General features: G+C 46.3%; 4 protein-coding genes across 8 annotated transcripts in view; 2 read left to right on the forward strand and 2 right to left on the reverse strand.

Moving 5' to 3' along the window:
* YTHDF1 (YTH N6-methyladenosine RNA binding protein F1) overlaps nucleotides 1-843 on the reverse strand; it is a 15383-nt gene extending 14540 nt beyond the window's left edge. The window contains exon 1 of one of the 2 annotated variants that reach the window (XM_064168068.1): nucleotides 406-843. In XM_064168068.1, the coding sequence (XP_064024138.1) occupies nucleotides 406-432 (27 nt within the window). In that variant the 5' untranslated portion in view covers nucleotides 433-843. The remainder of the gene's footprint in view (nucleotides 1-405) is intronic. The other variant, XM_064168069.1, reaches the window with a different exon arrangement.
* Nucleotides 844-6678: 5835 nt separating this feature from the next.
* Nucleotides 6679-16517, forward strand: BIRC7 (baculoviral IAP repeat containing 7). Of its 2 annotated transcripts, XM_064168070.1 has the most exons (8): nucleotides 6679-6801; nucleotides 9042-9570; nucleotides 11944-12043; nucleotides 12665-12746; nucleotides 12839-12884; nucleotides 13762-13974; nucleotides 14856-14936; nucleotides 15391-16517. In XM_064168070.1, exons 2-8 carry the CDS (start codon nucleotides 9051-9053, stop codon nucleotides 15591-15593), a joined length of 1245 nt encoding a protein of 414 aa, XP_064024140.1. In that variant the 5' UTR covers nucleotides 6679-6801; nucleotides 9042-9050; the 3' UTR covers nucleotides 15594-16517. The 2 variants fall into 2 exon arrangements, with proteins under 2 accessions (XP_064024140.1, XP_064024141.1); XM_064168071.1 differs by lacking the exon at nucleotides 13762-13974.
* A 678-nt stretch (nucleotides 16518-17195) lies between these two features.
* Nucleotides 17196-80819, reverse strand: NKAIN4 (sodium/potassium transporting ATPase interacting 4). Of its 3 annotated transcripts, XR_010307742.1 has the most exons (8): nucleotides 80436-80819; nucleotides 45106-45243; nucleotides 44414-44494; nucleotides 35546-35743; nucleotides 28465-28525; nucleotides 24615-24699; nucleotides 19953-20043; nucleotides 17196-19483 (listed from the first exon to the last, which is right to left on the reverse strand). XR_010307742.1 is itself a non-coding variant. In XM_064168073.1 (7 exons), exons 1-7 carry the CDS (start codon nucleotides 80487-80489, stop codon nucleotides 19474-19476), a joined length of 627 nt encoding a protein of 208 aa, XP_064024143.1. In that variant the 5' UTR covers nucleotides 80490-80810; the 3' UTR covers nucleotides 17196-19473. The 3 variants fall into 3 exon arrangements, 2 of the variants coding, with proteins under 2 accessions (XP_064024143.1, XP_064024144.1); XM_064168073.1 differs by lacking the exon at nucleotides 19953-20043 and having other exon boundaries at nucleotides 80436-80810; XM_064168074.1 differs by lacking the exons at nucleotides 19953-20043; nucleotides 24615-24699 and having other exon boundaries at nucleotides 80436-80818.
* Nucleotides 80820-95783: 14964 nt separating this feature from the next.
* On the forward strand, nucleotides 95784-119941 carry ARFGAP1 (ADP ribosylation factor GTPase activating protein 1). The gene is made up of 15 exons (XM_064168072.1): nucleotides 95784-95849; nucleotides 96109-96239; nucleotides 100655-100718; nucleotides 101604-101713; nucleotides 102771-102942; nucleotides 104075-104175; nucleotides 104912-105001; nucleotides 105703-105799; nucleotides 108972-109028; nucleotides 109891-109923; nucleotides 111237-111266; nucleotides 113194-113250; nucleotides 115172-115231; nucleotides 116585-116661; nucleotides 117143-119941. Exons 3-15 carry the CDS (start codon nucleotides 100659-100661, stop codon nucleotides 117393-117395), a joined length of 1197 nt encoding a protein of 398 aa, XP_064024142.1. The 5' UTR covers nucleotides 95784-95849; nucleotides 96109-96239; nucleotides 100655-100658; the 3' UTR covers nucleotides 117396-119941.
* The last annotated feature ends 1955 nt before the right edge of the window (nucleotides 119942-121896 follow it).

A 121896-nucleotide genomic window follows, 5' to 3' on the forward strand; every position in this document is an offset into this window, starting at 1 on the left:
ATATGATTGAGTGGGAGAAGAGAGAGAAAAAGAAAAGAGAAGAAATGAAGTTAATTCTAGGAAAAAGCTTATAACGCTACTGTAAAATACGCAGCTTTTAAGGATGGAAAAAAGACTCATAAAAATGGCTAACACCATATTAAAGCTTGCTTAAACTGTGTCTGAGGAGCATGGTTTACGTATCGTTACGCCTTGGCCTTCCTTAGAAATGGCCACGGCTCTCGAACGGCAGTAAGAACGTGTGGTGCCCACGGGGGAACTTAATGAGAAACACTTATCTCTAAAGAAGCCAAGAGGGAGAAGAAAAATCCTCTCGCGGGCCAAACACAGGTACGGGCCTGCAAAAGAAACCCCCCGCCCCCGGCTGGGGAGGAGGCAGGCCCCGCGCTTCGCTTCGCCGCTTACCTGAGGGTCAACGCTTGTGGCAGACATAATTCATGTACAGGGCCGCCGTGGTTCAGCAGAGAGGGCCGGAGGGAAAAAGCAGGGCCCGCTCGGCGCTGCGCGGAGCTCCGGGGCCTGGCGGAGGGGCGGCTGCGGCGCCTCTCCCCTCAGGCGGCGGCCGGGGAGGGGAAGGGGCCAGGGCCGAAGGGAAGGGAAAGGGGCTGCTGGCGTGCGCGCTGCCGCTCGGCGTCTCCTCAGAGTAGGAAAGGAAGCCCAGGGAACAGTAGACCGACACCGGTCCCGCAGTTCGCTTCACCCTGCTGGCCCCGTCTCTTCACATACCCCCGGGCCGAACCGCCCGGGCCTTGCCCGCCGCCGTCGGGCCGCAGCGAGGGATGGAGCGGGAGCCTCGAACTCCAATGGCGGCGGGCGCCGGGCTGCGGTGACGTCAACGCCCCGAGCGCGCGGGGCACGCCGGGAAAGCGCAGGCGGGGAGGGGGAGGAAGGCGCGCGGGGAACGGCGGAACGTGCTGCGCGTGCGCGGGCGGGCGGGCTGAGGGGCAGCCGCGCGCCACTCGGCCTCCTCCCCGCGCCTTGGCCCCTCCGGCTGCGCTTCCCCTTCCCCTCGCCCTGCCTCCGCCTGCGCTTCCCCTGCCCCTCGCCCTGCCTCCGCCACGCTGTACGCCAACCTTTCTTGCTCCCGCCCTCGGCCCTGCCGCCTCACGCGTGGCCCCTTCACACCACTCCGCAGCCGGCGCAGGTGCGGCCCTGGGGCCTGCGGGGGCAGCTGAGGGGAGCCTGTGGTAGAGGGTTGCCAGCAGCCCGGCTGGTGGTGGCCCCCTGCGCTCCTATCGGGGTTTGGTCAATAAACTTTACATTCGAGATACTGTTTTGCAAGATCTGAGCGAAATCATGGCCCGTCCTATTGATTTCAGGAGGGGCAAGAGGTAAACAAGTGATATTCAGGGAGACTTATCGCTGCCATGCACCCTTCCGGGGAAAGTGAGGAAATAAGAGTCAACAGAATCACTTAGGTCAGAAAAGACCTGTAAGACAATGCAGTAGTGTTGAATGAGCCACCTGGGCTGTTCAGTCCTGCTAAAAGTCTCTTTATCTCTTAGGGAAGAAGGAAAAAAATCAGTTAAGAAGAAGTCACATCAAAGCAATGACCTTTTAATTTCTAATATTTGAGTTCTACGTCGTTTATATTTGTTTCTTGTGCCCTAGCAGCTGAGATTTTTGAGTTTGGTGTGTTGGTTTGTTTTTTTTTTCCCAAATGATGAAGTCTCTGACAACCAGAACATCTTACTAGTATTTAAATCCTACTTACAATCTTCTGGTGAAGATAAAAAGGTTGTGGGTGCTGCACAGAACTAGATGGCAGTTCCTGCTCTCCTCGAGGTTCTGCAGTTTGTTGTGTATATGCTGATTCTAATACAGGAATTTCTGTGATAGCTTGCCTCAAATGTGAGTTTTCATGACTGATATTTAGAGATCAAACAGAAATCAACATTGTTTTCCTTTATTTTTGTGTTATGGTAACACTCAGAGGCCTTGCTGTTGTTCTGACTTACACTAAATGAGAGTTCACTCAGTGCCTGGTTAAGAGTGTGGAGGGCTAGGAGACTTTTAAGCCACTACAAAAGAAAATGTCATTGCAGTGCTTCTAAACAGCACTGCTATCAAATGACAGCAACTAAATGAAATTTGTGGAATATGATTTCCTTTTGACTTTGGAAAGCAGTGCAGTAAAAGGCTTAGTTACAATGCATTTTCATTCATAGAATCAGCCAGGTTGGAAGAAACCTCCAAGCTCATCCAGTCCAACCTAACACCCAGCCCCATCCAGTCAACCGGACCATGGTGCCAAGTGCCTCAACCAGGCTTTGCTTGAACACCTCCAGGGACAGCAACTCCACCACCTCCCTGGGCAGCCCATTCCAATGCCAATCACTCTCTGGCAACAACTTCTTCCTAACATCCAGCCTAGACCTCCCCTGGCACAGCTTGAGAATGTGTCCCCTTCTTCTGATGCTGGTTGCCTGGCAGAAGAGACCAACCCCCACCTGGCTACTGCCTCCTTTCAGGTAGTCATAGAGAGCAATGAGCTCTGCCCTGAGCCTCCTCTATTCTGGGCTGCACACCCCCAGCTCCCTCAGACTCTCCTCACAGGGTTGTGCTCCAGGCCCCTCACCAGCTTCGTTGCCCTTCTCTGGACACGTTCCAGTACCTCAACATCTGTCTTGAATTGAAGGGCCCAGAACTGGACACAGTACTCAAGGTGTGGCCTGACCAACGTTGAGTACAGGGGAAGAATAACCTCCTTTGACTGGAAATGTGTCACTGAGCTAATCTTTTAACATGTTACATAGGTGTGTGACATCTGTTTGGAGAATCGAAGTCATGTTTCTTAAATTGGCCAGAAATATGAATTTTAATTGCAGAGATATAGTTTGGTGAATTTCTTCTGGCTTTCAATATGCTTCCTGCCTAGGCTTCTTAACACAAACATCCACGATTTACAGTTTCTAGAGATGAGGGGCCCCAACACAAGGAGAATATGAACTTGTTGAAGAGGGTCCAGAGGAGGTCACAAAGATTGTCAGAGGGCTGGAGAGCACCTGTCCTATGGGGACAGGCTGGGAGAGCTGGGTTACTTAGCCAGAAGAAAAGGCTATGGGGAGACCTTAGGGCCACCTTCCAGTACTTGAAAGGGGCTATAGGAAAGATGGGGACAGACTTTTTACAAGGGCTTGTGTGATACAACAAGGAGCAATGGCTTTGAGCTGGAAGAAGGGAGATTTAGACTGGAGGTTAGGAAGGAATTATTTCCAGTGAGAGTGAGGAGGCACTGGAAGAGGTTGCCCAGGGAGGTTGTGGATGTCCCCTTCCTGGAGGTGTTACAAGGCCAGGATGGATAAGGCCTTGAGCAGCCTGGGAGAGTGGAAGGTGTCCCTGCCTCTGGCAGGTGATCTTTAAGGTCCATTCTAACCCAGTTCCATCACCCAATATTCTGTGAATCTATAAATAAGACCATACTTGAGGAAAAAAAGGACCTGGAGTGTCTTTGGATTCTTTCTTTGGCTTAGCAAGTAAAGATTGACACGTTTTATCTTAGTTCTGTTTGCCTTGCAATATAGCTGTGGACAAAGTAAGTCTGTGCTCTTTAGCATCCCTAAATGAGCTGGAAAGGCAGCCTAAAGAGCAGTGCTTCAAAAAAGAAAAAAAGCAGCGTGGCTAGAGAGTGGAACATCTCTCTAGAAGTAAGAGAAAAAGGCTTGTCCTGGGTGCCTGGCTGATGGGCACTGCCCTGAAGTCCATGTGATTACGTATGTTCACTAAGTCTTGATATAGAAACTGTGTGACTGTGAATCATCCTCGACATGAGTGTATGTGGGCAGGATGTTAGAACTGTTTTTGCTTCAGCATCCCAAAGTACAAGGGGCTAGAGCTATTAGGCTAGACCTTTTACTTTGTCAAAGACAGGGTATATCAGGCATATCGGCTCCCCAGTTCAAGAGGCACAAGGAACTATTGGACAGTCCAGCAGTAGCTACAAAGGTGCTGAAGGGACTGGACCATCTCTGTGAGAAGGAAAGGCTGAGAGACCTGGGGCTCTGGAGAGCAGCCCAAGAGGGGATCTTCTCAATGCTCAGCAAGAACTAAAGGGTAGAGGGCAAGAGGATGGGGCCAGACTCTTCTTAGCAGTGCCCAGGGAGAGGACAAGGGGCAATGAGTACAATCTGGAAGCCAGGAGGTTCCATCTGAACATGAGGAGAAATTTCTTTGGTGTGAGGGTGCTGGAGCCCTGGAGCAGGCTGCCCAGAGAAGTTGTGAAGTCTCCTTTGGAGAGATTCCAAACCTACCTGGCCATTGTGATCCTGAGCAAGCTGCTGTGGCTGCCCCTGCTTTAGTAAGGGGGCTAGACCAGGTGATTTATGGAGGTCCCTTTCATCCCCCATATGCGAAGAGTGTAGCCTGTGCAATCATCTGATGTCATCCTCACACGTGCTGTTGTGTGCAAGACAACTTCACCAAAAAGCTGTGGCAAGGAGCTCAGCTGAGCAATGACTCAAAGACTCTCCTGAGTCTCTCTTGAACTTCACCCTTGACAACTCTCTCTTGCTGCTGTCATGTAGATTCAGACTGGATGTTAGGAAGAAGTTCTTCACCATGAGAGTGGTGAGACCCTGGAACAGGTTGCCCAGGGGGGTAGCCAAAGCCCCATCCCTGGAAGTGTTTAAGGCCCAGCTGAATGAGGCTCTAGACAGCCTGATATAGTGTGAGGTGGCCATGGCCATGGCAGGGGGGTTGAAACTAGATGATCCTTGTGGTCTCTTCCAACCCTGTCTTTGCTTATTTAGTGTATACCCATTTTCACTTCACTTTCACTCTTTGCAGTGTCCTTCAGGTTGGTTTGGTGTCTTTCTTCCACTTTCCATCTTGCTATTGATTCTTCATACAGGGACAGAGTAAACCTATTCCAAGTCTATTTGCATGGAGTAAAAGAGATGATTGCAAGTGTGAATAGCTCAAGAGCGGAGCTTCCTGCCTGTCACCCAAGCAATATTCAGGTAGCCACACACACATCTCTGCAATAAAAATCACATTCCAAACTGAAGTTGAGTTTAATTGTAAAATCAGATGTTCTGTGTTTCTTGATGGCTGGTTTCCCACATACTAAAAAGCAGGATGAGCTCCATTAGAGTCATAACAATGCCTGACAAATCCTTTAATGGCTGAGTGGTGAAATGTAGAGGAGGCACAAGATGACAGTGATCTCTTCTTAAGAGTGCTTGGTTAGTTGTGTTTGTGAACAGTTTGGAATAACAATGCCACCTAGTTTAGGTGAGGCTACACATCTAATCCTGTGCCTCCTGCCAGGCACAGAGAATAGCGCCCAATTGTGATGCTTCTTCATGCCAGCGTAAGAAGGAATCAGGAAATCATAGAATGTTTTTGTTGGAAGATACCTTACACATCATCTAGTTCAAATCTCCCTGTCATGGGCAGGAGCACCTCCTGCTAGACCAGATTGCTCAAGGCCCCATCCAACCTGGCTTTGAACACTTAAAGGCTTGGAGCCTCCACAACTTCTCCAGGCAACCTGTTCCAGTGTCTCACCACCCTCATTATAAAGAATTTCTTCCTTCTATCTAGTCTAAATCCCCCCTCTTTCAGTTTAGAACCATCACCCCTCATCCTGCCACAACAGGCTCTGCTAAAATGTCTGTCCCCAGCTTTCTTATCAGCCCCTTTAAGTACTGAAAGACCACAAGAAGGTTTCCTTGTAGCCTTCTCTTTTCCAGGTTGAACAACCCCAACTCTCTCATCCTGTCCTATTGATCATTCTTTTTATTGCCAAGTGATTCACTACAACCCATTAGCAAAGTCCCCAGGCAGTTGCTGTTTTCTTAATTCTATCATATTTTTAGGCTAGATAGAATTTTCTTAGTTCTATCATATTTTTGGGCTACATTCCTTAAAAATCAATAAAGACTTCTAAAGGAGATGATCTGTGGAGCAGGAGTTAATGTGCAATTACAGATAAATTCATTATGGACAAAAGCCCAAGAACCACATCAGCTTGGTGCAGGAGTCTGTAAATTTTGTATATAGGCACTGCCCTCTGCTGCTCAGGGATTTTCATTAGCACCCATTTAATTAAAACATTTCAACGTTGTTCTTTTAATTCAAATGTTTGTATAGGCTGGACTGTAAGAAAAGGACTTCTTAAGAGGAAAAATCCTAATGTATCATGTTTCACAATACAAACCACCCAAGTTCTTATGTTAACATGGAGAGCTTAGGATTTATCAAGCACACGGTGTAGATGCACACATCTTTGTTTTCAAGCACTTGCAGCCTTCAAAGCTAGTTTTTAATTCCTTCATTTTGAATCGTGACCACAGGATGGCAAAGAAACTGAAAGAATGCAAATTGTGAAGATATGACAGCGTAAAAGCACATTTATTCCCAAAACAAAGGCCACACAACCTATCCCAGCCACCATGAATAAATGCTTGTTGGGATCTGTCTGTTCATTTTCTAGCACATTCCTCGAAATACTGTAAGGTGCAAAACATGTGTGAGAGCAAGCTCTGAAGCACAGAAATGCTGTTAACACTGAGCCACAGCAAGAGGGCTGAGCAGACCCTTCCCTGCTAACACCTGCTCATTATGGTGAAATGTAGTGTGTAGCCAATAGAGTTGCAGCACAAACCCAGCCAGCTGGGGGAATGAAACAATATAAATGGTTCCTGTGGCAGCTGGGGTTACTTCTACCTTGAAGGAGGTTTGGCTTTGCTGAGAGAGAGTTCTCAAGTGCCTGGAAGCACACAGGACAGTTTGAAACTTGTGTGTTTGGGAGTTTTATTCTTGGAAGTATTTGGGGTAGGTTTTTTTGATTTTTAGCAGGTAAGATTATTTTTTAGTCTTTATTCTACTAATTGTAGCAAATTGTTGTTGTTGCCTTGGAGTTTTGTTCCTACGTAGGTCTTAAGAAGACAACAGTGAAAGAATATGGGCTTATGGTGGTGTAACTATCTAAAATATCAGTTTGGCTTGGAGAGCTGTGTTAGTCAGGTCAATGCATCATCTGCAGAGCACGTACATATATTTAATGCAAGTAAACCAGACAGAGATTCATCATAAGTGAGATAAATATGGTTGTATACCTGCACATCTTCTTTAAAAAGAACTTGATTTACTGTTAAGCTTTTGGGTGGATTTCTTTTTTCTTCTCTTTGTGTTTTGCTGTGAGGTTTGCTTCGTTGTGTACTTCTTAAGTGGAAGTAGGTTGAGATAATGTGGTCCTTTTTTGAGTTGAAAGCTGCTTTTCATAGCTTAAAATTACTAGTTTTGGTTTTGTAAGGGCCCAAGGTGAGATGAGCACTAATGTGGTGTTGCTGTGGCCAACAGGCAAGCTTTGTTGTTGCTCTTTTGTGTCCTGAAAGCAAAATCTGTTCTTCAGGCTGAAAAACTGTGCTCCCAAGTTTGCTTTGCTTGCAGTCTATTGGGTGTCAGGAGCTACTTCTTGTTTTGTTTCTGTCTTGATTTTTCCTTGCACCAGCAACATGATTCCTGAATGGTTACTCTATGACTAAAGCACAACCCTAAAACTTCTAGAGCTGCCCTTTCCTACAACTCTCATTTCTGTGGTTATGTTAGTAGAAGAAAACTCTCAATTGCTAATTGGCCTTCTCTTCCTTGGTACCTTTAACCATAAGAGGCTTGTGCTTGAGCAAGCTTGCTTTTAAAATCTCTCTAAATGTGCATTGTCCCTGAAGAATGGATTTGTTACCTCAGGCTACTAAAATATCCTGTAAATTGTGGTGTTTGATATTTTTTTTTCTCCTTGTAAATGTTCTGCAGCCCTTAACTAAGTGTACTTGAGAGATGCTCCTGGCCTAAGTGCCTCTTAACTGTGTTTACTGTAGAGTAGCTGCTGTTCTGGTGGCCTCCAGTTGATTGTTTTTTAAGGTGTGCCTATTCAAGAGTGTGCTCTGGTAGTTAATTTGGAACAACATGGTGTACCAGCTGTACAAACACCTCTTCCCAAGGTTGTATATGTATATAATGTTTTTTCCTAATTTACTGTTTGCCTGTTTGATGTTTTGGGCCTCTGTGCTTAGAATGCTTAGCTCTGATAACTAGTGGATAGTTCAACCTTCTTTGGCATATACTGACATGTTGGGTCAGGTGAGGAGGAGATTTGATTTTCAGGGCACTTAGAATGCATTTGATTGCACCTAGCATTTTGTGTAGTGACTTTACTCCAAGAGTTCTTTCAGAGTGGTTAGTTAATTTGATCCTGACTCCCAGCTGTAACTGCATGACCTTTTGAAAGTCTGTGTGCCAGCCATATAGAAAGCATTAGAAGCAGCAGCTGAGTTGCCATTTAGCTTAGTTGCACAAGGAAGGGCTGTTACCTCCATCAGGATGAAGGTTGGATAACTGGGGACTCAGCTTCTTTGATTTCACTTATTCTCATAACTAGTGCAGGCAGGAAATGTCTTTGCCTTGGTTTAAGGAACACCTCCCTATAGAACCTGAATCTAATTATCTTTGACTGAGTCTTGGAGAAGCTTGCTTTCCTAGAGCTATTTCTATATATTAACTGCTTATTAGAATCAAGTTATGAAGAATCTAATTCTGCAAGGCAAACATTGAGAGGTTATTTGTTTAGGTGTGACTATCCTCTGCTTCATGGCATATCTTTTAAATCTGCTTTTAGGAGTTAAAAAAAAAAAGTCAGTCTCTTTAATATTACTTGAGAAACTGAGCAAAATAACTGGGCATTTATTACACAGCTGCTGAAAGCTAGATTGGCTCAGTAAGGGAGGCTGCACAGGATCTCTCCTCCCCCCTGCACTGTCTGTTCCTGCAGGCATCTCGCCTGTAGTTTGGCAGAGGGGCTTGGAAACTTCTGGTCTCTTCCCTTCAGATGCTAGTGAGGACTCAGCAAAAGTTCAACAGTAAAGTACAGAAGCACCAGATCTCTGATTGGGCTGTACTCTGGAAATGAGTTCAGCTTTGTCAAGACCAGGAGCTTTCTGGAATATGCATGGGGATGAGGAACAAATAGCACTGGGTGTGTGCTATCTGGCAGCAGGGATCCAGCTGACTGCTCTGGGTTATCTCACCCTCTCTTTCAGAACGAGAACATGGGGGACATGCTATCAGCAGAGGAGTTTGAGGTCGGGGCTGCTTACTGCCAGCTCTTTGAATCCAGCATGAGGAGTGAAGCAAGAAGACTGAGGACATTTCGGCAATGGCCAGACACCTCACCTATATCTCCACGAGATTTGGCCAAGGCTGGCTTTTTCTTCGTGGGTCCAGGAGATGATGTACAGTGTTTCTGCTGTGGGGGTGTCCTGAAGGACTGGGCACTTGGTAGCTGCCCAGTAGAAGAGCACCTGAAGTTTTTCCCTTCCTGTAAATTCATTTGTGGTGAGGATGTTGGAAACCAAGAGATGCTTCCACTTCAGGAAATCTCTGACACTGTGGATGGGCAGTTCCTCAGCCTTTCACAGGGGATAGGCAGTGAAGAGACAGCTCTTCCTAATGAACCAGAATGCCCAGAGATGGCAACAGAGGAGATGAGACTATCAACGTTTCGGAACTGGCCACAGTATACTGACATGCCTCCTGAGCAACTGGCTAGAGCAGGATTCTATTACACAGGTTAGTACTCCAGGCAAATGTTTGACTCTTACTCACACTTTGGAAGGTATTTCTTGTTTTATTGCTTGCAAAACTCTTGCAAATATGAGTAGTGTAGTTGGAAACTACATCTGTCCTTCAGCCTGTGCCGTTTCACTTGCTGTTTGTGCTCAATTCGTTTTGATGTTAACTCCAGTTTGGGCACTGGGGAGTCCACTAGTGAGCCTATTCCCTTAGCAGCAGGAGTGGAGAAGTGACATGATGTAAACAGGTGTTTTACTAGCAGGGAAGTGTGCCCTTTGAGGTCTAGTGAGCCTATTTGTTACTTCTAAAAGGATTTGAGGCACTTGCTTGGCATGCTGTGTGTTGTGTAAGCTATCTTGCACTCAAGCCTTCTCTTCTCAAATATAACTCACTGTAAGGACTCCAGATTTGTAATCCAGAAATTAAAATGATGCTCTTTGAGGACAACAGACAGTATTTCTTATGCATGTGCACATCACTTCCCCATAAGATCACAGAATAATAGAATAGTTTATGTTGGAAAGGACCTTAAAGATCCTCTTAATTCCTGCCTATGGCAGGGAGGTTGGGACACAGAGCAGATTGCTCAAGGCTCCATCCAGCCTGGCTGTAAACATTTCCAGACTTGGCACCTCCACAAATTCTTTGGGCAACCTGTTCTGGAGCCTCACCACCCTCACAGGGAAGAATCTCTTCCCACTGTGTAATGCAAGTCCATCTTCTTCCAGTTTGAAACCATTGCCCCTTGTCCTGTCATTGCATGCATCTTTAACGTGTCTTTTTCCTGTAGGCCATCTTAAATACTGGATAGCTGTTCTAAGGTCTCCCTGGAGCCTCTTCTTCAGGCTGAAAGACCCCAGCTCTCTGTCTGAAATATGGTTGTTTCCCCTTGAAGGTTTTGCTGGTTAGGTAATGGGTGTGAAGTTCTCATCCCTGGATTGATGTCAGTCAGTAGGTGTAGTGCATAAATGCTTGTCTCTAGCTATTGGGGCAATGCTTCTGGTTTTGGAAGCTAATATAGTGATTCATGCTGGAAGTGTGACTCCTTCCATATGAAGGAATCTATTTGTTTTGTGTCTGCACATCAAACAGGTATGAAAGTGATATGCAGGGTTCTTAAAGCTCTATTAGCAGAAACAAACCTGCACATCCTGAATGCCTGATGTTCTCATTGCTTAAGTGTTGAATTGCTGCTGCTGCTTCTTCTGCTTAAATAAGTATTATTTATTGATAAAGATGGGCATGGGAAACAGCAGCCTGAATGGCTGGAAGTATCTGAAATGCAGCATAGTGAATGACATGCATATAGGAAAATCTAAATTACCTGGTTTGTAAGCTTGACTTGGAGGAAGTAATTGGTTACTTGGTTAGTTTGTCCTTACCTCTGCCAGACTTTCACTCAAACTGGAGATCCATAACCTAGATCTTGCTATAAATGAAGCTAATACCAAGAATCTGTGTCTAGCTGTTTGGAGCACAGCAGCATGGGCTGAACAACATGGAAGAGCCCTATAGGTGTGTTAAGCCTCTCTGCTGTTTTGGTCTTTCTAGTAATTTCTAAGGCACATAAAAGACTAGCATGGTCAGGAACACAGAATAAACTATAAAGCTGTGTCTGCAGCTAAAAACCTCTGTGGTTTGTGCTGGATTTGATTGATCAGTTGCAGAGCAGCTGTTTAAGAGCCTAGCACAGAGACTTTGGGGACTCATTAGGCAACAGCAGTCTGACGTGGTGCTTTCTTGTGCTCTCTTGAGGAGGAGAACTGTGGAACTGAGTTAATCCAACACTTCTCTAACAGAAAAGCAATTGGAGGATCGTGTCTGTGACCCAAACATACTGGCAGCCTTTACTGACGTTATTTCTTTGCCTTTAGGGCAGGGTGTTTGTAGGCAGATCTTAACTGTTAAGGCTTTTTTCCTCTGATTTCTATTGAGAGTAGCACAGTAACTAAGACGAGTGTTGTGGGACCATGTTGTGGCAGATTGTTTCACATGGGAGATGGAAGCTAAGTACATGGTCTGATTGCCTCTTGTTATGGCAGAAAACAGTGTTTATGGGTCTAACTAATTAGTCTAAATGCAGGGAAGATGGGCTAGGTGTGTGCTTACGTAGGTGCTGTGGTGCTCACATGTGCTGTTTGTTAGCTTGTGACACAGCTCTGGAATCATCTCAGCCAGCTGCAGCTCGGAGGTCAAACTCTCATCAGATTTCCTGCCCCTACACAACTTGCACAGCACTAGTCAGTTGTTATGTGCTCATCCAGTTGCCTGTGTTTTGTGCTGAATCTCTCCCCAGGTGGTTCTCTGGGGCTAGCAGAGCATAGTTGAAGTGTCTCAGATGTCAAATAATCTCTTTATGTCTTTTTTCAGGGCAAGGTGATGTAGTGAGGTGTTTTCACTGCAATGGTGGTGTGAGGAGCTGGTCTTATGGAGATGATCCTTGGAGGGAACATGCCAAATGGCATCCAGAGTAAGTCAATCATGGTTGACATACATCCTTTGTAACAAGATGAAAAGATATTCCATGCATTCCACACTGATTTAATCTCTGAAGATAGAATTACCTCTCCTCAAGAGATGTACTAGCAACAAGTACTGCTCCCATGCTCTTTCATTAGCTTCATCACTTTCTTTTCCACCAGAGAACAGCTTTGGTTTCTGCTACTCTGAGGTAGAAAAAGAAAGATTGTAGACCATTTTTCCATAGCAGTTCTTGTGTGTTTTTCTGTGAACTAGTCTTCATGGCTTAGCAACACGCTTGGTAGAGTCAAGTGGTGGTTGGGTTTGATCTTAAAAGTCTTTCCCAACCAAAATTACTCTATTATCACATCTTCTGTGATCTGTCCTGAGGGATGTTGTAACTGAGCTCACCTGGGGCCAAGCATGAAGGTTGAATCAAGGTAGGGGGAGGGATCATGAGCCTCCTGTTCTCTTCATGCAAAAAGGCAGGGGGGGAGGAAGACCATGACTCTTCTCCTGTAATGAGCTTCTGTTAACCCAGTAGTACCACTTGCTTCTAAACTTCAAACTGCTACTGCTGCTTTCTCCTGAGGGATCCTGCACTAACATATCTATAAATCTCTGTTTATAGTTGTGAGTTCTTGTTGCAAGCAAGAGGAAGTGAATATGTGAACAGTGTTCAGGATTCCTTTTCCAGCACCCTACTATCTCCAGTGAGTCACTACTTTGAAGTGGGTGGGGGGCTGGTAAATACAGGGAGTTCTGAACACATGCTTTTTTCCTAACTCTATTGGGATGTTTTCAGAGAGGTCCCTGGGATCAGACTGAACATGACTCCTCTGCTTCTCAAGGTCAGTGCTGTCATTGGAGTTTTGTCTTCAATGTTGTGTGGTCTTACTGCTTGTACCCTACTCTAGCTACTCTCCTGTAGAGGTTTGTGTGATGTTTTGATATTCTAGAAGCCTTTGCACTTTATTTGCAGGAAATAATCTCTAGCACAAGCAGTAAAATTGTTTGCTCTTGTGAGACTCTAGGACCAGAGGTGCTTAGCCAGCCTGGGTAACTGTGATAACCTTCCTTTGACCTGTCCATGCTTTTCATTGTCTGTCTGGAGTCTTGCACACTACAGCATTTTAAATTTTTGCTACAAGCCCTACTTGTTCACTGAAGTGGGGATCTTGGTGATCTAGTCCCATTCATCTGTGGTTCCTGGAAACTTAAGTAGTTGAAATTTGGCTCCCATAGCTGTGGAAAACTGATTCTTCTCACTCTTGAAGAGCCTATCCACCAGGATGAGTTTAAGAAAGCCTGAAACCTTTGAACAGGCTGCCAGCTGAGTTTCCCACTTCTGTCTTTAGTGATAAATGGTTGAGCTAGATTATGAGGTGGGAGAGACTTCAATTGGGATGTTCCACTTGATCTTCATTAAAGGAGTTTTGAGACTTCTGTTCCAGGATGTAGAAAAAAGATAAGGATTCTGTGTTGAAGCCAAACTTAAGAGACTTAATTCAATAATACAAAATCAGTCTCTTATTTTTTTATGAAATTGCTTTTGAACTGTGGAAAGTAAAAGCTGTAAATGTGGATGTTGATCTAGATATGTTGATAGCTTGAGGAGTGTTCTAGGATATATTAGTGTCATTTTATACATAACAGCTTCAGGGATTGACACACTTTTTGGCTCAAAGTTCCAATTTTTTGGTGAAGTATCTGCTCATTGCTTTACAGATCCTCCAAGGGGCTGGGAATTGCAGGATTTTCCTCAGGATGAGTTTAACATAGTGTGGAATGTCCTGGAGTTAGGCTTTGAGTCTGCTGTGGTGTTTAAACTGATGACTGACAAATACTTGCTGACTGGGACTCCCTACCTCTGTCAGTCTGAACTGATTTCTGATCTGCTTCAACTAGAGGAAGAGATCAGCAATGCAGAGGAAAGCAGAGGTAGGCCTGACTCACACACTCATGTTCTTGATGAATGGTTAACCTCTTATTCACTTCATCTTGAGCACTGTTGAGTTTAGTGGGCTTGCCTTCTGTTTTTCTCGATGGGTATTAGTGATGTACTCCAGGTTGCCTTTCTTTGAGAGGCTGAAGAATGAACTTCTGCTTTAAACCTGAAGGAGCTGTGGTTACTGGAGTGTCAGTAACTGAATCTACCTCTAGTAGCCTGTGCTGTAGATATCCTCCATATTTTCTACTTCAGACCTGCAGTAAGACAGCTGCATGGTGTGGAGGTTTGTGCACACTTGCATCTGATGCAGACAGAGACAACCGTCTGAAGCAAGGCTTCTGGAATGGAGTATGCCAAGCCTAGCTAAAACCAAATCAATAGCATGAGCAGAAATAGCTGTGTTTCCTCTCTGCTTGGGTCATGTATGTTCTCCTGAACTTATCTGTGCCTGTCTTATGTTATCTGTTTTGTGATGTTTACTGGAAGATGCAGGTCCACACAGACTACTTTGAGTAGCAAGCCTGATTTCCAAAGTTATTCTCGACATATCAGTCTGCCAACTCTTTAGCTAGGGTGGGGGATTCCACAAACCTGAAAGTGTGCTTAAATAGTAGCACAGGAGCAGGAATGAACAGCTGACAGCTCCTGTCTGATAGACAAACCAGCTTTGCAGAGAAAAGAATGTGGTGTGGATGTGCCTTGGTGAAGAGGTTAACACATATAGTTACCAAAGCACCACACTCAGCTTTAAGCTGAGTGTGTGAAGTTAATAGCAGGACAGAGGTGTTTAAGGCTACTGAAGTCTAAGGTAAAAACAGCAGTGTCTGGAGAGGGAGGGAAGGGGTAGGATTTAATACCATCTTCTTTCCAGGTTATGCAGATGCTGCTCAGAGGGAGGCTGAAGCACCAGTTACAGGAGAAGAAATGCAACCTGTGCAAGTAAAGGAATCAGGTACAGTGAGCTTACACTGGTTGAGAAATATGGCCTAAGCATAACTGAGATGGCTTTTATAGTGATGATTTCAGTGGTCACTGTGGTTGTCATTTTGTTGTGGAGGGGAATGTGTGTTGACTTGAATGGTAACCAAACAGAGAGCCTCATTCAGGAATTAGTTTCACTGTGAAGCAGATTTGTTATATAAAAAGCTGATTTGTTAGGGTAGTTGACTTATTAATGTAAAAATATGCTGATCTCTATCCCTGCTGAGTCCAGCATGTGTAGATATGCTGCATCTTGGAGATAATCTAGACTCTAGAACAGCTGTAGTCTGTCAGCGTATGTGACACTTGCTTGAGAGGTACTTGTGCCATCTTGACAGTCTCTGAACAAGATGAGTTGCATTGTAACTTCTGGAGCTATTGCAACACTAAGTTTGGGCTTTTCCCCCCCTCTCTTTTTGGTAAAGATGAGTATCGGATGAGCACAGAGGAACAGCTCCGACGCCTGCAAGAGGAAAGGACGTGCAAAGTGTGCATGGACAGAGATGTGTCTGTTGTGTTTGTTCCTTGTGGCCACCTGGTAGCTTGTGGAGAATGTGCCCTCAATTTGAGATTGTGTCCCATCTGCAGAGCTGTCATCCAGGGAAGTGTGAGGACATTCATGTCTTAAACCATCATTTCCTGAACCATGAGATGCTTAAAGGGAAAGATACTCTCTACAACCCACAATACATCAGAGGAAGGAAATAAGTAAATAGTTTTACACTTGGGCTTGTTCCAGCATCAGTCTTTACTAAATGTGCCTCTTATGCAGTGTTTCTAGTAAGAGTTGCTGCTTTTCTGGAGCACTCCTACAGCCAGGGGTACAGTAAAGCTCTACTAGTTTCTTTTTGTCCTCCAAGAAGATGCTTTTCTTGACAAATTCTCCTTCTCTAAATTCATGTTCTCAAAGAATCTCTGCTCTGTGCTGAAATCAAGGGATGTTTTCATTGGAATGTCCCTGGTTCTTTTTCTCTCTTATTTAGGAATTGTTAAGCTGATTCTGCTGGGCCTGATGGCTTCCTTCAGTGAGTATGAATCAAAATGAGTATTCTTCTACAAAGTTCTGTTGAGACAAGGAGACTCAGCAGCAGTGCATTGGGGGAAAGGAGAATCTAACTTTTTCTTCTGAGCTTGTGACTATCTTCCCAGTCTCCTTTTGAGTTTCAGAAGCTGATGGAGTGTTAGTCACTAATACTTAAATCTACATATGTGAAAAACCTGTCCTGTTCTCCCCCCTCTACTCTCAGCTGACCTCCCTAGACAAGGTGAAAGGCTTTTGGTCAAGGCTATTAAATGATCTCATGGAAGCTTCTTACAAAGCCTTTTTCCTGGCAGTTGAATGCTACCCTACTAGAAGATAACTATGGAGACTTACCTTTTAATGACTTCTGTTTGCTGGCTGAACTGATGATTCTTACTTAAAATGGAACTTTCTATGATGTAGCAGAAGGTTTGTCAGTATTACAGCTTGAACTGCAAGGGAAATGTTTGGGTTTTTTTAAATACTAAGTGTTCTTTTTTCACTGAATAAAATGTTATTATTTTTCTCTTACAGAGGTATGGGTATCTGATTCTAGTAATACTCCTGACTGGGGGAAGGGATGTGATTGTGTCCTCAGATTTTACTGACATCAGGCTGTAGATCGCTTCAGCTTCTATCCTTGTATATTACATTGGCCTGAGTGAGAGAAGCAACTGTTCTTAACCACCCATTAGCTACCTCTGGAGTGTAGCAGGGACTGCATGTAGGCCCTCCAGACTCCTAACTACCTAAGGTGTAAGGATGCAGGAAGACAAGGACTCAATACTTGATGCTGTGTCAGTGAGAAATAATTCTGCATCAGAGCTGAGTGTTGCTTAGTGGCTTTTAAACACATCTGTGGAGAAGCAGTAGCTCTGGAGTTGCTTCTTGGTTCCAGCCCTAAGTAACATGTTGGTTATCCCTGGGCCACATGAAGAGATCTGCCCTCTCATCCTTGCCTTCAGCAGAAGATAATGTGGCTCTTGGCAAAGAGAAGATTAATTACTAGTTGATCAGTTTAGACTCTCCAGCTCTTGGAGGAATTGGTGAGTCTTTGCCAGATGACAACTTCCCTAGGGAATGGAATTGCAGCACCATGCCAAATTAGGTGTCAAATCTGGGTTCAAGCCATCTTTTGTTTTGTTTCTAAATGATGGCAAAAGCTTACAATAAAGTGTACTGGTCTGAGAAGAAAAAAACAAAACCAGCTCAGTGTTGGGATAGTTTTATTTCCTTCAAGTTCGTCCCAGAGTGGCTGGAACCTAGCCCTGAGCATCAGTAGCCTCTAACAGCTACTTGTAGGGCTTCTTTTAATTGACACTTTGTAAAGTGACAGGCTGGAGCCGGTGTTATCTACCAGAAGATGTCCCTTCAGAGCCAGGTACATACTGGTTTTGACTAGCAGACTCTCAAGTGGTGCCTGTCCCCAATAGAGGGCACTCCGAACATGGAGATAAGGGAACCCACGGGAGCAAAACCTTCAGCTGCTCCGAATTCTAGGGTACGCTTGAGATGCAACCGACTGGGAGTCCCCAGCTGCAGAGAACTGTATGACCTGGTGCCACTCAGGGTAGGTCCAGCACAGGCAGACCAGGAGGGAGGGTTGTCGGTGTGGAGGATGAATGGCTCTAGGAAGTGATTTAGGATTATGAACCTTGGCAGCTTATTGTCTTTTCTCAGACTTTCTTTTAAGGGTGATTTATGGCAGTCACTAACACTGAATCTTATAAGCTTACCTGAACACTTACTTTACTTCTATTAAAAACTTTAGCTTAAGTTCATCATAACAGAATGGTAGTTCTGAAGCTACTTGGTCAATGCACTTGTATTTATTTGATCTTTACCAGGCTGTAGTAAAGTCAAGAGGCAGGCTGTTAAGGGCATAGATAGCTTGCTTCTTAGTCTCTTTAGAGCACTTGGCAAGTGGTTTTGATCAGTTTTATTAGTAAATGTGCTATCAAGGCTTGGTCAGTTGGAGAGGTAGAATGTTACAACATTGTTACTTGCATCTGCTCCTGATCAGAACTTGAGCTGTTAGGTTGTACTGGGTATTTGGAATGGAAGTCACTCAAAGAATATTCTCTTAGAACTTTAGAGTTTTAAGTCTGTAGAAGAGGGTTTTTGCTTCCTGGGCCCTTTGGAATGGGGCAAAGAAAGGTGCATCATTCTCTTTGACTTAGCACTTAATTTCTCTTTTTATTTCTTTTCACTCTTCTCTCACACTTTCCTCTCCCTAACTTGGTTTCTAGCTTGACTCTTCTGAAAAGCATTACTCAGAGGTGCCAAGGAATCTCAAACAGATAGGGCAAGACAATGGAGAATTACAACAGCACTTGGAACGTACCAGCCAGGGATGGCTCACAAGTGCTCTTCTCTGCTTGACACTTAACATGCTGGGAGACACAGCTAACAAAACCGACATTGTTCGTTGTGGGGTTTTTGTTTAATTGCTGCAGCTCACTTATGTAAGTTAATTACACATTTATTCCCTCTGTCCTTCAGCCCATTCCCTCCCATCAAATTTATCCTGTCACAAAAAACCCCTTCCGTCAGGACGTTGCCAGGCTTGTGCCTGCTGCACAATTACAGCTGCTTGGTGAAGAGAGCAGGTACAAAATTATCTATGATCCATGAAGAACTAGGTTCTTTGCCAGTGTCCTGCAGCAGGTTTTAGCTGTGTATATTATGTCTACACCAGTGTTAACTTGATAGAGATGGGCAAACTCAGAGTAAGCTACAGCTGCTCTGAGAATGGCTTGGCATGTTGAAATGGGGCTAAGCTCCACACTGAGCAAAGATTTGGTGGTTGTGTTGCTGCTTTAGTTGTTCAGCATTACAGGAGTTAGTCATGGAATGCTGAAATCCAGGACAAATGCCTATTGCTAAGGCCATCTCTAAAGAAGAGGACAAAGAGATCCATGGTGGGCTGGGAAAGGGAAGAGCTCTCATCTATAACTTTAAAAAAGCCTAAATAACTGAAATGTAAATAGCCCCCACTTAGTTCTAACAAGCAGGGAGGAGATGAAGTTGTGTTAGGGGATTTGAGGCCCTTTCCAGAACAAGGGAGAGGAGAAGGGGAAGGAACTAACTACAGAGTGTATGAAATGTCCCAGTTTGTTACACAGTGCTTCCTTCTCTATGGGTCCGTGGCACAAGGAAGCAGCTCCGACTTCAGCTTTATCTCTTCAGAGGCTCTTGGTGAACTTGTTCTGCCTGAGGTCTTCAGGCATGTGCCATTTATTGGCCTCTACCACCAGACTATGGTAGGAGTGGTTCATGAGGGCACTTGCAGAATTAAAAATCAACCGTGTGGCCACTCTTCAATGTACATTCAGTGCATTTGAAAAGAGGACAAGGAACAAGACAATGGAATGGAGTTCACCATCCTGCATTTTCTCTGCCAAAGATCCAGGCCACAGGGGTTTGTTTCCTGCAGCAGCTTTGATGGTGGAGTGCAAAGTTTATCCATCCTCTGGCTCTTCTTCACTTACGCAGGCCTATAAGCAGGGGGGAGAAGCAAGTACCAAGTTACTTATTTAAGGTAACAGAAATTATATATAATAATGAGGACAACAATTAACAATTTGTGGTGGTTTGTTGTGGTTTTGCCCTGTTCTGGTTTTGCTTTTTTTTTCTTTATATGATTGACTACAGATGAGGAACAGGATTGAGAGCTTGGAGGTGATGTGGTTAAGTAGTCTTCAGATCTTTACCAGACCTGAACATACTGCAGTTAGACTAAGGAATAGATATGTACTAAAGTGTTAGATCTATGTGTCCTCAGCATCTGGAGCTGCATAAAAATTGGTTAGGAAGGTAAAAAGCCTAGGGGTCATCTCTAATAGAATAAAGCAGCTGCTTGAAACTGCAGTGATGAGTTGTTTTGTGTAGATGCAGCAGTAAAAGCAGATCTACTTTCATAGGCAGCAGTAAAGATGAATGAATGTTTTTCAGCTGAAGCATCACCTCTTAAACATGCAGCTTCTGTTTGATCAAAACACTTTGCAAATTCATGTTGTTGATATTCAGCAAATTGTTTGTTTGGGGAAAAGTCTACCTAGAAAGAAAAGCAGAAGCATTTTGTTCTGTGTTTGTTTTGAGGAGATAAAGATGTGGGTGTTTGGTGTTTTTCCTTTTTAAGTACAAGTTTCCTTTGAAGCATCCTGGCATTTTAGTTTGGAGGGGATAGGGAGGAAAACTAATCCCAAAGGAGTTCTTCCACTTCCTCTTCCAGTGCTTCAGTCTCGATTTTGATTTCTCTTTTAATTGGAGAATGTTATCTATGTGCTTGTACCTGGCAGTTGATCTGCTGAAGAGTTTACTATCAGCCTCTCAATAGATGGCTGTTATGGAGTCTAATTCTTTAAGGCTTCATGTTCACAGCTGCCTCAGGCTCCTTCCATGAAGGACTTCACCACAAAGGAATTGATGAGGGAGAATTACAGTGACCAATCACCAGTGGAGCCTTGGAGCAGTCAATTAACCAATGCCTCCTGTTGATACTCTGTCAATACTGAGGTCTACATGTGATCAAAGCCATACCCAGTGTTATCATTTGGCCCTTGCCCCTAGTGGAAAGCCAAGTCAGTGAGATCTGTCGACACAACTGAAATCAAACAAAAGCTCTTAAACCATTAATGTAGTACTTGGAGGGGTCAGATGAGGATGAGTACAGATTGCTGCCTCACAACTGCATTAATTCACTGCTTGGTGTTACAAATACAATCTTAAAAGGCAGGGAGATCTATTGCTCATCTTTCTACCTTGGGTAAACCGAGGCTATCTCCTGTCATCCTGCAGGTTCTTGATGTAGCACTAAATCATGTACAAAATCATGCTTTGAGACTCTTCTGCTGTGTAATTGAGATTACACAGTGCTGCTTTCTGAAAGAAATACAGACAATGATGGCGAAAGACTTGAACGGATGCAGCAAGCAGGAAGGGCTGACAAATGATGGTGGAGAGCTGAGCCTCCTCCAGTCTCAGCAGGTATTGCAGGGTACTTGGAGATAATAGATTTAGTCAGACTTCAAAGCTGTCTCAGTTAACCCTTTCACAGTTACCAGGGCAAGAATGCTGCTTTGCCTCAGATGATGAGGATTTAGTTACTAGAGAACAAGGCGAAAAGCAACCCAGAGCTAATGTCCTGACCTGTGCTTCAAGCAGGCAGAGGCTGAATTTGAGCTTGAGCCAAGGGAGGGGTAAGAGCTCAGCCTTCTCTTCCTGAAAACTCTTTGGAAATGTTCTCTTTTGGCTTCAGAAGAATAACTTCGGTTTTCAATAGTGATTTATTAGCGTTTGGCTGAGTACTGTGACCCAGAAACTCCTGCACTGAAGGCTTTAACACATCTTCTATCGAGCATCCTAATACATTGCTATTAAATAATCAGTGCAGTAGTCAGACTAAAGGTAATTCTAGTGCATGGTTAAACTTTTAGAACTTTTTTTTCATCACAAATGAGTCTCTTTTACTTAAGTTTGCGACTTGAAAGAGGAACTATCTTAACTAACACCCCCCCCACACACACACACCCCCTGGAGCCACTGAGCCGTAGAACAGAAGCAGTTATTGAACTTGAAATAGAAGTAACTGTGTTTATAGAGTACAAGCGTTGCCGTGTGAGTGGTGGAGGTGCTAATTGAGATGAAGCACAGTGAAATTATGCCTTTGTAAGCAACACTGTGAAACTGTTGGTGGTTCTTCTTTTGCTGTTGGCTTTTTATTAAGAAAAATAGCACCTGACTTGCTAATCTGTGGTGCTTTCTGCAGCTGCGGCCAGGAGGTCAGTAGATTACTATGATAATGCTAAGAGATAACTGAGTTGTGGCCTGGAAGTACCTATTATCAGTCGTAGTTTGAGGAGATGTTTTCCTCTTCCCAGTAGGAGGTAAAAGAATTCCAGAAATCCTTTCAGCTCACTGAAAGAAAGTTGAAGGCCAGGAATGGGGAGTATGTTTTGGATACTGAATTTAACAGCTGATAGCTGTTGAAGGAGGCTGCCAAGAACACAGCATTTCCCTTTAGTATCTTTGAACTGTGACAGCCTGTTTAGAAGTTACTGAACTCGTAGGCTGGGTGCTTGATACAGAGCTTATGGAGTTGGACTCTGGACTTAAACTATGCTCGTTGATCTGTCAGTGTCATTCTTCTGTGGGACCTCAGCTCTATGAAAATTCATCCATCTGGAGAGAGGAAGAGAGGCTGGGGAAAATACAAGCCAGGACAACTGAAAGGGTACACTGGGAGGAAAGAAAAGAGTGTGATCTCATCAGAAAAGGATAGGTAAAACTGGAGTGACTGGGATAATTCCATTAGGGAATGAAAGAAAGTGATCTTGTTAACACTTGTGTCAACAGGGCAAGTGTATTACCAGGAGACAGCTGGTTGCTGATAGTGGGCTTGCAGTTATCTCCAAGTCAGGAGTTGTAGATTTGGTGTGGTTCACCATTTCCTTCAACAAAAAAGGGTTAAAACCAGAAAACTCTTATTCCTGAGCCCTACCTGTTCCAGAAGTGTAAGCCTCGAAAGGAATTGAATGTGTTTGTTGTCTTGCATCCACTTGAACATGACACAAAACCAACAAATGCCTTCTGTTGTCATGAAATGATTTTTCACAGCAGGGCAAGGGCATCTGGCACTTAGTGCCCCAGACTGCAAAACTCCCTGGCAGTTAGTTGAGAATCAAATATCTGTTCCTCCTCTCACTTCCATTCATACAAGTGGAAAAAAGGTAAGAACTAGGCTGAAATAAATAAACCAAAATTGCTATTCGGTGGCTGCTGTGAAATTTATAGAGGCTCATCTTATCTACTTCTCAGCAGCTGTTTCTCACCTCCTGTTAGCTAGAAAGAAATTATTATATTGTGCTGGCAGGAGCTATCACTAGTTAAGTGATGGGCTGAAGAATGGGACTGAGGGACAACAAAATTGTCTTGTGTTCTTCAGCAGTAGCTTAGCATCTTAAACCCTGGTGAAGAAATTTTGCGTGGCTGGCTTCTGTTCCTAATACAATCTCTTTCTGAAGAGAAAACTTCATTTGTAAGTACTACCTGCTTTCCCAAACAGAATTGGTCATTTAAAGCCCATTCTGTAGAAGTGTGATGTTTCCTCAAGCATCAAGCCAGTAAATCGGGGAGCTGCTTAAAACTCCACCAGCTTCTGCAGACTATGGAAAATTCCATCCCACTGTGACAAAATGAGGGGGAAATCAATATTTAATCTCCTGTAGCATCCTTTATAATAATGCTGGAGAATCCCCGAAGTTACAGGGAATTTTAAATGTTTTGCTGTAGTTCTCTTGGGCTGGAGTGGTAGTAGTGGTAGTAAGTCCATACTACACCAGAGGGGCACCTCTGAAAATAGTTGGGTGCCTCAGCCTCACTCTTCTTGCAGCATCCTCACATCTTTTTGGCAGGACTGTTAACTTTATTCTCCAAAATCAACTTCTCAGCAATCACTTAGAAAAAAAAATCATCTGCATGTTGAAATGTCATCTTCCAGCCTGCTTCAGAGTATCAATAATGCCGATCTTACTGCTGCTTTAAACAGATAACACTGCCCTTTGTGCTGTGAGAATCTCATTAAAAAACAGCTTTTAAGTGGACAATGTGAAAGTGTGATCTTGTGTCTTCAGCAGTGAGAAGGGATTCAAGCTCTGGAATTCAACAATGGATCTCTATTAGTGGTCAGAGAGGCTGCTGTGGACATCTCCCCCTTCTGCTCCCTATTCCCAGCTGAACTCTTGGGCTGCTCCACACACAAGACTCTGTTCTTGTAGGCAACGGAGCTTAAACTTCAAGAGTGAACCTGCAGGATCTTGTCAACAAACCATCTGCTGCTCAGTTTAATTCACTGCTGTGTTAGCTTTGTACCTGACAGCTTCCCTAGATGTACAAACAGCTACAGGGAGACCCTGCACCCAAGATAGTCAAATTTAGTGGTGCTACCATGAGAAGATTGTTGGAAGATGATGAAGACGGGGTCAGTGGTCAAAACTGCATGGATTCAGGTCAGAGCTCAGTTAGGACTGTCCATCCACAGAGCTAAAATACAGCTTAAATAACCAGGCAATGCACATGTTTTACCCCAGTAAAGATCTCTCCTTGAAGTTTTGCCTAACAGACCACAATTTAATTTTGAGAGCAAGATTTGTATTCATAGAATCAACCAGGTGGGAAGAGACCTCCAAGATCATCTAGTAAAGTGCTGAGTATTGTGCTACTCCTGTGGCTTACTTGCATCCACTGAGGTTGATTCTTCTTACCTCATGGTTCCTGCCTTTGCCTGCTTGGGCACCACTCACTGTTGCAAAGCCTCTCTTTGTTTTCCTCAAAGAAAAGGCATCCAGCAGTGTGTTTGCAATAATGTGCTATAGCTGGCCTCACTGCTTCCTGTCAAACAGCACAGCCATAAACCAAGTAGAGCAACACCAGCTTCACCCTGGCAACCTGGGAGTGAGCAGAGGCAGCTTCACCCCTTCTGCTGTCTACTTCTTCACACCTTCCATGCCTGAAAAGCCTGCTGGAGAAATCAACCTGCAAGGAGGGAAGAACTCAAACCTGTGGCACCCTTTGGCCCATCAAAGTCTGAGGTGCACAAAGCCTCTTAGCACAGGAGGTGATACTTACAGGTATGTCTGCTTGAACAAAAGGTTGGTGGGTTTTTCATTGACATGGTAGAGAGGAAATGGATCAAATCCACCAATGAAATCAACTGAAAAAAAAAATCAAAACTCAAATAAACAGACAAACATGGCCAGAAAGTTGAAAGGAAATGAAAGAAAGAGCTGATGCATGTCATGGCATAACACAAACATCAGTGAGAGAACAGAAAAGTGATTTTGCAGGTATGGATTGCCTGGGGGGAGATCTCTGCCTGTGCAGCCCTCTTTTTCCAGGGTCTCCTGGGATGGCCAAGTGTGCCCAAAAAGGAGAGTCAGCTAACAAAGGACTCCAGAAAAACAAGGGGGCCTCCCTCAGCCTCCTGGGCTTTTGCCACTGTGCTGTGACTTCATATGAGAAGTGAGCTGCCAAAGCCTTGGCCACTCAGTGATGTGCTGAAGGAAGGAAGCTGGGGAACAGCTCGTGAGTGAATGCCAGCAGAGGAGTTGGCAGCACAGCAATCCCCATGAAGGTTAGAGAGTGAAGTGAGAATTTTCGTGCCCCACTTGTCTTTCCTTCAAGACATGTAATAGGAGCTTTGGAGAAGTGCAAATACCTCATTATCTTCAGCTCTGATATTTTTCATGTCCCCTCTGCCAACTCCTTCTAATTGTATAGAAATCAGAACAATGCATCCCTTTTCCAGTGCTCACAGAAGGGCAGTGGAATTAAGCAAAGTTTTAAGTGACAATTCCCTTAGCAACTGGAGGAGAATTTTTCCAAGTCTCTCTTAGTTCCCCTGAAATTAGGCCAAGTCTATATTCTGGAGCTGGCTGAGATGGCCAGGTCAGCAGGGGTGTGATGTGATGTGATTTGGGACTGACCTAGCAGGCCTTGCAAACTCCTTTTAAAGAAATCCAGCTTTTAGACCCCTTTCTAGGGCCAAGTGAGTGCATTTTGAGTGAAGTGTGAAAGTCACCCCATCCAAATGCCATTTAAAAATAACTGGGGAGTTATTAACTATTTCCATGCTGATTCAGTTTGCTTTCCTGAAGGTGGCACTGTTAAGTTTTAAAGGCTTTTGGGGATTTGTAGTGAACAAACAATAGGGGAGGAAAAAAATACTAATTAGATTAGAAGTGTGTGTGTGGGGGGGATGGAATCCTCTTAAACTATACTTAGAAACCCATGAACAACATTCTCACAAAATCTGTCTTGAATTATAGCTTCATGCTGGTACTGTGATTTTGGAGCAACTGTCAATTAATGGGTAAAATCTGTAGAGGTTCTAAGTTAATTGGGGGGATAATTCCTGGTAGTTCTAATGAGACTTGACCTTTTCTCAGTCACTTTTGAAAGGGAGTATTTTAAACCCAAGGCAAGCTGCAGTTTTAAAACCACATACTATTACTTCAGTTGTGGAGTGTCTGCATTGGGGAACTTTAAAGAATTGCAGTTTTCAGTAATTGTCTCATGCCAAACAAAAACCATGGAATTGTTTAGTCTGGAAAAGACCTTTAAGATCAAGTCCAACCATTAACCCAGCTGCTAAACCATGTCCCTCAGCATCACATCTACACATCTTTTAAATCTCTCCAGGGATGATGATTCAACCACTGTCCTGGGCAGGCTCTTCCAGTCCTTGCCAACCCTTTCATGGAAGAAATCATTCCTTATGTCCAACTTAAACCTCCTCTGGCACAACTTGAGGCTATTTCCTCTTGCCCTATTGCTTATTCCTTGGGAGACCATCCCACACCTGTCTCCAACCTTCTTTCAGGGAGCTGTAGAGCAAGGTCTTCCCTCAGCCTCCTTTTCTCCAGAATGAACAACCCCAGGTCCCTCAGCTGCTCCTCCCCAGCCCTCTTCTCCAGACTCTTCACCAGATTCATTGCCCTTCTCTGGACCTGCTGCAGCCCCTCACTGTCTTCTCTTGTAGCGATGCTCTTCTGCAGCCTGAACAACCCCTCACAACAAAAAATGTCCTATCACCTGAGTACCCAACCATGGAACCACTCAAAATTCAACTCACTTACAAAGAAATTAAAAAAACCCACCAATATCTTAACTCTGCTTCATTGTTGCAACATATTAGAGAGCATTAGCACACCTAAAATATTCTTGCCCACAATTCAGCATTAGTAGATCCCTACTGCTGTGTTTTCTCATGAAAATCACGTTAACATGAGCTCTCTGATTAATGTGCCTCAGCACTTATAATTACTTCATGCTGCATATCAAAGCAACAGTTAAAGGAAACCACAAATGGAAGAGAAAATTAAAACGCAGCTCGAATTTGTTCGGGTCACTGGAAGGATCTACCACTGAGAGTGTGAAATATTGATGGTTTGTCATTGTTAATTATTCAAGCTGGCATTTTAACTCCAAGCTGGGAAACTGGAAGGGGAGAGGAATTTGTTAGTGGAAGAAAGGAAAATAAAGTACATATGAAATGACCAGCTCTCTGTTTCTAGATAATGCTGCCTTTGATGTAGTTGCCTCTCTTAATGGATCTCTCTCTAAAAAGGAGCTGAAGTTACTACTCTACAATATTCAAAAGGAGCTCAGAACTCAAGTTGCTTAGCTAACAGCAGGGCTACAGGGTAATTAAAAAACCCCAACCAAACAAACAGCAATTTATAATGTGACACCTTTGCTAAGTGCACTGCCAAGCTGTAAACACATGATCACTGCAGCCAGCAGAATGAGTTCAGCTGGACAGGAAAGAGCAGAACACCACCAGGACAAGGCAGATAAGCAACCCATCTCCTCTGCCTCCTAGGAAATCAACATTCTTCACATCCTTTCAAACATTCTGCTCAAAGCTGTTGTTTTTTCAGCTAACTGCCATGCCAGCTGCTCTTTCAGACAACAAAGCTACTTGCACGAACCTAATGAATGTCTTAAAGAAGAGATATTTGGATTGGAAGCTTTTGGATCAGATCCTTGCCTGGACCCAGCACATTGCCAGAGAAATCAGACTTCACATTTGTTTGAACCCATTGTACAATTATTGGTCCCAAAGGGAGTTTCAGAAGGACAAAGTACTCTAGGAACAGGTTATGAGTATCATCACAGATCCCACACAGCCAAATAATTCCTCTGAGTCTTTCCTCTTCTCTGACACATTGTAGTGCATGCATGACACTTAGGGGATTTGTATGCTACACCCCAGGGAGCCAGCTCTTTCCTCTCCTTGTAAGTCAAGTACAGTGCTTCCTCTGCCTGCCTATTAAGTGGTCAGGTTGGTCTTTAGCAAGACATCTCATGCTCTGCTTCATCCCCAGTTTGGGGCATATGATGCTCAGCAGGTAGCCTACTTGAGTTCTGTGCTTATTGAAGGTACTCTTCATTGTCATAGTATTTCAGTAACAGCATTGTCCTTAAGCTATATAAGCTTGAGAACAGAAGATGCTGCCCAGTTTCCCTGAAGCTCAGTCTGAGTGAGAAGCTAAGCCCAAGTGCTGAATGCATAGCAGAGTTACAGCATCTGACATAGAGTCATAGAATGGCTTGAGGTGGAAGGGATCTTAAAGATCATCTAGTTCTAAACCCCTGCCTTGGGTGAGGACACCTCCATGTTGCTCATAGCTTCATCCAGCATGGTCAGTTTTAGGGATGGGGTGCCCACAATTTCTTTGTCCAACCAATGTCTCACTACCCTCATAGTAATGACCTTCTTCCTGATGTCCAAATATGTAATGACACAGGGAAAAAAACCTCGCAGTGAAAATAACTGATCCTTGAAAGCTAGATGGTGTCATGTCACAGGGAGGGAAAGAAGCCTGATGGCATCTCAGTCTTGACTGACAAGCATCTGAGAGAGAAATCAAGTTTAGCAAACCCTTTGCCAAGGGATCTGTTGATAAATACTTACAGCTGTCTTCTTCTTCTGTAAAAACACTGACAACATAACAGGCGTAGACAAAGCCCACCAGCTGGAAATAGAGAGAATAAATCATTTTAGCATCAATTTCATGAGGCTGGTCAAAACCCACTTAGCACAACTTCAACAGCCAATATTTCCTCTCAGCTTGGCAACAGCACTGTAATGGTGGAGCCAAGTCCTATTTGCTTTAAGGCAGGGGGTGCAGGTGTGGGTTTAAGAGAAGACACTGCCAGGAGCAAACTCAAAGCTTGTAAGACTCATCTTCATTTCCAAAGTAGCAGCTTGCTGTGCTTCCCAGAGTGACTGGGAAGAACATGAAGGGGCTTTGTTGACATAGAAACTACCACATGAAGTTTACTCTCTGCAAGGAGTGATGAGGATGCAGGAATGTGCCCCGTAAAACATTTTAGACAGACAGCTACATACAGGACAGACACACAGAATAGGTTATAGTCAGAGTTCCAGGAACAAGAACTCCTCAGCTCTGTAGTACTGTATTAAGGGGTATGCAGAGGAAAAGAATCTACTCTGGTGCAGGAGCCACATGTGAGAGTAGTTTATATGCAGATGAAACTTAGTTAACCATAAAAATGAAGTAGTAGCAGCAGTGTTCAGTGACACTGAAATCCTTAACAACTTAGCTTTGGAGATCAAAAAACTCATTGAAAAGGGATTTGAGGCCATATCCTCACTTGTTACAAAGGACCTCACTACAACTTTTTCAGGAAGGTTTAGAGGTGAGAAGGTCTCCCCTGAGCCTCCTCTTCTCCAGACTAAACAACCCAAGTTCCCTCCACTGCTTCTCAGAAGGCCTCTTAACCCATTGCTCAGAGCAGTCTTGAAGCAGAAAACCAGAGTGAGCATTAAAGCAGCAGTTCAAAGTACTCTGATGGGTCTGTCCTTAGTTGGCAGTTTGTAGAAGCTCCAAAGCATCAGAACTGTCTCCTTCAGTGCCAGGAGCAAGTTGTTAATTCAGCCTGAATAGAGAAGCTTCTGGTAGTAGGGGAGTGAAGGATTCTAGCTCCATCGGGGTTTTATTTGCTTTGTCCACTTAGCGAGATCTGGGGTGACACTAACTGTGTTAGTAAAGTTATTGTGAGGCATAATTGTTTTCCTCTGTGAACTCAATCCCTTTGAACAAGAGTTAGAATGTAACACACAGTGACTCACTGGAAGGGAAGACAGAATGATGCATGGTAGTGCTTGAAAAAGGAGAGTCCATTCATTTTTAATATGACAGAAAAATGCATCACGGCAGAAAACAAAAGGCAGGATAATGAGATTACTACTGAGGAGCTCAGGCATTTGTGATTCCTCCAGCTCTCCCTGACAAAACACAACTTGTTGGAAGGAAATGGAATGGTTTTATAGCATCACTAAACCTTGCATTTCCTCTACAGTTTTCTCTAGTTGTGTGAAAGACAACTCTCTCCTTTCCTGCTGAGTGAGCCTGATGGAAGCATATCTCAAGACTTCAGTGGAGGAGAGGCAACTCTGTCAATTCACTCCTCCTGCTTTGCATTTTTGAAGCCAGGGCCATGAGCTACAGCAGACTTCATGCAGGACAACAAAATAATCCTTCTGGGTGTGATGCTAACCACAAGGCCACACACAATGGCCAGTCTAATTTGTCCTTGCTCTAGGATCAGGTCTGTGCATTCACACACATTGTCTGTACTTGCTCCAGCATTTTTACACTCTGAAGATACAGCCTTTTTGCATTTTACAAGACATGAAGTCTAACCATGCAGTTTAAATGCATGCAAAGATCCAAGTAGGAAAGATGCATCTTGAATGCATGCCCTGGCTCCAAGGGAACACCAGGAAGCTTTTCCTCTTTCCCCAGATTTTCTGTTGTGCCTCAGAGGAAGAACTTTGAGTTAGCAGTCGTGCACAATGGCAGTCCTGAAGGAATCCATCCACTTTTGTACTCTAGAACATGCACACAAAGTTTATGTGATAGGAGTATCAATGATAATGCCTTACCTGCCCAGCCTATGGGCAGAGTGTGTGAATGTCCAGCAGCTACAGTCATAACTACCTCTTAAACCTCTGAGAATCATTCACAGTTCAGAAGCACCAAAATTGACTTGGGAAGTTTGTTTTATCTCAAATTAATGCCTCACAACCCTCAACCACCATTCCTCTCACCTCATATGTTTTTCCCTTGTGCCTAATGTGACCTGTTGCTTTCAAAAACCCAAACCAATGTCTGGTGAATTAAGTGAACCTCCCTAAATCTCTAATTCCAGCTCCACTGGAGTGGAGAGGATTATTTTTTGTTTCTTCCATCTGCTGAGTTTGTTTCAAAATCACCTGCTTAGTGCTTAAAGTTTACTTCTTTTCTTGGCTCTAGAATCTACTCCTTCCTTCCTTCCTTCCATGAGTTTCACCAATGAAAGAATTCTTTCATAGCACTTTTTATTCAAAGTTTTGCTCATCTTGTGACCTAGCCAGAACAGGAAAGTTTCAGTGGCAAGGAGGGAAAAGACACACAATATAAACACAAATTCCACATTTATATGGGCTGACCTAAACTATAATTAAACATATTACTTCAGAGATGAAATTCACTCCTCTGAGACTCACCTTCTGCATGAATTACAAATGAATTATAGCTTCAGAGAAGAAATGTTGCTGCTCTTCTCCAGTGGTTTTCACTGGAAGTCTGCTAGAGGGTGGGATGAGCAGGCTTCCTTCAGACTGCATCCATGAAGATGTGTGAGGGCCTCAAACATCCCCAAGTTTAGCAGCAGTTAAGATAGAACTGAAAACTTCACAGAGGCCAAGAATCTGGAGGTTATTTCCTCTCTTGCTTAAAGTGCTCAGTTGCTGATTTAAGTAGGAAAGAGACTTCTCAGCTCTCCTGTCCCAGGGAAGTAGCAATAAACCTTAGATCTTTACAAGTTATGTAGGGGAGGTGGAAGAGGAGGGGAAACATCAGTGATGTAAAATGACACTAAGCTATTGCTCTAATTCCCCCAAGAATGTTCTTGGGCTTTAGCCTCTGGTGCTGTTTCTCTGCTTGCTCAGTACCAGCTTCCTCCAGGCTGCAGAAGTATCTGATTAAGGTTTTTGTTAGGAACCCGTGTTGCAGGCAGGTGTGTTCAGTCAGCCTGTCAGCCAGCCTGGGAACACACATACTGCCAAACAAGAGGATGGAGCTGGAATGTCCCAAGCACTCTGAAAGCAAATGAACAGAGCAGAAAAGACAGAAAGAGACAAGTGTGCCCAGAGGGAACGAGGAAAACTTAACTCTGTACATCCCTCTGCCACTCAGCTGTCTGAAGTTAACTTTATAATAGCAAGTTGAAGAGTCTTCATCAACCAGCAGCATTGTACTGAAGTGCTGGAGCCAGAAAGGCTGAAGTACAGCAAGGTCCACAGAAAGGGACCAGCTGGCTGTGAGTGTGCAAAATCCACAGAGGCGCATTTTGGTGTTACTGTTGCTTGTGGAATCTCTTAGCTTTAATTTACAGCTGTCCTAGCAAAGATTCTCTTCAACTCTTCTCTCAGAAAAAAACCCTTGCCCTTGGTTTTCCCACCACAGTATGTGCAGTGTCTCTTCCTTCAGGGCAGACCCATTCTAGGTTTCATTTCTCATCAGAGCTAATGAAGTGTGTGTGCTCTCAGCTCCCTGAGAAAGGGAAAACGAAGAGATCCCTGTTACAAGAAAGCAAAGAGGCAGCTTGTGAAAGAGCTATTGTGACCAGATAGCCAAAAAGAGGCAATCAAAAGCCTTTGATTCCTTGACCTTCTTTACTCTTTGGATGCAATTACGACCACTGAAAACCTAGCTCCTGCCAACAGCAGAGCATCTCGTGTGCTTTGCCTCTCACATAACATCTGCTGTCAAGGCCTGCATCGCCGCCTTCCTGGGAACCTTCCAACCTGTCACTCTGAGTGAAAACAGCAGACAGGCAGGCAATGAGCCCTTCTCAGCTGGGAAGACATTTCCAATTTCCATCCCGTTCAAACAGAGCCTCAGGAAAAGCCTAACCCTTCCCACTCCCAGAACTGCACCATATGGACAGCCCAGAGCTATGCCAGGTATTTCAGAACTGGAAATCACTCCTGTCCCTGCTGGTTGGCAAGTTGAGGAGTTGCAAGATGATTCCTTGCTAAGATGAAAACAAAACAGATTTCTGTTCTTGACTAACCAGTTGCTGCTGCATTTCCTGGCTGGTTTACAGTGACATACCCATACCAGCATAAGCTACAAGATGTTGTTAAAAGAAGCTTTTTTCCTCCAGTGTGCTCTGTGGAAAAGCATCGAGGAAGATTTTCATGCTGGGCCCTGCAGCTCCTTGTATCATGCATGGCAACTGATATGCCCGAGTCTGAATGCATTGCAGATTAAAGAAGTTGCTTTTGCCTTCAAGGAGTACAGACAGGCTCCAAACAGAAGCAGACTGAGACCTTATGTATCTTCAAATGCATGCCCAGGAGCAGGATAATGCAGTCAGCAGGAGACCAGATGACAGCCAACACTGTGCTCACCATATGGGTTCAGGTTTGCTTTCCCTCTCCTTTGGCATGCAAGGATGAATTCAGTCAGCCTTACCCTATGTGCTCAACACTGTGCACTACACAGTTCCTCAGCTGAAATTGGTATTGCCAGAAAGCAACCAAAACACCCACAGCTGGGTACTGCAGAGTTAAAGATGGATTTCACACTACCATCTCTGGAGTGAATGCAAAAAGAATGCCCCCCTGTCCCCCACCCCCCCCCAAAAAAAAGGAAAGCAGACACCAAATCCAAAACACACACGTACTCATCCTCCCCCACACTTCTAAAAGCCATTAGGCAAAGCAAAACCAATCCTACAGAAAACACAGTTTTGCCTGTCCCTTGCCCTTCTTCACAGAGGACTGACTATTCCGGTCTGAAACGTGTGGTAGACAAGGAGGGAACTAGGTCATGTCTTTTGCTGCTTCCCCTGAGCCTTCAAGTTCCTCGTCATGTTTTTTGTCCTATTGATCTGGTCTCCCTGCCTGTCTGCAGCACAGTACCTGCCAGGGCTCTGGGAAGGACAGCAGCCTGTAATAAAATCTGCCTTAAAATGAGATAAAGAGACCAGAAAAAGATGCTGGCAGGGATCAAAGACTTTGACCCTCAGAGACTAAAAAGGAAGACAGCTGACTTTCTTTCAGGCAGGGTCTGAGTGAGAAGGTGAAAAAAAGGTTGTTTTCTCCTTTACCTCAGCAAAGCAGAGAAAAATTGCTCTGTTTGTCCCAGAACATGACAAAATTACATCAGCAGTTCAGAGCTGGCAAGAGTTACAGGCCTGGGGCTTCAATTCTCTACCTTTGCTACCAGACAAGTAGAAATTTACTTCACTTTGCATTGCTCAGCCTATAGAGCTTTCTTACATCCAAGTATTTTAGCCTTGTATGCAGAGTTTAGGATTCAAAAATCCACTGCAACTTCATTTCTTTCTCCTCCCTGAGATATATATACCTAAATCCTATTGTATCCTACAGTGCCCTCCTCCATTTCCCCATCTGGCCCCTTTGTGGTGGCTTTACAGATGCACAAAGAATATTCTCACGTGCCTTTGGGAAGAAGCAAAGCAGAAAACACTCCCAGAGACAGACTCCTATGTGCCAGTGTGATGACTTAGCTCAGGGCCCTGTGCCTGAGTTTGCAGGCTGCCTGAAACCAAAGATCTCTTCCAAACAGACTCAGCACCATGTGTTGGCTGAGCCTCTCGCCTGGGGCAGAGGGGCTTGTGCCAGCACAGACACAGAGGAAAGATGCAAGCAGTGACACTTGTGCATTTTGGAAGTCTGGGATGTTCTGACTTGAATGTCTGTCAGTTGTTTCACTCAACTCAGGGGCAGCACCAGCTGAGCACCATCAGTCCTGCTCCAGCTTTAGAGAAGACAACAAGCTCTGCTGTGCTGGACACGTAGCTCTGTCTTTCTCATACACATGCAATCAAAGCAGCTCTCAGACAGTTTGATGCAGATTGTCTTCCCTGAAGGAGAACTAACCAAATATTAAGAGCCAGCACACACACCAGGGAGTCCATCCAGCTCCAGAAACAGGAACTTCTTTCTGCCTATTCTGTGACATGGCAAGAAAGGGGTCTGAGTCTCCCTCCTCCCTGCAGTTCACTGGGTCACACAGATTGTTCCTGCTAAGAGGAAATGCAGGATCTAGACAGTGGATAGTTGTACCAAAAACGTGCAGAGAAGTACTTGGCACTCCAGAAGCTTGGAATTTCTCTACTTGTTATCCGTTAGCATTTAATCAGGCTAAGTTACCCTTCCTTAAGCCAAAACTGAAAGCTGAAGCATAAATATTTCACCAGTCCACATCCATTTACTTAAAGCCATTAACCACAAAGTAATAAAGCAAAGCAGATTGGAAAGGTGCAGGCTGGTAAAACAGCTACAAAGTGGAAGAGCACAGACAAAAGAAGGGGTACGATGGACATTTTATTTCAGTTAATTTGCACAGACAAGTGAGAAATAATTAAGTGAACATTAGGGACATTGAACTACTGCAGAGTACTTTAAACAAAAACCTGTGGAAGATTCTGATGAGGGAAGAGAGCTGATGAAAAAGTTTAGTGCACGTTATCTTGGCTGTCAGCAGAAAGAAAATGTGCTGCTTTCTGCTTCCTTAGAGTTTCTTTCATTACCTGGAGATAAAGAGCTTCTCTTTTATTTCTCCACAACCAGTTATGCACATGTGCTCCGCCACCCATCACTAAGTCACATGAAACAAGAGAGATCCTCCTTCAGAAAGGTCTCTGACCTTGTCAAGACACAAGTTTCCACACCCTAAGAGGAGTACAGAATGCTTTGTCACTGTATGGTTGCATGTGATGCATTCCTGCAGGGGTTGGTTTGCTGCTGTCCATTTCCAACTCTTTCCAGCAATATTGTTCATAAGGAAAGGGAGAAAAAAACCCCAAACAAACCCTTTTGCAATCAGATGATTCAAAATGTGGTGGAAAATATGGGCCAGCCTTTGTGTCTGGGAGAAAAAAAAGCAATGAAAGCAACCAGCATCTCCTCACCAAGTGCCAGCCCTCAGTGCTGTCAGCTGCATACTCACCGCGATGAGGATCTGGAAGGAGCTGTGCATGACCTCGATGTAGCGATACTCCAGGGCACAGCCGATCACAGAGATGTAGGAATGGCTCTCCAGCCCTTTGATACCAGACATTGAAGCCTCTTTCCTTACACAGCCAGGACCATTTTCACTCCACCATGACTGGTGCCGGGAGATGTTGAACGTCAGGAGTTCACTGTCCTGAAAAGGAGCCAAGAGATCTCCATTTACTCAGAGTCTTGGACATCAGATCGAGGGCTTATTAAAAATGAGTGGAAAAACCTAAAGATCCTCACCCTCAAGAAATGATTGCACAGATCAAAATACATTGGCTTTATGTTCCTTATAAGTATTTCACAGGCAGGCTTCTGCAGTAGCAACCATTTCTGAGCACTCCAACAAAGCTATTTCACCTTCATACAGCACACTTCAGAAGCAGGACTGAGTGGCTTCTAAATCAGAAAGGCAGCTTCTTGGCTGTAGACCCAAGACCACTTTATTAATAGCCAGAAAAGGACCCTCAGATTTTGAAGTTTCCTTCCTTAAAAATTTGGAAGGAAAAGGTAAAGAAAGCAGAACTGTCAGAATCATGTGCTTTGGGTCTGCTTTTCCCAGCATGAGAATCAGCATAGATAACTGAGAAAGATGAACTCCGTAATCCTGAAGTGAGTTTTAAAACCCAGCAGGTCTTCCTCTGTTCCTAGCTTTTAGCACATCTAACAAGTCCCTTTACCACTTCTGTATGATTTCCTTCCACACTCCTTGCAGATGGTGCTTCTCTGTCTTCTGCTGACCTGACACTGTCAGCCTCAGGTCACACTACCCAGCTGAGCTGACCTCAGGGTGATGATAGCATCTTCTTGCAAACACTTCCCCAGCAGTTCCTTATCAACTCTACCCTGAGGGAGGCTTTTTGTTTTGCTCTCCTCATCTTTGATAGTTTAATAATTTAAGCCATGCCATTGTACAGGGGGTGTGTGTGTGCCTGTTACACAGTGGAATGCCAGACAAGCAGTGCAGGAGTTTGGTGTGCAACCAGGTGCTCATTTAAAAAGTGATAACACTTTCCTCCCCCTTGTGCACAGAGTGTTACTCACTTGGACCACTCAGGAGAATTTGCAGGACATGGCAAAAGCTCTTCCTGCAGATGGTAACAGAGAAGCTCAGAACTGGCTGTAGCACTCAGATCATCTATAGCCCTTCACAGCTGAATGCCAAGTGCTGGGTGCCCCAGCAGCAGTCTTGGGTCACTCAAGAGCAACTTTTGATCACAGAGCAGAATAAGGGCTTGGGAGTTTCACTCTGATCCATTTTTAAACCTTTTATCCAAACAAAATCTGTGTCTACAGGGTAAAAATAGGTACTGGGTATCCACACCCCCCACCAAACCATTACTAAGAGTTTCAGCTCCTATCTATTTATTCATACAGCTCATTACAGAGTCTTCCCCAGTCCCTGGAGGAAAGAGGTGGCTTCCAGAACAGCAGGAGCCAGAACTTGGGGCATTCACAGTTCATGACATGAGAAACCTTTTGTGGCAGCTCCTTTTCAGGGAACAACAGATCTGGAGCAGCTAATCCAGGCTCCTGCTCTGAATTGCTCTCTGGAGAGAGTGCTTGTCTCCACTGCCAATGCAGGGAGCCTAGCCAGGTAGTCCTGCAGATAGACTTTCCTGTGCCCATGCTTGTAGCCAGGGGTAAGCTTGAGTTACAAGAGCAGAAAATCTGAATGCCAGCAAAAAGAAAAGAAAAGAAAAGAAAAGAAAAGAAAAGAAAAGAAAAGAAAAGAAAAGAAAAGAGAAGAAAAGAAAAGAAAAGAAAAGAAAAGAAAAGAAAAGAAAAGAAAAGAAAAGAAAAGAAAAGAAAAGAAAAGAAAAGAAAAGAAAAGAAAAGAAAAGAAAAGAAAAGAAAAGAAAAGAAAAGAAAAGAAAAGAAAAGAAAAGAAAAGAAAAGAAAAGAAAAGAAAAGAAAAGAGAAAAAAGAGAAAAGAAAACTCTAACTGTGAATAGAAAGCAACTGCCCTGCTATGCACATTGTGTAGGTGCCCTCCACCCCACCCCAGGCACTCAAAAACGGTTTGCTGAGCCGTTAGTAAAATATGCTGCAGGAAGCACATGTTAAGAAATGTGGACAATTAAGTGAGCAGACAGCTGCCAAACTCCTGACATAATCACCACAACAGATGGGATGTGGTTTAGAGTAGATGGAGCAGGGCATGGAGATGAAGTATGGCACCAGTGCAAAAGCAGCCTGAAGAGCAAAGACAATAGGGAGAACTATTAGCAGTTGGGAGTTTGAAGGGAGCTGCCTGCGTTTGAAAGGCGATGGGGGGATAACTGTTGGATTGGCAGCTACAGGGTAACGCACGCAGTGCAAGGTGCTGTGCTAGCTATGCTTCCAGAGAGTTTCCTCTTCCAGCTTCTCACAATTGTGGCAGAGGAATCTTTGGCCTGCTCCCTCTGCTGGGCATTGCTTTTCAACGGCCCCAAATACCCCAAGGCCGCCAAACTGCTCTTTTTCTGCAAAGCTTATTCTTTCTCTCTCAAGTGTGCATGTCCTGAGACACATAGCTCTTCCTCAGCAACAGCTTTTCCTCTTGGAGACAGACAGCCCTCCAAGCTACTGTCCTCTTCTCTCTCCCAGGCCACTTGCCACTTTGGTTAGGGAAGGAAAGAATCCTCTTTCTCAAAAACAAACAAATGACCAACACCAAACCCAAGCTCTATTCCTGTTGTTTTTTTTTGCCTGGGGCTTCCCTGATTCATCAGAGGAACAAAGCTGGTCCACAGCACACCACAGGATCTACTCCTAACCTTGCTTCCCAGGGCTTGCCTCACCCAGCTCACAGATGGTGCCTTCCCAAACCTTCTGCCTCACTGACGCCAAGAGCCTCATCAGTGCCTTTTCTGCTCCTTAGAGGCATCTCTGTACTTGGCAAAGTACAGAAGCAGGCTGCTCTCCTTCTTCAACCTCCCTCGTGTCAGTCCTCAGAACTGACTCTGGCTTAACTTTGCTGCAGAAACTGAACTGGCTTGGGAATTAAGCCTGAAAAAGCAGAGCAGGTGCTGGGCTGGAGGTGGGCAGGTGGAGGAACAGTAAGTCCTAACCAGCACTCCCTGCTTTTTGCCTACAATCACACTCCAGCTTTTTGAGGGGGGGGGGGGGGGGGGGGGGAGAATTAAATACATGCTTCAGCTAAGAACAGATTGGAAAGAACTGAGCACATTTGGATTCTGAAGGCACCACAACGACTCACACACACAAGCCATCCATCTCACGGATGGCAAATGAATACTGATTGCACACAGGCCTTGCTGATGCCCTCACGTTCACAGAGGCACCTTTCTGAAGAAGCATCTGTCTGGAGCACTGCAGGGGCATGAGGGCAGCATGAACAAGAGGTTGTGCAAAGCACTGCCAGTCTTTTGCTTGTATCTCTGGCTGGATGTCCATAGAGGATACCTGTGCTGATGGGGCAGGATAAAAAGAGCACTCAAGAAAGTCACTTAATTGACCTCCAGTTGCTCAGTGCTTGCTGGGAGGCTGGGAAAACAACCCCAGAGTGTCTCCTGTGGCTTGACGGCTTCATTCGTGAGGAGGAGGTTGAAACTAATTGAGACAATGGAATAGGAGCAGCACACTAAAACCAGGAGGAAAAGAACCAGTTGCAAGAAAGCTCAGAGACCAGCTGCTTCCCAAAACCTTTCTGCAATGCATCTGAAGCCTGAACACACTGAAAGGCTCCCAAAGCCGTAGGCAGGTTGAAAGATGTTGATCAGTCCCAGAAATGAGCGAGCCCTGCTGCAAGGAGAGACTGATCTGTGTGGAACTGCACTCCCCCTTGTCTCTTGACAAGCTGCTCTTTGAAGGGCTATCACTTCCTCTTTAACCTTCAGCCTGGAGGGAAACATGAGCAAAGAGTGAGACCAGCTCCTTCCCAGGAGCATGTTGAAAGCCAGCCAAGAAAAATCACATCTCGCTCTGAACTGCTGCAGCACCTGGTTGCCATCCATTTGCCATCAGCATGAGGAGGACAACAGCACTAAAAGTGAAGTACCTACATTTTACAGAGTGTTTTCCACTCACATCTTCACCTCACTGTATCCCATGGGGAAACTCACACCTACCTCTGACACCCACAGCACCAGCTGTGCTGCTTTTCCAAACTAGGTTTCTGAAAGCTGTTCTGCAATTATTTTCCAAGGGACACTATCAGGGATGTTTTATTTCTTGCTGTTAACAGCCTTCTGAACCACCTCCCTCAAGATTTCCTTAATTACCAAGCAAACCAGCACTATAATGGCTCTGGAAACAAACTGAGGACTGTGTGGGAACCCCCAGAGCTCCACAGCAGAATCATTTTAAATCTTTCCAGTTGGAAACATTCCTTATCAAAATAAGAACTCTTATGTTTATCTTTTAGCTGTGCATGCTGAATGGCTCTATCACCCTGCAACAACAAAGAAGCACTTTCAGGGTCTCTCAGCAGGTTGTTGATAATGCCACAGCATTTAAAGGCCACATCCCAAGCTTCCAAGTTCTGTATTTTGATGGAGCTGAGAGAGAGTTGGAATTATGTGTGCATTTATCCATCTTCCTCACAGTATTTTCTCCCAGGGTGCCATCCAGATTCTCTGGAATATGAATACCCATCCTCTTCCCCACCCCCCATTAGACTAATAAGGGCTGCTTCCATTTCAAGATGAGATTTAGACCACCACAGCAGCTCTGGATCCAGATCAAAGCACTCAGTGGACAAGAAAGAATATAAACAAAGAGTGAAAAGTGAAAAATCACCATTCTAAAATGAACAATTCCAGAGGGAAAAGGCACACTGAAATGAGCACCAGCTCCTCAAACCTCCCTGAATGCTCCTGAAGTATCTGAGGAGCAGTCAGTCAGCTTAGCAGCTGGACAGACAGATGCTCATATGCCTTACCAGCAGGACTTTAATAATTAACTCAGGCTGGGGGGTTGCAGGAGGGACTGTGTCTCACACTCCAGTAGACAGGGAGAAGCTTAACATGTCATTTCCAGCACAGCCTAGAAACTTCAGAGGCAGCTCCCAACAAGTCACCTAACCAAATGGTCAAAGAGAGAAGAGGGAGGTGGGACAAGAATAGACCAAAAGAGGAACATGAGACTGGGAGCTGTGCTGTGAACCCCACCACAGAGCAGTGGAACAGCACTGTAGGAGAGGCTGCATTGCCCCCAGATGCTGCAAAGTGTACTCAGGAGCACAAGCAGAGTAAGTTAGCAAGGCAAAGCTGCCAAAAGCCTCTTGGAAGCACATCATCATCTCACTGCCAGGGCTGAGAAGCAACCCTTCAAATCCAGACTGCTCTATTTCTTGCCTGCTCATTGGCAAAGCACTTAAGAGGAAAGCTGGTGTAGGCTACGCACTTAGGGAAGCCCCTGCAGCAACAAGAGAAATGCTTTCTTAGACAGACACTTAGGCTGTGATCCATTTGAGTCTGGACACCTAATGAAGCTCTGTGCCATATTTCACACTCTGATTCCTACTAAAAAAAGATTGCAAGATAAAAAGTGACAGGACATAAAGATAGAAATGAGGCCAGTTTAGCTCTTACAAGAAGCAGAGAAGAGATTCACAGAGCAGAAAAGAGCATTTTCCCTTTCCATAGCTCAGGGTAGTTAGGTTACTAATGGTTAGGAGGCAGATGGTAAATATTTTTCAACTGCCCTGAGCAGGGCTCACCAGAACAGCTACTCACAGGATTTCCATGACCAGGAGAGAGCAAACACTGAGGGAGAGACCTGGAGGATAAAGGAGCACTTCAGGAAAGGGGGAGTGAGAAGTGGTTGGCACAACAGAGGAAAGAGACAATAGTTAACCAACTTCTTGGTAAAGTCAAAAGCCAGCCCCCAAACTGCAGTTCAGCAACTATGCACCTACCAGCCCATGTTCTACTGATGACCCAAAGTTTACAACTGAGATAATCTCCTAACCCCTTTGCCAAACTGCTTAAGGGCTCACAGGGGCCCTTATCTTACAGGCACCATGGTGGTGGTGGTGCTCCTGGTTTCTGTTCTTTAGATCAGCTGGCCAGCCAAAACAAGGGGGAAAGAAGGGCAAGTGACCCTGCTCCCCTCAGCCCTGTCCTGCTCACATCCTGTACTCCTGCACCACTGTGAAATCAGCTCCAGGCACCAGGGCACAAAGAGTTATTTGCAGTGAGTGCACAAGAACCATTTCCTCATTTTTCAACTCTTTAGGCTTTTCCTAAACTTGTTACAACAGAAACACTTGGATTCTTTCCCCCTCTTCTCACTGCACCTGAGTTATCACCTGTCTCAGTTGCACTGGGTTATCATGACCAGCCAACATATTAACAAACTCCATTCTTTCTAGCTCAGTGCCCATTCTGCATTTTGTCATCATTCATTAGCTAGCTGCTGACAGAGATCTCCCTGGCAGGCTGCCTCTATCAGGAATACAGTGGCAGGAACACTCCTGCCATGCTCCCTCAGCTCTCTGAGATATAGTACCTGAAGACCTTCCTCAGGGCTATCAGCCCCTTGAGTGACTCACAAGAGCACAGCCCTGTCAGAACCACTCTTCAACATATTCATGCTTAGTCTAGTCAGTAATGAGTTGGTTTTTACCCATCCAGCTCCATCAGCCACTCTCCACCAAAGATGCTTTTCTAATATGTGCAATTTACTTGCTTACTGCCAGGCTAATCACAAGCTTTGACTTAGTAGGAAGTAAAGGACAGTTTCCCCTGGACATCAGGGAAGGCACACAGGTAACCTGCTCCTCTGCAGCACTGCTGCCATAAACCCTTGCCTGGTACTGCCCTGCCCTTGCCTCCTCCAAGAGCCTGTCCAACACTCACCCATCCAAGCCCAGGTGCCCTTCTGGAGTTTGAACTCAAGACCAAGATCAATAAGCCTCAGCTGTCTTTGGATCAGGTTTCCAAAGATGCAGCAGGAGAGTAACACTGCTCTGGAGTCCAGCCCATACAGCACTGCACTGTACCACAGAAGCCTTCACTCCAGCTTCAAGTGTATCTTTTGCCCTCATGTGGAAGTGAGGGTTTGCCCTTACAAAGGCCCAGATAACATCAGTTAATGAGTAGAAGGAGAAAAGAAAGCAGCAGCACAAGGTTCTCCTCCAAGACAGCCTTTTTAAATTGCAGGAACTCGTTAAGAACAGAAGGAAGACTCTGAAGTATTTGACCACCAAACTACCAGCATGAATTTCTCACTGCAGCTCTAGAGATGAGTCCACCAAGTAGATAGCACCGCAGCTCGATGCTATAAGAAGAAAGGCTCCAATCACAAGTGTCACCCTGGAGGCTAAATAAAGGTTCTGTCTGCTGGCTTAGCTAAAATGAGCCCCAGCACAGAGCAAGGTTAGGAGATGAGATGTAGTGGAGAAGGGGGAGGTTTGCTGTGCTGTTTGGCTTGCAGAGCAGCAACCCAACGTGTTGCAGGGCAAGTTGGCATTAGCAAACACAAGTAATCAGCTGGCTGGAAGCAAACACTGCCTGTCAGAGATGCTCCCAGAGCAGTTTATCAAGCCAACATATCCTCTGCAGAACATTTACATAGTTACATATAACTCTTTTGTCAGTTGGTCACAGCCAAGATCGAGATCATCTTGGGCTGAGCTTTCAGCCCATGAGTAATCACTGGTTTGGGCAAGAACTCTCTCAAAGTTCCTCTGGCTAATTGAAAGGGGAAATGGAGATTCATTGAAGAATTAGGAAGTTACATTGACTTATCTGCAAAGGATTTGTGCTGTCACTCAAGGCTTGCTATAGGCCTGATAAGAAACACTGCAGTGCATTTCCAATTCCAACTGCATCTTAGATGCACGACCTGGAAATTTAGGCCAGATGTAGAGTGCTCTGAAATGAATCTGTATCCCATCATTACTCTGAGCCTGCTAGGCTACAGCAACACTTAGCAATTCATTGCTTAGAGCTTGGGCTTAATTTAGGACCTGCCTCCCATTTTTATTATTTCTGACTCACCTCTCATTAAGCAGAGAGCAGTTCTCAGCTCATCTACTCTTCAAAGGGCATCACACAGTAACTCACAACACCCCTGGCCAACAGCCATGAATAACTATCACTGTATTTAAGAAGGGAGGATTCAGACAATGAAACCACTGTCATCTCTGAGGCTACATCCAGAGGACACCCCAGCTTTCCAAGAGGAGGGAGAAGAGCCTCTCCCACAAGGTGCAAAGAGAAATGTTTTGCCTGGTGTGGCAGCACCTGCTGCTAAAGGGCACTAGGTCTGCAGCAGAACAGGGAGACAAAGAAATGCCAAGAGCTGGTCAGGTGTGGAGTGAGAGCAGTCCCTGGTTCCAGTCAGCCTATCCAGATCAGTCTCTGCTGCAGCTCTTACCTGGGTCGAGCTGGCAGGGAGATCACACTCAGTGCTGCTAGTGAGCCTTTCCCTGACTCGCACACCTCCCTCCCAAGGTGTTAGCAGATCACAAGAGGATCTTCTGTAATCTAATTAGCTCACAGCCTTCCTCAGCCACCTCTGCAGCATGGCTGGGGATTAAGCTTCAGACCCCACCTGCCCTCAGAATGGCTCTGCTGCCAGGCTGAATCCCACCTTTAAAAAGCAAACACACTCTACCCTGTGAGGGCAGGGTTGGTCCCAGCCAGCACCACTCAGCAAAAGGCCCCAAAAAATCAGCGTTACCTTCTCATTTTTACTAGCCAACAAGCCCCAGTAAGACAGCTCCCTCCATAGACAAGAGGACAGAATCTGCTCCCCAGCGGCCCACTACCATTCATCTGGATCCCTTCCTCCCTTATCTCTCAGCTAAGCTCCCTCTCCTTTGAGGCAAAGCCTAGTGGGCACTCACCTATAAAGCTCCACTCACCTTTGAGAGCCCTCCCACTTCTAAGTAAAAGCAGATGATGAAGATGTTCCAGGTGACCCAAACTGCAGTCCAGATGGCATACTAGAAAGGGGAGGAGAGAGAGAACCATTAGGAATTAGTCACTGGAATTAGTTTATATACATGTGATGTAGCTGGGAGCAGTTAAATGCCCTGGGTCAGCACTGCAGTTGTCTTCTCTTCCTCTCTTTACCACATGCAGATTAGAGCTGCAGGGGCAGAAGTTTGGATGGAGTAAGAGAGGTTCTGCCCTGCCTTTGTTCAGGATCTCTCTGCTGTGCAGTGTCTCAGCATCACTTTGGTACCTGTAATAGTCACATAATCCTAGAATGCATTGGGTTGGAAGGGACCCTTGGCCAAGAACATTTTGTCCAACCCTCCTGCAGTGAGTAGGGACATCTTTAACTAGGTTGGGCTGCTCAGGGTCCCATCAAGTTTGATCTTGAGTATCCAACTGGATTATATGAAATCTCCCAAGTTTGGTGTAGGCCCAGTAAAGGTGCAGCCCTCTGAACAGTGTGTTCTGAGCACAGCACCTCCTGCTAAAACCCTTTACAAAGCTCCTGCCCAGTTTCCCAAGGGCTTTTCTCAGCTCCTCATCACTGGCTACATCCCAGCAGAGCAAAGGCTGGGAAAGGCTTGGGATGGCTCTGAAGGAAGCAGATGTTACTTACCACCACGATGTAACGAGGTCGGTACTGGATAGTGCCGAACAAGCCGAGGATGACAATGATGATGTGGAGGAAGTTGGCTAGGATGGGGGCCCACTGGTATCCCAGGAAATCAAACACTTGCCTCTCTAATGCAGCCAGCTGGAAGGGAGAAGGAAGAGTTACAGCTTCTGAGCTCACCATGTTCAGTGTCAAGGTTGTGATGCGCTCCCTGAGCAAATCACTGCAGCAGCTGAAGATGCTGCTCCATTCCCAAAGCAATTTACTGCCTATGAACCAGGTCAGTAGGACAAAATGTGTGTCTACAACCCCTCACCTTCCACTTCGTACTCCTCTGATGGCTAAGCTAACGTAAAGCAGTGAGCTCCAGTGCCTAGTGGGAGCACATCCTCTGCTCTCTGCGCTTGGTGATGGGGAGGTGACCCCAGCAGAGGTGAGCAGCAGGATGGTAACAGCTTAAATAGCTGCAGCAGGACTTTCAGGAGCTCATTTCCCAGAGCCTTCACTCCATCATTCCTGATACCTCTCATGTTTCTGCTCTCCAGCACACATCCATCAAAGTGAGAAGGAAACTCTTGCCTCCACCTTCACCCCACCACAAATGCTGCCACCCAGCAAAGAAATTTTGCAAGGACATGGTTTTTCCAGGCAGGCTGAGCTCCTCTCCAGCACTAATAACATGACCCAAGGCTAGTACTATCCTCTAGAAATAAAGCTCCCATGTCTGGTGAAGTGCTGGGCTTGGCTGCCAGGTCATATTTGCATAAAGATGTGCTTTTTGTCTGTAGCCATCATCTGTGTCTTGGGTACCAACTGCCACCTGGGTCAGAATGGCTGCGTTATGCATGCAGCAAACATAGACTCATGGAATCCTTTTGGTTGGAAAAGACTTTTAAGATCATCAAGTCCAACCATTAACTCTACCAAGCCCAGTGCTAAACTTCAGCACCCCATCTCCACAGATTTGAAATCATCTCCAGGGATGGAGACTATGCCACTGCCAGTCTGTGCCAGGCCTTGAGAACCCTTTGGAGGAAGAAATTTTCCCTTGTGTCCAACCTAAACATGCAGCTGTGTGCTAAACCTTACATCCTCACAGCCTACAGATAGCATGTCTATGGGAAAAAGGGGGAGTGGAGGAGACAGAATGGTTCCTGTAGGTTTCCCCCTGGTGCCCAGCCTTACACAGAGAGATCTTTTCTCTGCTTATCTTCACTAACACAGTGCAACCAACCTTCCCACGCTGACCAGTGGCCATGCTGGTGCTAAGATACAACAGATTTCCCTCTCACGGTGAGGTTTCAAGGTGTGTTTGGGATTACATTTTGCCATTCCATATTTATTTTCATCTGAGAAGAGACCTTCTCACTCTCTACAACTCCCTGAAAGGGGGTTGGAGTGAGGTGGGGATTGGTCTTGTCTACCAAGTAACTGATGATATGACAAGAGGAAATAATAGAATCATGGAATCAAGCAGGTTGGAAGAGAGCTCCAAGCTCATCCAGTCCAACCTAGCACCCAGCCCTGCCCTATCAACCACACCATGGCACTAAGTGCCCCATCCAGGCTTGACTTCAACAACTCCAGGCATGGCCACTCCACCACCTCCCTGGACAGCACATTCCAATGCCAATCACTCTCTCTGCCAACAACTTCCTCCTAACATCCAGCCTAGACCTCCCCTGACACAACTTGAGACTGTGTCCCCTTGTTTTCTTGCTACTTGCCTGGGAGAAGAGCCCAACCCCACATGGCTACAGCCTCCCCCTTCCGGTAGTTGTAGAGAGCAATGAGGTCTGCCCTGAGCCTCCTCTGCTGCAGGCTGCACACCCTCAGCTCCCTCAGCCTCTCCTCACAGGGCTCTGCTCCAGGCCCCTTCCCAGCCTTGCTGCCCTTCTCGGGATATGTTCCAGTATCTCAACATCTCTCTTGAATTGAGGAGCCCAAAACTGGACACAGCACTCAAAGTGTGGCCTGACCAGTGCTGAGTAGAGGGGAATAGTAACCTCCCTTGTCCTACTGGTTAGGGGAGGTTTAGGTTGGATATTAGGAAAAAATTATTTCTTGCAAGAGTGGTTAGGGATTGGAACAGGCTGCCCAGGGAAGAGATGGAGTCACTATCCCTGGAGGTGTTCAAGAAATGTGTGGACATGGCACCTGGAGACATGGTTTATTTGCCATGGTTTCGTGAGGTTAAAGGTTGGACTTGATGATCTTAGGAGTCTCTTCCAATCTTAATGATTCCATGATTCTATGAACAAACCAGCTCCATTTACCACTGCTAACCCTAATGGCTTTAAGCATTTAAGGATGTAAATGGCTACAGGTCCCAGTCCAGCCACCCGACAAAGGAAGCCACATCTGTTAAATGACCTTTATTCCTCCTTCTTCCTGCATCGGTGGGGAAATCACCTCCTCACCTCTCTCGGGCTGGGAAGGCATTGCAACTCTCAACACTGCTCTGGAAGTTCAACAGAAATCTGTACTTCAAAGAAATCTCCAGCAGCCCTGGCTAAGGGAGATCAATCAGGGAGCTGGGGAGCAGCTTTCCCTCTCTGACATCTCTCTTCACTGGCAAAGGGGGGCAGAAAGAGCCTCCAAATCTGTCTCTTCTGCAATATAATTAGTCTTCTCTTTGAAGCAGCACACACTGCCCTGTTCTGATCCATCTGAGCCACCTGGAAGATGCCATGGGATGTGCTGGGGCTGGAGCAGGGCAAGTGCTGCTCGTTTCAGTGCCCTCTTTGCTCTTCCTCCAAGCACAGAGATTTCTGTATCTCATCAGAAACAGCAGGAATAGGTTAAAGGCTTAATCTCTGAGGAGGGGATTAGCACCCACACCTTAACGATATGTGGAAATTTGGAGCCCTGACTGGCTGGCAAATGGTCACTTGACTGTGACCACTTCATCCAATCAAGCATTTAATTGGCTTTGTGAGGGAGGATGTGTCACAAAAGCCATCAATTAGCTGAGGGGACAAAACGTGGGGATGTTTTCTGGAGATAACACCCTGCTCAGCTTTGCCTCTTGCCTTCAGGCCTTGAAAATAGGGACAAAGACAAATCCTTGCCACCCATGCCCTTTGCCATGAATTTTCCTCCTCTACAATCAGGGAATCCCTGTCTGGAGAATTGTTTTCTTGTCACAAATGAACATTTCCCTTAAGGGCTGTATGAAAAAGGGAAAACTTCCAGAGTTTTGTGATGTTTCCTGGCTTGTCTGAGCCAAGGAAGACATTAGTCTGTGAAGTAAGGGATGCCCAGCCATCCTGGAATCATAGAATCAGCCAGGTTGGAAGAGACCTCCAAGCTCATCCAGTCCAACCTAGCACCCAGCCCTATCCAGTCAACTAGACCATGGCACTAAGTGGCTCATCCAGTCTTTTCTTGAACACCTGCCAGTCTACATTGACTTCATTCCTAGGGCACAGCTCCTAGAGAAGTCTCCAGTACCTGTCCACACTGGATTTTTCCTCATTATCCCACAAGTTAGCTTCATGATGGGGGAAACTTTCTGGCTCTGTACTGAAAGGAGGTTGTGGTGAGTTGGGTGTTGGTCTCTTCTCCCTAGTAACAAGTGAGAGGAATGAGAATAGCTTCAAGTTGCACCAGGAGAGGTTTAGGTTGGGTAGTAGAAGAAATTTCTACACTAAAAGGTTAGTCAAAGACTGGAACAGGCTCCCCAGGGAGGTGTTTGAATCCCCATCCATGGAGGTGTTTCAAAGAGGCAGAGCTGTGGTGCTGCTGGACATGGTTTAGCAGCAACCTTGGCAGAGCTGTAGAGAATGGTTGGACTCAATGATCTTAGAGGTCTTGTCCAACCAAAGTGATTCTATAATTATGTGATTCTGTGTCATACTTCCCTCTTCCTTACTGCGACTGCCCTTGTTTTCAGGTTGTTTCTGTCCTGATTTATGTCCCTTTGCCACATTGTCTGCATTTATTGTGTCCCTGGGAGCCGCAGGCGCGACTCAGCTGGTGTGGCAATGGGCTTTGCCTGCCTGCTGGTTCAGCTGAGGGGAACAGGAGCTGGCTGGCTTGGCTTTATGTGATGTGAGCTCAGGCAAGCTGCTCCCTCGTGTATTAAAGCAAAACCAATTCCCTGTGGAATTGTGACATGCTCAGATGCAGCTGCTGCAACTCTACCACTATGCTACTGACAGGCAGGCAGTGAGTCTTTGGTACCATCCAGCCACCAGAAATGCAGTCTGAAGTTACCCTGGGCTTGTCCCTGATCCCTCAGGAGCCCAGCATAATTAAGGAAAGAATTGCTACAAACAAATAGACAAGCAGCCATTTTCACTCACTAAGCTGCAAAGGTCACCCATTAAATGCTGCTGAGGCTTGCAGGTAAACAGGGCTGATGTTTGTGCTAAGCTGGCATGGATTTGGAGTTGGGATGTGAAGAAGGTGGTAGAATCCTTCAGTCCTCGTTCCTTCAGTCTGGCAAGGTCAAGGTTTGCCTCTGGGTACTGAGAGACCTCATTGTTCTCTACAACTCCCTAAAAGGAGGTTGTTTGTAGTGAGATGGGTGTGAGTGGGTCTCTTCTCCCTAGGGAATGAGAGGAAATGGCCTGAAATTGTGTCAGGAGGTTCAGGTTGGATATTAGGAACGATTTCTTTGCTGCAAGAGTGGACAGTCATTGGAACAGGCTGCCCAGGGAATAGTGGAGTCACTGTCCCTGAAGGTGTTCAAGAATGATGTGGGACACTACTTTGGGAATGGTTTACTGGCCATGGGGGTGTTGGGTTGATGGTTGGACTCAACAATGTTTTCCAACCAAAGCAATTCTATGACTCTCTATCTACACCCTCATACTGAACCTCTCTTGGATCCCTCTCACTGAGCAGGGGAGATGCCATCTTTCTCTGCTGCTGCCAGCTTCTGCAGAGTAATATCCTTGCTGCAGCATCCTTTATGATGATTCACAGAAGCCCGTTGAGAGAGCCTATTATATTCTACAGACACTGGCTGTAAAGAGAAATCTCACAGATTGTGCCACAGGTTTCAGCCCATTCAAAGCTGACAGGACCTTTCCATCAGGGAGAACAAATTTTCCTGCTTTATGGCTCCTCTTATTAAAACCAGGGTTCCTTCTGCTCCTTTTGCTTCTCTAGCCCATAGAACATTTTTACCTTTCATTCTTTAAATTAAATGATTTATTGCAGTACTAAAGCAGGGAGAGTTGGGGCAGACTCTGCTGAAGTAAACCATGTTTCTGCTGATCTGAGTGAAACTGGAAGAGCAAATAACCACGTGGAGCAATAGCTAGCCAGGCAAACAGACCAAGCCAGAGCTCTCTGTTGGACCATCATTCATTTGTATAGCCAGGAAAGATAAGAAAGGCAGAGGAGACTTCTGCAGTTTACACAGCCCCATCACACAGCTCACTGTGAGCAAAGGAGGCCTTTGTAAGCCTGCTCAAGGTCTTTACACCACAAAATAACTTCACCAAAGAGAGAAGCTGTACCTGAGCTGGAGGGTAGTGCTGCCTGATGGGGCACACTGCAGAGTACAAAAACAGTCTTAGAAACATCTGGAAATGTTGAACATTTTCTTGCTGTGAGGTTCAAACCATTCCAGTTGTGCTTCTGATGCCTCTGGCAGTGTCACTGGCAGATAGTATCACAGTATCACAGTATCACCAAGGTTGGAAGAGGCCTCACAGATCATCAAGTCCAACCCTTTACCACAGAGCTCAAGGCTAGACCATAGTGATGCCAGCAGCACACTCTGAGCTGATTCAACATGGACTGGGGGGTGCTTGCTTAAATTCTGGCCCCTCACATCTTGTCTAAACCTCATCTTTGTCTTCTGTTGCTCCCATCACACTGGAGAACTTAACCTGCTTCCCTGGTGTCTCCATACAGCTAAGGAATCACAGACTCACAGAATGTTAGGAGACTCCACAACCCCCCTGGGCAGCCTGTTCCAGTGTTCTGTCACCCTCACAGGGAAAAAAAAATCTTCCTCATGTTTAAATGCACCTTCCTATGCCTCAGCTTCCACCCATTGCCCCTTGGCTGGCACTGGGCATCACCCAGCAGAGCCTGGCTCCAGCCTCCTGCCACTCACCTTTACATATTAAAAACATTGATGAGATCACCTCTCAGTCTCCTCTTCTCCAAGCTTAAGAGCCCCCAGGAAGGTCTCTTTAGCTTGGAGGAGGAAGGGATGCTGATGGCCAAGCCAGTTGCTTGTAATTCTTCAAGGCCCTGTCCTCTATAGCCATGCTAGGAGATAACAAGGCCACCTTATCACCTAGGTTTGTTCTTAGTTTATTAAGCTTTTAAAGCCTTTAATCCTGTTTGGCCTGGGTTTGTGTCTTTCACTGCATTTCTGAAATCAGCTGGGGACTCCAAATAACAAATGTCATTTCTGAGAGGTTGACATGACCTGTGCAGATGCAGGAGAGATGATCAGCAAGCCCAGATCAGGTTTGTGCACACAAAGAGGGTGTCCTGCCTGCACACACATGTCCACATCTGTCTGTGCCTGCAGCACAACCTGCTTTGAAACTTTCCAAGCTCAGCTTTAGTAAGAGATCTCTCTTTGAAATTAAATGTTAGAAAGAGTGGTCAAGGATTGGAACAGGCTGCCCAGGGAGGTGGAGGAGTCACCACCCCTGGAGGTGTTCAAAAAATGTGTAAACATGGCACTTTGGACATGATAGGTTGGGCTGGATGATCTTGTAGGTCTCTTCCAGCCTGGTTGATTCTATGATTCTATGGTTTAGTGGCCATGGTGGTGTTGGGCTGGGGCTTGGACCTGATGAACTTGGAAGTCTTTCACAGCCAAAATGATTCTATGAGATAACTTTCCAAGCATGCAACAAATGAAGCAAATGGGGAAGGCTGATCCCACTGCTGTGGAGCAGATGGAAGAGAGAGAATCCTGCAAAAAAAGATGACACTTTTCAACTTGGCATATAAAAAATCTGCTAAAAACCTCTTTGCTCCTCCTTGCCTTTCACCACTATAAGGACACAGCTCACAGACTGCTCTAATTTCTGCACTGCCCTTCTTCAGCAATGTCCACAGCCACCTAGGACCCCTCTGGGCATATCTACAGCTTCAACCCAGACAACATCTGCAACCTAACTCCTATATTTACTTCTGTCCAGCCTGAGCTGAGAAGGAGCCTCAGCTGCAGCTCTTGGTCACCACCACACTCCTGAGATGCTCAGGCCTGCCAGGCTGATACCCAACACGTTGATTCAATGTTTGATTTCCTGCCAGCTGGCTTTGATTTAGAAGAAGATGCTTTTTGCTTGTCTGATGTGCAAACACCATCAGAGCAGCCAAGATTTTCAGGTCATGGGTCTTCTCTTGTGGGAAAAAAACACTGCATTGCTTTCCTAAGGTATTTTGGCCATGAGGGAGTTGATGGCTTGAGTTCAAGACGAAGTCACAGTGCTGCTACCCCTATGAGACACCATAGAAGGATGAAAATCAAAGTGCAGCTGTTGAAGCAGAAGCAAGAAACTAGAAAGCCTCAAACATATCCTCTGAAAATATATCTGGTTGGGTTTTGAACAGAAATAGCTTCAATTTTAGTTCTTCCATACAAATGGGGCAATGGTAAACAACTTTCTGCTCTGTTTTTGTTACCATCATAGAATCATAGAAAGGTTTAGGTTGGAAGGGGCCTCAAAGCTCAGCCAGTTCCAATCCTCTGCCACAGGCAGGGACACCTCCCACTAGAACATGTCACTCGAGGCCTCATCCAACCTGGCCTTGAACACCTCCAGGGAGGGAGCAGCCACAACCTCCCTGGGCAACCTGTGCCAGTGTTTCACCACCCTCACTGCAAAGAACCCTTTCCTAACATCTAGTTTGAATCTCCCCTCTGCCAGTTCAAACCCATTCCTCCTCCTCATCCTGTCATTACAAGATCTTGTCAATAGTCCCTCCCCAGCCTTCCTGTAGCCCCCTTCAGATACTGGAAGGCCACTCCAAGGTCTCCTCAAAGCCTTCTCTTCTCCAGGCTGCAGAGCCCCAAACTCTCATAGCCTGTCCTCATAGCAGAGCTGCTGCAGCCCTCTGAGCATCTTGGTGTCCTACTCTGGACTGGCTCCAACAGTTCCATGTCCTTCTTGTGTTGGGGGCTCCAGAACTGCACACAGGACTCCAGATGGGGTCTGAGGAGAGCAGAGCAAAGGTGCAGAATCTCCTCCCTTGCCCTGCTGCCCACACTGCTCTTGCTGCAGCCCAGTTGCTGCCTGGGCTGCACTCACACTGCAGGTTCATGTGAGCTTTTCATCACCCCAGACCCCCAGGTGCTTTTCCTCAGGACTGCTCTCAGCCATTCCCCACCCAGCCTTGATTTGTGCTTGGGATTGCACCCACCCATGTGCAGGACCTTACACTTGGCCTTGCTGAATGTCATGAGGTTGACCTGGGCACACCTCTGCAGCCTGTGATGATAATATATTATATTATTCTAGGTAGCCTTTCTATGCAGTTGCTTTGCATTTGTAAATGTTGCATTGATGCTAGACCTAAAGAATGCAAACCCCAAGCTGCAGTGTGGTGAGACTATCAGCAGTCAGCAGAACACTCCCTCCTGTGCCAGTGCTCATCCAAAATGGAGAAGATTTTGTGGGTAATTATCAAACACTAAGGCTGCTTCTCCCACAGTGGCTGCACTTCTAAATAAATATTAATGGTTGTAATAGCTATTTAATTAAGTTCATCTGAAAAAAGCAGTTCAGTGAGCCACTACTTCACACGAGTGAGGGCTCCTTCTGCTAGGTGCCACGTCCCTGTCTCATCTACAGTCAGCATCTCACGTGCTAATACCCCCCTGCACTCACCAAACCTCATTTTTCTTCAGTAAGTGTTGTCAAGGAAACCTTCCTTGGGGCCTTGTGATCCACAGCTGCTTTCCCAGCATCCTTCCCTGAACCTCAGAGGTCAAGAGACTAATTGCTCAGGAGGTCTCTCTTTGTCACTTTGTCTCTCAGGCATCTTTGGTCTCTCTGGCCACTGAATGCAGAAAGTCCTCTTCTCTGCTCATTTTGGTCTGCTTTCTCCCCAGAAGCTGCTGGAACCCTTTCCAGTCACACAGACATTAGAGAGGCTTCCAACAGCAGACCTTAAACCTTCAAATCTTGTCTGTTTCAGAAGCAGCCTCTGGTCACTGCACTGTCCTGGCAGTGACCTGCCAAAGACTTCCCCAGGGCAGCTGGAGAAGTTTCAGTTGCTGGTGGTGAGCCTCAGACCAGGTCACTGCTCAGCAGCAGGTACTGGCTGCTCCTGGGGTGTTACACTGCAGCAAATACAGCTTCACACCACCGTGCCACAGCTGAGTACAGAGCCTGGGCACAATTAACCCCTTGGTGTGGTTCAGCAAAACCTCTCTGCTGAAGCCCAGAGCATTCTGCTGTTAAACAGTCCAGTACTGACTCCTTTCCTTCCTGTATTTGGTCTTCAGAAGCAGTGTAGATGTGACACTTTGGGATGTGGTTTACTGGATGTGGTGGTGTTAGGTTGATGCTTGGATTCAGTAATCTACAGGTCTTCTCCAACCAAAACAATTCAGTGATTCTATGACTCTCTGTGATCTGGACATGGGCTCTGGATCCTCCCTTCACAGTTTCATTTTGTATGTTGGAAACAGTGCTCCCAGGACTGCTGCTGCTTTGCCCTTGATCTCTGTGCTCTCTGCTGCTGCTGCCTTTCAGAAACATCCCAGCTGCAGAGAGAAGTCATTATTCAGTTCCACACACCCAAATGCTGCTTAGCATTCCAGGAAAGGCACAACCCCTGCTGAACATAAGGGATGAGACTGGCACTGACGTGATGCTGAAGCCTGGTTTTGTGTGTTTGGAGTTGAGGCTCCAGCTTCAGAAGGTCTGAGGTTTCCTAGCACACCACATATAGCTACCAGCCTTGCTCAGCTGAATTTTGTGTCCACAAGCCTCTTAAACCACTCCCAAGTGATGGGCTGGGCCAAGCAATGGGCAAAACAGCCAGAGGATGTGGAAGGAGAGAGGTGCTGGGGGTAAGGCAGTAGCTGGCAGTACTTTTACTAGCAAGACTTCCCTGGCCTATGGTCCCTACCAAATAGCTCACTCCAAGGTGGAGTTCAAGCATGGCAGCCCTCTTCTGCTCCACAGCTCTCTAATCAGGCTGCTCAGCAGCACAGATCAGTAGGAGGTTCTTTCACATGATGCTGCAGAGAGAGAAGAGGTTGCCCTGAACTGACCCTCTGGAGAGTGCTCAGAATACAGCTCCCAGGAAAAGGACTCTGCCTCCTAAGAGGAATAGTTCAGTAAAATTATTGCCCTATATTGCCTAAACTTCTCCCAGATCAGAGTCAGTAACATGCCTGGTGAGGCTTGTGCTCTGCAGACCCCACTTAGCTTTGGGCTGCCTGGAACACATCTCACCTCAGGGCTCAGAACTCAGCGAGGTGTCTGCAGCAGCATCTGACACCCAACACAAGCTGCTGTTCCCTTCCCTCCTGCTTGTCTCTCCTGATAGCATCTAAGTCCCCCATGCTGCTGTGATTGCTGATTGCCCAGATTAGCAATCAGGCAAAATTAATAAGCAGGTGCCTTTGTGGTGCAGGCAAAAGAAGCACTCTGACAAGAATGACAAACTTGCTTTATTTGGAACCTACATCAACACTCAAACCAAAGTTTCCCAAACATAATTAAATTAATCTCTTGTGCCCACAATATTCCCCACACCCCCTCCAGCTTTTTTTCTCCTCCCTCAGTTTCACAGCTCAGCTTTGACTCTCCAGCTTGGTCACAGAGATTGGGGGGAGGAACTGGAGTGACAAGGATGTGATTGCATTTGTAACAGGCATTAAAAATAATGAGGTTCTGCAATGAGTGCCTGATATTTTTGTCAGTCAGATGCTAAGGCACAGCCTTATCCTAGGCTCAGGCTTCACTCTTGTGGCAGTCCTGGCTTTTCCTCTTGTGTTGGGTCCAGAGAAGGGCCACAGAGATGGTTGGAGCATCTCTCCTATGGGGACAAGCTGAGAGAGTTTGGGCTGTTCAGTCTGAGAAGGCTCCAGGGAGACCTTAGAGCACCTTTCCAGTACATGAAGAGGCTGAAGGAGGGCTGGAGATGGACTTTATGCAAAGGCATGGAGTGGCAGGACAGGGGGTAACGGTTTCAAACTGGAAGAAGCCCAGTTTAAATTGGACATGAGGAAGAAATTCTTCCCCATGAGGGTGCTGTGGCACTGAAATAGGTTGCCCAGAGAGGTTGTAAAGGATTCAAGCCTGGAAATGTTCAAATCCAGGCTGGATGGGCCCGTGAGTAAGCTGGACTAGTAGGAGGTGTCCCTGCCCATGACAGGGGTAGGAGGTGGAACTAGAAGATCTTTAAGGTCCTTTCTGCTGGAGGGAGAGAGCAAAGACACTGACAGAACTTGCACAGAAGGCATAAGGTCGTTCTGAAGGACTCTTTAGGCCAGGACTGCCCAGCTTGTCTAGACGCAGCTCTCTGGAGTCTACTGGATGTCAGAGCAGCAGTTTGTAAACAACTCAGAGATCCAGTTCAGCTCTCAAGTGAAGGGGAAATGCCAAAAATCATTCAGGGGTTGGACCAAAACTCACAGGATGCGTGAAGCCCACGAGACACCAGTTGGATTCATCTGGTTCAGACAAAACTATGGCTATCTGCTATTTCCTAGGCACTTATTCCTCTGGTTACCCCAAAATTGAGTTATGACCTTAAATATATTGGTGGTAGTTTCCCAAAGGAGGAAGAGGCTCAAAAAGCAAAGCTCAGATTTTCTTCTGTCTTGTCCAGACACAGATTGTGAGAGATTTGCTATGTCTGAAGGACACCCAGAACATGCCCTGCCTCTAACTTTATGAACAAGTGTCCCCTGAAAGTCTAACTCACAGCTGGTACCTGCAGGAAGGGCCAGCTGTAACCTGAGTCACAAAAATGCCTCTCTGAAGGCAAAACAACTGCAGAAAGCCATCTGAAGCTGGTTTGCTCATTCAAGGGAAGAGGAGAATGAGATTTTCTTGGAGTCCATATAGAGTGGCCAGCAGAAACTCACTTTCTCCATAGGTCTGTGTGTCAGAGCACTCCAGAACTCAGCAGGATGCTTTCTAGTAAGTGTGGAATCACAAACTCACTAAGGCTTGAAAAGACCCCTAAGATCATCGAGTCCAAGCACAACCCAGCTACCATGACCACTAAACTACACCCTGAAGCACCACAGTTACACATTTCTTGGACACCTCTAGAGATGGTGACTCCACCAGCTCCCTGAGCAGCCTGTTCCAGCCCCTCACCACTCTCAGGAAAGAAGTTTTCCTTATGTCCAGTCTAACCCTCCCCTAGCTCAATTTAAACCCATTTCCTCCTGTAGCCAAATGGTCTCTGTGTTGCTGGTCTTTTGTGGAACCCCTCCAGCTAGATAAAGCTCTCTCCTTTGCTTGCCAGTCCATCTCCCTCTGCTCCACACCTTCACAGAATCACAGAATTAACCAAGTTGGAAAAGACCTTTGAGATTGTTGAGTCCAACCTATCATCTAACCCTTCTAATGAACTAACCCATGGCACTAAGTGCCTCATCCAGCCTCCTCTTAAACACCTCCAGGGATGGGGACTCTGCCACCTCCCTGGGCAGCTCATTCCAATGCCAATCACTCCTGCTGCGAAGAACTTCTTCCTAACATCCAGCCTGAACCTGCCCTGGCACAGCTTGAGGCTGTGTCCTCTTGTTCTGTCCCTGGTTGCCTGAGAGAAGAGACCAACCCCTGTCTGGCTACAACCTCCTTTTGGGTAGTTGTAGAGAGCACTAAAGTCTCCCACCCCCTCTGCCCTACTCTGGTCAGCCCAGCAGCCTCTCCCCTACACCACACTGGGAGCTCTAGCAGCTGATCCCCTTAATTAGGTCACAGCTAGATCACGCGTAAAACACTGGCACCAGCCAGACCCTCTGAAGGAAAAACCATGCCAGCTCAGCAAGCAGGCTAAAAACTCCAGAGAGGAAGGGTGCCAGAGCTGAAATAACTCTTCCAAACTTTGTCTGCAGGAACCTTGCTCCAGCTTCTGCTCGACAGCTGGGTCCCTGCTCCCTGACACGGTAGCTAAGTGGTAGTGTTGCTTTAATTTCCCCTCGCTGCTGCTGCAAGGCCAGATTGCTTGGATCTTCGTAAACAGGAGGAGTTTAATGAAAATGATAATGAGAGCCCTGCGGTGCTCTTGCAGGTCGCCTTTCACTGGGCTGCCTCTTTCCCTTACAAATCAGGCTGGTGTCACTGGAGTCTGCAGCGAGGGGAGAGAATCCGTTCGCAAGGGAAGCGCAGGGGTGGGTGAGAAATAAGGCAGAGAGAAAATGATATTGTCCTTATTAATAAGCTAGGAAATTGGGATCTGCCATGGGCTCGCTGCAGCTTTGCTCCTAGAAGAAAAGCCCATTTGCAATCCCCCTGCAGCAGGCGGAGAACAAGGCCACCTCAAAAGTCCCACTGGTAATTGCTGTACAAAGGGACCCTTTTTGATTGGAAACTGGTTTAAAGTGGTGATGAAGACTTTGTCTCCCCCACTGGGACACAGAGGACTGCTCTTAGCACTTCTGTTTCCTAATACCTATCTGTGAAGTTAGGGAGGGGGTCAGGGAGAGACAAGATGTGAAACCAATGGGATGCACTTCCCAGGGTTTTACAGCTTTCCCTTGCCAAATGCCAGCAGCTACACAGGGTGCTTTTGGCCCCTCTGTAATGCCATGAGCAGCAGCTCCTTCAGGAAGACAGAAGCCCTCATTCAGAGAAGAGCTGGAGCATCTGCTGACTTGAAGCTCAGCCTATGTCCAGCTGGAGGGCTCTGTAAAGTCTGGGTCTGATGGAGCAGGAGAGGAGATCTCATGGGAACATGCATCTGGGTATTGATGCACTGACACCCAGCCTGGCTCCCGCATATGGCAGCACACACTGGTGTTATCCCAAACCCAGCCTCCTGCGTGTGATTCTCCTCCTGTTCCTTCCACCAAAGCCCTCCAGCACAGCTGTTAACTGTCTGTCTGCTCACCTAGATAGAGGAACTAGGAATAGCACCCTCAGTTTCCACAGAGGATAGCTGGAGATTTGGGTTCTGATGGGAAAAAAAAACCTTTCATTTTTCAGACGAAGCATCCTGCATCAGCAGAAACCACATCATTATAGCAACAGTGGTTTTATTAGATGCTCACCTGCCCATAGAAGTAAAAAGAGGTGGCATTTTAGGCTGGGAACTTTCCCATGATGATCACCAGCCCATATCCCTCACCTGTACATCACTGTCACCTTCTCAAAGCAGAGAGGTAAGCACACCCTGCTCCCGTGCCTGCACTCCCCTAAACTCAGCCCTGTTGATGCTTCACCAAATCTCAGAAATACCCAGCAAGAAATTCCCACTCAGTCCATCTGCCAGACCCCCCGGTGCTGCCCATCCCAGCTCTTAATCCCTCCTTATCCTCTGTGGCCAGAGGTCATAGCTTCAGGCTGAAAAATACCTGGGAAGTCAGGACAGAGCAGATGAGATGAAGCTAAGTGCAGATACCAATATCCAGGCTGGAGACTTTGCCCTCTGCACACCATGGCAAAGTGCAGGAAGTTTTCAGGCAAACTGGAAGTTGGGCTGCAACTGGACCAAGTGATTTGGTTGCATCTCATAAATGATACAGTCAGTATAGGATGATAAAATGCATTGGGTTGGAAGGGACCCTCAAAGGTCATCTTGTCCAGTGCCCCTGCAGTGGGCAGGGACATTTCAACTAGGGTCCCATCAAGTCTGCCCTTGCAGGTCTCTAGGAGCTGGGTTTGCAACACCTCTCTGGGCAACCTGTTTCAGTATTTCACCACTTTCATTGTAAAGAAGTTCCTCCTGATGTCCAACCTAAATCTAACCCTCTGGTTTAGAGCCTTTGGCCCTCGTCCTATCCCCACAGGCCCTTCTAAAAAGTCCCTCCCCAGCTTCCTTGTAGCTGCACTACAGATACTGAAATGCTGCTATTAGTTCTCTCTGAATCCTTCTCTTTCCCAGGCTGGCACAACTCCCTCAGCCTATCTTTGTAGCAGAGGTGCCCCAGCCCTCTGATCATTTTTGTGGCACTTCTCTGGACCCACTCCATCAGGTCCATGTCCTTCCTGTGCACAGGACTCAAGAGCTGGACACAGTACTCCAGATGAGGTCTCAGCAGAGCAGAGGAGAAGGATCTCCTCTCTCCATCTCTGGCCACATTTATTTTGGTGCAGCCCAGGCTGCCATTAGCCTTCTGGGCTGCAAGCTTGCTCTGTTGGCTCATGTCTACCTTATCAGCCACCAGCACCTCCAATCCTTTCCTGCAGGACTGCTTTCAGTCTCACCATCCCTCAGTCTCTGCTGGTACCAATAATTGTTCCAAGACAGGTGTAGGACCTTGCATGGTCCATGCTGAGTTTCAGTCATCAGTAGAAACACTTTGTTGTTTGTTCTTTGCCAGAAAACCAACCTAACATTAACAAAGGAGGAAAAAAAGGTGCTTATAGGAGGGAGGGAGGAAGGAAGGAAGGAAGGAAGGAAGGAAGGAAGGAAGGAAGGAAGGAAGGAAGGAAGGAAGGAAGGAAGGAAGGAAGGAAGGAAGGAAAAGAAAGAAAGAAAGAAAGAAAGAAAGAAAGAAAGAAAGAAAGAAAGAAAGAAAGAAAGAAAGAAAGAAAGAAAGAAAGAAAGAAAGAAAGAAAGAAAGAAAGAAAGAAAGAAAGAAAGAAAGAAAGAAAGAATTTCCCCAGAAAAAACAATGGAGCTGTTTTTCTTCAGCTGAAAAATAAATATCAGTGAAGAAATACTGAAATGACTGTACCAGCAAACTTCCAGGCCTGTCATCAAAGCATGAAATGAAAAAGCACTGGGAGGAAAAAAGAGTATTTTGGCCATGAAAACCATTTAGTGGTCCAGCTTCTGGTTCCAGTAAAATGCTTTTGACAGGAAGGGTTTTAAATTGGAACAAACAGGGAAGTGAGAAATATTTTTGTTCACAGACAGGGCTGGCAGAGGCTTTTGGGGGTATTGCAGGAATTTCCCAATAACCACAAGCCCCACAAACAACTTCCCTTCTGCAGAGTGGTTTGAAATGAATCAATCACCATTGACTTCCATCTTCTGATTGCTTCACTGGAAGAAAATCTGCCGTACTTAAATGATTGACTAATTACCTTAGCAATTACAGGTAACAAATCTAGCTCCCCTTGCCTCCCTTGAGCCCTCTAACCAAGTGATATTTCACTTTTACAGCCATTTTATGAGACAAAGCCAATTTTGTGCAGCCCCAAGATGACTTCTGAGCTGTCACCCACAACTCAGAACATTTGGCATTGCCCCAGCAGTGTGGTCCCCACTGCTTTCAGACACAAAGAAAGTTGATTACTTCTTGGCTTCCTTCCTTGGTTGTAACCTCCATGGTCTAGTTGATTGTATGGGGCTGGGGGACAGGTTGAAATTTGGAGGTCTCTTCCAACCTGGTTGATTCTATGCTATGCTATTCTATTCTATTCTGTTCTATTCTATTCTATTCCATTCTATTCTATTCTCCCCACAGGCATTACGAGCTGGGAAACAGAGATCCAGCTCTATTTTTCTCTAGTCAGTAAAAGCAAGGAAGCAGAGACACAAAGAATTTAAAGGCTGTGTAGATGAGGTACTGATGGACATGGTTTAATTGTGGACTTGACTGTGCTGGGTTAAGTGTGACTAAATCTTCAAGGCCTTTTCCAACCAAAACTGGTCAGTGATTCTATGAAGCACTCCAGCAGATTTATCAATAACAAAGGGTGAAGGTAGCAAAAAGTTTAGACATACTTAGAATCAGCCAGGTTGGAAGAGACCTCCAAGCTCACCCAGTCCAACCTAGCACCCAGCCCTGTCCAGTCAACTGGACCATGGCACTAAGTGACCCCATCCAGGCTTTGCTTCAACACCTCAAGGGGCGGCAACTCCACCACCTCCCTGGGCAGCCCATTCCAATGCCAATCACTCTCTAGCAAGAACTTCCTCCTAACATCCAGCCTACACCTGCCCTGGCACAGCTTGAGGCTGTGTCCCCTTGTTCTGTTGCTGGTTGCCTGGCAGAAGGGACCAACCCTGCCTGGCTACAGCCTCCCCTCAGGTAGCTGCAGACAGCAATGAGGTCACCTCTGAGCCTCCTCTTCTCCAAGCTTCACACTCTCAACTCCCCCTCTTCTCACAGGGCTGTGCTCCAGGCCTCTCACCAGCTTCATTGCCCTTTGAGGATGAAGATCAGCCTCTCTTTTTGATGGATGAGTGAAACAGTTTGAGAAGTGCAAAGTGCTCTGAATAGCATTAAAGGGTAGAAGCTCATCTCTGCTACAAAGCAGGTGAAGTGCTGGAAGCAAGCACTTTGAGGTGGAGACTCTTGGGCTCAAAGCATGAGATGAGCCTTGGTGGAAGTCCCTAAGCCCATGTTCTTTCCACACTCAACACCCCCTGCACGGTTTTGTTTTCCTGATGTGCTTGAGAGGAGTGCAATGAAACAAAAGATTCTCATCAGGGATTTCTTACCAGTACAGTATCATGCTAAAACCAAACCTAGCTGAGGCTGAACACTATATTAATGGTGTTGACCACAGCACTTTTTCTGTGGCATCCCTTTTGTTTTTGCTCTTTGGTCCAAGCAGATGATGAAATGGGAGTTGTGACATTCACTTTGGTGCAGGAGAGCTGCTGGCCCTCCAACAGTGTAAATAAGGATTCAGTGCCTTTTAAAAAGCATTATTTTTGAAGGAAAGTCCTTTTGAGTGAGGGCTAGAATGGGGTTATTTTCCACATGACCAAACCTCAAAAGCAAAGCAGTAGCCCAGTCCATGCTCTTATCACCCTCTGAGTCACCCACTGGATAGATTTGTCACAAGGTGAAATAAGAGCAAGTCCTCTATTTATTATCATTTTCTACTTGTCCTCCTTAATGCAGTCCCTGCCAGGATGAGTTTACTGTGGGAAAGTGGAATGAAACCAGGTCTTTTAGTTTGCTGTTAAATGGGACTTGAGGTGGGGGCAGGGAGGGAGGGGGAGGCTTTGAGGAGGGGGGAGGGGGAAAAAAAATCTTCCTCATTATGAAGGGAAAATGTGCAAGGCAGAGTTTTCATGGGATGCTGCCCAGCCTCCCAATTAGGGTGGCTGAGCCAAACAGTGGCGTTATTCTGTGGCGCTGTTTATCCTGTGTCACTCAGCCATTGTTTGTTTTATGAGCAGAATTTATCTCCTCTGTTGTGCTACCCAATTTGTTTGTGTTTTTGGTCTGGTTGAGTGTCTCTTGGTTTATTGTATGCATCTCCTGGCCTCCCACCAACCAACTCTCCAATTAAGCTTCCAGGAGTGTCACACAATGGCCAAGCTCCTCCTGCGCTTCAGTTCCTCGCATGACGTTTGTGTCCCCTTTCGCTTCTGCGCTGCCCCTGACTTGCAGCTCCTCAATGGCTCATGGTTTATTCAACAGCAAAGCTGAATTTCTCTTTTCCCCCTCTTTTCCCCTTTCTTCCTTCTCTTTTAAAACCGGGGCTGGTCAATAGAGGCCGCTTGGGCAGCTCTGGAGAACAAAGTTCACTTGCAGCGACTCTTTAGAATCTTAGAATCACAGAATGGCAGGTTGGAAGGGATCCCAAGGATCATCTGATCCAACCTTTCTGGGTGACAGTGAATCATAGAATGGTTTAGATTGAAAGGCACCTCAAAGCTAATCCAGTTCCAACCCCCCACCGTAGGCAGGGACACCTCCCACTAGAACAGGTTGCTCAAGGTCTCATCCAACCTGGCCTCGAACACCTCCAGGAAGGGAGCAGCCACACCCTCCCTGGGCAACCTGCTTCAGGTTCAACCTGGGCAACTTGTTCCAGGTATCACCCTGGTAGCCACTGTTTATGCACTGGTACATAGTAATAAGGTCTCCCCTAAGCCTTCTCTTCACAAGGTTGTTTGTGTTTAGAGTTTGGTGACCTCACAGAGATTGAACACTGAGCTGTGGGGCAGAGACCAGACGTGGGGCAATCACAAGCTCTTGTGCCTCCTCTGGCCACAAAAGAGGACGAAGACTTGCCCTCTGCCAGCTTGTGTCACCAAAGCTTTACCCACAAATGGCCATGTTTTCCTGCTGCTATCACAGGCTCACAGGATGTCAGGGGTTGGAAGGGACCCAAAGAGATCATCGAATCCAACCTCCCTGCCAGAGCAGGACCACACAGTCTAGCTCAGATCACACAGGAACACATCCAGACAGGCTTTGAAAGGCTGCAGAGAAGGAGACTCCACAACCTCTCTGGGCAGCCTGTGCCAGTGCTCTGGGACCCTTACAGGCAAGAAGTTGCCCCTTGTGTTGAGCTGGAACCTTCTGTGCTGCAGCTCCACCCATTGCTCCTTGTCCTATCCCAGGCAGCAGTGAGCAGAGCCTGTCCCACCTCTCCTAACCCCCAGCCCTCAGATAGTTATACACAGTTATTAAATCCCCTCTCAGCCTTCTCTTTTCCAGACTAAACAGCCCCAGAGCCCTCAGCCTCTCCTCATCAGGCAGTGCTCCAGTCACACCAGAGATGTCAGATGATTCCTGATAGAATCATTACAGCTGGAAAAACCCTTCAAGATCATTGAGCCCAACCATAACCCAACTACCATGACCACTAACCATATCCTGAAGCACCACATCTACACATTTCTTGAACACCTCCAGGGATGGGGACTCCACCACCTCCCTGAGCAGCCTATTCCAATGCCTCACCACTCTATCAGGAAAGAAATCTTTCCCATTATCCATTTTAAAACTCTGCTGGCACAACTTAAATCCTTTTCCTCTCCAATGCCAACCTTTGGCTCATCCCTGCTCCAAACTTTCTGCTTAGTTTTCTCCAAGTCCTTTTGATTTTCTTTCTCACAGGTCTGTCTGCAAGGATTAGTAAAATAAGTGCTAATCCACATTATGGAAATGCAAATCCTTGCTGCTACATTAAGTAATTTCAGGGAAGTTTAATCTGGCAGGGCTGGGAGGTGAACTCCAGAGCAGTGATAACACTATCTGCGCATCGTCTGTTCCACCAGCGTGGCAGTGCTGCAGCTCTAGGATGCAGCATTTGCCTCCTTATCACAGCAGGCTCCAGGCTTATCACTGTGTCTGATGAGGACCAGCAAAATCCCATTGAGCTCTCAGCCCTGGGTTGCAGCTGCAGTTGTGCCAGGAGAGCTATAGGCTGGATGTTAGAAGGAAGGTCTTCACAGAGAGAGTGTTTGGATTAGGAGTGGGCTGCCCAGGGAGGTGGTGGAGGCACCATCCTTGGAGGTGTTCAGAAAAAGCCTGGATGAGACACTTAGTGCCATGGTCTAATTGATTGGATAGGGCTGGGTGCTAGGTTGGGCTGGGTGAGCTTGAAGGTCTCTTCCAACCTGGTTGATTCTATGATTCTATGATTCTCTGGGGTTTACTGCTGCATGTGAGTCTGCCAGGTCTGGGGGGTTCCAGGATTTCCACTAACAAAAGAGAATAATCACAGCAACATGGAATCTTTTGGGTTGGAAAAGACTTCTAAGATCATTGAGTCAAATCATTCTCTAACTTTACCAAGGCTGGTGCTAAACTACATCCCTCAGCACCACATCTCTGCATCTTTTCAATAGCTTCAGGGATGGGGATTCAAGCACCTCTCAGGGCAGCCTGTTCCAGTGGCTGAGAAGTCTTTCAGTGATGAAGTGAAGGGTCTCTACAGTGTGTCACCACCAACCACTGGAGCTCCATCTGAAACACACTTTATGTGTACATTCATGTACAAAACTAGGACTGAGAAACTCTACACAGCCTTGGGAGCTACCATGAGGGAAAAACTTGGCAGCCATGAAACCTGGGTTACATCTCACACACAGAAAGCATCCTCTGGCTAAGTGATCTCAAAGGAGTTGACTGCCCCTCCACCTCCTGCCACTCTGAGCTGCTTCAGAAATTCATGGCACTTTAAATGATTGACTCCAGTATCCATTCAGTGCCAGTTCATAGATTGCAGAGCCTTTATTACACAGCCTTATATTTAGCACTGGAATAGTTCTCAGCAGTGTAACAGCCCTGTCATCTAAAGCATAAAACAAAGAGCCATTATTCATCAGGAGGGAGACACAGCCTTTATTGTCTGAAGCCATGGCAGAGTTTTGCTAGCACCCTATCTGTTCTTTCAGGCTGTCACACAACTCACTTTTAAGCTGTCTCAGTGGCAGCCCTGGAAGCCCAAACACTTCTGTAGCTTCTCAGTACTAACTTCCCAGCTGATGTTGGTTTCAACTGACAGAAGGACTGATCCTGAGCACACAGAGCAGCAAAAGCAACCTTTCCAGAACAGCTTAGGTAGGCCTTAGTCTCTGGCTAGGTGAGGAACAACAGCCCTGCAGAGTTATTTAAAGCATGGCTACAAGGAGCAGAGGATGAACGTGCATTTTGGGCACTGGTCATATCCAGAGGATCCAGGTTGAGGCTGTGGTCTGGTGGCAGAGCATTGTGTAGACTGTAGGACTCAAGAACCCAGAGTTGTGCATGGCAACTGTCCTGACTTCACACTGGTATGGCTCCTGCAGCCCTCCTGTACAATGTCATGCTTTGCTTGGTGGGTCTGTGTCCAGCAGGGAGATGGAAGAACCAGCCTTGGACTTGATGATCTCAAAGGTCTCTTCCAATCTCAACAGTTCTATGATTCTAACCTGTTTCTCTGGATCTAGACACCTTGAGATATACTCAACATGAACTGCCTTCCATCCTGTCTAGCATCTGCCTGATGTGCTCTGCATCTCTGGGAAAAGCAGGTCAGGTTTATGTCCAGAACTCTGCAGCACCATTTCCAGAACCAACCACCACCATGGTCTCCTCAGGCTTCTGAGAGCATTTGAGGACCTGTCTGTGTCGTCATGAAGACTGCAAAGAAACATGCAGAACAGGTATCCCTAAGAAGGTGCCCTCATTGCTTGTGCAGAAGGCAGACCCATCCTTCCCTAGAACATCTCCTCTCAGAATAGAGGCACAGAATCATAGAGTGATTTAGGTTGGAAGGGGCCTCAAAGCTCAGCTAGTTCCACCCCCTTGCCATAGGCAGGGACACTTCCCACTTAAACAGGTCACTCGAGGCCTCATCCAACCTGGCCTTAAACACCTCCAGGGAGGGAGCAGCCACAACCTCCCTGGGCAACCTGTGCCAGTGTCTCACCACCCTCACTGCAAAGAACCCTTTCCTAACATCTAGTTTGAATCTCCCCTCTGCCAGTTTAAACCCATTCCTCCTCATCCTGTCATTACAAGACCTTGTCAATAGTCCCTCCCCAGCCTTCCTGTAGTCCCCTTCAGATACTGGAAGGCTACTCCAAGGTCTCCTCCAAGCCTTTTCTTCTCCAGGGTGCAGAGCCCCAACTCTCATAGCCTGTCCTCATAGCAGAGCTGCTGCAGCCCTCTGAGCATCTTGGTGGCCTCCTCTGGACTGGCTCCAACAGTTCCATGTCCTTCTTGTGCTGGGGGCTCCAGAACTGCCCCCAGCACTCTAGGTGGGGTCTGAGATAACGAGATGGGAAATGTGAAGACCCAGAATCCTAAAAAGTAGCAGACATTTGGAAAGGAATTGCCCTTCCCCAACTTTCTGATCCATTTTGAGGCTGGCCATCCTATCTCCAAGCCCTCAAGCTCACTTTTCTCCACATGCAGGGAAAGCAAAGGGCACCCAACGGCCTGTGAGCACCCACCACACTGCTCCCAACACTCTCTCTCCTCCCTTCCCAGCAGCCAGCAAACTCCCAGGCTAATTAGCCAAACTGTATTCTGCACATATTTAGCATTTCTGAGTAATGAGGATAAGCAGATTTCTCCCCTAATTCTGCCCATATACAACATAAGCAGGTGTGCTGCCTTTCCCACAATGGTATCACAAAAAGCACGTTGTCTGCCCGAGCGAGGGAAGCCAGCCACCTGTCAGAGCCCATTCCCATCTCCACATGGAAAACTGCTGCTAAGGATTACCAGCAGCCATGGGAAATTAGGAGCTGGGTTGGATTTGGCTAAGGAGCCTGCAGTTCAGATATCCAAGCAAGATATCAAAATGCTCAGGCTTCAAATCTGGCCATAGACCTGGATGTTCTCTTCACCATCCCTCAGTGAGGAACTTCAGGAGAAGCTCCTGGATGTTCTCTTCACCATCCCTCAGTGAGGAACTTCAGGAGAAGCTCCTGGATGTTCTCTTCACCATCCTTCAGGAAGGAACTGCAGGAGAAGCTCCTGGATGTTCTCTTCACCATCCTTCAGGAAGGAACTGCAGGAGAAGCTCCTGGATGTTCTCTTCACCATCCCTCAGGGAGGAACTGCAGGAGAAGCTCCTGGATGTTCTCTTCACCATCCCTCAGGAAGGAACTGCAGGAGAAGCTCCTGGATGTTCTCTTCACCATCCCTCAGTGAGGAACTTCAGGAGAAGCTCCTGGATGTTCTCTTCACCATCCCTCAGGGAGGAACTGCAGGAGAAGCTCCTGGATGTTCTCTTTACCATCCCTCAGTGAGGAACTGCAGGAGAAGCTCCTGGATGTTCTCTTCACCATCCCTCAGTGAGGAACTTCAGGAGAAGCTCCTGGATGTTCTCTTCACCATCCCTCAGGGAGGAACTGCAGGAGAAGCTCCTGGATGTTCTCTTCACCATCCCTCAGGAAGGAACTGCAGGAGAAGCTCTTCTGTGCTGTGGTTGAACAGAAGGTGTTTAGCCCAGAACCTCAAAAGTGTTTTGAGTTCTAGGGAGTCTCAGAACTTAGGTCTTGGTCATTCTCCACCAGGTTAATTGGCCTATGGACCTAAACTTTACCTGTGTGAAACTGTTGACTGGTAAATATGTGGAGTCTTAGAATTGCTTTGCTTGGAAGAGACTTTTAGGATCATCAATTCCAGCTGTTGACCGAGCACTACCAGGTCACAAAACCATGCCCCTCAGCACCATATCTACATGGCTTTAAAATCTCTCCAGAGATGAGGACTCCACCACTCCCTGGGCAGCCTGTTCCAGGGATTGACAGCCCTTTTGGGAAAGAAATTGTTCCTCTTGTCCAACCTAAACCTCCCTTGGGGTAACCTGAGGCTGTTTCCTCTTGCTCTGTCACTAAACAGCCTATACTTGTGGTCTCTGCCCCTTTCAAGGTCTCTGAGTGTGAGCCAAAGCCAGTCAGGCCAAACCAAACTCTTTCTGGTTCTGAGTTTGTGAGGAGTTTTTGCTTCAGCCAACTTCAGCAGCCAATTTCTCAGAAAGCAGGAAAGGCTTTTTAAGTGCCCATGATAGGTCCTGGCCCTTGGAGCATTTGGACATGTTGCTTCCACCAAAGTGGGACCATTTGCCTCTTAATGGGGTATCAAGGGTCCATCATCTCTGAAAGAAGAGTGGTCCCAAGAGCCATGGCATGGAGTTGGGCACTCCTGAACATCTGGTCCACAGCAGTACTATTAAGCAGAGCCTGCCACATATGCTCCATGAGGAGACCATTTGTCTGCTGAGCTTTGTGCAGAGAAAAATCCCAAAACACTCCCAATGTGAAGAAGCCTTTCTAAGGGCAATGATCTTATTCTAAGGCTGTAGACTATGAACATATCTGAGTGAAGGCAGGATTTAGATTCCTCCTGATCTCCAGGTGAGTTTGTGTCCTGGGACTGAGCTCAAGCTCTGGTTACTACGGAGTTGATGTTCAGGTGGAGATGAAGACAGACAGTGACAAACTGTTAATTGTGGTGAGGCCATTTGTCCATGATGGATGAACACACCAGTCAGAGCACTCCATGCAAGGTTACACTCAATATTTCATAAGTTCTGTGTGGGTAATAAAATTCTCCATCCCCTTCTTCAGTGTCCTCTGTCTCACCTTCCCTATTCTGATGAAATGCTGCTTTAGGATGAACCAGCTCCAGAGAACAGTGCTTGGAAAATACAATTCACCAGCAGGCATTTTAGTCATACAATCATTTTGGTTGGAAAAGACCTTGAAGATCATCAAGTCCAACCATTAGATGGGTTCAAGGCTGTTGTCAGGGTCACCATGCACAGGACAGAATCACAGAACTAACCAGGTTGGAAAAGACCTTTAGGATCATTCAGTCCAACCTATCACCAAACCCTTCTAATTAACTAACTCATGGCACTAAGTGCCTCATCCAACCTCCTCTTAAACACCTCCAGGCAGGGCGACTCCACCACCTCCCTGGGCAGCCCATTCCAATGCCAATCACTCTCTCTGACAACAACTTCTTCCTAACATCCAGCCTGAACCTGCCCTGGCACTGCTTGAGGCTGTGTCCCCTTGTTCTGTTGCTGGTTGCATGGCAGCAGAGCCCAACCCCACCTGGCTACAGCCTCCCTTCAGGTAGTTGTAGACATCAATGAGCTCTGCCCTGAGCCTCCTCTTCTCCAGGCTGCACACCCCCAGCTCCCTCAGCCTCTCCTCACAGGGCTGTGCTCCAGGCCCCTCCCCAGCCTTGCTGCCCTTCTCCAAACACCTTCCAGCACCTCAATATCTCTCCCAAACTGAGGAGCCCAGAACTGGACACAGCACTCAAGGTGTGGCCTGAGCAGTGCTGAGTACAGGGGCAGAAGGACCTCCCTGGTCCTGCTGGCCACACTGTTCCTGATCCAGGCCAGGATGCCATTGGCATTCTTGGCCACCTGGGCACACTGCTGGCTCATGTTCCTCTCTGCCTGGCTGTTCTCCATCCATTCTGCCCCAGTCACTCTGTCCCCAGCCTGTTCCTCAGAGCAGGATCCCAAGAGGCATCCTCCTAGGCTTTGTGTATTTGCTGTGGCTGTGTATTCATCTGAGCACCAGGATCCATTTTTGATTAGGTGTACTTAGCTCTTGAGAAGTGTGAGGCAGCTATCCTCAGTAAGAGTCAGTCCTTGTTCTGGCATTCATTTGACTAGGTTACTGCTGCCCAGGCGCTGATTAATGAAGGACAGAGTGAGCTGTAGCACTCTGACTTACTCCCCCTTAGGTCACCAATGCCCCAAGTCACTTGTGGGTGGCACAGTGATAGGGAAAGAGACTTGGAGAATTGTGCTGAGAAAATGGTGTGGCAGAGTAACATCCACCTAGACCTGGGGCACTGAGCCTATGGGCAGCTCTGCAGGGTGTGGGATGGAGCAAGCCAGGATAAAGCAGGCATCCCATCTCCAGGGCCCTCATCAGTGGGATCCTCAGGTCTGTTCTTGTCTTGTCTAAGGGCAGTGCAATGGGGAGCAAGCCTGTGTGCTGAGGAGCTGCCCCAAAGAGCAGAAGGTGCATGAAAGTTGTGCAACAAGATCGTGCCTGCTGCTGTAACAAGGCTGGTAGCTTGTGCCCCTACAGTTCTGAAAAGCAGGGCCTGGGTGGACATCTGTGTGTCTGCTCCATTGGTTCAGAAACAATATGATGATGGTCCTGGTTTTCTAGAGCTTTGAGCACTGGATGAAAAAAGGGAGAGAAAAGAAAGAGGGACAAAGGCAGATAGCTTGTTGGCCTGGGAGAGCATGGAGAGCAGGTGGGAAGCTGCCTGCAGGGCTGTCCAGTCACTGAAAGGTGGCAAAGGAAGCTGGCACAGCAACTCCTGACGTCTGCCTTCTCCAAGCAGGTGATGAGGACAAGCTGTTGCCTTGATTCCCACAGTATAGTTTCATTAAGCCATAGCAGATGGCAACGGAGGTCACTGCTTCCACACCATCATCCTTGCAGATGAAAGGTGTCAGAGAATCTGAGCTCTCAATTACCACACCTAGGCTCACCCCAACAGCATCCAGGATGACAAAGGAAGGGGGATCAGAAAAGCTGGTCTCCTCATTTCCATGAATCCTCACCTTGGAAAGAAAATCTGGGATGTGAGCTTCCCTGATAAACAACATATTTGTGTCTAACATCCTGACACAGAAGCAGCTGTGCTGAGAACAAGCCACAGACACCAAGAAAGGGGCAATTAAGTCCTGTGGAAATGAGACCAAAAAACATCCCATGGAAAAGACAATTGATGTTAATGAGCTGCAGGGAAGTCAGAGGAGAATCTATTGATCATGGCCCAGCAGAGCTGCTGCTCGCTCCTCTCTCGTCTGTGAAACCTCACAACACAAAGCAAAGTAAAACTTCTGCTCTTCACTTCACAAGGACTTTCAGAGGTTGACCCAGGGCTCAGTTAACCCAGGGAGATGCTGGAGCAACACCACCATTGACTGGGTTGCATTAAGAAGAGTGTGGCCAGTAGGCAGAGGAAGATTCTTCTTCCCTCTCTGCTCTGCCCTAGTGAGGCTACGTCTGGAGTACTGAGTCCAGATCAGGGTTTCCCAGTTCAAGAGAGACAGGCAACTACTGGAGAGAGTCCAGCAAAGGCTGGGAAGATGCTGAGAGGAATGGAGCATTGCAGAAGGCCTGAAGCATCTCTGGGAAGGGGAAAGGATGAGATTCCTGGGGCTGCTGAGCCTGAAGAGCAGCCTGAGAGAGAAACTGATCAATGCTTAGCAAGAGTTAAATGCTGTAGGGGCAAGAGAGTGGGGCCAGACTCTTGCCAGTGGTGCCCAGCAGCAGGACAAGAGGCAACAGACACAAACTGGAACCCAGGAGTTTCCACCTGAGCAGGAGGAGAAATACTCTCCTGAGGGTGCTGGAGCCCTGGACCAGGCTGCCCTAAGAGATTTTGGAGTCTCCTTCTCTTGAGAGATTCAACCCTACCTGGACATTGTGATCCTGGGCAGGCTGCTGTGGGTGACCCTGTTTTAGCAGAGGTGTTGGACTGGATGATCTCCAGAGATCACTTCCAACTCCCACTATGCTGGGATTGTATGATTCCTTGGTAGGAAGAAGGTGAAATAAGATTCTGACTCTCACAAAAGCTCAAACAAGTAAAGCAGAAGTCATTTGTTCTGATTCTGAGAATCTCATGAACTTTAAAGTAATGCTGTGACTGTGGAAAGGGTACAGAATATCTGACTGGCAATTCTGCAGGGTGTTTATTCACTGAGTTTCCTTCTACCCAAGCCCACTGGCCCATGAGCAGATGAGTCAGCTCAGCAATGCACCACCCTGCAACAGCACCCAAACTTGTACCTTCTCTTTTGAGGACTTCTTCCCTTAAAGGCCACCACAAGCTGGGTTTGGGGGAGACACCAAAAACACTTGGAAGGTGAAAACTTCCAGAGTGCACAACTCCAAAGAAACAAAAGAGGCAACACCAAACCAACTTCTTTTTAGTTAGGCTTTTCTACAGAGGCTTGAAGGCACTTCTGTAAAGTTCAAACTATTTGGGGTTTGGCACAACAACTCCTCCATCGTTTTCAGCACCATTTCTAAATGCCACAGTGTTTTCATTTTTTCTTCTGACCAGAAATGTCCTTTCCCCTCCCTCCTTCTGTTCTGGAGGCAGGGAATGGGACTCTTAAGGCAAAAGTTTCCACTCGGTTGAAAACTCTCTTTCTACCAAACTTAATCCCAGAGGCACAACCTGTAGGGCATGCACATCACACCTACAGCGACCCGGCAGGAGTGGGGACAAAGGGAACCGGGCAAGCATGAGGACAGTCAACCGCAAATTCTCTCTGAAAAGAAAGGAAGGTTCAATTCTGCTGCCCTCAAACCCAGAGTTTTGTTCATGGCAAAGGGAACACTTCGGCGGGGGCACTCACTGCTCCCTCGGCCATTGGCATTTGCTTAAGTGCTTGATGGGCTATTCCAGGGTTTTCCTGGAGGAAAGGAGATCACAATCTGGCCTTTGTTATCCAGTTTGTTCTCCAAGAGTTCTTACTTGAGGGCCCCATGAGCAGATTCTTGGAAGAGCTCCATTTTGCACCCCAGCCAGAATGATCCCAGTTTCCTTACATTATTAGCACACAATGGAGCAACGTCAGCTCCCTTAACCCCACACCAGCCAGGGAGAGAGGTTCCCCATCAAGGCAGAAAAGGCTCTTTCTCTTCTTGCATGGTCCCTGCTGCTTGGAGAGTGAGGGAAAACAAATGGAAGGTGAAAGAGCAAAGAGTGGGCAAGAGAAATCAGAGAGTGGTCAGACAAAGGTACTGTGTCAGCTGAAATAAAGCCTTGGTTCTCCAGGAAGAGTTGACTTCAATACCATTTGCCCTCAGCTTGCCTATTTGGCTTGGCTTTTGCCAAACTTCATTCCTGGTCTGACTGGGTTTGGTCAGAGGACACAAAGACATGGTTCCTGTGAGTCATTTGCAATCTCAGCCACCAGGATGGGAAACAAGGATGTGAGCTGCTGGGCAAGGCACAGCGTGCACAGGGGCACGTCTGAAACATGTACCCCAAGGTCCTCTTCTCTTGTGCTGCTCTCGGGCTTAGCCCACTCTGCTGAGCAGTCCTGAGTCCAGCTGCTGAGGAAAGAGGAAAATGGCATCTAAACCTGCAAGGTTTCATAAGAAAAGCTGCACAACTCCATCTCTAAAGATACTGGCCAGCACAGCAAACATTTGCCAGCACATTTTTGGTTTCACGCCAAAAGATTCCGGCCAAAACTTGAGAGAAAAGGGGCAGGGAGGGGAGGGGAAGGGGAACCCAACTCAGAATTGTCTCTGGAAAGCAGATCCTTCTCATGAAAATATTCATTTACTCAAATCCCCAGGTTTGTACTGCAAGTCAGCTCCAGTGGAAAATGCTGACGAGCTCTGTTATTGGCACGGCTTTAATTTTCCTTTGTCTGGGAGAGTCACGGAGAAGACAGCATCTGTCAAACGCAGACTTCAGACTTAGGCTGTTATTTAGCCTGGAGTATTGTTCAAGCACTTCAGGAAAGGTTCGAGCCAGCACGGTGCTAGGTGCTGTGCATATACACGAGACAGTCCCTTCCCTAGAGGCATTATAATTGAAGCACAAAGCATGAAGATAAACAGCTGGGGGAGAGCACAAGGTAATTCTGGGGGTGGGTCCTGCGCGGAGTGATGAGCAGAGGGACACCGCGCAGCGCTCCCCCTCGCACCTGCTCTTGCCTCCGACGCTTTGTGCTCAGCCGTACCGCAGCTGCCTGAGCTCAAAGCTCCCTCAGGAGATGCAGCACACTGCCCCAGCTCCAGAGGCAGCTGCAGAGGAGGGGAGAGATGGGCCTTGCTCTCCCCTGCTCTGTTTCCAGTTCAAACTGTCCCTGGGAGGGAGAGGAGAAAACCAAGAAAGGCATCTCCATGACCCCTAAAGTGCAGATGCTGCAGTCCTGCTTGCTCCATAACTTGGCAGGACGCTGCTCTGTCGCCTTCCCTCTTGCAGCCTGCATGTGCTGATCCAACCTAACCCACCTTTTTAAATCATGCCCTAGATCTTCTCTTGCTGTGCAGCCCCACCTGCCCGTCTGCCACCCACCTCTCACCCCCTGCATTCTCTCCCCTGCTTCGCTCCTCCATCAAGCTCACACAACCACTTTAGTTACAAAAGAGTAGTTAGAGAATGATCTGTGCTGGTTTCAAATAGTTTCCAGAACTGGTCACTCCCCCACTGCAAAGAGATTAAAAAGCCATCACTGAGGAGGGAGGGAGAAAGAGGGAGAGCAGGAGAAAATAAATTAATAAAGGTATATAGTTACTTTTGGTTAGTCTTGAGATGTGGTCCCGTCCCAGGGCGCCGTGTTCTGCGCTCATCGGAGGTATTAGTCACTTTTTCCATTAGAAGCTCTTATTCTAGGGGGATTTATAATGTATCTGTGAAATTGTCTCCAGGCTTTGCTTGGCATCTGAGCTCTCAATCCATGGACAGAATGTAAAGAAACTACAGTTGTTTGATTTATGGGGACAGGGCATGGGGAGGGAGGGGATTTTTCCATGCTCGGTGGAAATAAATTCACGTAGTGCCTTCGGCACACGATCAGGGCTCCAGCACACACACGGTTTGGGTGCAATCTCATGCTGGCAGAGAGGAAAGGAGCAAATGAATGATTTTTTAATATCCCCCTGTCTGAGACCCAGCTCTTGTTTGTGGTTTCTCACCGTGACCCACCCAGACCACAATCCTGCTGGGTGTGATGATTTGTCATACCACTCGGGCTCAGAAATCCTACCCTTGACAAGCCTTTTTCAACTCTTAATTTCTACAGGGGATGTTTCTTCAGCCTCTGCAGAGGCTCCCTCACACAGACCTGGCTTCTTCCTGGGGAGGCCTCTGCCTCATTTCACAGAATCACAGATTTGCCTGGTTGGAAGAGACCTTAAGATTACAGAATCATAGAATCAACCAGGCTGGAAGAGACCTCCAAGATCATCCAGTCCAACCTAGCACCCAACCCTGTCCAGTCAACCAGACCATGGCACTAAGTGCCCCATTCAGGCTTTTCTTCAACACCTTCAGGGACAGTGACTCCACCACCTCCCTGGGCAGCCCCTTCCAATGGTAAATCATCGAGTCCAACCATAACCTAACATAAAATCATAGAATCATAGAATGTCAGGGGCTGGAAAAGACCTCAAAAGATCATCTGGTCCAGCCCCCCTGACAGAGCAGGATCACACACAGCAGATCACACTGGAATGCATCCAGATAGTCGTTGAATATCTCCCGAAAGGGAGACTCCACAGCCCCTCTGGCAGCCTGTTCCAGTGCTCTGTCACCCCTACAGGGGGAAAAAAACTCTTCCTCAGTTTTGCATGGAACCTTCTATGCCTCAACTTCTGCCCACTGCCCCTTGTCCTGTCACTGGGCATCACCCAGGGGAGCCTGGCTCCAGCCTCCTGGCACTCACCTTTACATATTTATAAACGTTAATGAGGTCACCCCTTTGTCTTCTCCTCTCCAAGCTAAAAACATCTGCCTAACCTTTGCATAACTCTAAGACCATGTCTCTAAGCTCTTCATCTGAACGTGTTTTAAACACCTTGTGTTTCTTAATGTGCAACTGCCCAAAGGCTGGAAGGGATGAGCAAGGGCTGGCAACACGATGTGTGTAACAGAAGCACCTCAATAACAGAGGTGTCTGTGCAAAGCAAGAATTGGGAGGTGACAACACCTTTGGGATGCACAAACTCTGGGTACAACCACCACACCAGCTAGCTGATGGTCCTCCTCTGTGCCATGAGTGAGCACAAGCTCATCTGCAGGCGTGCCCTGACCTGGGCCAACATTCACCCAAACTCCTGGGGAAAGCAGGGGTGGATCAGGAAGAATGGAAGGCTTAGTGACAGCACCACACACCCGGAGCAGGGGGAGAGAGAGCCAGAACCTTCTTGCAGCCTCCCTGCAGCCCTGACTGGCAAAGCAAGAGCCTAACGTGGAGGTTTCAAGGAAACAATAACCTAAAATTGGAACATGGCAAATTATTTATTCAAACTACAGCCTTCCCTCCCCCCTTGATTAGCAAACCACTGGGGACTCAGCCCTGATTTCCTTCAGACAAACACACACAGCTCTGCTCTATCTGCGCCATGAGCTCAGCCCGTGGGGGGCTGAGGACCTCGTTGGTATTCGCTTTGTGTAGCAGCTCCCTGAATTCTGACGTGGCTCTGCAATCCGCCTGGATCACAAACTTTTTCTTTGGGATCACACACTGCAATGATGGATATGTTTGTTTTCTGCCTTGTTTTTCCAGGGAAACATTTAGGCTGTGGCAGGCAAACACTTCCCCACTCACTCACTCACTCACTCACTCCACTACTTGCATCGAATAAAACAACTTCTATGAACCCACTGCAACTCAAATTCCTAATTTAATTGGGTTTGAGGGAGGTCGTTTCATGCTTCTATATGGGCTCAGAAATCCTGCCCTTGACAAGACTTTTGCAACCCTAATTTCTACCTGGGATGTTTCTTCACCCTCTGCAGAGACTCCCTCGTGGAGTCCTGGCTTTCTGCCTCATTTCATGGAATTGCCTGACTGGAAGAGACCCCAAGATCATCGAGTACAACCATAACCAAACATCTTCCTAACTCTTACACCACATCCCTAAGCTTCTTATAAAGCTTCCCCAGCAAAGCCTTGAGGAACAGGCATGAAAACACCTAAGGAAACATAGTGCTGCATTAATTAAGTGGGAAATCCCAGCGCTGAAATCCTCTCCCCATCCAAGTCAGAAGCAAAGCATCTCCTGACTAGAGAGGAGCCAGGATTTCACCCCTAGGACTTTGGGAATGGGAAACACTGAGCTTGGCAACACTCAGGGAAGAATGTGAAGGGTTCAAAGTATCGCATGAAGCCGCACAGAGACAGGAGAATAACAAAGGAAGTTCACATCATTATAATTTATTGATGAGCTTGGCCTGATGGCTTGTTTTGTCTTAGCAGAACCCAGCCTGAGCAGCAGCCAGTCCTGCATGTCACTTGACCCTACCCATGTGGAAGCGATGTGGCAAAGTTTGCTTGAAAACAGAGCAAACCAAGTTAAAAATAGAGGAAAAAAAAAAAAAACACCAACAAAACAAACCACAAACCAAAAAGGCACCAAGCTGGATCTCCCTCTCACCCAAGCACTCACTGGGAACCGGCCAGGATCTCCTGACCTCACCCCCATCGGAGCACAGCTCCAGGAATTCCCTCCCCATAGTTCACATTTTTCCAGCTCCACCAATTCACCCAGCGAGTGCCATGGGAAATCGCTATGGCCCAGGCATCCAAACTTGCTTAAGAATGAGCCAAACTGATTCTTTTCTTCAAGGAGGAGGGTCTTAAAAGAAAATAAAATGCTGGGGGTTCTTTGTCCCCGTCTCTTGGATACGAGAAAACTCCCACGCTTGTCAGAAATCAGAACAGCACCGGCAGCTCAGGGCTCTGTCTCCTTCCTATTCTTTCTGTTCCTTTCTCCAGCCTGTGCTTCAAAGCAAAAAGACATAGCGATGGGTTTAGGAGACAGCGAGTGTGGAGGTGCCAGTTTCTACTGTGACACAGGGCACAGCTTCTCTCTCCTCTGATCACGGGTGAAAAAGCAGAAGAAATAATCCAGGAGACTAAACACAGTCCCCAGCCATTCGGCTCGCTCATAAATACACCCAGCAAGAGGCTTTGTGCCAGCAACCCCCAGCACTTCCACCCTGGATTCTGGTGAGCTACGAATCAAACCTTCCACCTGCATGGTGCCAGGGTTACTGGGTCGTGTCCCCGCTCTCTTTCCCTCCTGTTTTAGGCTGATCTAATAAAAACTAGCAGGTTCCTTCTGAGGAGAGGTTCTCTCCCACCTTCAGTGAGGTCCCCACTCACTGTCCCTCTGCAGAAACCTTACTGCTGGCACAGCAAACAACTCCAATACGAAGAGTTTTCACCAGACTCAGCCCTTGGCACTAGCCTCCTTCTGAGCAGAAGTTAGCAGGAAGCCTGCCCCTTCCTGCACTCTGCCACCGCTCCAAAAGAAAGCAAATCTGGGAGAAGTAAATGAAATTAGACCAGATAGAGGCTGTCATTTCCTTTTTAAGGCCCGAGGAGCCCTGCAGCCCATTAGCTATTGACAAGAGGGGACCCTCCAGATCCAGGCTGCGTGAGCAGACACTCTGGGAACAACCAGACCTTTGTTTATCGTGTTCTCGTGGACACAGATGTCATGAGGATGAGGCACCCTTCTGCAGCAGGGACCTGTCCCCAGCAGGGACCCCACTTATCTGCACACCGGGAAGTTTATCCCTCAGTAAATACGCTTCTCAGCACATTCTACCCAAGCACTTCATTGCGAGGAGGTTCGATACATTTTCTGCCAAAGCAGAACGGGATAAGGGCGAGCAGAGGGGTGAATATAGGCAAGCAGAGGGCCATAAGGGCGAGGAGGATATGAGCGAGCAGAGTGGAGACAAGGGCGAGGGGAGAGGGGAATAAGAGAGAGCAGAGGAGAGCAGAGAAGGGACAGGGGCGAGCAGCGGGGGCAGAGGGGCGAGCCTTTTCTTGCAGCTGGGCACGGCGGAGGCTGAAGGTACCGATGGGTTTCGGCACGAATGAAGTTTGCTTAGGTTCAGCTTGGTTTGGTTTATGGCATCGCCACCGAGTCCTCCGGGACTCCTTTCACTGAGTGATTTCTGGTTGGGCTTTTTTTCAGTCGTATTTTAAAAGCATAAATTTACGAACCAAGAACTATTTTTTCTTTTCTTTTCTTTCTTTCTTTCTTTCTTTCTTTCTTTCTTTCTTTCTTTCTTTCTTTCTTTCTTTCTTTCTTTCTTTCTTTCTTTCTTTCTTTCTTTCTTTCTTTCTTTCATTCTTACCCTCCCTCCCCCCCTTCTTTTTCTTCGAGTTTTAGTCATCGCTAAGCACTCCCCCCCGCGCAGCAAAGTGCAGCATGACATCCCCCCTACCTTTCCCCTCAACTTCATCTCGGAGCCACCGGAGCCTTCACCAGCACCGAGGCGCTGGAGAGGGGGTGGGGGAGGTCTTGTTCCGAACCCCTTCAGTCTGCACCATCCTGTTTTCCCTCCCGAATACCGTAGCGGCTCCACTTACCAGCTGCAAAGTGCAGAGGAAGATGAGGGTGCAGCGCCCGGTGCAGCATCCCATGGTCCCCGGGCGGCGGGGACAGACGCAGGGGCAGCCCGGCCCGCAGCTGCCGCCACCGGGATCGGGCAGGGACGAACGGACGGAGGGAGGGAGAGGAGGAGGAGGAACAGAGGGAAGGACGGAGGGAGGGAGGTCGCGGCGGCTGCCGGAGCCCCTCGGGGAGCCGGGGAGGAGGCAAGTGGGGCCACAACTTAAAAGGGCAACGCTCCGGCGGCGGCGGCTGCTGTCCCGAATGCGGGGCAGGGCTGGCGGGGCGGGCTCTAGGCTGCTGCTGCCGCCGGGATTCACACCCCACCTCCAAGAGCAGGAGGGGTGGGATGCTGCGGGTCCCCGGGCAGAGCCCTCCTCCGGGGGGCTGAGCCAGGCAGAGCAGCCAGGGCAGCTCCTTATCTCCTGGGCAGGTCTGATGGGGCAGTCCCGGCCGGTTTATTTTTTTCTTCTCCCCTGATGGGACGTTTTGTCCCCAGGAGATGTTGGCTCTGCCCCTGGCCGCGGGAGGCCGGGGGTGTGCTGGGCAGGGGAGTTGTGCATATAGGGCACGGAGCCGATACGGCATCTAGGAGAGGGGAGTCCTCTCTCCTTTCCTCCCTGTGCTCACCCCTAAAAATCATGAAGTTTAGGATTAACTTGACATACAATATTTTTTTTCCCGTGGGGTTTGGACTAGATGACCTTTGGAGGTCCTTTTAAAACCTAGACAGTTCTGCGATTCTGTGGAATTTGTCGGCCAGGCTGAATGTGGGAGATAAACTCCGAAAGGGGGATAAGACAAGGAGTTAAAAGGCACGTTTGTGGGTATTTGGAAGCACACAGCTGGACTGGTGCGTGAATCACAGCTGAGTAATAGCAGAGGGATACAGGGGAGCATCTCGGCTCTTCCGAGTCGAGCATCTGCCCAAGAACTCTCTGTAAACCACAAACACACACACACCCCACACCCTGCATCTGTAGAGCAGTAGGTCAGCCTGCTTCAGCTGAGAACAGCACAGATCTACCAGCACACAGCCACCTCCCTCACACACTCCGCTCCTTCACATCGCCTCCGCTCCAGAAGCGGCAGCAGAGGCCAGAGGCTGTGCGGTCAGGGCAGCCCTCCCTGTCCTACGCCTTTCTGGTCGGGCAGAGGAGGCAGTCAGACACCACACGCGGTGACTGGGACAGACTGGTTGCTAAGCTCAGCATAACAAGATAAGAAGCTTTGGGAGAGACTCATCTGATGACGATGTCTCTTTGCAGTCTCCAGTGGCTCCAGTGGATGCACCACAATTCGCTCCATCACTCTCAGGTTCCTCCGAAGTCAGGGCTTGGCTCCTGCCTCCGAAGCAGGCTGTGACTGTACCATGAGTGACCAGTTCCACTCTCCTTTCAAATAAACACGCCACTCTGCTCATTGCGGTGATGTGAGGAGGAGGTGGCAGCTGAAATCATAGGAGCTGTACCATTTTAGTTCAGGAAAGCACTGACTATACCCCAAGGAAGCTGAAGTAGTGTGAATGTTAAACCCTTCACATTAGGGACAGTATTGTGATTCAAACCAGCCACTGGGTGAAACAGAACAAACAATCAAGCCAACTCTGAGTACTTGAGATAAGGATTCAGACTCTTGAGCTGATCACAAATCCTACGAAAGGATATTGATTACCTGACCTGTGCACTGTGCATAACCAGGGCATCAATGAATGCAGTCAGATCCAATAAACCACATGTTACTACAGGTGAAAGGAATACAGAGAAGAAAACAATTTACTTCACCCAGAAAACCCGGGGCCTGAAGAAGCTTTGGCAGCATTTGTGTTGCCAGGAAGATGAGTTTTGGGTGGTGGAGGTAACAGGAACAAAGATCAATTTATTTTTAATGAAAGCAGATGAGACACTCTTTACAAAGTGCATAGGGAGGTCTCACTCTGCACTGTAGGGTCAGGCAATCTGACATCAGAATTAAGGCAGGAGGTCAGGCTGGGTTTAGGCTGTTTTCTGTGATGTGCTCTGGAAACTGCTGCGAACAGCATGGGAAAGGCTGGGTTGAAGGCTGGGTTGCAGCCCTGCAGCTACAACCTGGCCTTTGTGCCACTGCTTAAGGTTTCCTGCCTCTCCTGTACTGCCTCCCGCTTTTAAAAGCCTCCTGTAAACAAAGTGATTTGCCACCTCGGTTGTACTACAAAGGAGACACCGTGTGAGACAGCAAAAGGTTCTGCTGCTGAAATGCTAAGTTTGACATAAACAGGAGTTTCTCCACCTGCACTTTTATCTTGATAAGCTAAATAAAAGGCTGGGACCCCACAAACAGCTCCCAGAAAACACATTGACTCCTCTCTGCCTGTTAAGAAAGATGGAACCCCAGGGATGGTGAAACCACAGGGTTTGTAACCTGCATTTCAAAGACAGAGACATGCAACTCTCAGAGCCTGGTCTTATCATCTTCATTCTTATGATTTCTTAGCTGCACTGGTACAGCAGGAGGCCTGGACACAGAGGGGATCTGCTTTTAAGCAATCCACTGGTTTTAGTGGGGCTGCTCACACACTGAAAGTTGGACATGTGGACCACATTATGGTCTCCAACCTCTTCTGATTATGGACACCAGTGGAGGTGCACTGATTTTCAGTCTCTGGACAACAGGTTGGGGGTTTTGGGTTACTCTTTGCAGGCCAATGGGGAAAAAAAAATCACCTGCAGACATCTAGAAAATCCTTTAGTTCCATGATGTGAAATATTAACTTAGCTGAATTGGGATCCAAACAAATAAACCACGCAGGACTTAGATCCTAATTGGGTTTATTTACTTAGCAGGTGGATTAACAAGGCACCATTGGATGAGGCAGCACAGAGGCTGCCAAAGCACAGTGTCATCCCTAATGTGCATTGTTATCCCCAGTGATGCCCACTGCCACTACACAGTGGCACTTAGCTTGGCATGGCCACAGCAGCCACCAGCATCTCCTGAAAACCACTCCAAGTCCTGACTCATCTGAATTCCTGCATGAGTACTGCAGGGCTACACGTCTATCCTGAGAATTTAGCTCACAAAACAAATTTAAGTTAGCAAAGAAAGAAAGGAAGCAAAAACTGCTCAGTGTCCTGAGGTTTTACTTCCTGCAGTGTAACCTTGTCCTCAACTTCTGCTGGGCAAAATCTTGCTTTGAGACTCCAGTCTGGATGTCAAAAAGGGTTTCTCCTTTTGGAGAAAGGGGTTTTGGATGGGGTCTGAGCAGTTCACATCACTGATCCCTGCTGTGTGTGCACACAGAGCAAGGCAATCACAGGTAGCTCCAATCCTCTCCATAGGACAGCCACCAGAAGATAAAGAGAAGGGATTTGGTCAGGCAGCCGTTGCTGCAGTTCCCTCCAAGTGCTGTGTCATAGGTGTGTCTAAGAGATCTCAGTTGTTTCCTTTGTCCTCCTTTCATTCCTGAGGATGACCTCACACTTTAAGGTTCTGATACACAAGCTGGTCACATCTTGACTTCATGGAGAGAATGAAACTCAGTCGGGAACTATCCTCAGGCTCAAATGATGCTCTAGAGACCAAATGTTCCACTCCTCAGCTTGTGCTCAAATCAGGAACCTCTTTCCATACAAATCTGTTGTGCCGAGGGGGTTGCATGGATCCAGCTGCACTGCTGGGGAGATTATTCTATGGCAATGGGGCCTTGTTATCACTTGTTCCTGGCTGGTTACATCCACAGTACTTCAAGAACTCATAAGTTTACTTCAGAACTCAAGAAGCAAAGTTAGCAAGCTTGAAACAAAGCAGCAGAATCACAGAATCAGTCAGAGTTGGAAGGGACCACAAGGATCAGACAGTTCCAACTCCCCTGCCATGGGCAGGAACACCCTACCCTAGAGCAGGCTGCACACAGCCTCAGCCAGCCTGGCCTCAAACACCTCCAGCCATGGGGCCTCAACCACCTCCCTGGGCAACCCATTCCAGCCTCTCACCACTCTCCTGCTCAACAACTTCCTCCTCACATCCAGTCCGAACCTGCCCATCTCCAGCTTTGCTCCATTCCCCCCAGTCCTGTCACACCCTACTAGCCTAAAAAGTCCCTCCCCAGCTTTTTTATAGGCCCCCTTCAGATATTGGAAGGCCACAAGAAGGTCACCTGGGAGCCTCCTCTTCTCCAGACTGAACAGTCCCAACTCTTTCAGTCTGTGCTCACAGCAGAGCTACTGCAGCCCTCTGAGCATCCTCGTGGTCCTAATCTCCTCACAGTTAGTTTCCTCTCATACCCACAGCCTCCTCCCTCTGGCAGATCGAGATGAGCAATAAAGGCTAAAAGTATTAGCTAGGGATATGTTGCTTCACAGCCCAAACCCTGTAATTGTCACAGCTGCTGGAACCTGTGGCTGGCCTCACATCCCATGGTACACACGGGGTGCATTATTCTGCTCAGTTCATTTCCATCCACCTCCTCTCCACTTCAGCAGCCTCATCTGGGTCACACTGCCTTTACAGACGTCTGATCAGGTGCAACAGTGTCAGAGCACTCCAACCTTTGCAGGGCCACATCCAAAAGGCAAAACCTGTCTGACCCAGTGCTTTCTGGCCTTAGCAGCTCATCAGCCAGCCTGCTCTCCTCCTCCAGGACAGACGGCAGCCTTCCCAAAGTCATATGTCACAGCACATTTCTCTGTCACACATTCGAGGTAAAGCCTGCTGCCAGTCTCCTCGCTGAGGGCAGCCTTCCACTCTGCGCAGCAGTGTTTGGCAGGGCACACATTTAAAATGATCACCTAAGAGCTGGCTGAGCTGTGAAGCTTCCTGCCACAGGATGCTGTAGATGCTTAAAACATGTGTGGGTACAAATGGATTGGGATAAATCATCTTCCTGGGTGGGAAGAGGAAAGAGACCGAGCTCTACCCTGTCTCCTTAAAAGAATAATCACAGCTGAAGCCAAGACTGTTGAGGCAAAAGACATAAGAGAGATCTTTTTTCTTTCTAGAGGGACCACAGAGGCTAAGACCACCAAGCTGAGCAGCACTGCAGTGGTACACCTTCGGCAGGTGATATCCAAAGGAACTATCCTCTGCTCTTACCCATCTTGTGCAGCCTGGTAAATACATCCTGGAGAAAAGCAGCCCTGTGAGAGCAGAGCACAGTGCTCTAAAATTTGTTCTCAGCACCACAGAAGAAAGCAAAAAAAACCCAAGTCTCAATGACTTTTGTGCTTTGAAATGGTTCCCCAGCAGCCCAGGGCAGGCTGTAAAACTTATCAGAATGGGTGTGTGAAATCTGTCATTTTCCCTCTGATCTCTGGGAAGTCTTAGATGGTGAGGGGGGAGGTGGCTCCTGCCCAGGCTTTTTGGCATTTCTGCACCACCAGCATCTAAATTCTGCATTGGTAATTCCCCAACATTAACCTGCTGAGCTGCACAACGAATGCTCATCACTCTTCAATGAGCAGGTGGAGGATGGCAGAGTTGTAAAAGGCAGATGCACAAAGCTCTCCAGCATGTCAGAACACCAGCAAGGTGAACAATGTGTCCACACTGCACTGACAGGGCTACCTTGTTTATATGATCAAGGGCTTGCAGGAAGGAAACACGACTGGCACTGCTCCTCCCTTGAATCAAGCACAGAGACACCCACTTACTGCTACAGCAGAGCCAAGGTGCAGCTTCACACTTTTACAGCTTTAATAAGATGCTTTGACAATTCTGCCATGACATCCCCCAAGCAGCCTTTCAAATAACTCTTTTTTTTCCTGCCTCTTCCTGACTATAAAGGGAAAAAAATACAGAGACAGAAACACCTTGAAACCTGCCAACAGTTTTGTTAGTCTGAGAGGGTGATTTGTGCCACCGATCATCACCTCGCCTGGGCAGCAGCAGCAGCAGCAGCAGCAGCAGCAGCACTGAGGAGCCTCTCACCTTTACTGAAATTCCCAGCCTGCCTTATTTACAACCTGGGGGCTGGGAACATGAAACAACTACTGAACTGTTTGGGAAGAGCTGCTCAATTTAGGTTCATACCAACTCTGGAAATTGCATGTCAGCATTTTCAGGGCAGAAGGCACAGGTGCTTTCTAAGGCACAGCCTGGAGTGGAGAGGATGGAGCACCTGAAGGGTTAATTCATGAAGGAAAAGCAAGCTGTCACAGCTGACACCCCAGCATCTCAGCTCATGCAATCTGAGTCCCTGGCATGATTGCAGCCACATTTCCAGCTGCAATTTCACTCTCAGTGTGACCAAGAAGTAATTCAATGCAGCTGCTGAGGTCCCTGGGTATTGATACCAAGTGATTATTCAAGGTTTTCATGCAACAGTTGCATTTCTCAACTGATACGACACAAAAAGAGCCTGAAGGGTGAGAGCAACCTTCAGCTTTGGATACTCTCCCTTAGAGAATCTTCCTCCCCATTTGCTTAGGAATCTTCCCCCCCCCCTCTCCTTCTCAGATGATTAAGAACTTCCCCAAGCTAAATTAACAAGACTCATGTGATAGGGAAGAAATCAATAACAAGTTTCTTTTAGTGTCTTTTGAAGGACACCTACAGCAGTGTGTCTAGGTGTAGAGCATCAGGAGCTGGTGCATTTGAGCATTGCCCCAAGGTAGGTGGTCTGAAATGTGCAGTCAGAAGCTGTTTGAACACAAGCACACACACACACCAGAACTCCTTTTTGGCCACATTTGCAGAGATATTCTTTCCAATCCCAGCCAGTGTATTTCTAATGTGTATTAAGAAGTCAGCAGTGTCAGGTGCCACCAGGCTGAAGGAGCATTTGTGACACACATTTGCTTTAGAAAGAATTAATTGCCTTGGAAATAAGCCACTTGAACCAGCCTCCCAAAGTTCATTCTCAATATTCAGAGTAGACACAGGCAGCCAGCAGCACTGCCAGGCTTTTTCATCCTGTACAGACTGACAGGTCCAATGAGGCCAAGTGCAAGGTTCTGTATCTGGGTCAGGACAGTCCTCAGTACCAGCACAGTCTGTGGGATGAATAGAGGGAGAGACAAGCCCTTCAGAGGAGAATTTGGATGTGCTGGGGGGTGAAAAGCTGGACGTGAGCTGACAACATGCCTCACAGCCCAAGCTAACCACATCCTGGGCTGATCCCCAGCAGCATGAGCAGCAGGTAGAGAAGAGAGGGGGTTCTGCCCCTCTGCTGCACTCTGCTCAGACCACACCTGCAGTGCTGGGGCCAGATCTGGAGTCCTCAGCACAACAGAGATGGGGACATTGATGGGAGGGTTGGAAGCCTTCTGCTGTGAGGAAAAGGCTGAGAGAATTGGGGTTGTTCAGCCTGGAGAAGAGAAGGCTCTGGGGAGACCCTTTGGTGGCCTTTCAGTGCTTAAAGGGGCCCATCAGAAACCTGGGGACAGACTTTTTAGCAGGGCCTGTTGTGACAGGGCAAGGGGGGATGGTTTGAACTGCAAGAAGGAGATTTAAACTAGACAGGAAGAAATGTTTGACACTGAGAGTGGTGGGAGCCTGGCCCAGGTTTGTCCACAGAGATGGCAGATTCCCCATCCCTGGAACCATTCCCGGTCAGGTTGTTTGGGGCTCTGAGTGACCTGCTTTAGTTGCAGATGTCCTTGCTGACTGCAGGGGTGTTGGACTAGATGACTCTTAAAGGTCCCTTCCAACCTAGACCAATCCATGATTGCCTGCAAGATGGCCACTCTGCATGACAGTGACACAACCTGGGACCTGACACAGAGGTAGTTGACATCAACCATAAAACTAAAGCTGTAGTAAGAGCTGTTTGTGAAATAAAAGCTTTTCCTTTTCTGTTTGCTGTTTTAATATCAATATTTAATATGAAGGCTTTCCAAATGTTGTCTCATCCCCAAAATGACAGAACTGTGCAGCTCTGATGTGGGCTCCTAAATACAAGCATCTGCTTAAGCTTTTCTTCAGCTGTTGCTCTGAAAGACTGTCGTAGTAACCTGATGGCAGGTAGAAATGCAGGCATTAAACTGGACTCCCAGTTGCACAGAGGAGTGGGGCAAGCTCAAATCAGAAGTGAAATTCCAATGAATATGCAGTGGAAGGCTGGGGGTTGATTGCTCTCCTGAGTAATCAGCAGTGGTGTGAGAGGCAGCACTCCTTGGTTTAGCTGCTGGACTAAACTCCTGCCTCAACTCTTGCTCCCCCCTCCTGACCATCAGTAGGGCTGGAGAGATAATGAGATGTAGTTACAGGTTTACCAGGGTCAAGTTAACCGAAGATATGCATCAGAAAAGCCCTTAGAGATGAGTTTCTCAGCTGGAAAGGAGGGACAAAGGAATGTTCCCCCGGACAATGAGAGGGCAGCGATTATTTTCTGGAGTGCATGTGGCATTCCAGAACCCAATGGCAGCATTCACGGTAGCTGGGTGAGGTTGCTACGCTGTGGCTGCCAAATGCAATGAATATCAACACCCCTGAACATAATAATTGAGACCAAATGGATCTTATTTGTTCAGCGTGACAAATAAAAACCAAAAAAACCCAAACATGTATTAACTACTGGGCTGCTGTTTCACCTCGTGGCAGAAACTATTTCACATGTTACTTTCCTAATTTTTTTTGCTAGGTGACAGCATGGTTGCAGGAATGAGATTCTGTCAAGATTTGCAAGACCAAGACAAGCCCTGAAAGCATTATAGAATCAGTCAGGGTTGGAAGGGGCCACAAGGATCAGCCAGTTCCAAACCCTCTGCCATGGCCAGGGACACCCTACCCTAGAGCAGGCTGCACACAGCCTCAGCCAGCCTGGCCTCAAACACCTCCAGCCATGGGGACTCAACCACTTCCCTGAGCAACCCATTCCAGCCTCTCAAATGAGATGAAATCTGTAAAACTGAGATGGAATCTTTGGTGGCTCAGGTGACAACTTGCTTACAGGTCACAAAGTGCTGCTGTTCAGAGCCAAACAGCACACAGAAGCACCAAAAAAGAACCCTCCAAGGGAAGGGTCTTATCGCATTGCCATCAATTAACCAGACTACTCAGGAAGCTAAAAGGGCTGAGTTTGGGCTTTTATTATTATTCACCCAGTTTATAGTTGTATAAGTCATAAGTAATGACAGAGCAGGACTGGAGCAGTGACATCCATCACATGAGCAGGTCTATTCTTTGCTCCTCACTCTTCAGATTTATTGCACAGATTTATCTAACAAGGACGTCTACGTTTCTTTTTTGTTCCCCCCTCAATTTAAGCACTGTGACATCCTGCACATTACTCTGATATAGGGGCTGATCTCAGGTTTGTTGGGAAGGAAAAGGTAGGGAAAATCCACAGCTGCTTCTCCTCCCCCTCTCCTCTACCTTAGTGAGACTACACTTGGAATATTATGTCCAGTATTGGGATCCCCAGTTCAAGGAAGACTCCAAGGAAGAGCTTTCCAGCCTGGTTGATTCTATGATTCAATGATATGAGGATGACTGCAGGACTAGAACATCTCTCCTAGGAAGAAAAAAATGAGGGCCCTGGGGCTGTTTAGTCTTGAGAAGAGAAGGCTGAGAGGGGATCTTATCAATGTCTATAAATATCTGAGGGGTGGGTGTCAAGATGAAGGTTCCAAGCTCTTTCCAGTGGTGCTCAGTGATAGGACAAAGAGTGATGGCTATAAGCTGGAACCCAGGAGGTTCCACCTCAACATGAGGTGGAGAAGCCTCTGGTGTGTGGGTGATGGAGCACTGAAGCAGGCTGCCCAGAGAGGTTGTGGAGTCTCCTTCTCTGGAGACTTTCAAAATCTGTCTGGATGCATTTCTGTGACTTGCCCTAGGTGATCCTGCTTTGGCAGAGGGGTTGGACTGGATGATCTCATTGACTGGATAGGGCTGGGGGATAGGTTGGACTGGATGATCTTGGAGATCTCTTCCAACCTGGTTGATTCTATGATTCTATGATCTCCAGAGGTCCCTTCCAACCCCTAACATTCTGTGGTTCAGTGGTTCCTAGCCCATGAGAATGTAGCTATTACCAAGGGTGGTATCCAGCGACCTTGTCAAAAAAAAGAAGTTAAAATAGGAGCTAATTGCTTCTTCTTTTTCCTTTATTCTTTACAGAGCCAGGAGGAACCCCTCCCGGCCTCAATGCTGTCACTTGCTCTAGAAGAGCATTTTCCAGGCATTTATGGGCAATCCAAAGTGAGTTGCAGTGCCACTTCATTTCTGTCAGGGGCTGCAATATTTACTAGCCCAAATCAAGCCTTATTAATAGATTAGAAAGGCTTTGGGAAATCTGTAAAAGAGGAATAAGGGAAAACGAATGCTCTTTGCTTTAAATCCTCTTCCAGAGACCATTTCTTTACCTAAGACATTTCAAAGCCATCATTCACAACCATTAACTCACAAGCAAAACTGCACACTAGGTAGGTTATTTTAATAAGCTTTCACTTGCTATTAGTCTTCCTCACTGCAATTACAACGGCACAGAACTAATGAAATCCTTGCAGAATTGGGCTCTAGGTGTTTTCTGAGCTCTCAAATCGACATGTTTGAGTGCTAGCTTTCTATCTGCAAAAATCTCAACCTGGAAAACAGCTCCAAAAGGCTGTGCCTGCCTCAGATTTGATTGTTTTAATCCTGTGATTCGTCCTTCATCGTCACATCTCACACGTGCTCAGCAGTGGGGCATAATAGTTATAACAGTGGCAGTTGTGCTGAAAGCATTGGACATTTAATTCCAAGCACCAATCAGTTCATAAGTAAGAAGTAGGGAATACAATGCAGGATGCCTTTGTAAGTGTTTCTCGTTGGCATCATCCATTATCTTAGAATAGATACTTGTCTCACGTTGCAGAGATGGGAAGAGAGCTATGCACCCATCCCAAATTCCAGGAAGGGAGCAAAACTGGACTTGCCAGGGAATGACATGTATTTATTTGCTTGCTAACAAGGGCAAATGTTTGTGGCTTATCTTCATTCCTACTGAAAACCAGATAGTCCCAGCCTGAAGCTTTGCTCATGTAGGTTAAGTCTTTGCTGCTCACCAGAGGTGTACAGAAGGCAGGGACACCTCCCCAACCTGTTCTAATGGGAGGTGTCCCTGCCTCTGCTGGGGGATTGGAACCAGATGATCTTTGAGGTCCCTTCCAACCTAAACCATTCTATGATACCATGATTCTGTGATTCTGTGGTTAAAGATGACTCCTGGCTCAGGGCAAATTATCACAGAATCATAGATTGCCAGCTTGGAAGGGACCTCAGGGATCATCTGGAACGTGTCTGGAGAAGGGTGACGAAGCTGGGGAGGGGCCTGGAGCACAGCCCTGTGAGGAGAGGCTGAGGGAGCTGGGGGTGTGCAGCCTGCAGCAGAGGAGGCTCAGGGCAGAGCTCTTTGCCCTCTGTAGCTCCCTGAAGGGAGGCTGTAGCCAGGTGGGGTTGATCTCTTCTGCCAGGCAAGCAGCAACAGAACAAGGGGACACAGTCTCAAGCTGTGCCAGGGGAGGTCTAGGCTGGATGTTAGGAAGAAATTGTTGGCAGAGAGAGTGATTGGCATTGGAATGGGCTGCCCAGGGAGGTGGTGGAGTGGCTGTGCCTGGAGGTGTTCAAGCAAAGCCTGGATGAGGCACTTAGTGCCATGGTCTGGTTGGTTGGCCAGGGCTGAGTGCTAGGTTGGGCTGGATGATCTCTCTTCCAGCCTGGTCGATTCTATGATTCTATTGATTCCATGATTCCTGGCTCAGGACACATTATCACAGAATCATAGAATGCCAGCTTGGAAGGGACTCCAGGGATCATCTGGTTCAGTCTTTCTAGGTGATAATCTATTTGAAGTGAGCTGGCCCAGCACCCTGTCAAGTAGAGTCTTACAACTGCCCGATGTAGAGTAATCCACTGCTTTCCCTTGGGAGATGATTCCAACATCTGACTTCTCTCATGGGGAAAAAAAAATCTCCTTCTGGAGTCCAAATGGTAACTTGTACCCATTACTCCTTGTCTGTTCCATGGCACTCCTCACAAAAACACAGCCTGCACTCTCCCAGTAGCCACCTCTGGTCATCCTGTGACCACAGCAAAGCCAGAAGCTCCATCTTGTGCTTCTTTCATCGCAGCACTTCTGATCCCCAAAAGACAAAGCCGTCACTGCAAGAGTTTGCTGCCCAGACAAAGTGCCAACACGCGGGTTTGCTAAATGACAGGCTCGGAAGGCATCAATCTCCCGGCCCTGCCTCGCAAGGGATGAAAAATGTTGCCCAACACTGCTCCCCTGAGGCTGCCAGCACAAGGAGTGAACATGCACCGTGCGCGCCGGCAGACCGGCTGCAGACCCATCACCCACACCCAGTTACAGGCAAAAACTCGGAGGCTGAGGGAGCTGGGATTGGTTAGCCTGGAGAAGAGGAGGCTCAGGGGTGACCTTATTGCTGTCTACAACTACCTGAGGGGTGGTTGTGGCCAGGAGGAGGTTGCTCTCTTCTCTCAGGTGGCCAGCACCAGAACAAGAGGACACAGCCTCAAGCTACACCAGGGGAAATTTAGGCTGGAGGTGAGGAGAAAGTTCTTCACTGAGAGTCATTGGACACTGGAATGGGCTGCCCGGGGAGGTGGTGGAGTCGCCGTCCCTGGGGCTGCTCAAGGCAGGATTGGACGTGGCACTTGGTGCCATGGTCTGGCCTTGAGCTCTGTGGTAAAGGGTTGGACTTGATGATCTGTGAGGTCTCTTCCAACCCTGATGATACTGTGATACTGTGATACTGTGATATCAGCAACAGAACAAGGGGACACAGTCTCAAGTTGTGCCGGGGTAGGTATAGGCTGGATGTTAGGAGGAAGTTCTTCCCAGAGAGAGTGATTGGCATTGGAATGGGCTGCCCAGGGAGGTGGTGGAGGCACCGTCCCTGGAGGTGTTCAAGAAAAGCCTGGATGAGGCACTTGGTGCCATGGTCTGGTTGACTGGATAGGGCTGGGTGCTAGGTTGGACTGGCTGATCTTGGAGGTCTCTTCCAACCTGGTTGATTCTATGATTAGCCCCCCATAAGCCAGTGCCTGCATAATGGGAACCTCATTGTCCATGGGTCCGTGTTTAGCAGAAAAGAAAGGTGCTTCTCAGAAGATGGCTTTCTCCTTAACTGGAAGAGCAAATGATTTCAGCCGAGTTTGCTTTACATTTCATACCCTCCCCTCCATCCTTCAGCACACACATTTAAGGGCCCATTATCTTCTCCTCGATGCAAGGGGGGGGGTTATGTATGTAGCTACCATTAATGGTAATGAAAATGGCTCTTGTTAATCTCCGGTGCACCGATAGTAAGATAATAGCCTACTTATTAAGTTGGAAGGCCAGACTAGGAGTTGCATTGAAATGAGCAGTGTGCAGGAGTTGCACTGAAATGAGCAGCATGCAGTCCCTGTGGGGCTCATCTGAAAATGCTAAAGCATTGCTCTGTGTCTACAGTTGATGATTAAAACAGGAATTAGCGATAGAGCAAATGCAGCCTCCTGGCACATGGCTCACAGGCACCGCAAAGCAGGTCTGGGACCTCTTTCCATCCCATACACTCTCACCTTTGGGTTGTATCTCTGGAGTGCAATGGATGGAAATAGTCTTCTAAGATACCAGAAGTGCAGTTGGTGGTTTTGCGCTAGCTCCTCAAGCTGCTCTCCTGGTGTAGGAGCACAGAATCAGGCAGGGTTGGAAGGGACCACAAGGAGCAGCCAGTTCCAACTCCCCTGCCATGGGCAGGGACACCCTACCCTAGGGCAGGCTGCACACAGCCTCATCCAGCCTGGCCTCAAACACCTCCAGCCATGGGGCCTCAACTACTTGAACCCATTCCAGCCTCTCACCACTCTCATGCCTAAGAACTTCCTCATATCCAGTCTGAATCTCCCCATCTCCAGCTTTGCTCCACTCCCCAGTCCTGTCACTCCCTGATAGCCTAAAAAGTCCCTCCCCAGCTTTTTTATAGGCCCCCTTCAGATATTGGAAGGCCACAAGAAGGTCACCTGGGAGCCTCCTCTTCTCCAGTCTGCACAGCCCCAACTCTTTCAGTTTGTGCTCATAGCAGAGCTGCTGCAGCCTCTGAGCATCCTCCTGGCCCTGCTCTGGACAGACTCCAGCATCTCCACAGCCCTCTTGCAATAGGGGCTCCAGAACTGGATGCAGCCTCAGCTGCAAACCCCTCACCAGCTCTTAGAAATAACTGACTCAACCCCAAACCCTCCATAACTGGGTGTAATTATTTTTTATGGACAGCCTCCCTTTAGAATTAAAGGACTGTTGTTCTTTTTCAGTCTGGACCTGAAGGGAGTGGAGTACACACAGAATTGTAAATAGTGATGAAACAAGAGGAAATGGCCTCAAACTGGGCAGTGGCTGGCTTGAGACCAGCCCTGAGGAGAGGAACTTGGGGTTGCTGGTGGATGAGAAGCTCAATATGAGCCCTCAGTGTGCTCTTGCAGCCCAGAGAGCAACCAGAGCCTGGGCTGCAACAAGGGAAGTGTGGGCAGCAGATGGAGGGAAGTGATCCTCCCTCTCTACTCTGCACTGCTGAGACCCCACCTGGAGTACTGCATCCAGTTCTGGAGCCACTGGGACAAGAGGGCTGTGGATGTGCTGGAAGGTGTCCAGAGAAGGGCCATGAGAATAAGCAGAGGGCTGGAGCTGCTCTGCTATGAGGAGAGACAGAGGGAGTTGGGGCTGTTCTGTCTGGAGAGGGGAAGGCTCTGAGGTGACCTTATTGTGACATTTCAGTACCTTAAGGGGGCTACAAGAAAGCTGGGGAGGGAGTTTTTAGGATGTCAGGTAGGGATAGGACTGGGGGGAATGGAACCAAGCTGGAAATGGGGAGACTCAGATTTGATGTTAGGAAGAAGTTCTTCAGCATGAGAGTGGTGAGAGCCTGGAATGGGTTGCCCAGGGAGGTGGTCAAAGCTCCATCCCTAGGGGTGTTTAAGGCCAGGCTGGCTGAGGCTGTGGCCAGCCTGATCTAGTGTGAAGTGCCCCTGGGCACGGCAGGGGGGTTGGAACTAGATGATCCTTGTGGTCCCTTCCAACCCTGATTGACTCTGACTCTATGGTTCCGTACCAGGGTTGGTTTCAGTTGGACATGGGGAAGAATTTTTTCACTGAAAGGGTTTTCAAGTCCTGGAACAGACTGCCCAGGGAGGTGGTTGAGTCACTGCCCTTACATGTGCAGTGTCCGGGGATGTGGCTTAGTGGTGGACTTGGTAGAGTAGGCTTAATGGCTGGACTCGACCGTAATCCGCCCTCCCTTGCCCGCCGCCCCTTGCCCGCTGCCCCACGCTGCCCCTTGCCCGCTGTCCCTTGCCCGCCGCCCCACGCCCGCTCCCGCCCGGGCCGCAGCGGGTTAAGGCGGTACCCACAATGCCTCGCGGCTCTGTCGCGGCGGGGGCAGCGGCTGCGCTGTGAGGCAGCGGGCGGGACCGCGGGCGGAGGTGCCGCGTCAAGACCTCCGGTGTGTTGCTCAGCGCCACCCCCCACCTCTTTTTTTTCACCCCAGTCCCTTTCCCCCGGGTCTTGGGAGAGGCTTTTGGGTAGTTTAGCCCTTTTTTCCCTTTGGCTCGGGTTCCGCACCCCCGTGGTTGTCAGGGTGGTCCCTGGGGAAGGCGGGAGGTGCTCGGTTGGCGTGGCAGGGGGGAGGCCTGAAGGTTTCCTTACGGCGGCATTTCCTCTCCCCCCCTCCTCCTGTTTTATCTCTTGCTTATTTTTGTTAGGAAGAGGCCAGTGCCCTCGCTGGGAATCCGGACATGTGCTGAGAGAGGCCTCCAGGGCTCAGCTTGGACTCGGACATCGTAGGTGTGCCTGAAGAGCTTACTCTCTCCTCACAGCCCCTCTGAAGCTCTTGGTAAGGTCGCTGCACTGTTGAGCTATAAAACCGCATGGCTCTGAGAAATCTTTGCTACCTATTTGAAAGCAAACCTTGCCTGCCCCGCTGATGTGTATGACAGCGTTTGGTACAAAGGTATTCTTCAGCTGACGTGGCCTCGGTGGCCTTTTATGCCCTGGTGAGAGCCGTAGAGAGGTTTCAGGACCGTGAGCTTATGCGGACCACGTCAGCTGCACTTTACAGGCTGTGTGAATTTGTGGCTACGTCAGGGGAGCAAAGTCCTGGTTTAGTGCGTTCCCTCTTGAAAAGTGTTTAGTGCTACTTCTGCCTTCTTGTTTAGCAAGCTAAGGGTTCACTTACGTGGTGAGTTTTTGCTGGGTTTGGAAGCTGTTTGGGAAATAAGAATGTGGGATTGGACTGTGTGAAGGTGTCTGCTTCTACCCTGGAACCCTTAATCCAAAGTATTTATGTTTTTCAGTGAAAACTTGGTTCTAAACTGATGATTTTTTTTACTGTTCTTCTCCTTTTGCATCAAATCTAAGCAATGTGTATTTATTTAAGGTGTCTGCAGTGTTGTTACTTCAGTATTTGCTGCTGAAGCTGAAACAGTTGTACAGTGGCTGTGTCCTCAGTTGGCTGCTAGGGCTCAGCTTTTGGATGGTGAGCTGGTCACTTGAAGCTTGATGGGCAAATATAGTTGAAAATGGACACCTTTAAAGACATCACCTGTTAGAAGGCTTAAGGTGTCCCTTGTTTTTTTGTCCCCTTTCATTACCAAATGATATGGGGAGAAGAGAAAGGTGAGATGGTTTTACTTGATCCATTTTTTGCATGATGTGTGGGTGAAGCTCTGCTGTCCCACCAAGCAGATGTGGTGGTCAGGTGAAGGAATTTGGTGCTTCTGGAGTGGGTGTGTTTAAATTGCAGTTAGACAAAATTTGTATTTTTAAAGTTTTGGGTTTTTTTAAATCAAAAACCCCCACTTAGAGCAAATCCAAAGGCAGCTGCTTCCTCTGTCAGCTTCTCGTTGGAGATGTGAAACTTGTACTGTATGTAAGCACTGAAGTGGTGGATATTGGCTGTTGTAGGATGGATTTCCCTGTGCTACAGAAAATTTCCTGGCTCATGCAGATTTGGAGCAGGGAAAAAGCTCTTCTGTTTGGCTCCAGCAGTGAGAGTTTGCCATTGAGGCTGGAAGGCCTTTGCATGTAGTCTGCCTCTGTTTGCTATTCTGAATGAAAGCCTGGGCAAAAAAAGTGAGGGAAATGGTACAGGAAGAATAGTGGTAAGGGGGAAGAGTGGCCAGCGAAGAGGGGGATCTTTCTACATTAGTGACAAGTTACAGAAGTCACTGGAGAAGTACAGCCTTGAGGAAAAGGAATTAGTGTGCAAATATAACAGATAATGGCAGAGAAGAGGGCCCAAAGTATGCACAGTTATCCTGTCTGGTTGCTACTGCCAAGTTAGTTACTTCATTTGTGTGCTCTGGAGGAAGAGTTCTCCCTTTTCTTGCCAAGTAGTGGAATTGAAGAGGTTAGCTTTGATTCCTGTCAATGTGTTCAGGATATGAGCAAACACAGTTTATGTGTAGTGCTGTTTCCCTCCTCACATGCAGATGAATAAGTTCTGTAATATTAAGTGGTGCTACTGGAATGCTGTTGAAGAAAGTGTGCTTCATTACACAAGGCATTACTTGCCCCAATTTTCTTTCCTTTTTCTGAAAAATACACTAGTTCTACCTAATCATTGATAGCAGGAATTCTGTTTAGATTTAATTTGATGTAGGATGACTGAAGAGATTTACTTAATATTCTTTTTGTTAACCTTTTGAATCTAAAAAATGCAGGGTTCTACACTTTGGCCACAACAACCCCAAGCAGTGTTACAGGCTGGGAAGAGAGTGGCTCAGAGCAGCCAGGCAGAAAGGGTCCTGGGGATGCTGGTGGATAGTGGCTGAACATGAGCTAGCAGTGTGGCCAGGTGAGCCAATGGCATCTTGGCCTGGATCAGGAACAGTGTGGCCAGCAGGGCAAGAGAGGTTATTCTTCCCCTATACTCAGCACTGGTCAAGCCACATCTTGAGTACTGTGTTCAGTTCTGGGCTCCTCAATTCAAGAGAGATATTGAGGTACTAGAATGTGCCAAATGAAGGGTGATGAAGCTGGTGAGAGGCCTGGAGCACAACCCTGTGAGGAGCGGCTGAGGGAGCTGGGGGTGTGCAGCCTGCAGAAGAGGAGGCTCAGGGCAGACCTCTCTGCAACCACCTGAAGGGAGGCTGTAGCCAGGTGGTCCCTTCTGCTGGGCAGCCAGCAACAGAACAAGGGGACACAGTCTGAAGTTGTGCCAGGGGAAATCTAGGCTGGATGTTAGGAGGAAGTTCTTCCCAGAGAGAGTGATTGGCATTGGAATGGGCTGCCCAGGGAGGTGGTGGAGTTGGCATCCCTGGAAATGTTCAAAAGAAGACTGGATGAGGCACTTCGTGCCATGGTCTGGTTGATTGGCCAGGGCTGGGTGATAGATTGGCCTGGTTAATCTTGGAGGTCTCTTCCAACCTGGTTGATTCTATGATTCTAAACCACTCTGGTTTGTTGTTTTTTTTTTTTTTCCACAACTTGCCTGTTTTTTTTTGACACAGATGAATTCAGATTGAAAACTTGTGTATTCTGAACACCACTGAAAACACTGCCCCTAAATTACACAGAATAAATCATTGTCAGCAAGATGGTTTTGAAGGAATAAGTGCTTTAGATAAAAGGCAGTGAGTTCTGCCTCAAATAACTTCTGCTTTCCACTGGGATAATACAGGAGTTCAGTATTGTGCTTCTTCCTTTTTGAATCATGTTGTCCTAGCTGGTAGTGCCTGTAGTTGTATTTACTGTGCTATGGTGGCTGCAGCTCACAGGAAGTTGTTCTGCTTTAGAGGTTTCTAAGAAATCAATGTCATCATGTTCATACAAATTCAGTATTTTCTTACCTGTAGTACTTTTTTAACTCAGCCTTCCTTTTCCATTTAAAGATCTCTTCTTCCTCCATCCCTTACTGGGTTGTGGCAGTTGTGTCTAATACTTTATCATTTGCCTTCTAAAATTACTAGGTTGTTAATCCTGTTGATAATTTAAGGTCTTGTGATTGTTTAGTCAAATAGCACAGTCAACAAGCATCAAATGCTTGCATTTGTGAGGCCACATCTCGTGTACTGGGTCCAGTTCTGTGCTCCTCAGTTCAAGAGAAACAGGAACTGCTGCAGAGAATCCAGTGGAGGCTGCAAAGGTGATGAAGGAGAGGCTGAGAAACCTGTGGCTGTTGAGCCTGGAGAAGAGCAGCCTGAGAGGAGATTTTAGTGCTCAGCAAGAGCTAAGGAGTGGGGGGCAAGGGGACATGGCTACACTCTTCTCAGTGCTGCCCGGTGATACAAACTGGAACCCAGGAGGTTCCACCTGTACAGGAGGAGAAACTTCTTTGTGTGGGTGCTGGAGCTTTGGAACCTGCTATGCAGAGAGGTTGTGGTTCTCTGGAGAGGTTCCAAACCCAGGTGGTCCCCCTGGCTTAGCAGGGTCTTGGACTAGGTGATCTCTGGAGGTCACTTCTGTCCCTCCACCCCCCATGCTGGTATTGTGTGCTGAAGGCATTTCTGCCTCTCTCACCAGTATTTGATGAAAGCACTGACTTGCCTTTTTTTGCTTGGTAGTTTGACCAATAAGCTTGACATTTAGTAGTTGCTTTGGTTTCTAGTCAGCCTGCTGACTGCTTTGCCTTTTATTGCATTTTAACAGTTGATTTTTCAGGAGAAGAAATTAAAAGATGAACTAGAAGGATAAAGGAAGAAGAGACGTTATTTAAAGTCAGTTTAAATACTGAATTAGTTGCAAACGTGAATTCATTTTTACCTAAATTAATCTCTCACGGTACCTACCCTTAAATTTCTTTCAATCATTAGTGGTTTGTATGGTTTTCCAGGTTGTTTTATGTGTGTGTAACATCTCTTAATGTGAATTTTATCTGTAGCTTGACTCTGCTCCCTGCTGCTCTGTTTCATGCTTCCTAAAGAGTAGAGCAAGATGATGCAGTCTGCCAAAGATGTGACTGTTGGAATTGGATTTCTATTTTGTGTAAAAGGTTCAAAGAATTACCTTGTTTTCTCAGAATTCAGTTGACAAGCAAATTCAATACTCCCTCTTCAGCTATGGCTGAATCATACCTTTTCTCATGAGTGAATTAAGGTGACTAAATCCCCCAAAATGTACAAAATAAATGGAAAAGGTTGTGGACTTTGTGTTGTGTTTTTTTGGTTGTGTTTTCCCAAGCAGTGGGTTGTATTCAGTGGTCTGGACTGCAAGCTCTGCTTCATTGATGTGTGTGTAAGGTGATGAAGATGTTACTAATATGCAGTCCTTGAATGCAGCTTAGTGTCTTGTTTTTCTTTCCCTTTGTAGAATCATGGCAAGTCCAAGAACAAGGAAAGTTCTCAAGGAGGTCAGAGTGCAAGATGAGAACAATGTGAGCAAACTCTTATTTTTCTTTAGACTAGCTTTGTAGAATTGAGTTTCCTTTTTCCTTACTCCACATGTATGCTGTGCTCTGCTACATTATGGTCTTCATAACATTAGTGTGGCCAACTAATGGTACCATACCTCATATTTGTGTTGTCAGGAAGTTTTGTTCATACATGCATTATATATGTTGCTGCATGCTTGGCACGAGTCTGTCACAAGTTTAGCATCATGCTGTAACCCCTGGAGTCTGCTGAACTAGTGATGGCTGGGGCACAACTTAATTAAAGTGATCTGTTTCAATTAACTTAATTATGCTCTCCCTTAAATATAGCCCATGGACAGCTTTAGTTTAATTTATATCATTGCATTAAACCTTGGTTGGTGATTCCAACCATAAGAACTAAAGTTGCACCATATGAACAATGAATCTAATTTAAATAAAACCCTCTGTCTCCATCTGCCAGTCTGTGGTGTAACTGAATAAACATTCCAGGCTTTAAATGCTGCATTTTAAGTTTTGCCAACAAAACCTCAAGAATTCAGTTTAGTTCCTTTCTCTTCCTTCAAGACAGTATGGAAATGAAATCAAGTTGAATCCTCTGCTGGTTAATTTCAACTTGCTCATTTGTATTTCCTCACTGGGACTGGGGAGTCAGCACAGCATTTTTTGTAATCCAAGTCAGGGAAGTTAATGAGTATTTCTTCCCATGCAGCATGAAAAAAATATTAGAAGGAAGCCTCTGCTGTCAGGGAGGTGTTTCCAAACACTGAGAACTCTCCCTTCTGGAATAATTTTCTGCCTGTAATGTTTTAATGATTTGACTCTGAGCTGTGAAAGCTTCCCAGGGCCAAGTGATGACTGTCAGAGTTAATTGTTTTTCTCCTGCAGGTCTGTTTTGAATGTGGTGCATTTAACCCCCAATGGGTGAGTGTGACCTATGGAATTTGGATCTGTCTTGAGTGCTCAGGAAAACACCGAGGCTTGGGAGTTCACCTCAGGTCAGCCTTTCACACTGATGGACTGAGTTGGGTTACCTCAAAATGCATGATGGCTGTGAACAGAATGTATGATTTTGGAAGGGAATAGAATGTCTCAATTCCCACATTTCACTGGCAGTTTTGCTTCATGCTCCTCTCCAGAGTGACCTTTACTCTCTCTGTCTTTTCTGTGGCTGGGATGTGTGCCACACCAGTGCACTTCTCTGTTCATGCTTCTCAGAGTTCACTGCTGGAGCCAGTTCTGTTTAATGCCTTAATCAGTAATGTGAATGAGGGTATCAAGGACGCCCTCTAAGTTGCAGATGACATTAAGCTGAGAGGGTGTATTGATATGCTTGAGGGTAGGAAGGTTCTGCAGGGGGACCTTGAATTGATAGGTTGAGGTCAGTGGAATGAGGTTCAATAAGCCCAAGGGCCAGATCTTGCATTTGGGTCACAACAACCCCATAAAGGCTTCAGGCTTAGGGCACAGTGTGTAGAAACTGTCTGTTGGAAAAGTACCTGAAGGTGCTGATTGAAAGGTGGCTGAATATAAGGCAGTGTGTGCCTCGGTGGCCAAGAAGGCAACCAGCATCCTAGTCTCTATCAGCAACAGTGCAGCCAGCAGGAGCAGGGAGATGATTGTACCTCTGTACCCAGCACTGGTGAGGCCAAACCTTGCATACCTAGAGCCACAAGTCTTGTGGGGAACAGCTGAGAGAGTTGGGGTTGTTCAGGCTGGTGAAAAGCTTAGGGGAAACCTCCTGGGTCTCCACAGCTCCCTGAAAGGAGGTTGGAGCCAGGTGGGGATTAGTCTCTCTTCTCCCAAGGAACAAGTTGGATCGGCCTTTGAGCATCCTGGTGTGGGAGATATCACTGCCCATGACAGGAAGGTTGTAAGCAGATGATCTTTAATGTCTCTTCCAACCCAAATGTCCTGTGATTCTGTAGTTCTACACTCACCAGCTCTGAGATAGGCTGCAGTAAGGTTTGGTTTGGTGGGATTTTCTTCCTCCCTCTTGATGCAGCAGTTGTTAAGAGGCTGGGATTATAATTGCTTTTTAAAACTGCTTTTCAGTTTTGTACGTTCTGTAACCATGGACAAATGGAAGGATCTCGAGTTGGAGAAAATGAAGGCTGGAGGCAACAGGAAATTTAGAGAGTTCTTGGAGTCTCAAGATGATTATGATCCCTGCTGGTCAATGCAGGAGAAGTACAACAGCAAAGCTGCAGCTCTTTTTAGAGATCAGGTGAGTTCAGTTATATGTGTCCTTATCTTTACGATCTCAGAATACCAAACTATTTTGTAAGCACTTGTTTTTAAAGTTGAGAGGAGGAAAAGTAGCAACCTTTTGAACCTTTGCAGTGCTTCTTCAGAGAGGTAAGTCTTAGAGTGCTTCTTCTAAAGAAAGAATTTTCTTGGGAATGTGTTTTCTGCATTTCGCTGAGGTGGCTCAGAATTTCACTTCTGCAATTTGTTGCAGCTGCTTAGTGTTCACAGTAGACAGCTCACTGCTACAGCAGCATGGTTCTATCCCAAGTGGATTGCTGATAAATCTTTTGTCTGTTGTAACAGAATGGTAAACTGATTTGCCAAACACTTGCAGGCCTATAAACAAGTCAGTAATTATTAATAGCAGTAACATATGGTGAAGGTTTGGAATTTCCAGAAATGAAGTGGTAAACAAGTCAAGACTTAGAAGGATGTTGTTGTTTTTATGCTGATCCTGTCATAGAAGTGCTGAGAAGGTACATTCTGTGCTCACTAGGATATCCATGCAGCTTTGGAGTGCAGAGGGTGCATTGTCTGTCTGCATCTTTACCAGTTTTTAGGGATAGGAGACAGTTGGTTCAAGTGGAGTATCTTAATGAAGGCAACCAAGTCCTAAGTTCTGTGCTGTAGACCTTCCAGAATGTCAAATGGGGAGCTTCTGTGCAAGGCCTTTGGAATTCTGTATTGCTGAAGTTAAGATTTGGATTGGAGGAGCAGTGTGGGGTGAAATGATGAAGTTCAGGTCCTTTGTTTGAAGAAGCCAGAGAGGGCACTTTAAATTCCACGTATGTGTTATAGCTACCCTGTACTAGAGTATAAATCCACCTCTTTCTCTTCTTTGTTATTCTGTGATTAGTGCCAACATCTCTTATTAATTTAGTATTTCCTCTGTAAGTTTGCCTGTTTGAAGAAGTTGCCTACAATGAGTTGTTGAAATAAAATCAGTTCAGTTCAACATTTCCAGCCTGAGAATCAGAAAAAATTACTCTTAGGAAGCTAAATTAATCTTGTTGCAGCTGACAGTGAACTGGAAATATGATTTTTCTTCACTTTCCAGGACCAGTGTTTAACTTGTATGAAAACACTGATTCTGATCTTTCTCCTTCTAGGTAGCTACAGTAGCTGAAGGCAAGGAGTGGTCCATTGAAACATCACCTGCCAGGAACTGGACCCCACCTCAGCCCAAAACATCTTTCTCTTCTGCTCATCGGTATGTGTTCCTATTGTCTAACAGATAAAGCTACAGCAGGGTCAAAACCTGGTGTGTGAATGTCTGCTGGTGTTACTCTGGTGTTATCTGAACAGGCATTTCTTTTGCTGGAGTTAAGGAGCATGAGGCAGCAGGGTTTGAGTTTCTGTAATAATTCCCCCCTCCTTCAGCTGAACCTTTAAACAGTGGCAGAGACAAGCAAAGAAAAGCAGAGGACAAGCTATGCTGGTTTTATCTTGACTTGTCATGCACCTGAGGCTGCTCATCGTGTCAGCTATACAGTGTGTCACAGCCTTGCTCTGACTGCAGTGCTGGCCCAGGTCATAATTCAGTGCCAGGGAAGAAGAAACAAGGCTGTTTCCTTATGGTGCCGGTTGCTAGTGGAAGCCTCTGAGCTGAAGCACAGCAGTTCTGTTTTTCTGCTCTTTTGTGTAGTGTTTCTTACTCTTTGCAGTAAAGACTCACATCAAAAAGCAATTGTAAATCAAACAAACACTTCCTGCCTGGCCACCATCCAACAAGTTCAGGCTCTGAGCACCATTGTCTGTCTCTGGACCTACTTTTGCTTCATTCACTCAATACTCTAGGGCCTTTTAGAGGTTGCATTAGAGTTCCCTACTTGATAGGTGAAATAAATAATCAATTTTCCCTGTGTCACAATGATGTATGTCAGGCTGCCCTGCTGAGCTGGTAGGTTTGGCTTGGTGTAGTTTGATTTACAGATCTTTCATTTCAGTAGCTCTGCTGGACAATCTCAGACTGCAACTGCCTCTTCTGACAAGGCTTTTGAGGACTGGTTAAATGATGATGTCAACTCCTACCAAGGGTAAGGCAATATTGATTATCTTTGCAAGCAGTGCCTGGCCTTCCAGCACACCAAAGACTGAGGTTTTTATGCTACAGTGGACTGTGATTCTGAGTCACCACTTAACAGTCACATCCTGTTGACTATTAAAATCTGATGATAACTTTGATAAAGAGTAAAGTGAAGGAAGGTGCCTCTTAATGCATTTGCATAATGAAAATGTTTGAATAGCATTGAGAAAAGAATTTGTAACTCAAAATCTTATTGTGGTGGGCTTCAAACTGGGGCATTTTTAGTGTGTTTAGTATCTTGCAGTGGTGGGAGTTAGGAATATTTATAAGGGTGACGTGTGAGTTAGAGAGGAATATTTATAAGGGTGACACTTTGCTTTCTTTTTCCACTTTCAACTAGCACTTTATTAGAACTTAGTGAGACTCCTGCTATCAGTGACCTGTCAAAGCTGGAGAATCACTAACAGACCCCATTATCTTGCAGAGAGGACACTAATTTGCAAGGATTCCCTAGTGGACCCTTGTGAGTGATGTGTCTTCATGAAGTGAGTGCTTTCATGTTTCAGGTGCTTCAGGATGTTTTTTTTCCTCCATGTGTGTTTTAGTCTATTGCACACCTGTCATTCCTTCATGCTTTTTTTGAGTTCTTGGTTGATGGGTTGAATGAATGCATGTTAATACAGATGCTATCTGTTCATTTTCTCTTGCTAGTGGCCAAGAGAATCGCTATGTGGGGTTTGGAAACACAGTAAACCCTCCAAAAAAGGAGGATGACTTCCTGAATAATGCCATGTCTTCATTGTACTCGGTAAGGACTTGCTTGAAGCTTTCTCTGAGTTACTGTTTTCTTATCTTTTATCCCCTGTTACAATCAGAGAGATTAAAGACTGCAGAGATACAAAGACATGCAGAGTCTTGGTTGTCTTTTCAAAGGGCAAAGAAGAGGAGGCTGAGGGGAGACTTCACTGCTCTTTACCTCTTTAAAAGAGTGTTGGAGTGAGGTTGGTTTCTTCTCTGTACTGTGATGTGATAGAATGAGAGGAAATGGCCTGAAATTGTGCGAGGGGAGGTTTAGATTGGAAATTAGGATGCATTTCTTTCCTGGAAGAGTGATCAGCCATTGGAACAGGCTGCCTGAGGAGATGGAGTCACCATCCCTGAAGGTGTTCAAGAAATGTATGGACATGGCACTTGTGGGTGTGGTTTAATGACCATGGTGGTACTGTGTTGATGATTGGACTTGATTGTCTTGGAGGTCTTATCCAACCAAAACAATTCTGTCATTCTAAGATACTGGTGGATTTTGAAAGGCAAAACCAAGGGAGAAACGTGAGCAAGCCTTAGGAATTATGACTGGTGTCAGCTCACAGAAATAAGCTAAAAGAAAATATAGCACTGGATTAAGAATCTAATCATAGAATGGGTTAGGTTGGAAGAGACCTCAAAGATCATCCAGTTCCAACCCCTTGTCATAGGCAGGGACACCTCCCACTAGAACAGATCGCTCAAGGCCTCGTCTGACCTAGCTTTGAACACCTCCAGCGAGGGAGCATTCACAACCTCCCTGGGCAACCTGTTCCAGTATCTCACCACTCTCACTGGAAAGAACCCTTTCCTAACATCCAGTTTCAATCTCCCCCCTTCCAATTTAAGCCCATTACCTCTCACCTTGTCATTACAAGACCTTGTAAATAGTCACGCCCCAGCCCGCCTGTAGCCCCTTTCAGATACTGGAAGGCCACTCCAAGGTCTCCTCAGAGCCTTCTCTTCTCCAGGCTGCAGAGCCCCAGCCTGTCCTTATAGCAGAGCTGCACCAGCCCTCTGAGCGTCTTGGTGGCTTCTTCTGGACTGGCTCCAACAGTTCCATGTCCTTTTTGTTTTGGGGGGCTCCAGAACTGTACACAGTAATGCTCAACAGGTCTTGGAAGAAAATAAAACAAGTGAAAAGTATCAATGTTCCTGGTGGGAATGGGACTTAGGCTGCTTTTGTTTGAAGCAGATGAACTGCATTAGGTTCTTTAGTAGAAGACAACTGAAGTAGTGTGTGCTTGGGTGCCAGGAGCCCTGAGCCGTGATGAAAACAGTTGACGTTCTTGTGACAGGGTGTGAAGAGGTAACAGCATATGGTTGAACAGTTGTCAGGATCAGAGCAGAGGTAGTGGAAGATGCATTGCTGAAGGAAAATGGGATTGAAGTCAGAGGCAGCTGGGGAGATACTGGTGCTTTGACAGGGTACAGGGTAACCATGCTGAACAGCATCTGGGGTTTGGAGGCACATTGAAATACAGCAAGGCTTTCTGCCACGGTTAGTGGCCAGTGGTCTTCTGGTGTTATTTGGTTCCATTGTTGTTGATTTTTCTTTTTTTTTTGTAATAAATGCAGTAATTTCATTAAAACATAATAGAAAAGTGAGGTCTGAGCCTTGGAACAGTCCTCCAGGTGATCCCACAGGGTGCTTAGTATTGGTCTGCTATTTGTAGGTATGTCCTGGACTGTAGGCCAAATGAGAAACCACATCTAAAATGTATTGCAAATGAGAGGTGACTCTGTGTTGGCCAAGTTGATATCAACCATTGTTTGAATACATTATCTCATTTGAAGCTAAGAATGCAGGGTTTAGTTTTGGGACTGGTGCTGGAATGGGTTCAGAGAAGGGCAACAAAGCTGGTGAAGGGTCTGAAGCAAAAGCCTTGTGAGGAGCAGCTTAGGGAACTGGTGGTCTGCAGCTTGGAGGGAAGGAAGCTGAGGGGAGACCTGTGTCTCTACAACTGCCTGAAAGGAGGCTGGAGTCAGCTGGGGGTTGGTCTCTTATGTTAAGGAGCAAGCAGTGGGATGAAAGGAAACAGCCTCAGTTTACACGAGAGGAGGTTGGGCGTTAGGAAAAATTTATTCCCCAAAAGGAGTTGTCAAGCTCTGGCCCAGGCAGTGGTGGAGTCCCCATGCTTAGAGGCGTTCCAAAGCCGTGGAGATGTGATGCTGAGGGACATGGTTTATCAGCAGACGTAGTAGTGTCGGGCTGGTCGTTGCTCTTAAAGGTCTCTTCCAGCCTCAACGTTTCTACGATCAAAATGCCCTCTTGCGACCGCAGGTGCAAACTGCAGCTGGATCTGAAGTCATTTATTGCAGTGAGACGAAAGGTTTGCCTCTTACGTTCATCCTGGTCAGGGAAATCGCTCTCATTCCACTGCCTGTTGTTATTTTTCTCTGCATTTCTGTATATGCAACATTATTTTCTGGTGTTAGATATCAGAAGTATCATTTCCTTGGTGAATTCAAACCAACTGTGCTGTCCAAATTGTTCTCCAAAACCCAGATATAATTAACTGCGGTCTTGAGTCCCTCGAGGCTCTGCTTAACATAAAAACCTTGAGACACTGCTTTGCCTTTTCAGCAGTTGGTGACAAAATGTTTCAGCACAGACAAAAAGGGCAGTTCATGAAGAGGCTTCAAAAGGAAAAGCAAAAAAATACATTTGCTTCTTTTTTCAAAGGGTTTCCCCTCAACATAAGTATGTGGTGTAGTCACATCAAGTAGAAGGGGTAACAAGGAAAAGATTCTAGTGTTTACAAGGGGAAATGGCTTAAGTTGTGCCAGGGAAGGTTTAGGCTGAACATGAGGAATAATTTCTTCCCCCAAGGGGTTGTCAAGGCCTGAAACAGGCTGCCCAGGATGGGGATCCCTGGAGGACTTTTAAAGCTTTGGAGATGTGGTGCTGAGGGATATGCTTTAGCAGTGGACTTGGTAGTGCTGGGTTAACAGTTGGACACAGTGATTTTAAAGATCTTTTTTTCAGCCTAAACAGTTCTATGAGTCTATATTACAATTGAGAGCCTATTTTTTCCCCTTACCAGCATCTAGTTTTTAAGACTGCAAAAGAAGCTGTGTTAGAGAACCCTCTGATTTAACACCTACTACTGAGCACTTAGTTATTCACTATTGTTACTCACACATGGTTTACAACATTTTCACTTTCTTTAAAGGGATGGAGCAGTTTTACAACTGGAGCAAGCAAAATTGCCTCAGCTGCTAAAGAGGGTGTAAGTAAACAAAGGGTATCTCTGTGTAATTCTTGTAAAAGCAGGGATTCTGTTTGTGTTCTAACAGTGAGGTATCTTTGAAAGTGTTACTAAGGCCAACTAAATTCTGCTCCTCATGTATCTGTCAATAGTACATAAAGTAGATGTCTGTTGAGTGCCTTAGAAATTTCCATCTATGCCAAGCAAGGCCAAAACACAGCAGGATTTTACTGCCAAGTCACAAACTGCTGATGGTTTTATATTTGGGCCTTCTTTTGCTTTTTATCTACAGTATTTTAGTAGGCTAAAGAAGAAAGCTTGTTGGGCAGAGGGTGTGCCTAGGGGGATGCTTTGGAAGGAACTGAGGCATAGTCCTCATGCTTTGTGTGTTGGCTTAGGTGGTAATCATTCAGCTCACTGCAGGCTAAAAGCAGAGGAATAAAAATTCACCTCCTATGTAAAATGGGATAAAGAGACATGAATATTTTTGTGAGAATAATGTATTGTTCAGTTTTGCTTAGTATCCTTCCAAACTTATGATCCTAGCAGTTATCTCATTAAGTTTGAACAGTTTATGTGTCTGGGTTACCTTTTATTTGAGTGACATTGTGAGAGAAAAAGATTGATACTCATCCTCACTGGCCCACCAAAGTGTGGGCTGCATTGAAGACCCTTCCTTCCCTCTATAAGTTGAAAGATCAGTGCTCCCTCATAACAGTCTGGAATGCCAGAGGTGGTGATATGGATGTTCTCTGTTCACCATGGGGTTCTGACAAAGGTACATTCATCTTGGAGAGGATCCTGCAGTATTTCTAGATGTCTATATTTGAACATCAAAGCTTTTATTCCCAGTAAACTCCAATGTATTTGCTTCTTTTTGCAGGCTAGCAGATTTGGATCTCAAGCAAGTCAAAAGGTGATTATAGATTTACCTCTGTCTTATTGACTGTGACTTTAAATGTCATGTATTTGTCTGCACTAGTTGATTTAAGCTTGATCCTCAACAGACTTCTGTTTCTCCTTTGTAGTGCACAGTGATTTTTAGGTTATAGCTTTTATTTCCACAGGAGCTGCAATCAACTGCAGTGATCAAATGGAGCAATAAATAAACAGTGATGCTTCACTGAGTTGGCTGTATTGGAGAGGCAGTGGAGTGAAATGCTTTCATTCATGCTTGCAAACTTAAAATCCCTTTATTTTAATGCACTTTAAATGTGGTCTGTCTTGAAATAGCTTTTCTGGAGGATACAATATAATGCAAGCCATCTCAGTGCTGAAGTCTGATATGAGATTACAAATGTTAACTACTCAGTATTGTTACTAAATTAATTTGCTTGTGTACACTTAACAAAGGAGCAATTACACAAGCATTTCCTTTATCAAACAGAGACAGTCAGATCAATGACTCAGAACTCTGACACAGCAAGATGTGTTTGCTTAGAAAAGTTTTCAATTCAAATAAAAATGTGTCAGAGTATGATTCTTAGTATGGTCAAGTTCTGAGTGACCAAGGGCTTACCTAGAGGAATGTAGGTGTAGGGAGTTTTACTTGGAGCTGTAACTCCTCTTGTCTGTACAGCACTACCCTAGATTGATTTCTAATACACATGGGATGCTGCTGCTCCAAAGAAACTGCAGATGTTGATGCTCAGACAGATGTATGCAGCAGGATGCATTCACACTCCAAATACTAAGCCAAACTCGTGCATGTTTTGCCACAAAAAATGTCTTGTTGAAGCACCCAAACGTGGTTCTTACAAGCTGTAAAGTAGTTACTGCTTGGCTTATGTAAGAAAAAATCAAGTGTTCTGCAAATCTCCCTTTTTCACGCCTTCCAGCAGTTTCCCATCTAGAAAACTGATCTTTCTTTACTTTTACCAGCAAGTGTAAATGTAATATGAAGAGTAAAAGCTCATTACATCTACTGACAAGGACCGCCGTGCCACAGTGCTCTGGAATCGAAGCTGTGTTACTAAAGCTTACATTTCATTCCCGTAACACCTGCTCTTTTGCTCTGTAGAATGGATTTAACATCTTTTTTGATGTACTAGATTGTTTAAAAGTATATCCAGTGTGCAATGACCAAATATACTCTTTGTTCTTGTCAGTAGATGTTATGGTTGGAAGAGGTTTGTGCTACTTAACTTGCCTGAAAAATTGCCGCTGACTTTCTTTGCTAAAAGCTGCTTCTACCTTCCTTGCTCTTTCTCTTTTGCTGTCTGGGTAAAGTTTTGGGGCTACAAGCAGCAGCCAGAGCCGGTAACACCCTCAGATATATTCTTGTGCATGGACTCCTTGTCACTGTTCGTGCTGAATTATGTGCATTTGCTCCTGAACTGTCTCTTTTTTTTGCCTTAAGTGAAATCTGTTTGGAATAACATTGTGTGTTTCATATGGTAATGTTCCTTCAAACCTGTTTAAAATAGTTTCTATTGGGTAGAGAGATAGCCAAGCTCTGAGCTCTCAGAAAACATCCTGCACCTTTGTCCATGCTCTACATAAACACAGATGGCTTCAGGATTTCAGTTTGCATGTCTGATTGAGGAGTGCAGCCTGCCAAGTACTACTCTGGAGTAGACTGTTTAATAAATGCCCCACTAGTAAGTGTAGTGGTAGTTAGGATGTTATTCAGAATTCAGTGACAGGAGAGATGAACTGATCCAGGTGGGAGCACAGTTGGACCTAAATCTTTTTGTTCCATGTTTACAAAATTACATAGTTTAGTGAGTGGGATAAAACAAGAGTTCTACCTCTCTCACACAGAATGCATCAGGTTGGAAGGGACCCTCCAAAGGTCATCTTGTCTAGTCCCTTCCTGCAGTAAGCTTCATCTCCAACTAGATCACATTGTCCAGGTCCCCATGAAGCTTGATCTTTCCCTTTTAGTGTATCTGATTTGTTAGTGCATTACACTCCTCATTATATAACACAAACCAGGTTTCAAATCTGAGAGATTAATTCTGAAGGAGGTTTTAAAGGTTAAAAAAAAACTTTCTTGTTGCTCTTAAACCCTTTCTAGCCTCAAATCCAATGGAAACAAGCCTTGCATGGTTTGCATTCCTGTTTCTTACTAGGTGGAACGGGGATTGATTTTTGTCTTTGTCTTCTTAAATAGGTTTTGAGCTGGTAAGGAGGAGAAATCATGGAAATAATGGTGGTTAGGTAGAGGGGAGATGCTAGCAGTGCTGTGGCAAAGAGAAAGACCTTTCAGGCACCTGGGAATCTATGGAGGAAAGATGCTGAAGGTGCTTCATTCTCAGGAGGAACACAAATGAAGGCTCACTCTCTAACCAGTGTTAGCAATGATTAAAAGCCTTAGGAAATAAAACTTCATTAACCAGCTAATGTTTAGGAATAATGTTTGTCTTGCAAGCAGATTTGCCCTTTTGGATTAATTGGGCTGATTCAGGAGGTAGTCAGTGCAATCCAGCAATTCTGCAGGAAAGTTTAAACTAATTAAAAGCTCATTAGGTTAGTAGAGGAAAGGATGTTTTCCAAGGAAACTTGTCCAAACCCTGCTGTCCAGGTCAGTATCAGCTTAGGAAAGTAACTCTGTGACTTACACTGTAAGAGGTCTCTGAAGCACAGCATCTTTGTGCATCTTGGTTTGGTTTGCAGTAGATATCTCAAGGTCATTTTTTCATCTCCCTGCAAACTTTGAGCTTTAGAAAAGATGACAAAAATCTTCTCTGTCCCTTCAGTTTCTATATTGCCCAGAAACAATTGGGCTGTTTCATAGATGACAATTGCAGCCCTACAGGACCTCAAAAATGGTGAAGAATTGGCCAATTCTACAAGTAATTCCATTAGGAAGGGAAAATAAGGATGGATGAGGTCAGGGCTTGCAAATATTCAGCTGCAGGCATTAGCAAGAAGCCCACCTAGGCTGTTGCTGATTGAACCATTGCTTCTGCTTCCAGTGCAAGGTCAGACTTTGCTTGGACTCTGGGCATCTCCAGCAGCCTACTGCCATGTGCATCTGTTTTGATTTTTCTTGTGATGTTCTCTGCAGCACTGTGCTGTGTGTGCTTTTCAGCTCATTCTGCTTGTACCAATCAAAGCTTAAGGCTTCATGTTTTGGAGACACTGCTGAGAAATTTACCTGCAGAAGATGTTGGCTGTGCTCTTTGTTTTCAAAAGGGGAAAAAAAATAACTGACTTTGTTCTTTGTTTTACTTTTAAATAGGCATCAGAGTTAGGTCAGACATTAAATGAAAATGTTCTCAAACCTGCACAGGAAAAGGTAACTTTGGAACTAGTAAACTACTTGCAGAAGATGGTTATGCTGATTTAGGGAGTGATTGTTTCCTTCTGCCATAACTGCCCAGATTGTCAGTGTGCCTCTGGTTTTTCACATGCCAGCCCAGCAGCAAAGGGAAAACATTAAATAATTCTAGCATGCTACCCAAGAAAAGTTAATGCAGGTAATTCCCTCCACCAGTCCTTGCCATGTCCACAAGTGTCTGTTACATTCTTCACTATTAGGTGCTGTTTTATAAGGTTCATGCTTTGAATAATGGAAGATGTGCCAAGGTGAAAATACATCCTAAATGGACACAAAAATCAAGTCTGGAGAAGAGAAGACTGAGAGAGGATTTAACACATGTTTATAGATATCTGAGGGCTGGGGGTTATGGAAAGGGGGGCAGGCTCTGCTCACTTGCTGCCTGGGATAGGACAAGGAGCAATGAGTGTGAGCTGCAGGACAGGAGGTTCCAACTGGAACAAGGGGGAACTTCTTTCTGTAAGGGTCCCAGAGCACTGGCACAGGCTGCCCAGAGAGGTTGTAGAGTCTCCTTCTGTGGAGCCTTTCAAAGGCCTGTCTGGATGTGTTCTTGTGTGCCCTGAGCTAGATTGTGTGGCCCTGCTCTGAGAGGGGGATTGGACTTTTGGATCAGCTCCAAAATGTTGATGAAGTCTTCTCTGAGCATGTGGTGCTCCAGTTACCTACATACCTTTTCCCAAAACACACTAGTTTAATGAAGCAGACTAATTTTGCTCTTCTAAGACAAGCAGTGCCACCACTTTGGGCTGTGGATTAATTTTCAATTTGAAAAGAATGGTTTAATTACTTCACAAAATAATTTCTCTTGCATTACCTTTATTAATTCAACATTCTTCACACAGCATTTCAGATCACAGGAGGAGACTCTTAATTGGTTTCCTAGTCCCTAGAATCACAGACTGGCATATATTGGAAGGGACCTTAGAGATCATCTACTTCAACTTCCCCACCATGGCCAGGGACACCTCTCAACTAGACTCAGCTGCTCAAGGTCTTCATCCAGCTTGGCCTTTGAACACCCCCAGGAAGAAGGCATCCACAACCTCCCTGGGCAACCTGTTTCAGAGTCCCACCACCCTCATACTGAAGAGCTTCTTCCTTAGAGCCAGTCTAAATCTACTCTCCCTCAGCTTAAAATGATTCCTCCTTGTCCTGTTGCTTCTAAAAAGTCCTTCTCCAGCCTTCCTATAGGTTTTTTTCAGGTACTTGAAGGCAGCTTTAAGGTCCCCCCCCAGGATCTTTGCCAGGCTGAACAGCCCCAGCTCCCTCAGCCTCATTTTAGAGTGCTTAGCTACATTATTTTCAGGGCTATTTTTAGGGTGCATTTCCTTGAGTTGATTCCTGTTTTGTAGGCACTTTAATGAGGAATGCTGCATTCTGTATTGGATAAAAGTCTATTTCCCTGAGGATGTTGTGCTGCTAGCTTTAAATCAGTGTTACTTTGTGAAGTAAATGTGTGGTGATCACTGCCTGACACATCCATGTTGGTGTAAAGATGGAGAATAAAATGGATCAGAGAACTTTTTGACCTCTCCAAACCAGGTCTTTCCATACAGAAACATAGATTTTTAAAACATCCTGTTTGGAGATTGTTCTGTGTTGGTGTTTTTATGCTCAGTGTTAGTGTAGTGCTGCCTTCCACAAACTCTGTGTGTGTCAACAGAAAGTTCCCCCCAACTTTAAAGGACTGAGACTCCCTCCATTAGAGATTGATGGACTTGTTTACTTCCCTAGCTCTGAAAGAAAATGTTGATTCAGTTTAGCTTGTTTGGTGGCTTTAGCCTTTTTGTTACTAGCTATTAAGCACAAATCAAGCTTGTCATAAGCTTTCAATAATCTTTTACTTTATCACTAATTACCAATACTTTGATCCATGTAGGTGAAAGAGGGGAAAATATTTGAGGAGGTCACCGTGGGGGTGTCTCAGCTGGCCAGCAAGGTATGATGGGGCCTGCCTTAAGGAGGCCAAACAGCAAGCCAGTCTCCATATTCTTGGAAGGGTTTTGTAGCAAAACAGAACCACAACACAGCTTGAACCACTGATAAGAGAAACTTTGAAAGCCTAATTTTTAGTATGGATTAAGCAATCCAAACTTCTGGGGTGTTAAAAAGTCTATAGATATGATGTAGTCCTTGTGGTGCTTTCACCAGAGGCATGGTGTAGGGTCACAAGGCAAAAGAATATGGAGACAGCTTGCATGGCATTGGAGCAGTGAAACTTACTAATGCTCTGTACCTTTTCTCTTTGTCTTCTTGTGCTGTCATTGCTTGGCAATGTGGTAAGTGCTGCCTGCACCTGCTAAGGACAGAAGTCCTGCATGGTCTGTACTGATTTTGGAGAGTCTGCCTTTCTAACACTATGAAAGTCAGCACTGAGGACTGATCATGTACCAGCTTAATGCCTTAAAAGTTGGAAGCATTTGAATGATTTTTTTTCTGTTTAGAGCCTGGCAACTTAAAGTCTGAATTCTGAGATTCATCCTCCTTACCTACCACTTAGAATAGCAACTTCCATGGGTATCACTTCAGAATTGGTAGTTCTCATCCAACCCCAATCTGTTGTAACTACCCCTAAAGGATTCTCTTGGCAGTCATGTTTATTCTAGAACTCAACTTCTGGCCTCTGTTACACAGGCAGTGAAATAATGCCACTGAAATCATAGAATCATAAAATGTCAGGGGCTGGGAAGGACCTTGAAAGATTATCCAGTCCAACCCCCCTGCAGGATCACCTATACCAGACCACACAGGTGGGTTTTGAATATCTCTAGAGTGGGAGATTCTACAACTCCCCTGGGCAGCCTATTCCAGTGCTCTGTCACTCTCACAGGTAAAAAAATCCTCCTCATGTTTAAATGAAACTTCCTATGCCCTTTGTCCTGTCACTGGGCATCACCCAGCAGAGCCTGGCTCCATCCTGGCACTCACCCTTTATGTATTTATGGGGTGAAACTGGTTTTGTAGAAACAGAAGTATTAGTCATCTGAATTGTGACATCAAAGTTGAATTGTATGCAAGGAGCAATTTCATCCTTTTTGTCAAGGAAACATAGAAGGGAATTCAAAAGCTGTTAGCAGTGAGTGAGAAAGCTCTCAGCTTGACAGATTTGGCACATCTTCCAGCTGCAGCATGCTGTCACCTGTGTGTTCTTTACATCAAGCTCATCAAAAATCAGTTTTCTGGTGAAACTTACTCTCTATCTGAGCAGGCAGAAGGATGTCTTGTGGCTTTTGATGTTGGACTTGGAGGAGTTGGTTCAATGTGTAAGTGAAGGATGTTTTATCTTCTCTAGGTTCAGGGAGTTGGAAGTAAGGGATGGCGAGATGTCACCACCTTTTTCACTTGCAAACCAGATGAGAATTCTGAAAGGTATTTCTTTTGAATTGCTGTTTTCTCTCTTTAAACATGATTTTAACTCCTGTGTTTTCTGTGGTATAGTAGTAGGAGGTAAGATAGAAGCATGAAGATATTATTCTGTCTTTGCTAGTAGTAATCCTGTATGTAAAATGGGAGGAGTTCAATCTATTTATTGATTTATGACAGCTGTTAAAATGAGCACAAAGCAGTGCACAGCACCTTGGCTTTAAAATGATTCCAAGAACTTTTTCCCATGCCCTGGGAAACTTGCCCTCGAATTTTGTTAACTCAAGGATGTGAACAAAAAACACTGAATGTGTGGGTTTTGTTCACAAAAACTCAGACTGTTATCCTGTGCCACTCAGAGCAGGGATCTCAGCTTTGTCTTTAGATTTGTTTGAGCAAAGGGCAGTAGTGTAACAGTTCTCTTTTGTTTGTGGCCATGTATTGTTATGTTTGCCATAACTGATTTATTTCTACCTCCTTATACCAGAAGACCAGCTGAGGGAGACAGCTACCAGAACAGTGGAGGGGAGGGCTACCAGAACAGTACTATAGATCCAAGCTTCTGGGAGGCCTTTGGCAACTCAGATGCACCAAAAGCTCATAAGTCTCCAAGCAGTGAGAGCTGGACCTATGTGGACAATTCCACAGAGAAGAAGAGCTCCGACAGCTGGGACGTGTGGGGTTCAGGAACAGTCTCCAACAACAAGAACAGTAACAGCGACCGCTGGGAGGATTGGTAAATCAACTGAGAGAACACAGGAGGGGAGAGCGAGACCAAAAAAACTCCCAAGGCAACAAAAAAGTCTTCAGCTGACAATGGGTGGGATAACCAGAACTGGTATAACTCTGCTAACCCTGTTTTGCACAGCTAGTAAGGGAAGGCTTATGCTGGGTGATGGAGGGGAGAGAGTTTTACATGCACCTGGAGTATCATGGTTGACCTTATTGATCTGTTACTTTTGTGCTTTCCATTCATTCTCTTTTCTTCTGTCCTGGTTTAGGAAAGAAAAAAAAAAGTAGCATCTGAATCTGTCATTACCTAAAGGTGGCTCTCCCTGTTGTAAAAGCTAGAGGAAAACTATGTTCTCCTTGCACTATTGAAGCTGGGTTCAGATGTTGAAAGGAAAAATACCAGTGCAAGCACACTTTGATGGCACAACCTTGCATGTGCAGGCTCCTAGGTACTCATCCAGCCCTCATGGAATTTGAGATGACCTGAGGTGCTTAATGCAAACAAAGGACAGGGTTGTCCTTTATGCAGCCATTCAATAAGCAAATTGCAGCTGAATAGGTTTAGTTCCAATGCCTTATAGATTGCTCTGGCAATTTAAGATGGTCTTGAAGATGTTGGTTCTTTTTTTATCAGAGCTTTGGTTTTAAACTTTGACATTTTGGTTTTAGTCTTTTAAGAGTTACTTTCTCTCTTTAGAATTAATAATTATCTAGATTCCTTATTTGTGTAAGCTCCTAGTTTGGACCTGGGAGATCCAGTGTGGCTCTACCTTGCCCCTCTTGCTCGCTGGGTTAAGTTTTAAGTGCAGTTCTACACAGAGCTGTGGTGTTCTCCGGCCTTCCTTGTGACCTTACCCCAGTTTGAGTGTTTGCTACAGTCTGTTTTTTCTCTGCCTTTCTTCCTTCTGCCCATCTATTATATCTGTTCTGATACAACTGAAATCTTTTCCCCACTTCTGGCTTTTTGTGCATTTCTCTGGCAACTTGACAGTGAAACAAATTTATGGAAGAGATCCCAGTAAGGAAAACTGAATGAAAAACATGAGAATATTGAGGAGAGAGGCTGGCAGCAGGCTCCTTTCAAGATGAGTAAATGTCTGGGTTTGATAGTCTTATTTAAATTAAATAGATGTTTTCCAAATCAATCTTTAATTATGTCAAACTGTACCTGTTTCTATCATGTTTTTCTCCATTCTCTTTCTGGATCTTGTTAGAGAAACACTGTTTTGGAAGCTTTAGCTTGTCAGCATTGAGGAATGGAATTGAAGATCCACTTCTATCTCAGTTTTGACCCAGCAAATTGCTTTACATGGCACAGATCTTACATTCTGCAGAAGAACTGTGGCTTTAACCACAAAGGTGTCCTTTAGATCCTGTTTTGTTTTGGGGAGTGGGTTGTAAATGTACACTCAGCCCAAACCAAATCAGCTCAGTTGCAAACTTCAAGATGTTGTTTTACTACCAGCATGTATCTATACTGTGGTCTCTATAAATCTTAATATATACCTAAAAGGCCTTTTTTAAATGAGTTGATGTGATCAAACAACCTAAGGTGTCAAAGTTACCTTCATTTATTTTGTCTTCACAGAGTTAGAGTACTATTAAGATGTTAAAGAGGAAGGAAAACCATGAAATCATGAATCCCCTCCAAAGTAGCAGATTTTAAAGGCTCAAGTCTAAGTAGAAGCAGCTCTGTTTGTTGCCTGATTCTGCATTTCTATCAGTAGGATCTTTCTGGTGGTGAACAATGTTTTTTTTTTCTAGTCTTCTTTAGCCTTGTCCTGTAAGAGTTGAGATTTCTTTTATCCCCATGCATCTCCTGGCAGCACAGACCTGGTGCTGTCAGGACCCAAGCACTGCTCCAGGCTGAGCCACGCCAAGGCTTTCCTGCTGGCATGCTGCCCCTTGGCACCAGAGATCTCATTTTACAGTACTGCTTGTGGTACCACGGGCAGATGTTTACAGCCTGGCTGTCGGGGGTGGTTCTGCTGCTTCTGCAGTTGCAGACAGACCTGGGCCATAGCTCAACTGCATGTCAAACCTGGCTTTGTGATGTTCTGCCTACACCTCTGTTGCCTACGTGTCGTTTGTCTGCTGCCCGGTAGGAAGCTGTAGTGCATGTACAATGCTGTGCCATGTGTGAGTGGCACTGCCCAGCCCTTGACTGACACTTAGTCCTTGTGTCACCTTGTGATGACAGCAAAATGCATCTGATAGGTTCCACTGTCTGACTGCTGGTGTCTGTCTGGAGCAACATGAAGCTGATTTAGCTTCCCTCGTACAATTTTATTACAGTTTCTCTCTCACAAACCTCCTGGAGTAGCTGCTAGCAGGATAAGCTTCATTTCAATCCATTCAATCAACACTACTGTGATGTGTACCTGAATGTTCTCCTCAGCTCTGTGGTTTGCCTAGGAGGAAACTGGTTTAGTTCTGTATCACTCACAGCTACAATTGGTATGAGCCATTTGTTTGTTCTTCTGGTTTTATTTTTGTATCTCTGGAAACTTTTATGTTTTAAAATAAAAGAGACAGAGCCCTGCTAAGGCAGAAACTTTGGCTAATGATTTGTTTTTTCTTCTGGTCGAGGCAGAACAGTTTCCAGAGGCAGCAAAGTACTTCAGCTCCCAGAAAGCTGTTAAAGGAAGATACTAAAACCCAACAGAATGGCAGAAAGGTAACTGCAGCCCCCAAACCACTCTATCACCCAGTCTCTTTGTCAGGCAAATTGGCATTTTAATCAGTTGTCTGAAGCTGAACTTTTTTACTATGTCTTCCCAAAGGGAGCATGAAGTGAGGACATTTTCTTGTGCAAAGCCTATGTCAGACTAGATTTTGCCTTTCTTTTTTAGTGTAGCTGACTGGAAAGCATCTGCAGTTCACTGGAATGCCTACAGGTCAAGGTGCATGTGTGGAGTGAGAGTTTATGGATTAGACTTTTTATCCCCTCTCCTCTCTCCAGATCCTCTTAATTTTTGGGCCTGATTATGAGCACTGCAAACAGATGTGGAGTGCAGCCTGCTGAAAGTGAGGCCACTTGTCTAAGTGACAGTGTAACCACGGATCTGAGTGAGCATGTGGAGCGCAAAGCTTTAGTGTCCCCAGGTGCTTCCTCTGGTGGATGAAGAGGGATCCACTTCCCTTGCAGTCCCACTCCCTGTGTTACCAATTTTAACTCACACAAGCACATTGCTAGGAGAGAGTGCAGAAGGGGAATGGATTGCAGCAACTGCTGGACACTGAACTGTCTGGTTTAATTTTTCCAAGGTTTCAAACTGTTTTGTTTTGTTTCTGTGGCTTCACCATTGGGAAATGCAGTTGAACTCCTACAGCTAGTTTAAGATAAGAAAAAAACTTGAGGATAACACCACTTGGAAATGAGTGAAGGTCTGAGAGAATCTTCCTGACCCAGGAACCTAATCCTTGGAGTTAGGGATTGTCTTAAAGTGTTCATTTGTGTCTTGAAACCTATTAATAAATCATTTGGAAGAAGTGCATGGCCAGCTCTCCCTGGTGGCTGAGGCCTCAAGGATATTAATGTTGCTGCTTTTCTTTTCCAGGCCCAACCTGTGTAACATTCCATGGGTTCATGATCTATGTATCAGTGTAATGATCTGTAAAATAATTTGATGAGTGTAGATAAAAAAACCTTTTGTTGATTAATCCAGGATACATTTAAAGATACAGTGGTCCTCGTGGAGAACAGCAGCCTACCAAGGAGCTTCAGTTTCACCTTCCTTTGGCAATATTAAATTTCAGGAGCCCTGTTACAAAAGGTTTGAGCAATTGATGTGATTAAAGAAGAGCTCAAGAAACATTTTGATGCCCATGATTGGAATTCAACTGGAATGGCTTCATGACCTGGAGCTGTAGAGCCCTCCTTCTTTGTCCTGCCAGCAGAGGCTCGGTCAGCATGGAGGACTGTATCTTTTAATTTTCCTGATGTGTTCTTTTGTGACATTCACAGGAATGACCATTTCAGTGAACCCTTTTCATTGTTCTGTAGAGTGGTACCAGACTTGACCTGCAGTGTCATCTTCTAAAGAGCATTACAATAAAGCAAAGAGATGTGGAGCAAAGTGGTGTTCAGCCCTTCTTCAGGAGACTCCACTTTCAAGACATCTTGCATTGGTGTAGCTTCTGTGGCCTGTTGAACAAAGTCCTTGCTATGGTTAATAGAATCATAGAATCAACCAGGTTGGAAGAGACCTCCAAGATCATCCAGTCCAACCTATCCCCCAGCCCTATCCAGTCAACTAGACCATGGCACTAAGTGCCTCATCCAGTCTTTTCTTGAACATCTCCAGGGATGGTGCCTCCACCACCTCCCCGGGCAGCCCATTCCAATGGAGTCAACTCAAATTGAGTGCTTCATCACAGTAGGTGAGGGGTTGGAAGGCACCCTGAAAGATCATCCAATCCAACCCCCTTGCCAGAGCAGGATCACCTAGGGTAGGTCACACCTGAATGCATCCAGGAGGGTTTTGAGTGTCTTCAGAGAAGGAGACT

Source organism: Pogoniulus pusillus, chromosome 29, assembly GCF_015220805.1.
Source record: "Pogoniulus pusillus isolate bPogPus1 chromosome 29, bPogPus1.pri, whole genome shotgun sequence".
NCBI lineage: Eukaryota > Metazoa > Chordata > Aves > Piciformes > Lybiidae > Pogoniulus > Pogoniulus pusillus.

Excerpts from the sequence above, each read along its gene's own strand:
- BIRC7 (XM_064168070.1), top strand. The coding sequence starts at position 9,051 with ATGGGGGACATGCTATCAGCAGAGGAGTTTGAGGTCGGGGCTGCTTAC. Across the intron at positions 12,044-12,664 it reads CATGCCAAATGGCATCCAGA|TTGTGAGTTCTTGTTGCAAG; the intron begins GTAAGTCAATCA and ends CTCTGTTTATAG. Across the intron at positions 13,975-14,855 it reads CAATGCAGAGGAAAGCAGAG|GTTATGCAGATGCTGCTCAG; the intron begins GTAGGCCTGACT and ends TCTTCTTTCCAG.
- NKAIN4 (XM_064168073.1), bottom strand. The coding sequence starts at position 80,489 with ATGGGATGCTGCACCGGGCGCTGCACCCTCATCTTCCTCTGCACTTTG. Across the intron at positions 44,495-45,105 it reads GACCTCGTTACATCGTGGTG|TATGCCATCTGGACTGCAGT; the intron begins GTAAGTAACATC and ends TCCCCTTTCTAG. Across the intron at positions 28,526-35,545 it reads CCTTCCAGATCCTCATCGCG|CTGGTGGGCTTTGTCTACGC; the intron begins GTGAGTATGCAG and ends CTCTATTTCCAG.
- ARFGAP1 (XM_064168072.1), top strand. The coding sequence starts at position 100,659 with ATGGCAAGTCCAAGAACAAGGAAAGTTCTCAAGGAGGTCAGAGTGCAA. Across the intron at positions 109,924-111,236 it reads GATCTCAAGCAAGTCAAAAG|TTTTGGGGCTACAAGCAGCA; the intron begins GTGATTATAGAT and ends GTCTGGGTAAAG. Across the intron at positions 115,232-116,584 it reads TGTCTCAGCTGGCCAGCAAG|GTTCAGGGAGTTGGAAGTAA; the intron begins GTATGATGGGGC and ends TATCTTCTCTAG.